The sequence below is a fragment of the Sturnus vulgaris genome, chromosome 3 (assembly GCF_052056855.1).
Source record: "Sturnus vulgaris isolate bStuVul1 chromosome 3, bStuVul1.hap1, whole genome shotgun sequence".
NCBI lineage: Eukaryota > Metazoa > Chordata > Aves > Passeriformes > Sturnidae > Sturnus > Sturnus vulgaris.
The window spans coordinates 1,858,577-1,980,472 of NC_142245.1; the positions used below are offsets into that span (position 1 = coordinate 1,858,577).

Below are 121,896 nucleotides of genomic sequence, written 5' to 3' on the forward strand. Positions count from 1 at the left end.
GCAAAAATAGCAAACTATTTAATACCACTTCTCTGGGCACTCAAATTATCATATTAAAATCCATTTTATCATTGGCAAAGTCAATCAGGTTATAAATGCAAACAGATGTTTTAATGTGTCTCTGGCATTTGGCTTCAGGCAGAGTAAATTGAACACTTTTAGTTTCATACAGTTTAGTTTCTGCGAGGTTAAAGTAAACCAAATTATTTCTCCCACAGCATTTTTACTCGCTGTCACCACACTGATGTTTACTTTGTCACACACGATAAAAGCCTGGCTGGCCCGATGACACCGAACCTGGGTCGATTGGAAAAATAAGGAAAAGGGGGAGGAGGGAGGAGATTCGCTCCAAACTCACTGCCTGTGCAAACTGAGCTTTTTAAGATTTGCCCACCCATAAACCAAGACACATGATTTTGTTATCCTTGGAGCCTGGCTGTCAAAAACACAGTCAGTGTGTCCTGTGGCATTGGGCTGCTTCCACTGGGTACGATAACAGTGTTGTGCTAAGTCATTCCCAAATGCACTTTGATATACTATACACATGAGCTAATGCACACATGTATTTATGCACTGCATGCTCTGGAATGAAAAGGACAGGAGGCAGTGTGGGAAAAACAGGCTGAAGTGGGGGGGGGAAAGAAAAAAAAAAAAGAGAAAGAAGAAAAAAGCAATAGGGACTCTACGATTCCCATAACTCAAGGGAGCATATTGTTCAGCTGAGGCACAGGCCAGTGCCTCGCAGGCCCTATCACTGGCTGACAGAATTAGACTCTGATTCATGCTCTGCAGCTCGTGCAATGCCAGCCAGGGACGAGAGCCTTCCATGGGAACGTTTCGGCCGGTCCCCTCCTTATCAGCTCCAGAACAGCTGCCAGACTCTAAGGTCGCTTGATAGAGAATTTAATTCTTAAGATTGCACATTAATTTCTAAATTCTTTCTTATCCATGTGCTGTGATTTGAGACTGCATTCAATGCAGCCCAGCACAGGGCAAGCCTTTCCCATCCACACCCCTCCTTCCTGTCTGCAAACTTCCTTCCTATAGATTTACCCAGACATCTTTGAGCTAAATTAACACCCTGTGCACTTCTTTGACCAAGCACTAGCAGATAGGAAACCTGATTTTGACCTCTCACTGGCTACTAGGCAGAGAGATTTTAAAACATCTTGTACATGTAATAAATTTCATTTATTCATCTACCTTTACTGAGAAATAAAGGGATATTTATTTTCACCCAGCAGCTAACCACTGCAGTAGATCTTTAAAATAATGATTTGCCACCCTATCAATTCATTGTCAGGCAGTGTCCACTAATGGCTGCAAAATGGTTTCAAATCCCTTGACATATTATGCAATTTTTGAACAAATATTACCCTGGTTTATAATCCTCTGCTCTTTCATATTCATATATTTTTAAATTACTCTTTACTACAGTCAAGAGCACTGCAGAATAAAAGCATGAAAACAAGAAACCAGTGATTGAAACTTTTGGCAAGTCAGAGTGGAATTGAGTTACAGTGGAAAAATTCAGTATTAGAGTTCAATATGACCAGGTCTCCTGGTTTGCTTAGGACAGTTCCAGGTTCCACAATTGTTTCCTGGAAGGGTGTAGGCTGTGCATGTAGTAAAATGAGCTCTGTGTGTGAGAGAGAACCAGAATCCTCTCCTTTCCTTGATAAATTGGCCTCCTTGGTGTGAAGTTACCCATGGAAAAGGGGCTCCCTCTCCAGAAGGGAAGGGAACAGCATGGATATTGCCATTTCTCTGCTTTCCAGACTGCCTAGTTATGGGCAATGCAACAGATTAAGTCAAGCAGACAGATCAAATTAATTTATTCAGAATCTTTAATTCTGAAACCAAAATAACAGCTCTGCTCCAAATCACTGCAACTGAAACCCAGACCTAAATAAATAGGCAATTACAGGAAGCCAGACTGGACCAGGGATGTGTCTGCCATGATCATACCACGAACAACACAAGCCCTTCAGAGGAAGGTGCAAGATATTCCAGAGGAGACAAACAGTGAAAAAATGCTGTGAGGGAGCCACGTTCTGCGCTGTGCTGCCCCAAAAACCATTTGGCTTCTACCCTGGCTTTATAAACATGATTTTCTTTCATTCCTGATCTTTAAATTGTGAACAATCTCATTAGCCTTAGAAATTGAATCCTACCAAATTTCAGGCCTCATAAGTATGAGGGGGACAAGAGCCACGAATTGATTATGCATTGTACAAAAATGTCTTTTTTGCTGCCTTCCACCACTATTGCCTCCCTCCCACCTCCTCATCCTCTGCAACCCGACCCTTGCCTCACATATTGATGTTAATAGCTGTTCCCTCTCCTTCTGTCATTTCAACAAGAATAATGGAAGACAACCAACAGGCAATCGAGGGTAACATAGAGAAAACTGATCAAGGTCAACGTTAAAAAAAAATTAATTTTGTGCAATTTTATCCTGCACTTACAGATAACAAATTCCAGACCCTGGTTATAAAGAGTGTCCTGGAAATGTAACGTAAGCTTGGGAGGAAAGACCTGTGTGCCCACATCTCAGTCAAAAGGTCTCAAATAATTGCTTGGATGGAAACACCCATTCTGAGGGAATAATGAGGTGGAAGTAGGCTGATGCTGATATGCACAGACTTCCCTTCTGTGTATCAGATATGTGCCAGTCCCCAGAGCTTATGGTCATCATTCCAAAGAACAGCAAGTGGTGATACTGCTGCCCAGTCTTCTCCCTGGGAGAGAAAAGGGTTTTGATGACTCAAAAAGAAACATGATCTACCTGTTGATGTCCTGGCTGGCCTTCAGCATTACCCCACGATGTAGACTATTCTTGTTACCTCCCAGCCCCAGATGGACTCACTTTTAGTGAGGAGTTTTTGCCTGGTTTTCATTTGGTTTCTGTCAGTGAAGCCTAAGGAATAGCTTAGGCTCTCAATACCAAAGCCCACTCTCATTTTATTACAGAAGATTGATGAATGTTAAGTCTAAAATCTGTTTTAAACACGGACTATTGCACTTAGGAAGAATGACTTACATCTGTATCTTGCAATGCTTTCCATTCCCCTAAGAAAGTTGTGCATTTTAATTACTTGCTTACTGCTATTTCTGTAGCAACAACAGTTTATGCTCTTAAATCCATTTTAACAGTTTGATGCTATTAGCAGCAGCAGAGCTAAATGTGCTGAGGAAAGGTTGTGTCACATCAGAAACTGGTTTTGAAGCTGGATCCCTCAGGCCCAGTCCTTGGGTTTTTTTCTTTACAGTTAGCAAGACATGGAAAGATTTTTTTATTATTGTTACTAATTTTCCTTCTTTCTTTTTATTTTTTTAAATTTGACTTCACTTAGTTATTTCAACCTTAGAGACGAGTAATTAAATAGAAGTTAACCAGCTCTCAAAGAGTTTCTTTTGCAGCAAGACAGACAAATAAGACCACAATAGAAAAATAACTTTTTTTCTAACTTTCAGGTGGTTACCACAGACCTGATTCCCATTTATATTTTACATCACTGCTAAATAAAGGGAAAATAAAAGAAACATATTTACAATTGCATTCACATCGAGGAGCCTGATTCCACTCTCCCATGGATGGAATCATGTAGATGATCCCTCCAGTGAGAGCAGAGGCATAAGGGCTGTGCAGGAATTTATGTCAGGAGGTTTCACCATACTATTACTACCAGCTGCTGTGACAATATTGCAAAAACTCTGAAAGCATCAAAGGACAGTCACAGAAGAGGATGTAGGAATGGATGCTGATGGACATGTAAACCTGAAGAGCTAAAGCAAGACTGAGGGAGAAGTTATCCCAAAACACATGCATGTTTTCTGGAAAATTTATCATTTTACACATTCTCTATTGTTCCAGTAATCTACTGGTCTAGGCCATCCATGAAGCTGAAGATTACTCTGAGTCATAGATGGACACTTGGAGCCAGGACCTGATCTTGGAAAACACTGTGTGTTCTCTTGGTTGCAGAATAACCAAGATTCATGTTTGCATTAGTCTGGATAAAACAGTGACCTATCAAACCTGATTCACTGGGAAAATTGGCTTTGTTGGACTAATTCTGTTTCCTTTTCCTCTACATCTGCAGTACCAGCATAACCTGCTATTCCTGCAGATTGCCAATGAGGGCTTTTTTTGCACAGAACGGGTCAGTTTGGAAGGAATCATAGGGTGGGTCATTTGGTCCCAGCTCCCTGCTTAAGCTGGGTCATGCCAGAGCACATGGCACAAGATTGTGTCCAGATGGTTCAGGAATATCTCCAAACGCCACACCCTCTCTGGGTGATCTGTTCCCGTGCTCAGTCTCTGCACAGTGAAGTTCTTCCTCATGTTCAGGTGGAATTTCCTGTGCCTCAGTTTCTGCCCATTGCCTCTTGTCCTATTGCTCAGCACCATGGAGCAGAGCCTGGATCCATGCTCTGACACCTCCCTTCAGACACTGACAGGAATTGATGAGATCCCCTCTCAGCTGTCTGTTTCTTTCAGGTTATCCTCTTGGCTCTTCCAATCGTACAGCCAGAGTCATCCCAACAAGGATCTTTTGGCAACTGTAGTACACAAAAGCCACAGATTCCACATTTCTGCCTAACACAAACTGCAGAAACATCCTGTGATGCACAGGGTCATGCTGGTATGGATCTCTGAAATCTGTGCTCGTTCCCAGGACTTGGTGCTGTAAGAATGTTGAGAGTTTTTCTTTCCACAAATAGATGTTTCAGGCATATTTGCTTAAACCCTTGAGGTTGACAATCAGCAATACTTCTTCCCAGCCCAGCAACTGCTTGGGAACTGCCAAGTGTTACAAGCAGAGAATCCATGAACCATCTCCTAAAGATCATACGTGCTGCTACAAGTGGGGATTGAATGTCCCATAGCAAGCTGTCTGCTGCTGATCTTTCCCAATTAACAGTTGCGTAATGTGGGGGGAATTAGGGTCTAAATATCTTGGCACAACTCTGTTTGGGAAAACCCTAGTGCTTGGCTCCTACAGAGCTGTAAAAGGTTTCCTGGCAATTAGAGGAAGAAGAGTATAAAAAAGTAATAGGATTAGTCCAACTATAAAAAAGGCTCGTATCACATATATTTGCAAGGATGGAGATATTAGGGGATTGTCACTTTTCCTTCCCAAGAAAAGACAGTGAGTTCCATTTAAAAGGGTAGATCTCTAAAAGAATTCCTCTATTTTGGATTATCCTGAGGGGTTTAGCCTCGAAAGAACTTCTTCCCAGAAGGAAGCGTGACAGAAAGGGGATTTCTATGATCTTGTCGTGTCCTTCAAACAGCTCTTCAGGCCAACAAACAAATATGGCAACTTGCCATTGTGGGTGAAGCCAAGGAATGAATGGCTGTTTTTTATATATATGTATATATATATTTTGTTGTTGTTGTTGTTGTCAGATGTCATGATACAAAAATTCATGAGAAAATATCTTGCAATTCCCAGGAAGCCTAAGAGGGGGAAGCCTCTTTATTATTAAAAAGACATCTAGACTCCAAAACCTGCCCTAGGATATAAGGGAGCTCTCCAGGCTAAGAGGGGGGGAAAAATACCCAACAACTTCCTAGGAAATCCGAAAAGGCATCACAACATTTCATGTTAAAACATTTAAAATGGGGAAGGGAGGAAACAAGTGTTATCCCTTTCTCTCTTTCTTAAGACAATGTGTAATTACACAACATATATTTAGGCAACTTATGTTTAGCCTCTGGGCTCCACCAGAAATGATTACAGCAATGAGCTTAATAAGACTCATAGCTGTCCCCAGAGAAAGGGCCAGAAGAGGGACAATTTCTTTAGCAGAAACAAAGATGGAAAGTTCCTGCAAGACTCATTCAGTGTGACCCTGCTCAGTGACCAGCCTTTGTGCAGCTGAGTTAGAACAATCCAAAAAAAAAGCCTCTCCCAATTATTGAACACCAATATAATCACTGGCACTTTGCTGTCTTCTGGTATCTCTTTTAGAAGTTCTGTTAGTCAGAAATATCCTAAAGAAAGGCCAATCCCTGCTCTTGTCCAAGATGGGTAAGGATGAGGGAAAAATGGAGCAGAATCCAAAGCCATAACCTGCAATTAGATCCCTGTCAAAGACCAGCAGGAAGTTATCCCATGTGGGCTCACAGAGGTATTCCCAGGAATGCCAAGCTGTCCTCTATGTTGACTCTGCAGAAAGATCGAAGTTGGGTACATTTGGCCATGAAACTCCAGATAAAATGCTTGAAGAGTAACTTTAGAGTCACATTAGTGGAGACAACATCTACCACACAGAAATCGAAAGAGAAGTTTGAGTGCTCCTCCATCCAAAAACCTTATTGCATCTTTTATGGATCAGGAGAGATTGTGCAGTCTAGCATTGCCCAAGTTTCTTCTGAAATGTGTACATCCTCCAAGGGAGAAAAGTTGGGTGTTTTTAGAGGGTGTTATTAGGAAGCAATTTGTATTTAGTCACCTCTTCAGCTGAATTTTGTAGGAAACGTGGAGTTCTAGCATCGATAGCATTTTGGATTAGAATATACCTTTAGTTCTGAGCTTCTACTGACACTAATTTCCAATTCACTCTTTATTCATTAAACACATAAATGATAGACCTATTATTCAAGAAGAACTCATACATGTGTGAAAAAAATCTGGACATCTAGGAGACACTGCAACTGCATTTCTGTCTATCAATGTTCAATATCTACCATCATGCCAGGGAATCACAGAAATCCCTCAAGGCAGTATAAAATTTAAGACTTAGTCTTTGAATACAGTGAAGTTTTTGTGATAAGAGCCTCACTTCAGGACAAAGCTGAGACTGAGAATTCATCTACACATCTAAGAGCCATAGAATGTGAATGTGTTGATAAATCATGGTTGATAATCACTTGATAAATCATGCTTGATAATCACTGATCCCACTTGAGAGTATTGCCACGGGACTGGAGATAACATTTCTGAAAATATACACACATCTGAATCCTGGTTATGTTACTTAAAAAGGGGTTGAATCTCTTTCAATTTTTAATCATATGTCAGCTCTCTCATTATCCCAGAACCATTTATACCTTGACAAAGGAGGTGCTGATTGCTCCCAATCACCCTTCATTCTTATTTCAAATTGGTTTGGATTATGGATCAATATTTTGAAGTTTGGAGCTTTCTCATTTTAAAGCTCTTTTTCTGTCCTGTTTTTTATCACCATCCTATAATGTAGCACAAAATACACCTAACAATGATTTATTAAATTTTATGTTAGATTCATATTAAAAGCTCCCAGTTTGAACTTTTTGATAAAAACAAACTCAAGAGATCCCTTTTAGAGGAACTGCATTGGTACATTTCAAGACTAGAGTGGGTTTTCCTTTAAATAAGTATTTCCTAGTTCTTCAGCTCCATATGGAAATCACTAGGTGAAATGCTATGGCCTGTAGGTTTGGCACCAGAACCATAATGGTCCTTTCTGACCTCAGAATCTATCCAAATGTTTGACTTACAGTGCATCAGCATGAAAAGAAGCTTATTTTTTTCCACATCATTTTTATAGCTTTACTCAGGCATTTGTGAGCAGAATGTAAAGCAGGTCCCACACATTATGGATTTTGAAACCACTGCATTCACATGTAAGAAACAGATGGAGAATTGCATTGCCAAGACTTCACCCCCTTTGTAGGGAGCTAATGGGAACAACAGTATAAAGAGTCTCCAGTTTTAATTGAAGAATTAAAGATTTTTGTGATGTATTTCGTAATTAAGTGATGGAAAGCTGATTTTTTTGGCCATTGCTGCAGTAATGAAGTCTTGCCACAGAAGCCATCCTGAAGTGCTTTCTAGCCACAGGGATGTGAAAACATAGAGAAAATATGTACCAGATAAGGGAGACTATACTTTTTGTTGATATTGCATCAAGCAAACACTATTGCAGGTATTCGGTTAATTCAGAACATATTTAATTTGCCTATTACAGAAACTTGTCCTGTCTCATTATGTCCTAAGGTCTCCCTGCACAGAGGTTGTTTCCACTGCCTCCATCTGCCTCTCCTTTATCAGACATCATCCTCTGCCCATGGAGCATCTCTGTGTGGTGTTGAGTGTCACTGAGCCAAGCCACATCCCAATGATGAGTAGGAAAAAAGTCATAAAAGCCAACAATTTTTGCTAACAGTTAATACTGCCTCATTGTGGCTATAGTTCTTCACCTAAGTCATGATGACATTCTGTTTTCATCAACAAATTTTCTTGCACACAGGTCTCCCTTGGCACAGAGCTGGCAGATTTGGGAGCATTTAAAGCTCTTGTATATTTGTACAAGACACTGTGCTGTTCTGAGAGCCATCCCACCAACACTACTTTAAAACACCCTAAAAAGGATCCTGTAGTTTGCCTTAGACCCTGAAATGGATCTTCCTTTTCCTTTCACGTTGGAAAGCCCTCACAGCTGGCATTTCCTTTGGATACCTCACCTTTTACTCTGCATGACCCATGCCAAGGCTTGTGCTCTGTCAATGGTGTTTTTTCCTTTAGGTTTGCAAAATGGAAAATGTGCCAGAGGTAAGTCCAACAGAACATCAGGGTTCACTTAAGTGCTGTTGCAAAATCCATCTGAATTCTACCAACTGAAACATTGAAAAGAGTTTGCCAAAGAGACCTTTCTCCAACAGCAGCAAAATCTTAGGACCTAAACCTGTGCCTACCGAGGATGTTTTGTTACCATCACACAGGGAATTTGGGCTGCACTAACAGGCCTGATTGTAGGCTCAGTCCAAAATATAGCTTCCAAATTAGTTCCAAGTTATTCATCATCCTGACATCACTCTACAAACACCACGCAAGCCATTAAGGAAGTTGGTGGAAATAAAATCTGGAAGTGGGTTGAACAACTTACAATATGGAGTCCAGAGAAATACAGTATGGCAAACAGGCTACAGGCAGCAAGCTAAATCTTTGCTATTTTTTTTTTTTTTTTTTTACATCAGATGTAATCACTATCAGCTTCTTCCTAGTAGCCATCAAATGTGCTCAAAACACCTCCTTCAGTACCCAGAGAGAACATGAATTAGCTTGGGTAGAAGGTCAGATCTATGAAAACAAAAAAAGGTATTAAGTACTCAGACTTGAAGAAAAGGATGCATCCTTTAGAATGTTCTAAGTAGAACAATCCAAATATTTCAGTATTAGTGCCAAAAGAATCTGAACCAAAATCACACCCATATAAGTGTTCAAGCTCACATGTTTAGATCTCTGTCCAAAAAACAGAATCAAATATTCTCTATTATTTTTCTGTCTGGCTTTAGAAAGACTTTCTGGAAATGTCAAAGCAATCTATTTTACACTTGAGATAAGAAAAAACAATTAGAAAACATGCAGAACAATGTTTCAGGCCCTATTTGGACTGCTTCACTATAATGGAAACACTATCAAAGGTTTGATCCAAATTTACCACGAGGTAAGGCATGGCTGAGGCAGCCACTCAAATAAAGAAACAAGTGAGCTTAATGTATAATCCTTGCAATAAAAGATGTGTCATGCAAGTGCCACGCTGCTTTATGTTGGTCTCCTTGTTACCTGCACAAGGATATCAAATACCAGGAAGACAATGGGCTTGGGGTTCATGGACTGATCCCTTCACAGCTGCAGGATGGGATTAAAAATGCATAAGCCAACTCATACACTGATTCTTAATTCCAAACATCCACCCTCTGCTCAAACCTGAAGTTTGAACCTTCCTTTTAAGGCAGGAATTGTGCTGGGCTGCCACAAGGATGACGATGGCCACAGATGGCAAATGATTACAGCAGTGATAATGAAAATATTTGCCATTAGCATGGAACAATTTGACACAGTCTCAGTATTTAGAAAGCCACATCCTGCTATTTGCATCCTTGGGCTCTTTGGCTGAGATGCAGGATTTGATGGGTGGGGCAGGATCAGTCAAATGCCATGTTTATCAGGATGGGGAACTCTACAGTGAGAAATAGAGACCCAGAGCACTACAGAGTAGACAGAATAACTTAGAATCTGAGAAGGGCTCAAAAAATGCAGACAAAAAATGGACACAGAAACCTTCTGCAAAGAGGTTAAGCAGAAAATAGATAAGAGGTAAAATTCCAAACAGAGTATTTGAGTATTTAAGTTGCTACTTCCGCCTAGAAGTCTCCTGTGAGAATAAAGGACAAATATTCTGAAAGAAGATACACAAAAGTGTTCGAAAATGTTTAGCTACACCCCAAACTTGCATAAAGTGAAGACAGGCAGCCTTAAGAGTCCAGCTTTCCTGATATGAAAGAGAAAAGCTGCTAAGTATTTCAAGTGTATCTTGGACCTCATTTAACTTGCAAAGAATAAAGGTTAATCCTCACAACTTCCTAGTAGTGAACATAATAAAGGAAATAAGTGGTGAATTTAGCAAGCTGGAGTTTCTGTATCCTTCGCTCTAGACATCAAACAACTCGACCACGTTGCGTCAAGTAAAAGAAACAGGAAGGGAGAGATCACACAGCTTGAGTTCCTTGGCTCCAGTAAGGCCAAGGCACTGCTGCTGAGGAGGATGGAAATCCTATATTCTTCCTCTGGGGCAGGAAGTACCTGTAAACATCTCAGAAATATTCTGCTTTAGCATACTGTAAACAAGAATACATCATATCCACTGCTCCAGACCATGTAGGGAAAAGAACTGGACAACCTTGGATTCAACCTAGAAGAGGAGAAGGCAGGGGAACTGAGTCATAGCTTAAAAAAAAAAGATTAAAAAGAACTTTTGGGACTGGACAGGAACTGAGGTTTTAAGTGGGGCAATTCCTAAGGAAGGAAGGACACCTACTACCTATTCCAATAATATTTTGCATTTATGTAACTGCAGTGGCTGCCGTCCAAGGACCTGAAAATACTAAGGGCTTCCAGTTAACCAGATTTCAAATTCCAGGGAGATTATAAAGCATTAGTCTTCATTTTTGCCACATGTCAAAACAGCTAGCCAAGAACCAGTTTTACACTTCCAGGCAACTAAAGACCCCCAGTCAATATAAAAGGCCTTTTTCAAACAAAAATCAGCTTCTGTGCAGCAGAGCACATCAAGGTGATATTCCCAGGCATGCCTTTCCAAATGGATATTACGTGTATGGACTGTCCATTTGGACTTTCTGTGACAACATTTCTCACGTGTTTCACATAAAACACATATGGCTACCCTGAACACCGTGTTCAGAAATTTATGTCTCAACTCCATTTATTGAGATCCATTTGTTGCCTCTTTTCTGAAGTGAGATCCTGGAAAGCAGACAGCAACTAAAATCACAATTCCCTGTTTCTCAGTTCAGCTACTGTTCTAAGAGTGGACATCATTTATTATAGCATTAAATCTGAATTTTATTTTAGATAGACTATTCAGTCTAAGGACCTGAGCTGTCTTGGTCACCATTTGTATGAGAGAGACTCAATGAATCTAAAGCTTGGCACTGACTTGACACAGTGGATAATAGCAGAAGTGGAATAATTCAGGGCAAACTTCCAAAAGTCCAGTTTTCTGGCAGAACTTTGTACCCTCAAAGCAGACTATTCAGTGCAATACCTGTGCCCAGAATGGCTTTGGGAAGCTCATTCAATCTTCTTCAATTTCCACCTGTGTGAGACAAGAATTATTCCTGCTCTGAGGAGCAGGATGTGATTTAATGATTGATTGAACATCCCTCTTGTGAATGTCCAGTGGCATTTTAGTTTCTGTACCTTTATTTGTTCTAAAGCAGACACACATATTGGCACATTACTTCTCTTTGTGCACTTGCTAGAAAAAACTGCCCACATCATAGCATGTTTCTAACTTGTAAAGGCTGTAATATAAACTGAGATTATTTCCAATTCTACAGAGCAGCATGCCAAGTACAAAGCTAAAAGATCTTAACAATATGGAGTAAGGAGAGCTGAGTTGTATGGATTACAGGAAAGTAGGAAGAGGAGTTTGGTGGCAGTGATATTTTGGGGGTGAACCAGCTAACTGTGAGACAAGATTGATTGATTCATTCCCATGAGGATCTAGAGGTAGAGCAGTACAAAGTAGTGGTTACACCAGCCTGGAGCATAAAGATTACAGGACAACCTCCAGATATCATGTGAATCAAGATAATTCTTCTTTCCTAAATCTATTAATGTATAATGGAACTGACAATTAATATAAATATTCAAATAAAAAAGTCCATCTCTGTGGAAACCCCTCTGTCCAAAAAGGAATCACTGCTTAGTAACAAATTTTAGGTCAGGCTTCAGCAGAATAAAAGTCTTTTGTAAAAACAGTGATATTTGGAATAAAAGAGAGAGGAAAGAACCAGTGTTGATGCTAGCAGACCGAGAGAGCCATTTCCTTTATTGAATGGTGTTCTGTGGAAGGAGGAAATACAGTGCTATTATTACTCGAATAATTAAATATCTCTGTGCTTCTGTGGAAAAGCAGGAATCTCTGTAATGCATCCCAAAAAACAAGTGCCTGAAAACCATTAATGGAAATCCTCAGGAAACCTGAAGCCAGAACAATGCACTTGAAATGTTACACCAAAAAGCCACACGAGGCCTCCAAACATGCCACCTGTAGGTTCAGTAGAGATGTGAGAAACTTTGCTCTTTCATTCCAAGAGTCATTTACAAGTGTTGGAAGAGGGCTCAGATAGGAAATCTGAATTAATTCAAGATATCTTTTCTACAAAACACTCCAAAGTCCCAGCACTTGAAGGCATGTAGAAATATCCACTCCAATTACTCATTACACCCTGGTGTGAGGTTTTTTTCCAGAGGGACAACAGGACACAGGTCACAGTCCCTCTCGCCTCCAACTATGCCAACAGCTGGCACCAGCACTGATTCTGGATGTCCATGAGAAGATGGGGAAAACTCAAGCAAAATCCTGACCTAATTGAGCTGAATTCAAGAGCAGATTTTGGCAATCTAGCCTATTTCAGCTCCTGCTCCCTTTCCATAACCCACATGACACCAAGTGTACCGATGGGACAATGAACTGCAGTCCTTAGGAAAAGAAAAAAAAAACAAGCCTACATTTAATCAGAGACACATGACATGTTAATGGATAACTGCAGATTAATTGAAACCATTGCTGCAACAAACTAGGAGCTTAGAAGGCAATATCATAGAAATGGTTTAGAGCTACTTGTGCTGATTAGGCTTCAAAGATCTTAAGCAATGGTTGCATATATTGAATATTCTGTTCTTTGGATAAATTGCTTGATGGGCACTTTAGAAAAGTTAGATGAGCTCAGCAGACAGAAAATTGGCATGGAGACCATGCCAATATAGATCTGCCACTGTTTGGAATATAAAGGAATAAAACCTCTGTTTGTAATCTGCTGCATGAGAACAAAGCAAAAAATATCACTAAATAAGAAAACAGATTAAAAACACCAAGTTTTTCCATGTTGTTATATGTCTCTGATGTAGCATGTCTGCATCAAATGACCTATAAAATTTAATGTGGGGGAGAATCTTTCCCAAAAAATTAGCTGCACAAGCAGATGAAGCCTAGTATGAGGAGGAAAGGAAAACAAACAACTTTCAAAGTTGGGTATTTTATTACATATTTAGTTGGTTATATATTAAAATAATCATATGAAAGAAGAATAATGTTCCTGTTTACAGTCATATGTTCTTTATAACTCAGCTATGTCAGACAAATCCTCTAGCATGTCTATTATGTCAGACAAATCATCACGGGTCTGTGCCTGCCCAATGGATGTGCATCAGTACGGTCCCACAAAGTTCCCTGCCAAATCCCTGGGTGCCTGTACCCAGACCTACAGGGAAACATTTAAAGAGTTCTCTTTTCACATCCCTGTGGCTGATGTGGATCAGCAGGGAAGCAGCAGTGTGGTCCATGTGTGCCCTTACAAAGAGCACCCTGCACTCCTCCCTTGGTGTTGTGTTTGCTGAGCACTCACACATGGCTTGAGGGGAAAGCTGCCACCTAACCCTAAAATATTCAACATGAGATCCACCTACAAAACAATTTCACCAAAAGTACTGAGAAACAACCTTGAGAATACCATTAGAAGTCCATGAACTCCACTATGCTCTGTAAAGAAGATGCAATCTTTCAGGAAACACTGGATTTGCCATCGAAATGCTAGATTTTCATCAGAATTTATGATCATTCTTATTCTGAATGTATTTTAGGCAAAGTTGTCAGAAAGAAGAACAGGACCTTCCTGGATATAATTTTATGGGTAAACCACTCCTCTCCTCTCATGGTAAATGTTAATAAAAGCCTGACTTATTTGAAAAGGCTTGAAACAGAAGATTGAGGAAGATGTTCAGGCTCTACCTTTCCACCACTGAAGAAAAAGGGATGAAATATCAGAAAAAGGGTGAGAGAGGGATTTGTCTCCCTGACCATGCATTTTGGCAGCTCCATCAATTTGGGATGCCCATATAGCTGCTCTGTAATTACTCCACTTGCCATCCAGCCCAAACTGCCTTTGGAGTGTCTGGGGTGGGGGTTAGCAGCATTTGCAATTGTTACTAAGCTGCTTAGAAAAACTAAACTTGCATGAGACAGAAAATTTGGTTTCAAACCGATGTTTTTATTCTTTCTTTTGCAGTGCATTGCAGAAAGAGATTGATTGTATCCCAAAGAAATCATTAATCTTTTATTTAAAAGCGTTTGCTCTTGTTATGTTTCTCTTTTTTGCTTCAAGTGTTTTTTCTCCCATCTTTTACAGGTTTTGGCACTTCTCACCTGAAAATGCATTTGCTTGCTACAAACTGAAGAAACAGCCATGGGTTTTGACTTTCCAATTAAAATTGTCCTTTAATTTGCTATTTTACCTTCTAATGCAGATATTAAAATATTTCCTGAGCAGCTCAGCAATAACGAAGTGGTCTTTTAATGCTGTACACTGCAACTGGAAACCACTCTTACAAAAATCAAATTACAGTTCAAAGCCAGGCTACACTGAAGAAACTTGTGCTGCAGGCTGGAATGAGCACCATACACTAACAAACTAGATTCATACATGAAATTGCACACTCTGGATATAAATATTGGTGTTAAAGTCCAAAGAATGGCTTTTCAGGGGCACATGTGCCTGTGCCAGCCACAGGTAGTTCAGCTGCATCACTCACCTGGTGTCTCTGAAAGAGCACTTAAAGATCCTTACCTATACAGGACATTTCCAGAGGGTGCAGAGCATTTCTTACTGTAAGTAAATTCATTGAAGCCATTGGGATTGCTCAAGTGAATAATGACTGTAGGGACTGCAATCCACAGGACTGCCAGGAGGCAATTGCAAAAACTGAACAGAAGGCTCCAGCCTTTTCTAGCAAAAAATTGAACCTCCCGACTTGATGGTAAATCCTGGAGGCTTTGTAAAATGAGTTAATAGCCACTAAGAAAACACATCAAGAGGGAAATTAATATTAGCTGACTCACCTGAGACTCATGGGAGGTTTTGGGTCAGAAGGAAACTTAAAGCTCATCTAATTCCATCCCACCTGCCACTAGACCATGTTGCTCAATGCCCCATCCGACCTGGCCTTGAGCACATCCAAGGATAAACTGCATACTAAAATCCCATATTAGTTAATACTAATTGAATTGGATTTGTTGTAGAAATGTTATGGACGGTGTCAGCTTTACACCATTATAGGCAAAACATGTCTCCTGCATGTTTTATATTCCAAAACCCTTTGCAGTGACCTAAGATGTTGGATCTACAGCTCAATTTTTTCCCTTGTGTTAAGTCCAAGAAGACATTGATATTCCTATGTATTCATTTGTTCCCATGGGATACTGATATCTGATCTCTTTGGATATTCCAATTTGCAGTCCAAAACCACAAAAATAGTTTGGCAGCTGAAATTAATGACTGTTTCTGATTTGGCAAGGTACTTTAAAACATGCTCACCTTCAAGTGCATGAGTCCCCCATTAATGTAATCTTTATTCATTTCATGAAATGCAGCAATTGCTAGCCTGGCACTTATGTGCTTTTGTGTAATATTTTGAAACACATATTCAGTAAATAATTGGATTTTTTTTTCATAAGTTGTGCAAAGCTGGCCTGAAGCTCTGTCTGTTCACTCTGTAAAAGGTTTGTGTAGTCATTTCCACTAATTCTTAAATTTATACCAGTGTGAAGTGACACACAGAGCTCTGGTAAATCTAAAAATATATTGCCTGTTTTCATACAACCTGCAAGACTGTAACAGTTAAAAACTCCTGGAGAAAACTTATCAGACATCATTCAGCCTAAATCTCAGAGTCCACTAGAGCAACTCTGGTCTTGATATGGCCTTGAAGTGAAGGAGGTCACACAAATCTTTCTGTAAGGCACTCCCTGGTTACCTCCATAAAATGGATATCACAGTTTACAGTGTTGTAACCAAAGCTGGTAAACACAAGTTTGATGCCATGGAGATGTAATGGACACAAATCAAAGTGCTGTCCCTCCATGCCATTTGTTTTCTCAATGAGGATAAAAGCTACTGGGGGAAGAAATGATTGTGAAAGTGTGCACAAAAATTCAACGAAGTGTGATGGAGTGTTTGTTTTAATTTAGAAGACTAATTTTGAGCAAAAGAGAATGGGTTATGTCAGTGAATGCTCTCTATGTGTGGTATTCAAATCATGCAGAAACCTGACTTGCAAGGAAGGCTAACATCTCTGAAATCCTTCACTACTGTATCCATATGCATCTCTAGGAAATTCTGTAGCCAGTCCAAATCCCAAGTGTTAAGAAGGAAAAGTTTCTAAGAAGTCAAAAGACCGGGGGGAAATCTCACATTTAATTTACACACTACGCACTGTTTGGTAAATAGCAGCTATTGTTTAGAATAGAATGCAGTCACCATTCATTATATTTTGACTCTACATTCTTCATCGGGAATTCAGGAAGTGGTTCAGACTAAAATATTCCCTTATGTTATTTGACCTGTAAAAACTTGGAGACAGGCCAGATTCTGCAGTCCTTAAACAGACAACACTCCCATTGACTGTGGGATTGGACCTTAGAGTTGACTGGGCTGTAGCCCTGTGCAGCTCGGCTCAGTGCAGTCACTTGGGGCACGGGGTGGTGGCCGTGACACAGTGAAAATGAGACCATTGGATTTGGTTGGAGCTGTTACCCATCTGTCTAGAGAAACAGTGGCAATTCCCTGCCACAGCCTGGGAAATGCCTCAGAAACAGAATTACATAAAGAACTAAACAGAATTAAACACCTCATGGAATTCTTATTTCAATTATCATTCATTCCTGCTGCTTCTTCTGATAGAAAGGCATTATTGAGCTGAAGGTAATCCATAGCTTTTCAATGGACTCCTTCACAGTGCTCACTCAAAACAAGATTCTCAGAGTTAGGTTCACTCTTCTTTTTTTAAAGCAGAAGTAGGTATCCAAACACCCTGAGAGTCTGGGTTTCAGCATCTTGTATTTTGAAGCACTAATGCATTTGAAAATCAAGGTAAAGTCCCAGAACGAAGGAGACAATTCTGCTTATAGTTTCACTTGGCCATCAAGATTCTATTTCAAATTCTTGTTAGATTTAGGACCATAGAATTGTTTGGCTGGAAGGGACCTTAAGGATCATCTGATTACAGTCCCTTTGCCATGGGGAGGGACACTTTCCACTAGACTAAGCAATGGTTGCTCCCTGCCTGACCCTGAGCACTTCCAGGCATGGGGCAGCCTCAGATTGTCTGGACAACCTGTGCTAGTGCTTCACTCCCCTCAAGCTTTTCTTCCTAACATCTACTCTAAACCTGCTCTCAGGTTGTCCCAGGGCTTCCCTCTTGTCCTGTCACTCCAGTTCCTGAATGAAGAGTCTTTCTCCAGCTTCCTTATAGGACCCCTCCAGATACTGGAAGGCACTATGAGCCCTCCACACAACCTACTCTTCTCCAAAAGAAGGGAATTAAGTTTTAATCTCACCACAAGTCTTGAGGGAGGTGGGCAGAAGCATTTCCCTGGGATCATGTTCCAGCTGTCATCACTCTATAGCTTATCCTGCTCTGAAAACACTTGGACACACAGAAAGGATTAAAATCAAGTAGGATCAGGCCATAACCTGTAAGGGAGCAATTCCTGTTGGTCACTCCTTCACACTCACCTCTGGTACTCTTACTAATGTTCTTGGTTAAGAGTGATGTTGAACTTCTCAGGAAACTACAAGACAGCCATCAAATGATTCTTTCACTAGGCATCCTGATCCTGCAGGCTTTTCCTCCTGAACATCCCAGCTCACATCAAAACACGGCTCATCCATGCTACACTGGAAAATACACCTTCAGCAACGACCTGCACAGCATGCAATGTGTGTGCTGTAAACAGAATTAAAGCTCATTTTGTGCGTGCAAGAGGGAAGATAATTTATCATTACAGATTTCATAGTTAGGGAAGGGACTGGTGTTCCCAGAACACTTTGGAAAACACCCTTTTGAAGGTATGAACAAACAATTGAGTGTTTTGTTCAAATCAGTGCCTGATATTTTTAGGCTGCTGCACTTGATGTTTAGCAATTATCTTTAGAATTTAATCTATCAGATAGGAAATGCTTAGTTTGGCAGAGGCAGGAGGATTACTCAGTGTTAGCTCACTGGTAACTCAGTGGTAGCTCACATTTCCACAGGCTTTAAGACGTTCTTCTTTTTTAGACTTCATATTTTTTTGATAGCAAGTTAATGCTTAAAGATTGCTTCAACATTCTTCTACACAATGGAACCAGGTGAGTCTTTGTGCAGCCTTTTTTCCTTGGCAACTGCTCTCACTTGTGTCAGGAACACTCTTTGTTCCATGAGGACATTTGCCCTATAGCACCCTGTGACTCACAGCACATTCCCGAACAAAATTAAAAGGAAAATGAAGTTCTCTTCCATGGTATCAGTAGCAAAGTTTTGCAAGAGGCAGCCTTTATTTCCCCTCCCACACCCCCCTCCTTTTTTTTTTCATATATATATTGAGATTTGAATGATCTTGTGGAATTCTGTAAATATTTTATTACATATTTTATAGGTGGAGTATTTTATATCTCGCAGTCTTTTTGGAAGTGCAGCCATTGAGTTCAGTTTCTCCTGCCCCATGGTTGAGCTGTAACTGCTTCCATCTGTCTAAACCTATGTGCAGTTCACTAATTGTTGACCCCTTAGGTAGGACTTGCTGTTTCTATAGCTTTATTGTTAATCATTAGATTCAGGAAAAATAAACCTCTTTTGACATTACCAATAAGGGGTTCCAAGAACGAAGAGAAAAATTCCTCCTGCTTTAATTGCTCTTAGCATTTTTAAAACACATTCCGCCAGTAATTTAGGAGAAAATGCTTATGGATAGGACTAGTTCAGAGAAATGTATATCTAAAGAATTCGCAGGAAAATTGGATTAAACTATCACTACTGCAAACAATTCTAAGAAAGATTAATTTTTCCTCAAAATACTGCTGAAAAATTTGTCTGCAAACACTCTGTGCCAGCAAGTTTTAGTCACGTTTATCTGCATAGATTTCTCCTGGTCATATGTTCAAAAAATAAGCCATATCCTTTCAGTAAAAAACTGTATTTTCTATCATCCTCCATGGACACCTTTCCAGGTTTTTTGAAAGATCATGTAAAACCCGTTTCTCTCTGCTAAAAGTCTCATAGGGAAAAGAGAAGAAATTTGGTGAAAGTGGCTTACAGACTGTGTCACAACTATGAAAAGCTTCACAGAATTTATAAAACAAGGAATATTTTCTTTAAAAAAATTGTAGAGTACATGTGACTTGTTATTTTTCAAGATGTTTTTATAATCCGTTTTTATCGCTGCATTGCTATACGTTGGATTTTTTTTTTTTCCTCCCAAGATAAACAGCACACAATTCTCTGTTTTTTTACATTCATCACACACTACATCAAAATACATCTGTGCTCCAGAAAAACCTATGGACAACTAGGGATAAATACTTCTTTTTTAAAAATTAATTTTTCAAAATGTTTGTTTTGAGAATTCCCACTTTTCATCTCATTATTTAAGCCAAGAATTATGATGAAAAGAATGGTTTTCAGTAATTTAAATTAAAAATACTTCTTCTTCTTTTATTTTTTAGCCTGAGCGATAATTCATGTTTTGAAAACAAATTTGCAAAGCAAACCATCCAAGAAAACAAAACTTACCATATGGAGAGATTTGGGGGGTTGTGAACGTGGAGTATGTTGTTTACTTTGTTTCTTTTTCAGATTTTAGTTTTTTGAAAAGTGAAAAGGAATGTTTCAGCGAGTAATAAGAAATTATACTCACTCATTATCAGAATGTGCAAGAGTCCTAACCAAGGACCAAGATAATCATTGCTCAATGCCTGATTATCTTCCAGGAAAAGTCATTAATTCCAATTATGAAATAAGGCTGTAAACCAAACAAACTTATTTATGTCTCTTTGCAGAAAGTCGAAACATCCATCACCCCTCTGTTACAGTCTGGCCCACCCCTGGAAGTGTTCCAGGCCAGGTTGGATGGAGCTCTGAACAACCTGGGATAGTGGAAAGTGTCCCTGCCCACAGCAGGGAAGGTGGAATTAGATGATTCATCCAATCCAAGCCATTTTGTGGTTTCATTGTTTTCATCATGAATAAAAAAGATAAAAGATGGAAAGAGCAAACATGGTGCAGACATGTCCCACTAGTGTGTCCCTTTTCCTTGGGAATGGTAGAGAGGCCAAATGGTACAAACCAAACACCAGACACAAGGTGTAGAACATCACACCTCAAAGGGGGGAAAAAACCCAAAAAAACCTTCCAAATAACGGCAAAGGATGAACTTGAAAATGAAAGATGTGACAATTTTCCTCATTGTTTCCCCAGGGTGACAGATATGCAGCGTTACAGCGAGACAGGGGCTGGACTCCAGGGCAGAACCCAGCTGAAGCAAGCACTGGGTTCTGCCATATGTGTTGTGGGTTAAACCAACCCAAAGAAGGAACTGAAGAGAATTCCTGACCTTGAGAAACTTGTCTAGGAAGAGTGAATTTGAAGAAAACCTCTGCAGACAAGAAAGAGTTGGTTTCACTTCAACTGGAATTTTGCTCTCTCCCATCAGGCTTATGCTTTACATAGCAGCTGCATAGAAACTTGAGCTATGCAAGAATATATTAATTTTATCTTTATTAATTAATGTGTAGGTGTGATCTGGCACTCATAGATGGAATTGATAGGAAAATTCACCTTGATCTGTGTTTTCAGTTCCCAACTAGCCCTCTGCACATGATCAAATCAGAAATATTCAACTACTGTATATGTGATTATGATGCAAATAAGAGAATCAAGCCTGGCTTTGACATGTAGGCAGAATATTAAATATGATGTGTGCACTCACAGACACACTCAGAGCTCAAAATAACAGAGAAAAACCTTGCTCCTTCTGAAAAAGTCCCTGCCACTCCTCTGTTCTGTAATTTCACCTAGGATTTTCATTACAATTGTAAATTGCTTATTTCTAAGAACCAGAGGAAGGTTCAGTGGAACTCCAGCTAGGTGTTTGATGTCCAACCCTAGGAGCTAATTTTAAATTTTCTATCATCTCTTCTGAGATTTTTTTTTTCACTTAAAATATATCACCAGACTCATTGGGCACCTGGGAACAGAATTAAAGGGTAGTGACAGGTACAGCTGAGTATGCAACTGCAAATTAATTTCTTCATGTGAATTTCAATCATTATGTTTGCAAATGAATTCATTTTCAATGGAAAAAAATCTTTCTCATGAGAGAAAAATTCTGCTTCTATGAGATAATTACAGTTTTGGCCTTTCTCTTTTATGGAATTCCCTTTAAAGGTTGCTGATTACACCATGAAGAGCAGCAGCTGGTGAGTATCTTATTTGATTAACAATTCAAGCAAAATTTACATAAAAACTCAGCACACAGGAATACGATTTCCAGAAGATGGATGGAGCCCTGCCTGCTGTGTCTGTAGTGTGACTGATTTCAGTCAAAGTCTTTCCTCTGATGTGTCTGTATAGGGCCAACACTCCCAAATTGATTAAATGGATATTACTACTCAATTCTAAGTGTCTGCAGACAAAGTAATTAGAAATTCATTTGCATATTTGAATTGCCTTAGTGTTTTTGTTTGGTGTTTTTCAGAGATATGTGGGGTTGTGCTCCCTGTGCTTGCTACAGAAATTTATAAATTATGTTTGCAAGAGGATAGGGAAGCAAAATGCAAAGCCAAGGTGACAATAAATATGGGGGGTTAACATTTTATGTGTGTCCTTCCAGCTCAAAGCAGCCAACTTGTAAATAAGACATTATTTGTTGCAAGGTGTATGAAAAGACTTCCATGTTTTCATTACAGCAGTCTGAAGATCTGATTTACACTATAGGGAAGAGACTTTTGAAACCACCTACATACAAATTCAAAGCAATGAAGGAAGAAACAAAAGCCAAAGCCTTTAGTTTTCACCTGCAAATGAAATTGCTTTTTGGTTCCTGCTTCAAATCCGACGAAGGTGAATAAACCCCCTCAGTTTTGCTCTCTTTCCCTGCTCAGCTCATCCTGCTGGAAAATTGTGTGATCCTGTTTCCCCTACAACAGTGTCTTGCTCAGAGGAAGGTGAAAAATGCCATCCTGGCTGCTCCCACAGCAGATCACAGGAATTCAATTCAAATCACTGGAGCTTTAGGATCAAACCTTCCAGGTGCCTTGTCAGGGACACAATGTGTCCCTTTCCTATCTGAAACATCATCTTCAACATATTTATATTAGTTTTTTTCCATTTTACTGCACTTCACAGACTTCTGTGAAGTTTGCTATGTTCTGTCCTTGGGTTTATCACAGACCCTGGCAACTTCACCATCTCTATCTTCCTTCTGTGCCTAAAACTGGGACTCAATTTGCCAGGGCCTGTCGAACACAAAGAGTCCCTTCAAAAGGTTTTGTGTGAGGGCTGTTGTCACTGCACCACCAGCCCAAGGCTTGATCTTATCCCTCTGAATTGCACTGACAGCAGGATTGGGCCCCAGATGAGATAGTGTCTCTGACTCGAGTCAGACTGTGCTGTTAAAATTCCCACTACTAAAATGCAGCCTTTCTATTTCTTTGTACACAGTCCTCAGGACTTCTCAATACCAGCAGGCAAGAAAATTCCAATGATGCCGGAGGGATCTTTACTTGTCTGAAGCAGAAAAGAATCCATGGGAATTCTCAGAAGCTTTTTATCTCTTGCTCCCTGCAATTATTTTCTAGGCTAGAAGCATAATTGAGGAGGAAAAAAGCAGATGACATCAGCTACAGAGTAGAAAAATATCAAGAAGAAATGACACATGCTGTGGAACAGAAAGATATTTCAGTGCAGCAGGCACTAGGCTGGGATCAGAGAACAGCACTTGCTTCCAAGGTTGGACATAGATTTCCCATGCAGTCTTAAAGAAATCATATCTCTCTTGTAATTTTTCATTGCCCCATAGGAAGTCTCCAGGATAAAACTCAAGGCTCACTCAGAGGTGCTCACAGAGGACAGCAGTGAGGGCTCTATAAATACTCACAGAGTCACAAAGCAAAAACCACGTGAGAGAACAGTGTAGGAAAACATAAGCAGTCAGGAATAATTACTTCTTTAGAAATAAAAGAAAGGACAGATTGCTTTGCTTGGAGATGTAGGGCCCACCTGCACTCTCCTTGGAAAGCCACTGCTGTATTAGAGTGCACTTCAACTATCAGGCTGTCACAAACCCCCCTCAGTCTTCCTTTATTCTGAAGGGATGCATTAAAAACAAACAGAACCCCCTTTTAAGTGCACTAGGAAAAATAGGTCAAGTGGGACCATGTGCACCTACAGTGGGGATTTCCCCACTCTCAGCTAAAGCCACCTGACAGCCTTAATTTAAGCAAAAAACCAAAAAGTAAATTATTTTCTTCCTTCCTTCCCCTCTGCCCTCCAAAATCCGAATAAAACAAATTACTTCCTTTCAGCAGCAGCTGATCTGGAAACCTGGAATGGCAAACTGCAGCCAAGATGTTCACGGCCAAGGTCCTACTGGCAGGGGTCTGAGGCCATACCAGACCCTTCTCCCAGGCCCTTTTCCGTCAGCACTGTGAATTCACCACCTCCAGTCTCCAGGTCTGATTTCATGGAAATTTTGGTTGTACTCCGGCTGGCTGGGGTTGACTGCCTTTGGATTAGACAGGCACCACACTGGGATGATCTGCTGGAGCTCAGTGTTGTAGGCAATGATGAAAAATTAGGAGTTTTGGTACATAAGCTACCCTAAAAAGAAGTGGAAGTCCTGGTTTGTGACCCAGAGTTTTCTACTCTTAGTTTATAGATGTTCTTTCTTTGTTTCTTACATGAGACTAAGAAAGCTGTGCCCCCAAGAGTGCATTTTACACTACTTCCTTCAGCTTACAGCAACTTCCCATAAAATATTTTTGATTTAATAAACCATCTTGCTCTATACATTAAAATTCCTCCACCTACAGTAAACGAGACTGTGACAATTAACCAAAACCACAGAGACCCTAATAAACCATAATAGAAAGGATTTAGAATTTCTTATTTCGACAATTTAGAAAAGCCAACGATACCTTTTCTAGTGGGCACCCTAGGAGAAACTTTAAAAGGGCCACAAAATGCCCTTTAATTGGATATTAAATTTGATTATTCAAAAATTCCCAACACAAAAAGAAAGAACAGAGCGCAGAATATGCACATAAACTCTTTAGATAAGCAAATGCCAAAAGGATGGAATTTCTGTCTGGATCCAAAACGAGGAGCAAACTGAGAGTGCAGCACCCAGTAGCTCTGATGGGGACCTCATTGGAAAGATTACCAAAATGTTTTATATTTGACTTAGTAGAAAAACGTGGGCAATTATTTCTACCAGTACCTTGGACACTGAGCCTGCAGTCCATGGAGACACAGAGCTCTGGCTGTCCCAGGCATGAGCTAAAAGAGAAGACTTCCAACAATGTTCCTAGTAAGACACTGAGAAAAATGAACACAGGGCTGTGCATTCACAAACCATTTACTTAACAGAGTCTTCAGATTTATTTTCGAGACCACTGCTCTGCAACGTCAAGATTTAGCTCTTTGAATTCTATGCTTTATTAGGAAGTCATAATTTTAAAATTCCAAAGATAAAAGGTAGGATTTTGCTGAGGAGGAGGGAAAGGTAGATATAAACACCATGGCTCCAAAATTCCCAGGCATAAATTGGGTGATTTAAATCTCCTGAATCCGTGAGTGAAGCCACGCTGTGTTTACAGCTGTTGCCCAGAGTGGAGAAACCATTTGGCCCGGGTTTGAACAGCATCTTGTATCTTTAGTCTTGCCTAAAATTTATTATTCATGGACCGTGGTTTTCTCCTTTAAGAGCACTTGGCTAGAAAGCTCTGCATTTCATGCATCAATCTCACCCAAATTAGCAAAGAAAACACTTAGCATTAAAACAATGCCAACCTGTTTGCATACAGAATGATGAAAAAGAAACTCTCCAAACGAATAAATGCATGTGTCAGTTAAGCTGCTCGGGTTAATGGGATATTCCTTCATCCTCCTTGCTTAAAAAATCAGAAGAAAATGTTATATGATTCATGAAGAAAACCTGGAGGGAAACTGCAACACATCCTATGACTTTGTGTTTTCTTCCCCACCCTTTTTTGGGCTGTAGAGAACAGCTGCTTATTGTCTAAAATAGCAACTCCCTTTTCATTCTTTTTCACGTCAAAAGGAAGGCATCTTATCCGTCCACTTTTCTGAGCCTAGGGAGGTGTAAACACTCATTTCCTAGTGGGAGCCTTCACACATTTCAGCTCTGTGAACCCTGGCATCCAAAGGCCAGAACAAAATACACACATGATTTTCTCTCTCACCTCCTTTATCAAATTTTTGTCCTGCCTGCAACTCACCTTTCCCTTTCAGCTCACCAACCTCCCCTTGCTGCCTTCTCCCAGGCCACGGAGCCAGAGGGTGGAGATGGCTTTGGTTTTGTGATACCTTATCAGTGGGCTGATACCCATGGCTCACAAAATCCTTTCTTAGTGGCGAGATAACTTGGCAGCTTTCTCATGGTACCAGCATTTCACATCAGCTCTCGGTCCAGTGGTGCACAAGTACTTCCCAATCCTGTTCATTTTAATGCCACTGCAGAGTTCTTCCAGGACATTTTGTGATTTCCAACCCTGAAGCTGCAGAATCTCCACAGCTCAGTACAATGCTTCATCTCCTCTACCTCAGCTGGAGGAAAAGTGCTATTCAAACTACAACTTAATCTTTTATTTATGGGTGTATGTATTTCAAAATAAGATTTTTTAGTTTTTTTTTTTAAACCTGTCAAAATTTAAATCCAAATGGCCCTCTTGGTTTGAAGCCAAGACCTTTTCCTGATAAAGTAGAGCAAGGAAACTTCTGTAGAAGTGGAAGTGTCTAAAAAGAATTTAGCAGTGGGTCTTGGTGATAACACAGGGTTGATGGGCAGTGACAGCACCAACCTCCCAAAGAAAAATAATTGAAGCTTGCATTTTCACCGCTACAAAAATCTTTTTTTTTTCTTTTTTGAGAAATAACTTCCTTGAAAAATAAAAAGTGGAAGAGTATAGGTCAGATTTTTTGTTCAGTTTTAATTTAAACCCCAAAACCCCTTTGTTGAAATGAGCAGGCATTTTGTATTAATAGCAGTGCTACTCAAAAGAGAAGAAAATACTCAAATATCCCTGGGATTTAAATACATGGACATGTGCTTTATACTCGAACTGTTGCAAAGCACATGCTAAAATATTCATTAATGTAATTATGGGCCAAATCCTGGAAAAAGCTTTACTTCTCCACATGACTCCTCCCAGTGAGTGTGTGGAGAGCATTCCCAGCAGCCCTGGTTATTACACGCCAGATTCCAGCCCTCCTCTCCCACACTGCTCCTGCTAACACAAGGGTAAGGTGTTGATTTAAAGAGGAATCCTTGGAGTCTCTGGTGCTACTTGACCTATGCCTCCACAATGGTTCACTGGCAAAGGTAAGAACTTCCCAAATTCCCATCCTGTGCCTGCTGGGCCAGACTCTGCCACGCTCAGCCCAGCTTTAATATCCTCATTATAATTCCAACATACTTACACTGAGGAGCAAGGTGGAATGCTCATCACAGGAATCTGCATAGCAACATCAGGTCAATCTAAACTTCTGCCATTCCAGAGCTTGGAAAAACCCTACAGGCACCACCAAAAATCCAACCTGTGCACTGGCAACTGATGACAACGTTTTATCTCTTGACCAAAATGTCAGTATAGACTAAATACACCTAAACACTTACATTTCTGGGTTTACACTGAATTACAGGCAGCTAAAGATATTTAATAATTAAAGTAGATTAAAACTGCAAGGCTTCAATTATTCAGTGTAGCCATCCCTGTGGCAATTTTCACAATAGATAATAGTGCACTTTTCATACAGTTCCCTTGAGTGAAATCCTGCTTTTTGCAGATGCAGATGAGGTTTTTCATTAGTTTTCTTTTGATTTGGATTCCTTGCTTTTGCCGTGGAATTCTGGGTTTCTTCTATGTGATAGACGTGTTCTTCACTAATGTTCTGATGGGTCTGTACTGGCTGCAGGTCACAGCAAAGAGTCACAAAGCAAATTTGCACCAAATCTTAGAAAGTGTGAGGCCAAAAATCCTTACAGATCACCCTTCAATGCAGTACACTCTGTAAGGGTTTGGGTTTTTTTTTTCTGCTAAGCTGCATCCTTTATGTTGCATGTAAAAGTGCATTTATGTAAATTTTCTAATCTAACAGGCATCCCATCATGAGCTTTACCATTGAAAGACCTTTCCTCTTTTATAAAAAATTAAGATTTTCCTTTCATTGCCTGAAATTCTTCCATGGCTTATTCTAATTCTAGATTTTGCTTCAGCCAAATTTCTTCAAGGCATATTTACAAGAGTTTTAAGTAAGATGAAATTAACTTAAAAACTACTGAGGGGATATTTCCCCCAGTGTTGCTTTCATTCAGTACATATGTAACAATTCCTTCTCTCCTCTGGATTTATTTTTTCCTATACATATTCAGCAGGATTTTGCAAGGGAGAACAAAGAGAAAAGCTATGAATTATAAATTCATGCCTATATTTTTAATTCTGAAAATCTTACATGAAGCTGGTCCTGGGACACATCCCACCCCAGGCATCTCTCATTTTCCCAGTTAACCCCTTCCTCAGCAAATCTCTGTAGGTTTCAGTGACCTTGGTGATATTAGAAGGGTCATATTTTCCCATATATGGATTGTCCTGGAACAATTTCTCCAGTGTGTCAGGCACACTGGCTGTTCTCTGGCATCAGGCATGCATATCCTCTTGGCTCCTTTTTTCTCTTAAACAAACTTCTTTATTGTGCCTACCGCTAGAGAAATCTCCCTTCCCTGAAATTCAGCATTTTACCATTTCTGCCTTTCCCCCTTCCCTCATTCCAACTAGAAATGTGTTAATGAACTACACCACTTCTCTATTCTTGTAGAAATCTCCTTCTCATAATTCTAGTTGTGACTGTAACAGAATGAGTGGAATGTCTTTCACTTTCCAAACAGCAAGTCCAGGAGTGTGATGGACATAGAAACAAGTCACTGATAATTTCAAGTCATTGTTAATCTCAATATTTATACTTTATTTAGAATGCAACAACCAAGCTCAAAGCTTTTCCTTTCTCACCTCAAAAGTATGTGGAGAAACCTTTAATAGTAAATCCAGAAGGAATCTCAAATTCTGATGGAAAATTCAAACCCTAAACAAATCTACAGATCATGTAGGACGTATAGAAACCCTGCTCCACGGAAAAGACTGAACCTCAAGAGGTTTCAAATGGGGTAGAATTTCTCACAGAATTAGGTTTTGTGTAGGTTATTGTCATGCAATCATAATCATCATCATCATCATTATTTGCACTGTGGAATGAGTCCAAGTGTGCAGGGAAAAAAGTCATTCTACTAACAAAACCTTACACTAACTAACTTGGGTAAAAGCAATAACTATGAGAACCCAGTGCTAAATAGATACAGAAAGAGGGGTAAATAATAATTCACATTAAAAAGCTGTTACATGGCTTAATAAAGCTGTCAATCACATAAAGAGCTGTTCCTATCAAATGTGTATTCAAACATCTCCTTGGGCAAAATAAGAATTTACCTCACTACATTGAAAAGAAATTTAAAAAGCAGCAAATTTCTAACCCAATGCATAGTCGTGTTTGCCAATTTGCTTTACAGTTGGTAGGAAATGAGGAGCATCAACCCACATTTACAAAGGAATTCTAGTGAGGATATCCAGAGCCTACACTTCTTTGCATGGTTTTTAGGAAAACACAGTATTTTCATTTTTAACACTGTTAGACATGTCAGCCATGATTTATCAAGTGTCAGAAAATTTAATTTGTGAAGGTAACTGCGACTATCACCACATTTCCTGCAGTCAATTCTTCTTTCAGAACATGCATGAAGAACCCCTGATGAAGGTCAAAGACTGCTCACTATTCACATGGATTGTTTCAAAGCACCAGTGACCTCAGCAAAGAGCATTATGGAGGATTATTAATTCACTTCAAGAAAATAAAATATAGGGAGGTATATAGGGAGCCTAGAAAGTGAGAATGGACATAACAGCAAAACTATTACTTCAGGGAAAAACTAAACACATACAAGGAAGTATTGACCCTTTTCATTGACTGACCTCTAAGTTCAAGGGATAATGAAGTAAAAATGAAGAAAGCAATGGACTCAACATGTGAGCACTTTCTTAGAGTTTGGACATTTTGATATATTCTTTAGGACCAGGTAATTTAGCTAGAAAAAGATGAATTTAATATGGAGTTTTTAGGACTGGTCAAGGTATTTAGAGAATCCTGCCCAACTCTGGGGTTGTTCACTAGGTGTGAGAAGGGAGAAAAGAGGAAATTCCCATTCACTAAAAAAAAGCATGTATGAAAACCAAATGAGTAAGAAACTTGCTGACTCACTACCAAAGGGTATTGTGGAATTAATCATCCCTACTCCTTCCCCAGAGGTCAGAAAGAATTAGTTTGCTGTAATGTTTTTGGAGTATTTGAAATACCTAGAAACTAAATCAGCTGAAAAACACAGACCTTGACTGGGAAAGTTTGGATATGGTTTCTAACAGGGATCAAAACAAGTTTTTATGAACAGCTCTGAATCTACTTGCATGTTTTTTCTATGAAACTCTTATTTGAAAATATCTTCACTGCATCTGTGGGGAAACAAAGGATTTGCACAATAGCAGCAAGAAGTCCATCTCCACCATCTGCATGGAATCCTGCTGACTTCACCTATTCAGGGCTATGAGGCAGGCACCCTCCCACACTGACCTTCCTTTGTGCCAAAAAATTTGCTAAAAGAAATTTCAGTAGAGCAGTAAGTACAAGAACACCTCAAGAAAGAAGGGAGAAATAAAAAAAAAAAAGGATGTTTTGCAACACTAGTCAGAAAAGAGTTGCTTCAAACTCCAAATCTGCCTTCTTGCCTCAAATTGTGTTTCTAATTTACCAGAACACGTGGGCTCTCAAGTACAAGTGTGTGTGCAGCTTAATTGACTTCACATACTTAGAGCTCAATTCAGATATTTTGCTAGATCAATTCGTACAATAAAAATTGCAGAACTAATACCACATGTTATTTAATGCCTATTAAAACATGTTCATGTATTTAAATGTTTGTCATTATCTAAATCTATAGAATTTCTCAAAGAACAAAGGTCACTGAGGTGGACAGTGAGCAGAGTGTGTTTGCACCATGCTGAAGCATGGAATATCTCATTTATTTCTCTTCTTTCCAATACCTGCCACTGGTCAGTTTTCTCTCATATGCCAATATCACAAGAACTGCTCCCATTTGATAGAGTATGGCAAAAGGGCAAGTGGACTTTAACATCAAGGGCTAAACCTTCTCCTGTCACAAAGGAGAAACTTATTCTGCCAGTGGGTGTGAATTTATTTATAACATGGAATTTGGAACTTATTTTCATCACCACTGGTTTTAGTACTCCTAAAAGAAAATTGTGATGACAATAAAATCTTCTATACAGTGTGTGGGAATGCTTCCTAGTATTTGTATGTCAAGTAATGTTAATGTTTAGTACATATGTTTTCCTATTTTTACAGTCTTTTTTACATATCAGGGTGACATTTATGAGGCCAAATTAACACAAGTTGTGGCCTTCTGAAGGGATTCAATTCCTAAAAGGCACAAACTTCAATGGTGATGCTTCAGCCACACATAGGGTCTCCAAAATACAAACAATATCCAGAGAAACAAAGGAAAAACATTGAGAGGTTTGAACAATAGACATTCAAGTTCATAGCACATTAAGGTTCGTGTGACACATGGATGTGGAATGATTTGTGTTTACATCATGGTTCTCCCTTTGAAATAATTTTTATATATGAGTCTGAGGTCTGGTCCAAATCCCAGAGAACTCCATGGGAAGATTCCCACTACCTCATTGAGTAGCACATTCATATTGTTTTCCACACACACATAGAGTTTGCACAAGCATGGAATGACAACACATTTGACAAGTCCCACCAGAAATTAAATAAAATTCTGGTTGTATTCTTTAAACCTGGGCCATCATTCCTTAACTTAAAAAACTTGCTGAGGAGTTGAGTTTGAGAGGAGGGGATGAAGTGGATCTAAGAAGTATTAAGAGTAAGAAGGAAATCCCTAATTTTGGCTGAGCCAGTGATTCACCACAGAACCCTGTGCAGGTCTTTATCTTCCTGTGCCTCCATTTTTCCATCTGTAAAATGGTCACACACACACACAACACCACTAAAGCCAAATGCTGCCTCTGACCAGCAGTTCTCAAGCAAATACTATGCCAAACAAAATAAAATAGAATATGCTATCATAAAAAGAAAAACAAATGCTGGAAAGTCAGCCCTTAATTTTCTAGAAGTTCTTTCTACCTCTTCTCCTTTCAATTCCTTTTATTTGACCATAAGTGTATGCATAGACAGACACAATACAAAGTAAGTTATTTAGGAAATAAAGAGATCAAATCTCCTTTTCCCAGACACTTGTAAAATTACGTTGCTGCAGGGTTTTCTGCATGTACTTCCCTAAACATGGCGTTTTCCTGAGACAATCCTAGGCAGGATCCAGATCCTTTTCCCAGAACCTACTGCAGCAGCTGGCAGAGACAGACACGTGACCAGAGTAAAAGTGAAGAACTTCAAAATAAAGGAAGGTGTGTTTTGAGAAAATGCAAAACGATTTAGTGACAGTTCATAGTATTTCCTTCAGGCTAAAACCTCTCTTTTTACTTCACAAAAGCTTCAAGTAGCCTTAAGTCTTACAAAAATAAATAAAACTAAACAATACATAAGATGCCTCTTTGCACCTCTCAGATTAAGTGACCTGAGCCTCCCTTCAGGCCAATTGCACATTACTGCTGGGGAATTGATTTATAAGGGACCCTCCACAGGTATCTGACAGCTGTATAAACTATGGAGATAAAGCAACAATGCATCAGCACAGACTGAAAATCATTTAAGCAGCAGAAGCTTTTAAAATAAATACCCGAAAGCTGAATTTACAATAGAATCATTCAGCTAGTTACAAAGCAGAAGTGTTCTTATTTGCTTTAGAATACCTTTGCTGCAAGAAACTAAGCCTTGGTATTCCCTTTATCCCTACTTCTCAGAGTTTCAGGTCCAAAAAATAATGTTATCAGACAGTCTGGAATTTTGCATAAATAAGTCACTAAATGACATAAAATGCAGCAACCGAATGTTGGAACAGAGTAATTTTTAACATGAATCTTGCTCTCACTGAATAAATTTGCATTATGTGAAGCTGCAGTGAATCCAAAGATCACTGGAGTAAGTAGAGGGACTCTCACTAAATCTCTCATTAGGCTCTGAGAGAGCACAAAACCACAAAAGGTTACACAAGTTTTGTCTGGCAGACCGAGGAGGGAATTATTTCTAAGCTGATGATGTTCTTTCTCCCTCTCCCAGGGGCCTTTACCTTCTGAGTTACTGGGGCACTTTTATCATCCTCACAAGCCAAACTGGAGAACTGAAAACACAGACATGTTATTTTTCTATGCTGACATATGTCCAGCTCATATTTCTGCTTTCACATACAGTGGTCTCTAGAAACTGCAACACAGTTATTTGATTTTAAAGTGTTTTCAATCAGTTTTGGAAAACACTGAGGTGCTCTTCAAAGCATTACGTGAATATTCAAAATGTGCATGGTCCTATGATATATCTCCATGTATCATGAAAGCAGATTATGTATGGCTGTATAATGTTTTTTTTGTTGGAACCCAGAAACCTGGGATTTTTGACCTTTCTGTGCTTTCTGACACTGACCCCCTTGAGAACACTGCTTTTAACTTGAGGCATTGAAGAAATTCTAAATTTGAGTGATGGAGTTAGAGTCACAGGTGTATAGTTAGAATAGAGGTGGGTGTGATTTCACATGGTGAAGGGTTTTAAATTTGAAGGGTTTAGAATATAGTAATAGGTATGGGACAAGATAGAAGATTTGGGGGTTTGTCTTTTTCTGTCTTCTTCCTTCTTCTTCATGATTTCAAGTAGTAGTTTTTGGTTGGATAGTGCTGCACTACAGGTCACAGGAGTTTGGTTATTGGGTCAAAAGTATAAATAATATAAATAATATATTAATTCTTTATTAGACTGTATAGCTTTAAAAGACTTTCTAACTAGCTGGATTCACCTCCATTTTGCTCGCTTTTAGCTGGTAGCTAGGAATGTTGCAGAACTTTCTGTACTTTAGATAAGATTTAATGAACAACCAAGCCCAAACATGAGAAATTCGTCTCCTTCATGTTTTTAATCCTGACTCTGGGTGAAGACAGAAGAAAATGAAGACAAGACACTAATTAAGTGGTGCAGATATCACCTTCACAAGTAATTCATGTGAAGAATTACCACCTTTACATTTTTTGACTTATCTACCCCATCCCTTCATGGAGTTCAGGGTCTAATCCCAGCTTGGCAGCAATAACTGCACCCTGCTCACGTGTTTCACTCAATTACACACACACACGTGTCTGCAGGGGAGTGACATCTTTGGGACAGACCCTCAGCAGGGACAACATCACTGTGCAGCCACTGAGGACGTGCCCTAAGCTTGTCCAAGCCAGTCCCACTGATCCTTGGCCTTTTACTCCCCCCTAGCAGTAAGATCCTGGTCAGGGATGCCTGGGAAAGCCAACAATCCCTTGTTACAGAGGAGTAATATTTTCCAGTTGCCACATTGGCAAGTTCCTGGCATTTAAATGTGAGCAAATAACATTTTACCTATATAAAACAAGGTTGATGAGGTAATGTGAAACATTCCAGTGGCGCCCAATAGAGTCCCCCAGGTCAGTAATATGCTGTTTAAAGTGTTCCAAAATAACAAACAGATTCTATGTAAAATAGATTCTAATGACTCTTAAAAATGCCTTCATCACTGAGTTAATTTTAAAGAATCAGGTATTAACAGCAACTTCTTAAGGTCCCAGAAACACTTTTTGTAAATTAGCAGATTCACAGCCAAATGCAGCAGTTGATGTATTCACTTCTTTAAGATGTTGTTTTCTCATTATGTTGTTGCAGAGAATATAAATCCAACAACTTCTCCACGGAGGAGCAGAGATTCCAGGTCCTGCCTGGAGCACAAGCATTGCCCAAAGAGCTCCAGCAATTCCACATTGCCACTGCTCAGGCGTGTCAGGACAGCAGGCAAGGAGCAGGGAACTCCTGCTCTGCATGTCCCAGCCACCTCCTGCACAGGGATCAACCTCATGGCACACAGCCAAACCTGCTGATCTGCAGCTTGCAGCATTTGATCCATCTGCCAAAGATTCTCCTTTTACTCCCCACATCCACAGCTTCACCACCCAGTCTAAGAGAGAGAAAATCGGGCTCTTCTGTACTCAGGAGAGAAAAACTGATGCCACCAAAAGGCTGCAAAGGTGGTCACCCCCTCCAGTGACTACAAAGAAAGGTGAAACATTTGATTTAGACTAGATGCCCAATTCTTAAATTCCTACATTTAGGTGGCACTTAACTCCTCAGAGTGTGGTCTTCCAAGTCTTTCATGCTACAATAGTATTTACATTTTCTAGCAAAAGGCAGAGTCTAATTGGAATTGTTGAAAGGAAGCCCTGGAGCAGCATTAATCAAGCCTATGCATATCTGACAACTGCAGAAGGCAAGTGTCCTGAATTATTTTTCACCTTTCAGGTTTTGGATCTTTTAGATTCATCTGCACATTGTTTTTCAATTTTCCTTCAAAAACAATGATTTTATTTCAAGTCATTACTGCAAATAGAGATTCTCAACACTCTAGTACCTGGAGCTGGAATAAATCCAGACTCCATAGTACCAGTAAATAAACCCCAAAGTCATGGGTATGGTCAGGAGTCAGAGCACAGAAGTCTGGACTATCACAGTGACAGAGCTGCTGCTTCACCTGAGGAAAAGCTGTAGGGAGCACAATGGATAATTTGGGGTCCAGGATAACATTGCACTTCCTAATCCTCTAATGGAAAACAATACACTGCAGAGAGCTGGCTTCTGTTGCTTGCTATTCCCAAAATTCCTACAGAGTTTAGGCCATAGTATTTATTACATTTTTCAAACCTGGCAGCAGAATAAGTGAAACATTCAGAATGAAGAATAATTTTCAATATGTTTTATCCTAAAATGGATATTATATTTACATCACCAGGTGTTTTTATATTATAACAATAAAATAATGTGGTGTGTTCAGAAACATGCAAGCAACAACTATTCAAAGTTTCCTGCTACTCCACATCACAAAAAAGCTGACATAACTGCATTCCAATGAAGTCTCATTGCACTGCAGTGATATTCCTTTGCTTTCTTCACAAAGTATATTATTTTTTCCAGTTTCTTAAATCTTGCTTATTTGAACTTGCCATTATTTATGCAGTAAAAATTCTAATTTCATTAAGTCCCACATGTTATCTTGCAATGCATACATACATGCACATATATTCTCTGTGATACTGCAGTCAAGAATTCTCCAAGGCAATCTTGGAGTGTAAAACAAAGTTGTAACTCAAAATAAGTGGAGCATCCCTGACTTAGTAAGGCAAGAATGGGGTGTTAGTCCTCAAACTGCTGTTGCCCTTTAACCACCAAAAACACGCCACAAAACATTACTTGCCATGGAATAAGAAAGAAGAATTCCTTCCGTAAAATTTAATGAGCGTAATGTTTCTATGTTTTATAGGGCATGGGGTGTGAAAAACAGCTCAGTTTTAGCCCTGATGACATTTTCATATAGGTGAAAGTAAAAATAGAGAGAGATTTGACATTTTGACATAAAAGGGGTGCAGTATTATGTTGCCAGGGTACTATGGACAAGTTTGGAGTGAAAGCACAACATCTGATTCTAGTTCTGGACACATCATGACACAAAGAGAAATTCGGGCATGTTTTCTCTTTACAGCTAATAGAAACTACAGTGATTGGAGAATGATGAGGATATAAGATTTTGGGGTTGGAAAAAAATTGAATTTCTCCCAAAAATATTAAGACAAAAACATCATTCTGCATCATTCTAGACAATGCCAGTCTAGAGTCAATGATTCCAATGTGTTCTATCAGTTGTTTGACATCAGAATATTTCAGTTAGAGTCCCTAGTTTTAAATAAGGGAAACAAGGGAATAAAATTGATCAGGAAAATGAAAGTATAGTACAGAGGACTATGATAGTATTTATATTTCTACAAGGAAATTTAAAAAATAAATTTAATACATAAAGCAGTAGAAAACATGTTTTTTACAAGCTGAAAAAAAATCTAGGTATGTCAAAATTAATTTCTTCTCAATTTATTTTTATAATTGGGAACGTTACACAATTAAACAAGAATGGTGTAAGTGTTTGCCTTGATTTTTATCAAATATCTCTCAAAACTATCATATTCTCAGTAAAAAAGTGATTTTAGTGAAGTCTCACTTTCTTCCAGAAACTCTGGTATGTATCTTTATGGTCAGGTCTACATTTATGTTTAAAAAAACTAGCATTCTGCTACATGAATGATCTCAAACCCTTCAGCACAGACTTAAAGGGAAACAGGTTTAGTTCTAATCAATCACCAGATTTTTCACTTGATGTTTTACAGGACCCAAACCTACAGAACTTAAAAAAAAAAAATAAAAATTAAAAATCACAACACACAAAACCCTGCACAGATCAAAAAGACTGTAAGGCAAAAGACTCCAAATTTTAAAAATTGGTTCAAAACTGAAGATTTGACCACAGAGCAGCAGAGACCTTGCACACACTATCACAGGTCAGCTTAGCTAATGCAATGTTACAGCCCCTCTGTCCTTCCCTGGCTTAGTGGCCCCCCTCAACATCCCAGGAAAAGGCAGTGTGACACTTGACTCCCACCAGCAGCTATTTTTATCTGCTTCCCTGATCCCAAGGAATTTTTTTACCATGGAGGATAACTGTATTTTCACAGCTATGGCATTATGGTAGATTAGTCTGAATCTTTTCTCTGGCCTCTAGATGACACAGCTCCATCCCAGCAGCTGACCTCCCACTGGGCAGAATTGCTCCTTTTGTTGTTTTGAAGTTATTCTGATTTTTTTAAACCATTCTGCCCTTGCCAGAGGGATTTACTTCTTCAATGACAGTGAAAGGTTTATTTGCCCTTTATAGAAAAATTATTGAATAAAATAAAGCACAGTCATCATGGAATGAGGAGACAATTTCTAATACAACCCAAATCCTCATTTCAAGCTTATTTTCTGGCACACATAGAACATCCAGACTTATACCTGGATGACTTCAAGGCTTGACCTGTTCCCCACCACTAAAAGAGCAGCAGGCACATCAACACTCTCAAAAGGAGTTTTTTTCCAACCTAGTTGATTCTGTGATTCCACGAACATCACTGGCATTTATTTGATCAGTTCATTTGAACATCTAATTACAGCCCTTCCATAAGGGTAGCAAAAGCTGGCCCATAAAATACAGATGAAGCCTCAGCCTGCTGGGTTAAGTCTCAAGAAGCAGATAGGATTTTTTTCCACTGATTTCCAAGTGTTTCAGACCTGTCCTGGGCAGTGTTGCTTGAGCAGATACTTATGACAGATATATTGAGTCTGTTAATAGAGAATCAGTACAGCACAAGAGCAGGGGCATTTTGCAATCATACATTTGCTGTCATGTCTCTGACTTGAATCATAAACCTTTATTACCCCAGCATTTTTTTTCACCAGCCTGGAAGAATGTAGTGCATGAGATGATAACCTTCCTTGGATTTTGCAATGTCTGCACTTTCTCAAACACAGTTAAAAATTTACATGGCATTAGCAGCAGCAGAGCAAATCCAAGAATCGGTTTTGCCCTTATACTGTACTTGGAATTTTTTTTTTTTTATTTTATTTTGATTCTTATTTTCCATTTTAAAGATGTTAATTCGTTGCTACATCAGCATTTTAAAAAGACTCCTCCATTCTATTTTGGCTTTTACCATGGCTATGGCCATTCCCAAAATGCATGAAATGACATTGCCTGAAAATAATATCTCAAATTCCATCATTCATCCTCCCCTTTTTTTTATTTATGGGGATGATTATGGGTCTGATGAGCTACTCCATCACACTGCTCTGTCCCAGTTTTATTTGAACTTTGAGTGCATACAGTATGATTTTTATAGACTAAAGAAAATTTATTATATAATTTATTTATAATTTATTATTATAAAATGGTAACATTTGTGAGTCTGATGAAATACTCCCATACACTACTGTCCCAGTTATTTAAATTTTAAGTGTGTGTAACTATGATTACGTAGATCAAAGAAATTTTAAAATAAAATTTAAAAAAATTTTAAAACAAACAAAAAGCTTCGCATTTGTACAGGAAGAAGTTCACCATGGTCTTTAGTTACTTAAGGATTTCATTCCATTCCTGAGGTACACTGCCAGTTCAAAGATAGTGATGCTCAGATTAAGCAAGAGCTATTGCAGAATAAGTATTATTTCTGCTTTGATGCATTTTCTCCATTTCAACCACTGGTACACATTATTCTTGTCTTGCTGGAAGTCTGTACACAAATTCCAGCTTTGGACTTGGGTCCAGGAAAGCTCATGATAGAATTTCACAGTATTTAAAGTTTGGCTTTGTCAGCTCACTACTTTGACAGCACAGATGAACTTGAACCCTAATTCTTCTTCGATTCCATTGGAAATATTCTGATTCAACATCCAAGATTAGAATTATCAAATGCATTAAAATAAAACTTAAAGGCGATCAGAAAACAACAAATCAAAACCCAGAAATGCATCTGAAAGCTCCAAGTCTTGGCTCTTCCCTCCATCCCTCTTGCTCCTTAGCACTTTTCCTCCCAAGGTGGTCCAATACAGGAATTTTCCCTAGCTAGGGGAAGAGGATCAACCTCACCAACAGCTGGCAAACAACATCAGGGCTGTGGAAAGAGCAAGCAGAGCTGCATAAAACACAACCTGGAGACATGGGCAACTTCAGTCAAAACTCCAACTACAATAATATGATCTCAGTGCTGACATGAAGCCCTGAAATATTTACAGTGATCAAACCTAACCTCAGAATATCAAATGAAAGAAAAGGGCTGGTGTGACAAAGAGGTGATTTGTAGGGGCTAAAGAGTATCACAAGGTACCCTAGCAAGGTATTAGGATGAACTCTTTTATTAAGATATTGTTGCAAACCTCACCACACTTTTGAGAAGAAGTGTTCTGAAGTTCTTCTTCAGAAGAAAAAGCAAAAATCAACAAGTGTCAAATTGAAGTACTTTTGCTTTCAGCAGTAAAAGACAGTTGGGAGGTTTTAATTGACAAAAATGAACTTTTGATGAAACAAGAGAAATTAAAGTATCCAACACTTTCATAGACAACTAAGAGAAAAAAAATCCCACTCTAGTTCTTGCTTTTATAAACCCTGTCACAACAGGAAACAAACACAAGAAAAGAAAGGATAAATAGACCCCATGCTTAGAAAACAGAGGCTTCAAACACAAAAAGAGCTGATACTGCACACTAATCCTAAGGTATAGGATACACCTTCTGTGACTTTGAGCAATGGAAATTAGTTACTTAATTTCAGGGAAAGTGTTGTTGAAAACCAAGCCTCCAACTATGGAATGTGAAAATGAACAGGAATTAATCTGAGATGCTTTGATTCTGGTCCTTTTTGATTTTCTGACAGGAAGACTCCAAGACTGTAATATTGCCCATCAGCATCAGAAATAAAGAAGAGACCTGGAGCAAATTCAGTTCCCATTGCCCCTTCACTGATAGAAGGTAATTCCTAAAGCAACAGTTATTTTCCATAGAACTGTCCTAACAACTTTTGGGCTTATTGTTTGTCTTAATTACATTTTATTATGCCTTTGTGGCTTTGTGTCATTTTTACAGCTGTATTTCAAAGAACCTTGAGACATGCAATGTGATCTATATATCAATTAGTAGAAGCAGTAGTAGTTGTGGTAATAGCATCATTATTTTGATGTGGCTTCTGATTAATCTGTAAATAAAGACCTTAATCTTTAAATGTTTGATGTTTGTCTCTGTAACTACATAGTTTCATGCTAGTTCCTGCTTAATGATAAATTCTTCTAGCAGGGGTTAAAGTTTTCTACACAAGGGGCTGAATATTTGTGAGCACATTCCTGACTCACAATTTCCTGGAATCACAATACACTGAATTTGTTTGAAAAGTATGAAACATGAGCATTATAGGAAAAGAAAACGGTTTAAGTGAGAGGGGAGACCCTTGAAGGTGTCCACAAAGAAGCAGCAAGAAATTATTCAAAACACTATTTGTATTTTGTTTGCACTGCCATCATTTTCTCCCATGTTTTGACTGCATTCCAGATTTCCTTAAGTGCTAAAATATTTCTCTTCTGCTATGCACTTGCTCTTCTCTGAGTGCTGGGCAGATTACAGGGTGATTGATGATGAATAGAAGTTGTTTTGCTTCTCTTGGAATACTCTGCCTTAAAGGATTCCATTCACTTTTACCTCCCTCATGAACAATTAATGTGGTCTCTTAACATCTATTTTACATACTTATAAAAAATTAATCATTAGGAGGTAGTAAATAACTCAGTACTACCATGCAGCACTATAATGGAATTCCAGTATAGATGAGAAGGACATTTGAGCCACAGAACTTCACTGTGCAGTTCTGTAAAGACCCCACTTAGACTCAATAAAATGCTACCTGCATCTTCCACAGACTAAGTGACAAACCCCAAATCCTGCAAGCTGAGCATTAACTGAGCCCAGATTAAATCCTCATTCCCCATTTCAGGCCACCAGCAAAACATTCTCTCATACAAAGCATTGTACTCAGGGCCATGCTGCTGCCATGCAGACAAAGATGGCAATTCACTCTGAACTGAGTGAAGAATCTGAAGATCTGCTGATGTCACAGGGGTTTGTGATGTCACCCAGCTCTTTCTTCTCAATGTGGCTTTGTATTCTCTCTGCTCTCAAGCTTTTGATAAATATATCATCTCTACATCTGAAGCTGCAAGTAGCCCTCATTTTTCTCAAGCAGGAAAAAGGCTGAGGAAGCTGGGGCTGTTCAGCCTGGAGAAGAGAAGGTTGTGTACAAATCTCAGCTCCTTCCAGTACCTCATGGGGTCCTAGCAGGAAGCTGGAGAGGGACCCCTCATCAGGATCTGTAGTGATGGGACAAAGGGAGTGGGTTCAAACTGACACAGAGTCGATGTAGATTGGATATTAGGAAGAAATTGTTCCCTGTGCGGGTGCTGAGGCACTGGCACAGGTTGCCCAGAGAAGCTATGGATGCCCCATCCCTGGAAATGTTTAAGGCCAGGCTGGATGGAGCTCTGAGCAAGCTGGTGAAGTGGGAGATGTCCCTGTCCATGACAGTGGGGGTTCAATTGAGATGGTCTACAGGGAAACTTTCAAACCATTCTATGATTCTTTAGCTTTTAAGATCGTGCAGAAAGTGATTTTTGACAGTTCCTTAGGTTTCAATCTATCTGGGCCCTATCAGTTAAACTGATGTTCTGTGTCTCTCCCACACCTGCACAGGGATGACTCCTGGAACCCAGGGATGCACCAAAATACACAGAATCAACTTTCCTTCCACCACGTATCCTTCACCCTGGGGGCTACAAACACTGCCCAAAATCAGGTCCAGCCTTCAACACGGAGGAGCTGAGCTTGTGCTGAGGTTCCTCCACACCAAGTGGACACACTGAAACCTCTCCAGCCCACGCAGGACCTGGCTGAACCTCCAGGCACGGATTTGGGGGGAGCAGCACTGGGCTGAGCGTTTTGTTTTGGCTGTTTAGGGCTTTTTAACAAGTCATACTAATGCTGCTTTCTTGGTAAATGTTTTCCAGTGATCCTGGCTGCTTCCCAGACTCCAGTGAGGATGTCTCTGAAGTCAGCTGCAGTCTCTGAAGTGTGCTACAAGTATCTTATTGCAGAATTTTAAATGCCTACTAAGTGAATGCAGTTGCCTTACTTGTGAAAGGTGGTGCCAGAAGTATTATTACATTTCAGATTCTTTTCCCTGGATAATGGTGGAAAATTCTGTTTTAAATCCATCCAACACAGCAGTTAGACAGAGGAATGTCCGGATTTTTGTTTTGTGCTCCTTTTTAATTCCGACTGTTACATTCCTCTGCTTTCACCTTCCCCTTTTTGAACCATGTATCAAAAATCACATGATTATGGGTCACATGCATAAAAACCCAGAGGTTTTAGACATACTGATAATAATGTTTATCAGAAGAACTAAATGCAGACACAGTTAGCATGTGTGTTATGAGTGCTTAAAATAAACCCTGTCTAGCAGGTATTTTGGTCTATTACTTCTACAATAGCACCAAAAAGTTATAGAAATTATTCTCTGGTTGCAGAGTTTCTGGTGATTAACTTCTATATCATAAAAATATGAAAAATTGAATGGGTAGAATAAAAAAAAAACATCTTGGGGAGGTTGAAATCAAGACAACATAGAGAAGTCCCTTTCTCCAAGGAAAAGGAGTAAGAATCCTGTGGACATTTGTGTGCTGCATTATTCCAACACCAATGTATGTTGGATGTCAGTTTGAAAGGGGCTTCAGCCTGATTGCCACAGTTGAGGAACAGCATGTGCTCTTTACTCCTGACAGAAATGCCTTGCTTTTCCAGATCCTCACCTACTTTCTGGCTCTGTGTGGAGCTGGTTCATCAAGTCATGTCTTCAATATTATCTGGTTTTTAAGTGCCTGGCATATGAAAGGCAGGAGGGGCAATCGGAGCGTTTTACATAGTAAGTTCACTCAGCATGCTATTAATAATACTGAGAACTCTTAGCACAGGTCCAAAATAATTTAGGCTCTCTTCCATTTGAAGCCACAAGACAATAAGAGGAGGCTCCAAGAGAGGTGTGGATCACCCACAAGAGGTCTGAAGAGCAACATGCATTTTTACTGGAAGTCTGCTAACTCGCCAAAACCTTTGGAACGCCATGACACCAATCTGGCAAAGTGATCTCTCTCTCTGCTTTATTGAAAACATCTTAGACAGCATAACAAAAAATTCCACTTAATTTCCATAATTTTAAACTTGTCTTTCTGCTGGCCTGAAGTCTGTCAGAACAGTGAAGATTAGGAAATGCAAGGGAGCTTGACAGATTTCATTTGACCAAAACACAAGAGAGTGAGAAGAAGAAAATTAGGGGAAAAAAATTATCAAGAAGTCTGGGATGGGATTTTCCCCTCCAGTGATGTATTTATAGCCCCTAAATAAGGATCTAATCCAAAGTCAACTGAAATCAATAGGGAGACTTATTGACTTCAGTGTGTATTGGATCAGACCCTAAAAGCAGAGCTTCCAAACTACAGAAAGTATTTTGGGACATGTTGTACTAGAAATTATCACCAAGAATGTGAAATAACAACCCAGTCATATTTAGGGTGGCTTGTTGGTGACCATAGCAGATAAAACAAAAAGTTTTTCAAGGAGATAGAGTTCAGGGATTGTGGGGCAAAGCTTGGCACCTGTTATAAGGTCCAGGCAGCCAAAGTTCTCATTTTGGTGGGGTTTTTTCTCTTGGGCTTTCAGCAGGGCCAAGGTGAGACATGTCTCCAGAAGTTTCAGAAGTTTAGTGTCACATGAAGTATAAAGCATCCTAAGGTTACTGCCTGGATTAAGCATGGATGCTCCTTTCCTGTTAATTACAATCTTTTATTCAACTCATCAGCAAGAGCTAATGAGACCTTCAGAAAATATGCCACAAACCTGTTAACCCTGCAAGCATTCACTTTTGAAATGTGTTATCTATTTGGCAATTGAAATATCCACTACCCCAAAGTTTAAGATGCTTCAGAAGATAACTGATAACAGCTGAGGTGAGAGCCTCCAGCAGTTCTGACACACTAAAATTTACTAGAATCACTTCAGAGATATGAAAACCATAGACTTTTAAAATGTTTTCATACTTGACTTATACCTTGCAAACACAGAATGTGGTTAGGTACTACTACTACTAGGAGAACTAGGTACTCCTACTTGGAGAACACTTTATTTTCATCTTAGATCTTCAGAGGGCTGAGGGCCTCTCCTACAAGAACAAGCTGAGAGAGTTGGAGATGTTCAGCCTGGAGAAGGAAAGGCTCTGGGGAGACATTAGAGCACCTTCCAGTTCCTAAAAAGGCATTAAGAGATATGGAAATGGACTTCTTACAAGCACATGGAGTGATAGGACAGAGAGGAATGGCTCCAGACTGACACAACAATGGGGTTTAGATTAGGTATTAAGGAGAAATTCTTTACTGTGAGGATGGTGAGACACTGGAACAGTTTTCCCACAGAAGCTGCAGATGTCCCATGCCTGGAAACAAGGACTGGGTGGAGCAAGGTTGGGTGGAGCTCTGAGCAACCTGATCTAGCTCAAGACATCCTTGTGATCAAAAACCAAGAGGAAATTGCATAATAAGCAATAGGACCCTGAAACCAAACTCCTTTAGGTATCTCTTCTTCTTCAGGTGTATCCTAATTAAATTCTCCTGGAATTCAAGAGACACTTCTTCTGACTACAGCAAACTCTGGCATCTTTCAGGTTCCTAAAGAGCTTTCTAAACCAGAAGTGTCTGCACTGCTCCTGCTCACCTGATATCATTGGTAGGTCTGTTGCTTGGCAGTCAGGAGGTTCTGACAGCCCAACCAGTGCTACAAATCCTGGCAAACACAATATTGTGCTAGTAATTACCAGAATATATTGCCAGAATATAGCTGGAAGCAAAGGAGACTGGAAAGCCAACAGTCTTTGTGGCCGGATCACGAGGCATGAAAGCTTTTTGTATGGATTCTCTCAGTGAGGCTCATGCCAAAGGGAGCCTTCGCATCTTCAAATATTTTTGGAGGGTGGGGGAGAAGATAAATGGAATGTCATCCAAGGTAATGCAGAAATATCAGTGAGGACCAAGGCTTTTTTTTTTAGCTGAATTTTGTAATATTATCAAGTTAGAAGTTGTCTTTGCTAACAATTGAGGGGAGGCTGAGAACAGAAACACTTTTTAAAAAGCAGGTGAGAATTACCAAAAGTTATCTTGACAGAACATTTATCAGTAACATCCCAAAGTGTAGGTGCAATATTTTACCCATTCTTTTATAAAATCCAGTTGGTGTAGACTAGATGTTCTTTCTTAGAGCAGCAGTTAATAACCAAAGCATTAAATGTTTACAGCCAATGTCAACATCAGAAAGCAAATCACTGGGATTACTGATACCAGCACTAGCAATCAGTGTATGGCAGGCAACTGCTGGGATCTAAAACTGTGTTTAACACACAAATTAGTCCAAATCTCATAGCAAGAAATTGAAGATCAGTCAGACATTCTGCATTTCAGATGCAAGGACTTCAAGGCTTCAGATTCAGATAATGAATGTACTTGTAGTGTAGGTAAGTAGTGAAATCTGCAATTATTTTCCAACCCCCGGGAAAACAAGTTAAGCAGAGCTTTCATTGAAAGGTAAACATCACCCTCAACATCACTGATGATAAAGAAGTGCCTAATATGGTGATCAGCATTTATATTACGCTTTCATCTTATATTTCCTCCTATCCCCAAATGTCAGAGTGCTCCATGAAAAAAGGGGTGAACATCCCTCTCTGGTCACATCTGCAGAGGCTGAACTGGCACCTGGAAGTTGGGTTCCTGCTTTGTGCCCTGCAGAACACAAATGTTCCCTTGCCCTCCTTCCAGACATCCCCTGGCCCCTGCCACAAAGGAGAGGCTGAAAAAATAAACCCAATCTGGTTGGCTGATAAAGAACACAAATGCATTGATGTCTAAATACAAAATGGCAGTCATGCCTGAAGACTTTAAGTAGCATGTGACACAAATATTGCTGAGTTCATGGGAAAGGAGAAGAACAAAAGGTGGCCAGATGCCTTGGACAACCTGAAGAACAACTGTCCCAAAACACCAAGACAGATGGCACAAAAATCTTACAGCAACAAGAAGCAAAGAGGTCACCTCTAGATTTCCAGAGGGTCAGCCTCCACTTCTTCCAAAATTCTGGATTAATAGTCTCAAAAGCTGATTAAGAATGATATGAGGTACAACTTCTGCACTTGGATAACATCTTAGAAAAATTTCATATTCCACGGAGAATTTTCCCATAGAATAATCAGCTAAAAACCATCACTTTTTCAGAAAAATGAAGTGGCTTTGAAGAAATTACAGGCAACATTAGAAATATAAACATATGAGACATTCCTCTAAGGACCATCAAACCATCAAATAAATAAGAAGCAAAATTAATTTAAAAGAGCTGATACTGTTGAAAAGTGGAAACTTTCCCTAAGAAAGGAGCTTGAGGAGGTAAAAAAAGACATTGTAAAAACTGAGCTGTTATAAGTTCAAGCTAACCAGATTTTTTTTCTAGGAATGGAGCTGTACAACATCTAAATTCCCAGCTAGCACAAATTCTGCAAACATTTCCTTTCAAATATATTAAAGCTCTCTTTTTAAAAAAATCAAAGTAAAAATATGGATGAACTTGGAATTATCCAAGTATTATTATTTGCTTAGGTTTTCTATAGGAGTTTCTCCTATGAGCCTTCTGAGGAAAACAACCAAGGAGACTGTCACCCGTTTCACACACACTCATAAAATAAAAAGAAAAGTTATAATGAAGAATTGCTCCTCAAAATGAAAAAATAATGTAACTGCAGCACAACTAAGGATCACTATAAAATAGTAAGTGGAAATCCTCTTTATTTCACCAATTTGGTACTAAATCTCATGCTCTAAGCACCATATAAATTAATTAAAAATAGAATTGAGTGGGAAGAGAGGGAGGAAAGAATAACTACAGGAGATGGACACAGAAAGAGATAAATTCAGTGGAAAACAAAATGTGTATGGTGGCCACATATGAGTGGGCACACTGTCAGCCTACCTTTGTAGAGACTTTTCTAACCCTAACTCAACACAAAAGTACACTTCTGTTTTGGAGTTGCATCACTTTTAGGCTCAAGGAAAAGAAAATTAAGCCAACCTTGGGTTGGAATGATAGGAAAAATAAAGTCTCTAATCTCAAACCGGTCTTTACTGTTCTGATAAACAATTCAAGTCATGCAGCAGAAAACCTCAAGATCCACAGGATTTGCTCATCCTTCGCATGGGACCAGTGGCCCAGGATAAATTTAGCAGCAGGCTGCCCTCAGCTGCCACATCATGTCTGTGGGGTGAGATGGTCTCAGGACCTTTGAATCCCCATATCACTGGAGCAGACCCCAGATCAGCTACATTCCCAGTGGATCAGATGCTTCCCTACAGCAACCTTGTAACAATCTCTTGTGGGTCAGCACTGTCTCCCTTTGTCCATCACACCACAGGAGAGATAAATGAACAGAAGCAGACGCTGCAAGTGTCCTTTTTTCTATATTTTGACAAAGCCTTCAAGATCTGACCTGGCAAGCACTGCTAAAATGAGCCAGCCATTATCTGGGGAGCACTCACAGATCAGGTGCAGAATTAAACAGCTTTGATAACATCCTAGGGAACAAATTATTACTACATTATCACAGCTTGATCAACTAAATCAACAAGTCAGATGCTCAGGAGCAGGAGGCATCAGCCTGCAGCTTTTCCACTCTTACACCTGCTGAAGACTTGCTACATTACAATGAATTTTTCACCTGGCACAGCAGGACTTTGCTGCTGTCCTCCACAGGTTTAATGGAATTCATCTACGTTCAACAAAACTTTCTCAAATTCTTCTTTCCTCACAATTCTTTCATGAGATTCTGCTCCCTCTGCCTGACAAGAAATACATATTTGTCTCATTTATTCCGAGTAATGATGGAAATTAGATAATGTCTGTACACAGACATACAGGTTCAGAGAATGTTTTTTGGTTTAAGGAGGGTGAAAGTAAAGAATTTCTTATTTGAAGAGTTTCTATTCCCAGAAAAAGCTCTGCCTGCCGTCAAGATGGATTCCTAGTGCTCAGCTATTTTCCCTTCCCTATGAATCTTTGGCTTTATCTGAATTATTGACTGAATTTTCAGACTGCTTACTCAGGTTCAAAGACTCTCTGTTTATGACTATTTGTGCATTCCCCTCTTGGGCAAAGGGGTTGGTGTGTTTATTACACACTTCAGGACAGAAGTATTTTGTGCAATTATTTTGCACATACCATAACAAAGATTTCTCACAATTGCAGAAGAGGCAGGTTTGTGTGTTTATGTTACAATACTTCGCTCAAAACAGCAGCTGGGGGATAATCTTATAATGAGTAAAAAAACTTTGCTTACACAGAATTTCCTAGAAGATCACTGTCACAAAAAAGGGACATTGCTGTGCAGTGCAATTTTAGTTATTGAATATTGTCAGACAAAAAGCTGTCTGAGATGTTATTGGCATTAAAAAAGAAATATTCTCTTAATACTTTATTTTCTGTTTATGTGGAACAATGTGGGGAATTTAAAATGAGTCCAAAGTTTTGATTGGCCTCAATTTGCATTTCTAAGTGCAAAAGAAAGTTGGTGGAAAACTATACATAACTCTAGTGAGGATATATTTTTCCTCCCTCCAGTATTTTTCCCCTATTAATATCTTCCCTGCAGCTTCATGGTGAAGAGGATGGATGTCTTAATTAGCAACCCCAGAGAATGACAAGGGGTTTTGCACAACTTCTCTGGGGCTATTTAATTTAAAGCATGCAGCAATAGAGTTGCAGTAATCAGGGCTGGAAAAGCCTTCTAGGTCAGGAATACCCCAAGCTAGGGCAGAGGTTTTCCCAGCAGTGCATTTCCTGGGATACTGCAGAGAATGTTTGAGCTATCCTAACTTGTAAGAACAGTGAAAACCACACTGAGGAAGCTCCAGTGCAGTCAGAGAGGTCCATGGAGCTGGGAAGCCTCAACACAAAGGGAAGTGATCAGTGATGTCACATCTCAGACACAGGGAGGGATCACCTGCAGACAGGGACATTCAATGGAATGACAGCACAGAGGTGAGGCACAGGAGCTGCTCTCCTGTGGTCTTTGAAAAAACAAATCAGAATCAAAGCAGGTTTCAGCTCTAGAGGGGAAGGTGCCCTCATGAGATCCATCTTCTACATGGGTTGTACAAACAGATGCTGAGCAAGATTTTCCAGACAGAAATTTGAATAAGCTCCCTGTTAAATTCTGTCCCAAGGTATACAATCAGTATTTCATGAGCACAGTGAATATCAAACTCTGTTGCATCACCCAACATTGATTTCTGTAATAGCAAAAGGTCACAAGCTTTCTGAGGAGAGAAAAATTCCTGCTGTTCCCAAGGTGGTATATTCTGAAGGTTAAATGGTGGAAGGAACATAATCAATAAAATAAAATAGAATCTGTGGGATACTTTTTACTCCACAAATGCTGCTGGCGAAGCAGTAGAAAGACAGAACAGGAAACCTGTCACCATATCTTCTCTCTACTGCCTCCTGCACAGGCCCAGGCCAGCAGCACAGAGCACCAATTCTTCCAAACACCAGACTCTCAGCTGCACAAAACTGCTTTAAAACCATTCAGCATCTCGAGTGGTGCAAAGGGGAAAGACTATTGGCCTGGCTTTTACACTCAGATTTTTTCCCAAGATTGCAATCTTTCCCTAATCCTCTTCTACTCTAGTGCATAAATGGATCTGTTGAAGATCGTGGGAGGTGATGAAGAGGGTTGTACATAAAATCCTTCTGACTGTATCATGAATGAAGATGCCTTCCAGAGGTTCATTGCCCTGGAGAAAACCAGTCCCAAAGGAAGTTTTGCCTCATTGCAAAATAAGTCGATGACTCTCTGCTCTGGAAACGTTGTAACCTTGTTCATATCAAAGAGTTCCCTGCTCAGATGTTGGGTGGTGCTGAGAGAAAAATGTTAAGCCCTAATTTTGACACCCTGTCTTCCCAATAGAGATAGGAAGAGCATTGTTTTAAAGTCAGCAAGTGAGGGAAGAAAAATTAAAAGAGAAATCTTTTCCTTGGAGGGGAAAACTCATCACTACATTGACCGACTCACAGGCAAAAACGAGAGTAACGCTAAATTTGAGTTTTGGATATAGACAGAGTTGTTACAAAAGCTCTATAAAAAATGGTCTTACAAAACATGATGACTAAGAATCACATTGCTGAGGTGCTATTTCTTCCAGTTCACAGTGAAATAAATAATTGCTGTTTCCCTGTAAAAACTATTCGTGACAGCTTTTGAGCCCAGGCAGCTCAGCCAGGCACTGCTTTCAGAAGGGAACCTCCAAATGCTTTCCCTTCTTGCTCAATCCCCATGCACTAATAAAAAGACACATGAAAAAAAAAATAAAATCCATAGCTAGAAAACTGCAATTTTGCAGTGACAAGCATTCAAAAATGACTTGAGAAAATAAAAAGATGGTGGCTCCACTTGCAGATTCTTATTTAGCATAAGGACAGATTTAACGTGGCTCTGGAATCTTCCCGTTAACACAGGGTCCTGAATGCATTTCCCATAAACACTGGGAAAGCGCTTTTAGTGAGCATGTTTAGCATAAGGCTTTGATCATGTCTACACTCATTTTGGCTTTTCTCTTTACTTCAAATCCTCCTCATCATGCTGACCACATACTCCTCTGGCTTGTTTGTTCATGGTAAGCACAAAACAAACTCTTTCAAGAGATCTTTCTATATGAATGTTCTACAGTTACAGCAGCAAAATCCTCAAATGACTCAGTTCATTACATAAAGCCTGGGATATCCTAGGCATTCCCAGAATACTGATTTGATATGAAAAGAAAACCAGCAGGACACATTTGCTCTACTCCAGTTTGTTTTGCCAGCAGACATGGCCCACTGCTACACCTCACATCTGGGCCCCATGTCTAGAAAACCAAGTTTTGAAGACTAAAACTTTTCTATCACCTTATTTTTTTCTGCAGACATATATATTCCAAAGTTACATTAAATCCCTAAATAAGCAAAGAAGCACATTTCCCACAGAAGTGAATCATTGCTGATTGCCTTGTCTCTTTCTTTTTTTAAAAAACAAACAGCTTTATCTCATGGATAGAGACAGTATCTGTGCATTTGCCTTGGCCCATGCAAAGAGCATAATGAAGCAGAAAACATTTTTCATTGTTCCTGACTGTGCAAATTCAGGGGAGGGAGTTGCAGAGGTTTTTTAGTTTGGGGGAAGGAGTTGCACTGTGAAGCAGGGTGGTTATTTTCTTGGTTAAGATATATGTGCTAGAAATCCCTCAAGAGCATTTAGAGCCAAGTGATAGCAATAGCCTTTTCTTCCTGGAAGAGTTTTCATTGAATCCCACTGCAATTAAAGGTTCAGTTCTAAACAAAGACTGAAGGCTTAGGTTATGTAAGGAAGTACTACAGAGGAATAGTTTGTTCCTCACCTCAGAAGTGCTTCTACACACCCCAGCCTCCCATGACTGTGGTTTGTTCCCACTGTTGACTTGGATTCCTGGAGCTCTGGGGACGCATTTAGCTGTGCAAAGCCCACAGAGAAAGCAAGAACCTTTCAGTGCCACAGGGTCACACACAATAGCAAGATGCTTGTGAACTGGTGAGGGAGGATGAAAGTGAACACTTACACTTAAGGAACAACCTCTGTTACACTGGCTTGTTGCCAGAGAAAATAACCCATTACAATCAAAACCCAGTTAAGCCAAACAGTCCATGCTTAATTAAACCCACTCTAAGAGTTTTCTGTTCAAAGCAGCTGATATTTTCAGCAGGTGAGACTGAAGCTTGCCAGCTCAGAGTATCAAATCTAAACCCTTAAATGTGGGTGTCCATGCTCTGTGTATTGCTGACACGGAAAAGGGGATGTAGTGCCCAGAACAGGAATATTCAGAATACAAAGATTCAATTGAAAACATCAATAGCTGTGCCTATGCCACCAAATACAGTGGGCTGGGCCTGTTCTCTGGCCCTCAGGCCAAATGAATGCACAGTACAATTCACATCCACGTAAGCTGAATCCTTCTTTCCTCCCCAGAAGGGTGTCTCATTCATATTTCCCACTGGGACCAGACCTTGGCAACTCTCTATTCCCAAAATATGGCCAGAAGTCACTGAATATTAAAAGTGTGCCAGGAGTTTTGCTCATTAATTAAACACCATTAGCAAACAACAGGAGCCTGGACTGAGACTCACATCCCAGCCTTTTTCAATTTATTGGGATGGTATGCACCCATCCATTCCGAGATCATTAACCAAAGCAAATAATTTCTTTTGAGCTTAAAAGAAGGGTTTTGTCTTAGAGGTCATTACAGCGAGCCCAAAGCCAGCAAGATTCCTTCCAATAATTCAAACAAGCCTCACACCCAGCTCCCAGCACCAAGCCCTGCACAATGGGTGATATGCTAACTCATAGCAGACTCTGTAGCCTAAATGTAATCCCAGACCACTAATATATCCCGATTTTCCTGGTGTAGAAGCTCAGAGAGCCTAGTTCTGAACCTTGCTTGAAGTGCATGGAAGAGAAAGGGGAAGGAGGCTGACTGAAAACGATGAATATCAGCTCATTTTAGCCATCAAAGCCACAAAAATGTCTACAGTGCTGATCAGTCATCCAGAACAGACAGGGCAGATAAGGAGGGCAGGAAACCACACACCTAAGCACACACAGAAGCACGAAGCTACACACATGCACCAGTTTGTCGGTGCTGCTTGTCTGTAAAAGCAAAATAAACAGCAATGCTATTGAAAAGGTTTCTCCTGTCCTTTTCAGACAGAGGTGTGCAAGCCAAGCCTTGACTCGTTTGGGGAGAGGGTGTTTCATTGTGGTTTGGAGATGCATCCAGAATTTTTTATTACTCAGAAACTTTGGTTCTGTGTGTATTTTTGTAAGGAGTCTGAGAATGAAATATGATTCATATTTACATCTGTTAACATGTTGGGAACAGAGAAAAAGAAAAAAAAAAAAAAGATGAGCAAACTGCTGCTGAAAGAACTAAAATAAAAAAGCTGGTTCCATTTCCCACAAGACTTTCTAGGTTTGGGCAGAAAATGTTTGTGTTACCAAAAACCCTGAGGTGAAGGCAAAAGTCAATGGCAAAGTCAGCAATGAATCGAGCAGTGCATCTGGTTTTCTGGTAATGTTGATTGGGAAAGCACATAAGAAGTGTTGCAAATTAGTTATGTCAATTCCGGATTTTGATACAAACTGTTTAGTCCCATGATGTAATTTGGGCTGGCTGGCCAGGGCTCTTCCCCTGTAGAAAGAATACATTGTAATAGTTTTGTCTGTGTGAATGATGAGTGTACATATTCTTATAAATAAGATGTTTTGTGCAAACTTTTCACATAAATCTGGGACAGCTGAAGTATAATGGAAGGAAAATGTCACATATTGCAAAGAATTTTTTCCCCAAATTAACCTCCATAAATGTCTTAAGAGCAGAACATCTAATGAAAGGACCTTTATGCAGATGCAGATCATGACATTCCATTCATAAAAATCAGAGAGAAGAAACATGATGTAGCTGCAAGACTGGGGTGGGGGGAAGGAGAGAAAAAAAAATTATTAATTTCAGAGTATGGCAAAAGCTCCAGGATATCTTGACTAAGACCACAAAATTTTGTATTACCCAGGCAACATATCAAGGCTTTCTAAGGTCTGATTCTGAAAGCCTAACCTTTTCTCAGGGCTGCAGTTTCTCACATGGAGAAGCATTCTCCATAAAGATAATTTTTATATCAGAGCAATTACCTAGATTACCTGCAATGACGGACAGGCTGTGATTGGCATTACACAAGTAAACAAGCAGCAAGTCAAGGCAAACATGAGCCACCACAGATGAGAGAGAAGAAAAACCATTATTCATCTCTTAAAGAGGAGCAGTGAGAGCAGAGATTCTCCAACAGGATCAGACAGACCATGGCAGAGCCAAGAACTAAAAGGAGAAGTTTTGCAAAGCAGTGCCTGTCCCTTGAAGTCTGCCATCCTCAGTCAAGGGCCAATCCAGGATTAAATCTGATTTAAGAACATTTATCTGACATCTTGCCACATAATGGGAGGATGAAAGATACCTCCTAATGAAATAATATTTAGTGAATATTTTTTTTATATTGGATTAAGCATGGGTTTATCTTATCCACACACAGATGGGAAGATGGCAGAGACAAAAACAAAGTAAGTGATATTCTCAAGCTATCTGTAGGGCAAAAACCTTGCCCAGTGAACCACTTCAGCTCAGAGAAAAAAAAAAAGACTCAGCAATATAGATGTTAAAGGGAAGTCAGAAGAGCCTGGCAGTGCAAGAGTACACTCAGGAGACTGCAGCCCAGATGCTACAGATTAAAACTGCTCACCAGTCACAGCTAAGAGCAGCATTCAAAAGGAGAATCAAAATGCCTTGCACTCCTATTGTGAACATCACTTGCAGGGGTGCAGCCAGGCAAGGGGAGGGCAACCAAAGCCCCAGCACCTGAAAGATGCTGCCCTCTTCCCAAGCTGCTCAAAAGGGCTCGTGTGGCACTGTGAGAAGGCTTTGAGAGCTCCGAGATGGAAACCACATGCGAGCACACCCCCCTGGGAAGAGCCCCATGTGCAAGGCAGCGGGCAGACCACCAACTAACTACATGTGTCAAGTGCTCAGGGGGTGTCTGACTCGTTTGGGAACCACACAGGAGGGGGGGCAGAAAGGTTCCCACCCTCTGGAAAGAGCCTGGCACACGATGTGTGTGTTTGCTGCGAGGGAAGAATCCCACTGCAGAGAATGTGTTGGAGAAGCTGCCTGACAAGACAAAGTGGCTTCTCTTTGCTTTCTGTCCCGCAGTTTATCTCATCTGATAGTGAGGAAAATGTGGCATGGGCTTCTGTGAAATGGAAAATTGCTAGGAGATCCCATTTTGTACCCTTCTTTGCCTAAACTGATCGAGGTAATTATTTCTCAGGTAGAGAAATATCCCACTGACATTCTCCTGTACCAGAACACAATCATTGCAAAGTAAAGGATGAATTAGAAGAGAGTAGCAACTCTGCCAGAAGTGCTGCCAGAGGCTCTCCCACCACATTCACACCAGAGAGAGGCTCAAGGTCCTTTCCTCCTGTTGTCCTTGTCCTCATTTTGCTTGGATGCTCTGTCCATGAAATACTTTTCACAGATGCCTTCCCTCCATTCAGTTCCTTTCTCCATTTCCACTCTCACAGTCACCCTCTAGCATCAATCAAATCCCACCACCCTGGGACAGAACGTCATCCTCCCTCCGTGTGTTACCCCTCCAGGAGAGGCACAGGTGTCACCAGGACTGCCCAACTCTCGTCCCCATAAGTCCTCTAAGGACGCTTATGAGCTTGTCAACTCTGTGGCACACAGCAAAAGTGCTCCAGGAAGGCAGGGACAGCTCTCAGTGAAGGCCCAATAAAGATACTCAGAAATTTGGCCTCTGGCTGTGGTTTCAAGTCTTGGGTTTGGGTTCTGCCACAGACTTCCACAAAACTTGGGCTAATCCTCAGATCTCACATACTGAGCTGCTTTTGGAAATCCAGCTTCTAACCCTCCCAGATGCAAGGAGGGTTCTTCCCACTGATAAATTCCCCAACTCTAGAGAGAATTTAGAAGGGAGAGGGTTAATGCACCTTTTGCACAGCCTTGCAGCCATTTTTGCCCTTTTATTGTCCCACTTGAAATCCTGGAGCCACGTCTCAGAAGAATAGTGTAATATAATTTTTACTCTATTGTGTTTTTAAACTGTTACTCTGGAGAGATTTCAGTAAGAAAAATACTGATTTTCTGCTTGTTCTATTTTGCTTTGCTGGACTAATATATATTTTTGTTGCTTGAAAGGGGGTATATAAATCTCAGATTTTGCTGCATTTACATTATGCCACCAAGTTGCAAAATACTACAGGCAATTACAAAGTAGGAATTAGAATTTTTACTATTGCAGAATACAGATAAACAGTATCCTAACAAACACAGCCTACGTAAATATAAATTCTGTATTAGTTTGTTTCTCTTTCTTTCGGTTGTTCTTCTATTGCAGAATTATTTCTGCAGTACTATGAGGCTTCAACAATATAAAATATTGGTTTAGAATACAATTTAACCAAGCCTAAAAACTCCACTGTAATTATAGAACACATTCGATCATTTTTATGCAAGGTGTCTCACTCATTAAAAAACTCATTTAAATTCATCTGCAGACATCCCTAGACTAAAATCCTGTTGTGTCTCCAATATAAGAAATTAAGTTCTCAAACTACATTCACTTTAAGAAGGGCATCCTGAAATACCATGTTAACTGTGGGGGAGAAAATAGCATAAAAATGAATAAGTAAAAATTGTTACTCTAAGGGTCAGAGAAGCAAAAAGAGGAGAATGCAGGTAATCTTTAAAAAAAGAAAAAATAAAAAAAACAACACAGCACCACATCAGCTACCACATTACTGGTGACATTCTGGCTTTCAACATGGCTACCTGGATTATCCCAGCTGCAAAGGTGCTTTAATGCTTTGTCACATCAAGACCTCAAATTAATGGCCAGGCAATCAAGAACAAGGCCAGCAGGTGTAAGGCAGATGGCAAATGGCCCCACCAAAATACTCCCCTACAACCTCCAGCCCTGTTTTTGGCTGGAATCATCCACTGGGTGAAGTGCAGGCAGGGAATGACATTTGGGACACAGGTTCACTGCTTTTAAAGACTCCAATAAAACAGATTCAGTTTTGACCTATTACTTAAAGCAGTGTCCAGGATTAAAAATGATTGAACTAAGCCAGTGGTACAGCACTGAAACTTTGTGGAACATGCTGTGGAATTACTGTAGGACTCTTATTGTAACTTAGAGTTACGTAAATGTGCAAAACCATGTAATGACCATGAACTCCTTGAAAAGTATAATTCTTAGGAACCAAACAAGTGTGAAATCTCCCCTGAGGGAAAGGCAGCAAGCACCTGGGCAGTGCAGATGAGTGGCCAAAGTACCAGCACTTAAGCCCTGTTGGTCTGGACCAGCTCAGAGCTGAGGTTAACTATCAGGTCTAATCGATCTCGTGGTCCCACTTGAGAGAACAGAGGTGTCTCAGAGCAGAAGCAGATGTGATGTGGTACCACGGTGCTGCCTGAATAATGAGAACTTTAATGAGAGTTGTTCCTTCCTTTGTCTGAAATGGATAAAATCAGAGCCAAGTTGTCAGCTATGACCTGGTCTTGTTGGGTGCAGTTTGTAGAACATTTCTGGCTTGAAAGTGTCTCCCCTTTTCTCATCAATCCCTTGAAAAAATTTATAAATATTGAAATTTTGTATGGTTTGAGTGTTTTGGGGGGGGGGGGGTGTTTTCATAAGACCATATTTAACTAAAGGTTAAGGAATTCAATATTTAGAGCAGAGTGTGATGAAGGACAGAAGAGGAAAAAGAAGTACAGGCTTAGCTTCTCTTATTTTAAAGAAATTTATTCATTGTGGTTTATCACACAGCTAGCAAAAAGCTGCAGAGCTTGAGGAACTGCAAAGTCTCATGGATTCCATTCTCCATTTCCTCCCAAACTAACAATCTGCTTACACCTCCATACAGAATTCTTGATTCCCACATTTAGAAGTGACATCCCATTCAACTCCAAGCTGTCCCATAAAATTAAAGGTAAATTAGCAAATCAGTTTCAAGAAAATTTCCCAGAAACATTAAAAAAGCTCATTTGACCTTTCCAAAAAAAAATCATTTCACTTTTCAAACAGCAAATTTTGCTTTTAATCTCTATGCTTTATGTTACCACAAAGAAGTTTCCATGACACACTTAGAACTAGAAATGAAAAGCACTGGATGAAGGCTCATATGACCTAGTTTAATATTAAAGCACTCACATCCTTCCAACTCTACCACTGTGTAATGAAGATGTAGACTGAAAAGCTAATGTACAGAGTGTTTCTTCTTCAAACTGCTAAGTCTGTGTTTTCCTCTCAAGACTCCAGCTGAGCTCTATTAACACCAATGTACAGCCACTGAATTTCACTCCAAACTTGACTAGCTTTCATCTGCCTCCAGAAGACCCACCAAAGCTGTGCCTATGTATTATTCTTTCAACGAGCAAAGGATTAGTATTGACTGATTATTGGCTGCTCAGCAATGCAAGAAACTTCTGAAGAGTGGTCTTTGGAATGTCTTGTGTTTTAGAAAGATTAAATATCAAACCCTAATTTATTAATGTATGTATACATTTTTACGGGAGCCCATGAGAAGAAGCCTGACTGCCAGGCACAGTTTAATTCACTCTGATAACACAAAGACTATAAATCTTAACTAACAGCTCAACATGCAAGGCATTTGATGTGTCTGGGAACCTGCTGCATGAAAGAAATTAGCTGGTAGAAAAAGAAGCAAAATGCCTATTCCCATGGGAAGAGTCTGCAGGACTGGTAATAGATCATTTGTTCATTTGGAAGACACTTGTTCCTCTAGTAAAACAGCAACTAATATTTTTGCTTTCCACTGCTCAGACAGGAAATATGGTGCTAAGGGCCAATAGACAGAGCAAGTCATCGTGCTAATTACACGGTCAGTAAACATTTGCTCTCCCATGTTTCCTAAAGGCCTGAATAATTCCTGGTTGGAATTCAGCAGTGGGACCGGCCACCTTCTTCCTCTCTGACGCAAATGCTGAGGAGATGTATCACATTTTAGAGGATATCCAGGTTAAACACCCCTGTTTTCACAGGATGATCCTGTCACCTGGAAAAGGTTGAGTGCTACCACATTTAGAGGGGAAATGAGATTTTTGAAGTATCCGAGGAACAAGGTTCTGAAACTACTCCTCAATAGATGGCAAACATCCAAATTTAAACAGCGTGATAAATGTACAAATGGGACTGTAGAGCAGGTCACTTACTGAGTTTTTTTTTTTGGTGGACAAGTCCTTCTAGTCCTGCCTTCAACCATATATAAGTCATATTTCTCCCATGCAAAATCACTCAAGATGAACCACCTGATACAAGAGGCTGTGATATGGAAAAACCTCTACTGACCTATAAAAACACAGCAAAAGAAGCAGATTTTATTTTAAGTCACAAAGGTCTACTTGCTTGCTGTAATTTTGGGGGGTTTTTTTACCTTGTCAGGCTCTGAAGTTCTGACTAGTGCAATATTTTTATTGGGCCACATCATCTTTGCTGACTTTCTGCCCAGCAAAGATCCAGTCCAGGAGCTGGCCCAAACTGAACAACATTCTGGGTGTCTGACCTTCTCCCAGAGTGGGCTTGTATGGTAAATGGAGAGATCCACTTACAGATTCCCAGTAAACTGTGCTCTTTACATCCTCTCCATGGAAGAAAGCTACTTCCCATCCTCACAGCATTCAAATTCCTAAATGGTACTCACTGGATTAGGATGAGCAAATCATAAGATGTACTTGTGTCAACATCAAAGGAAAAACAAACATTCAAGTGTTTTGAAAACGCTTCAGAGTGAAGTCCCGTTTCTCATGTGCCCTGAGTGTAGCTTCACCTCCACAAATTTTAAGTAAAACAGCTCCCTAATAGCATTCTAAACAGTGTGATTGCAGGCAAAATGCATGACTTCCACCCACTGCTTCCCATGCTCTCAACACGTGCCACCAATCATTTCCATTTTGATGTGCAGTTGCTTTTCATTCTAAAGGAGGGAGTTATTTTGTTGTTCTTTTGTAATTTAAAGAAAGAACAACTGAAGACTCAAAACACGGACAATATATGTTAGATCTTGCCCTGGTATGGAGTGTCAAACTACTCCCAGTCTGGATGATGTGAGGAATTAGCCAGCTCCATGTAATTTCCTCTTTCACATCTCTCCTCAGCTGTACCTCAGAACTAATGTTCCCAAAGAGGGTCCAAATGCCACCCCCTAATCCAACCGTATGCTGGTGGTGCCCAAAAATGAGCAGCAAACCCCTAAACCAGAAGCTGCTTCCCAAAGCAGCCATGAGCAAGTCCAAGGCACTGAATCCAATGGCATTTTCCACACCAGGCTTGAACAGAGGGTGCTGTGCCCATTGCACTCTTTGACAACTCTTGCCTCCTGCTATTTGAAACACTCTTTAGCCAGGGAGAAGTCTGAATGTTATGAGAGAAAATAGGACATATTTTCCTGGGGTTTTCCTTTGTAAGAATTCAGCTGGATATGACAGTAATTATTTAAGTGACATTTTTAGCCGTATTTGTGACCCTTGGGATTAGATAAGTTTTTTTTAAAAAAACTTTTCCCATTGCAGCAGGTTGGTTTACTGGTCTTGCAAGCAACACACTTGGATGATTTTACTTTCACCTCCATCACTGTTTAAATGCCTCAGTGAGGCATTGCAGTCAGCTCCTCTCCACAGCAATTGAAGAACACCACAAATGACTGTGCATTAATAAAGAGGCAGAAAGCACCGCAGTTTCTCCATTACTCTGTCATCAGAGATATCTGCTCTAGGTTGTGCTCGGAGCATTAGCCCATGTAGCCTGATATGAGTTCACGAGGCTGGAATTCAAAACACTAACCAGCTGTGGGAACCCGGGAAGAAGGCTGTCACACTAAATGGTATCCAGATTAGAGCTGTGAGAATTTGGGAAAGCCCGTCTAGCAAGCATGATCTCTCGGGGGGAAGGGAGGGAGAGAAACAGTTCCCAAGTTGTTAGACTCCTAAGCCTAAAGGAAACTAGGTCTGTCTCTTTAGATACTGACACTGCAAGGTTTGACTGGAACTAAATTTGTATCAGTGGATATTTTCCCAAGGGAAGAAATACAGCAAGTAATTCTATTGAATTAAAATACAGATAACTACCTCGAAGATGGCTTTTTCTCCACTGTGCAGTCTGGGGCTGGTTGCACATGACTCCCTAAAGGATCTCACTGTGGTAGGACTGATGGGAATCATAGTCCCAGAGATGGACCCTCTGTATCATCTTGCACATGAGGGAGTATGTGACATGTCTGACATACAGGTGCTTGATTCAAAATCCCCACCAGCTAAGCAGCCAAATTCAAGAGACAACTACACGGTCAGATATGAAAAGAAGACAGAGAATGCAAAGAATTAATTATTTGTCTACCCTACAACGGATATTCCATATAGTTGGTGGAAAAGGGGGGCAGGAAATATTTGCCTGTTCCCAGCCCTGATGCCACAGGTGATGTAACATGGAGAAAATTCTTTGAAACCAAGCATTTCAAAACCTTTTTAGAGGTATTTCTTCTCCAAGCCTTGCTAAGGTACGATAGACCTGAGGACCGAGTCCCAAACTGATATTCACTTCCCCCTTTATAAAAGTCTTTCAAAATTCTCTAAGAAAGTAGAAAAAGTGAGAAATCTCTAAATATGACCACTGGCATCCTGCTTGATTTCCTTGGATGCTGCCACACTAACTCAGCACTCCAAAGACAGTGGCCACACTGACAGGACAGGGTTTCAGGAGAGGAGGGGGTGCTCACTGAGCTGTGGGCACATCCATCAGCATCAGTGAAAAGTGATGCCCTTCAGGTGCTGGCTGTTGGAGGAATCCATCACGGGGTGGAAGAGGCCTGTTCAAAGGCAGGGATGCCTCAGGAAGTGATCTTGTTCTGCATACCCAGCCAGTGACCCTGAACACAGGAGCCACACAGATGGTGTCAGACCCCTGTGAGACTCCAGGAACATGGCACACCACCTGATTAATGTCACACCTGTAAGGCCTGTGGGAGTGACTAATGACACGCGTCTGCTGAAATCCCCCTCTGCAGCTTCCCCTATTGCATTACACACAAGTCTATTTATCTGCTCAACTTTGCTCCAGACTCAGAGGAGGGAAAAAAAAAAAATTCCACAAGTGGTTCTCTTCTGTCAACATGTTAATTGGTCTGATTATGAAAGAAAACAATCACAGGGACAACAGAAAAAATAAACAAACAAAAGGGACAGGACACAGATTCTCCACTATGTATAGCACTGAGGCAGCAAACCAAGTAAAGACAAGAAGAAAGTACAACTTTCTTCCTCTTTGTTAATTAGGGTGATTGGCAGCACTCAGAGAAATGTTGATGCTCTTTTGTCTTCCAATATATTTTGTTTCTTCAGCAGCAATATTAATGAAAACAGCCACAATATGACAAAATTTTGCTGTTGAAAGTTTGGTTTGTAATGAAAATGGGCACTACAGTCACATTTTCCTTCACATCAGACAAAACTCCAAATTCTCATTATTAGATGCTTTTTCCTCCCTTTTCTGTAACAAAATACTAGACCAGAATAAATCAGGGAAGAGAATGGGTGTTAAATCTTTTGTAAAATTCTAAGCATAGCTTTCCCAGCTCAGAAGAGCCTCTCCACAGAAGTGACAGAAACCAAAGCAACATAACCCACATATTCCCAACTCCATGTTTCTAAATAGGGAAGTCCACACTCACTTGCAGGGATCAGCAAGTCCTGGCTGCCGTGCCTGTTTTTACTTCCAGCCCTGTTGGAATCTTTGCTTGGGATACCCAGCCTCAAATGTGTTTCTAGCTCCTACCTAGGTGCTATAACAGCAGATCCCTAACACTTCCATGTCTTGCACGTTCAGAAAACAGAACCCCTCCCTCCATGGGAACCCCCAGACCAACCCAGGGCACCTCTCCAGTCACCCAAGAGGCAAAGAACTATAGATGCTGACTTTTTTTCCAAAAATTTCTTTCCCCTCTAGGTAAAAACAACACAAGTTCCTGCAGAAACCCATCTGGCAGTTCTCACTCATGCAAAACCTTCCCCATCTCCCAGCACAGACATGGACTACGGAAGGATGTGCAGGATTAGGCTGTAAGAGATTTAACCTGGGGCGAGCTAATGTGAGTCATGAAACGAGACATCAATTACTGAGCATGGGAGACAGATTAAGGGAGAAGTGGAAACTGTTTCTTTTCAGTAACTCGTTTAAGCTGTGTTTGATTTAAGAGGTCCTTGACAAGAAATGCACTTAAGGGTTTTAATACTCCAGCCATTCCAAGCTGCAAGTGAATAAACCCAAAGGGCAAAGCACCTTGACCCCTCAACAGCAATCAGCCAAAAAACAGTCAAGATATAATATGTCCAGCACAACATCCTTTCCCAGATTTCAGCTGGAATACTACAAAGATTCAGGCTGTCATGATAAAAAATGGCCAAGCAACTCTTCTGGCTTGCTCTGAGTCGGCTGCAATGATTAGCAGCAAAATAGGTCTTCCAGTGACATAGTCAAGACAAGTTCACCTTTCAATCTGAAATCCTGATTTTAGACAGTTTTCAGCTGCCCACTATTTATTACAGCAGCCTGCAGAAGCTTCAGGCATGCATGAGGACCCCATAAACTTAATATTGAGTACAAGAAGTTTGTGGGAGTCTGTACAGAGCATGCAGAGACTTTCTGCCAGATTTGAGAGACAAGAAGAGTCTTCCAAGCTGAACAGATAAGTGGATGGGAATCAATGACATTTGAAAGGCTCCATCCTGCCTCTGTCCTTCAGCTCCAATATATCTAGAAAGATTCACTGGTTTGATGCTTCCCCAGAATGCTTCAAGTGAGGTCTAAAAGAAAATGAAAATAGCAGTTAGGCTTTAACAACACGAGGATGCTTCTGCCTGAAAATATTCACATACATCAAAGAGGGGCCTGACCAGCGTTTAAATAAGTCACTTGAATTTGCAGTCACTGTTACACAAGGGGGGTTTAGTTGGAGAGCTGCTTTTGATATTTATTTACTTATTAGCAAATAATTTTCATCTGTTAAACATTTGCATCTTATATGAGACACATCAAAAGCTTCAGACCTTTGATGACATTTATCCCCATCAGTGCACAGCAAATTACAGCGAGGAGAAAGAAAAATCCGAACACGAGGCATTCAAAGCAAACCAGCATGGAAGGCAGAAATGCATCTAGCTCCAAGCAATTATATCTTAATGAATAAACATTGTTCTTCACTGCTACCTCATGCCAAGAGATACCCACATCTCAGCCAGCACAAGCTTAATTCTTTCCATTCCTTTTCCTTACAGCAGCGTTGTCACTTTTGTTACAGCCTGAGGTCTGCAACGCTGATATCAGCTGGATGTACCCAACACTGATGGGAACATGGGAGAGTTTCACCCCCGGAAGCAAAATTCTACAAGGTGAGCAGGAGAAAAATCTCATATACAAATGTGCAAGTGTAAGACAGTGTTCAGTTTGTAACATCCATCAAGCCATGCATTTCTGAAAGGTCCTGTGTGTAAAGAGGGACAAATTCTAACTATTAAGATGTTATGAGAGGGGTAAGGGGAGAGAAGGAGTGAGGGAGGCAATTAAAGTTTCCATTAAATAGAAAAGTACAAGATTTTTTACTTTAACTAGCTCCAAAAGTTACATTAGTGGAAATTCAAATATTGACATTTACCTCCAGTGTGATACCCGAACATGAGAAATGCTCAAATGGCAATGACCACAGCTTCTCTTTTCTAAATTGACCCAAAAATAAATCAATAAAATCATTAATCCTGTCTTGCACATACTTTTACTGTTTATCAATTCAATAGATGTGTTACTAGAAGCCTCTGGGAGCAGCTTGAAGCTTGTCTCTGGAGTTCCCCTGGTGACTCTGGCAGGTGGAATGCATTAGCTAAGTCTTCACCTGTGTTAGGGAGGGAAACAGGAATTATTTCAAGTAAACAAATGTGGCTTTCTCCTGTAAGCTCCAGAGTTCCCTCCACTTCCCATTGCAAACACAGCTTTTTATTGTACTAAACCAAGCCTTTATTTTGTCAGTTACACCAAGGAAATTGCTCTTTAAGATGAGTAGGAAATATTCTTTTCCAATTAAGGATTGGAAAGCATCACTTGGTTGCAACAGGTAGGCAGAGGTAATTAGGGATATATACACAGCATTCAGGCTCAGGACTGAACACTACAGGACCAGAGTGTGGAAAGGGGAAACCACTTTACTCTGAAGCCAAGGATGGAGAAAACATCAGTCCCTAACCCAGGATTTCCTTCATGCTCTGCCCAAGCAGCAGCAGCTCCACACACCACTCTTCAGTGAGGTCAAGAGCACAGCTACAAGCTTGCCCTCCAGTAAAACAAGTAAAAAAAAATAGTTTCAAAGTCTCCCAGGATGTTTAAATCCTTGGCAGAGCTCACATAACCATGCACAGTAGCACAGCAAAGAGTTTGCACTGGTATGAATGTGAGTTCTGTGCCTACAAAGTGACAGCAATGGTTGTGTACCCCAAACTGTCTTCTCTCAGATCCTGCCACTTCTTTACCCAAATGTTCCACCATTCACATGCTCAACAGCAGATTCAATAGGTGGAAGGTTGAAAAAAAACAAACCAAAACAAACCCACCAGACAAACTGCAGGATAGGGTTTTTTTCAGCTTGCTAATGTTCCTTAAAAATCAGAGTCAATAAAAATGATTAAGTTTTTAGCAAACATAAGAGCTTGCCTTCAGCATTGATCTAATAATTTGAGTGAAATATTTATAACTGCAGTTTCAGTAGAACCTCCTAAAGTTGTGTTTTGCACAGGTTTATGCTAAATTAGCAGTATGATGAACGTTTAAGAGCAGTATCCCTAAAACTACTCATGTTGAAGAAATTAACCTATGGATTGAATGTCTCTTTCAGTTGACAATGCAATCATGGAAAGAAAAGGAGGAAGCATGAGTGCCAAGGGATGGGAAATGGAAGGCCTGATTTCTTTTGCAAAATTAACTCTTGGGGCTGAAATAAAATTCAACCTGTTGGCTGAAATTTGGCTTTTTTCCTATTCAAATACCTTTCTAATCAGTTCAACATGTTAGATGTGTCTCAAACTGGACCTTGCACTTCAGGGGGAAACACCACTGTTGATGTCTTGTTCTGTAGGGTACTACCAAGAATATTCCATGCACCCCAGCCTTTTTCTGTTCTTAGTACAAACATATCATTAGTATAGAGAAACAACACTAATAGATAGTGTCAAGTCCTAATAAACAATATTCAAATATTTTTCTAACTAGCAAGTAGTGAGGTGTCCAAAACTGAAGTCAGCAAAAAGCCTTTTCACCACAGGACAGGGCAGGAATGCAGAGGAGGTGGAAGCAATGTGCACAACTCTATCCTGGAGCAGACACATTTGCAAGGGAATATAATCTCACAGCAACATTTTTCTCTGGTGAAGCATTAGAGCACTTATTTTTAAGCACATATTTAAATCCAATCAACATTTAAAAGCATCAAAGAGTATGTTGGAATTCTTTACTAAGCTGGGCTTGAGGAATAACTCACTTCCATAAGTTATTCTGATACTGGGGTAGGATACAAACTGGAGTTGTCCACACATCCCTGCTTCCAGAAGACAACAAAAGGCTGAGAGAATTGGAATTGTTCAGCCTAGAAAAAAAAAAAAGAAGGGGTGGGGTGAAGTAATTGTAACTTTCCAGTACCTTAAGGGAACCTACAACAAAGAGGGAGAGGGTCTATTTATAAGGACAAGGGATGATGGCTTTAAATTGAGAGAGGGTGAGTTTAGATTGGATATCAGGAAGAAATGTTTTACTCTGAGAGAGGTGAGACACAGGAAAGGATTCTTTAGAGAAGCTGTGGCTGCCCCATCCCTGGAAATGTTTAAAGCCCAGCTGGATGGAACTTGGAGCAATCTGGTCTAGTGGAAGATGTCCCTGCTCCAAGCATTCTTCCTGCAGTACCAACTACTAGTCAGGATAGCCATGCCACTGCAGTCACTTTATCTTTAGGGTAGACAAAAAAATAAAATAAAATAAAAAACCCAAACCAAAGAGCTGTTTTACAGCCTGAAGAGTGGAGGGAAAGCAGGGAGGGATTTGTGCCTCAGCAGCATGGCTGTGAGTCACGCTGCCTCCCGGGGCTGCTCCTTGGGTGGTACAGTTTGCACACCACCTCTTGCTCAGAGGATGAGCCTTAAGTCACCATCCAGCTCTTTGGGAAGGAAACAAACACAGATTTTACATACACTTGGTCATATGGCCTGTGTGATGTTATCTGACATGTAATTATCAGGGGGAAATTTGCTAGAGCTCAGACTGTTTGCTTCCAAAGAGATCCCAGTGGAAAGCATTTCTACTTCCACATTTCCCCACTTTGAATATCTCCCTAATTTTTTTTTTTTGCTTCACTTTTCCAGGTCCTCTTATAATTTATACCACCTACTCAGCAAGTTTCAACGCAGTCAATACTGACTGACCACAGCCACAGAGCAACTCTAAGCTCACGCCAATTATTTTCAACAATATATGGATTAGATTACACACACACTGCCAGAAAAAACGATCTACCTCAGATTTAAATCATTAAGAATGGCCCTCTGGAGACAATAATCTCTCCTCAATGTGAAGGCTACAGACAAATGTCAGAATTCTGTCTGGCCCAGGAATGTTTCCTCATAACAAGGCTGGTTTGTGCAATCAATGAGGCTGACAAAATCTCCGATACGCTCTCAGGGCCTGATCCAAGGCACAGGGAAGTTTATGGTAACACTCCCATTGACTAGAGCTCTGTGGGAAACCTTTTTTTATCCCTGACCCATGAGAATTTTTGAGATTTTGAAAGCTTTTTCCCATCCTGACCAAGAGAGAAAAATTGAAATCTCAAATTTTTGCAGCCTGAGTATCTACTTGCATCACTCCCACAAAAGAGACAAGATTTAAAATAAAAACCTGATTAAAATATTTTGTCCAAAAGTGAAGGGAAACAACTAAATTTTGAAATTAAAGATTATTTTCAAAATCAAAGTTTTTGCATTAAGAAATGGGCATTTTTTTCAACAAAAATGAGACATCAAAAACTTGTTGAACAATTCCAACATTCTCTCCTGAAATGTAGAGCGGGTCTTTCCTGCATGAGTGAGTTCACCTGGGATATTTTGCCCTTTAAAAATAGAAATCCCTTGTACACAGGGATGCTATTCATCTTCCTAACAACCATAATTTATGTTCCAGCCACTGAAGAGGGACGGTCTCCCCTTGCCCACCAAGAGGTGGAAGCCATTTGATTGCAAGGAGAATAAAAATTCCTCACAGGTAATTGCAAAATGTAAACACCACATCTCTCATTTTAAATCAATTACACTTCCTTCTGCAAGGTGATAACTGCCAAATCATCTGTCTTTAAGCAGCATTTTCCAGCCCCAAAGGTCTTGAACCCCTGTGAGGCAAACCCCATATTCGTGTTACAGCCAAAGCCACTGGATGGAGCTGTTAGAAACAGTCTCACGAGCTCCAGCAGTGAGTCATGTTTAGTCTTTAGGAAATCTGCATTGATATTATTTTTAAGACATTTCCAATGGGAAAGGCCTTGCGAGCAGCGAGGAAGGTTTCTCTGTGTTTACAATATTTGCACAGAGTTCCTGCTCAGCAGGGAACAGACACAGGGACACCCTACAAGGAAGGACAACCCTTCTTGGATGATGACTGAGAGATGACTGAGGTATTTTGTGGAATATGAGCAAGCAACACTGAGAACACACGAACACACGCCTGCATCCCCACACCAATTTCATTTCTTGTGAGGAGAAGCTGTCTTGGATCCTCAATATGGATTAGCATTAAAAAAGATAAACAGAACAGGACAAGGCCCACTGCAGGTGGAGAGGAGTGAGGAAATGGAGGAAAAGATATCTATTGACCTACTATAGGCCTAAAAAGAAACTTGCAGAAAAACTGGAATTTAAATTTAAAAATTCTGATAGCCAATGCTAAGGCATTCTCCTGTGCATTAAGCAGTTCCTGCCAAGATTTGAGTCATTACAATCCATAATTATTAAAGACAGTAGTTTCCCAGACAAAGCATCACTGGTAATAGCAATATAGAGCTGGAGTTCATTATTTTTCCTATATATGTGTATGTGTGTGTATGTATAGCTAGAGAAAAACACTGACAATCCAAGAGCTAATAATAAACCAGGTGACAGCATCTGCAAATAAATGGCTCCTCCATGGGAACTCCTGAATTTACATTTTCCAGTCTCTGACTCCAAGGGCCATGTGAACCTGGAGCACACTTTTCCACATGACAGAGAGAACAGAGCGCCCAAGGCTCCAGCTGAGTGTCAAAAGAGGAGCATGCCACATTCAGCAACACCCTGGAGCAGCACAGAGCGTGTTCTGTGACAGCAGCCATCTGCTGTGGAATGTGCCACTCCAGGAGCAGCACCTCGGCATTGACTGGGCAGTAAATCCCAGCGCTCCTCCCGTGCCGCTGACTTGGACAACCAGCGCACTAAGTTTAGCTTCCTATTTTTCATAATAACTTCAAAATAAGTGCCTGTGTCAGCTCGGTGAGCAATGTACCCAGATATCTCCCCCTTGTATCTCTGGCTTTCGATGAGCTGTCAGGAAATTCAGGATAGCAGTCAGTTCCCTCACTTCTAGTTAGAGCCTAAGGCCGGTTTCACAGACACTCCTTTAACCTCCCACTTTAAACCTCTTGCTGAGTGGGCCATGTTTTCTATCACCAGCCACCTTTCCTTAGCTATCATCTCAGCTCCCACAGCAGGCAAATCCAGCAGCTTTCCCAGCACAGGAGCCCTCTTGCAATGCTTCCTGGACAAAGTAGCACTTGAGGTCTGTGACTCCCCCAGCCCCTTATTCTCGCATCCTTGCACCCATTCACACTTTCATATGCATCAGGCCAATTCACCGCCCCCTTGCCCAGTCACCATCCAAATGCAAAGCCTCATCTGTTGCCTGAAAGGTTTTCAGATGGTGCAGCAGATGGAAAAAATGCTTAATTTCTCTCCAGTTTGTTGTATTGGTGCTATGCATCACACTTGCTGTTAAAACAAGAAACTGGGGAGTCAAAAGTCAAAACATGTGGTCATCTTGCTCCTTCATGGGTTGTGGGGTCCTACAGAGCAAAGGAAACACTGTGTCTCTCCTGAGAATAACTTAATAAAGTCAGCTTGAAGATTCCAGGGAGCAGGATAGCTCCAGCTAAAATTGTTAGACAGCATGCAAAAAGCACAAAGAGGAGCTGGCAGACTCCTGAGAGGATCAGGAACTTGCCTACAGGAAAAACATTTTAAAACAGCTTCATCTGAGAGGAAAGACGTTTTAAAATAAGAGCTTCATTTGTGGGATAATGTGGAACAGTCAGAGACTTCATAGGGACTGCATGGAATTAACTACAACCTCAACAGTCACCAATAACTCACAGACACAAAGACTGAAGGGTATAAAGCAAACTGTAATGTTGTAGTAGGGGAATAAGTTACACTGGATCCCTCCTGGAAGGTGTGAGCTTCCCACACTAGAGTGTTTTCTTGTCATTTTGCAACAGAAGCACACCCTAAAAATTGAGGTTTTTGGCAACTTCTGGTGCATGGGTAGCTAAAAGGTGTCATAGTTCTGCCTCAAGAGTAATGCACCATGACATTACAGATTGGCTGGATAGATTAGACAATAAACCAGAGTCAAAAAGTCACCAAGAGGTCTGTCCTGCCAAGGACACAGAGAAAGTTAATATATGTACCTTATTCAGCAAGTTATCTGGTCTTCAAAATATTCCTGAAAGAAGCACTTCTACTAATGGATATTCTCAACTTTGTTCTATACAACAGATATGAATTTATTCTCAACCTGCATATTTCCATGCATAGAAGATGACCGAATTAGAAAGACAATGGATAATAAATCTATTTATCCCCTTTTTAATTAAACTTAGAAATTAGATGCCTGGTTCATCATCGGTATTCCTGATATTTTTGGGTTTATTCTGGATTTGGCAGGACAGAGCTTGGGTTTTTTTTTTTTTTTAAGGAAAGCAAACTGAAATAACTACATTGTACTGCTGTGGAGAGAATTTCCACTCTGCCATCAGAACTTTATGAATATGTACATACATACAGCTGTTCATGCCACCAAGAGCATGGAAAAACTTTGCATCCAACTTTGGAAAGCTTTTTTTTTCCCCCCCATAGAAGTGGGAAGTTAAACTTTCAAACTTTGAAAGGCCCTTTTATTCTTTCTTTCTGTCTCCATGTTGGGACTAAGGAGAAAAGGATAAAGGGTGACAAGAATAAAAAATGAAAAGGAGAAAGAAAAAAAAATCAGGAAGGGAACAATGTTTGAAATCAGAACTCAAAAGTTCTGTCAGCTGTTTCTCCAGGTGTAAGAAATTCTTTTCTGAGCTTCTTTAAAAGGGAAAAGTACTGGTATCTCTTAATTTTGAAAACTTCTCTTGTCTGAACTTGCACTGTTAGTACTGTTATGCTTGTTACAATGCAATCCTTTATCAAAGACTCAACAGCTATTAAGTTATTGACATAAAAACACCCACATGTAAAAATATGTGCTATAATAAAAGGCATCTTTTTAGGATTAAAGTACAACTGATACGTGATCGCTGCATCATTTATACCTAAGTAATCTGTGTTCTTGGTTTCTACCAGTTGTGAAAGTGCAAGAGGACAAGAAGATTCTCCATAAAACATATCAGTTCTGTATGAAAAATAAAAAGTGTCCGAGAGAGCATTCTTCATCCCCGAGATAAAAGGGCAATTTGTTTTCTCTGCTCTTTCCTCAGACTTGCACTCCATAGAACTGAGCAACGCAGAGAGTTTTGAAATCAGTCACTAGAACCTCTAATGGTTTTTTAGTCGAAGTTCAATTTTTTTTTTGAAGGAATATAAGATAACCCCATTCCTGATGATTAATGATCTAAAGAAAGTCAGCTAAAGAAAAAAATATTAAAGTGCAAAGTCTAAACTTTATGGACTTACAGAATAACTTTTCCTGACACACTAGAGGAAAAAGGAAGTAAACCCAAGCCACTGAACTCTCTGGATTGCACGGGCCTGTGACAATGACCTGAATCTCAGCTCTGGCTTCAAATGTACACCAGAATCATGATGAAATAATGTATTCAACACTGACATTCTTGAGGGGGCACACTAGGTTAAGGCCAAACTTCACAGGTATTGAAGATAAACAGAATTAACTAAGATTAAAAATATCCTGTATTTTGTGTGTAAAACTGTTCCTCCAACATCCAAGGAACAGACAGGCATAGATGCATGCACTTGCTCCTTCTCTGCTGCTGGGAATTCTGCCAACATGTAGGATTAAACCACACTTCCATATTGTTCCCAGATGTGCAATCAGAAGAACATCCTAGAGCATCACCTCCACAGCTTGCCCTAGGAATCAAAGCTGTTCTTTATCCCACCCACCATTAACATCTTTTCATAATTCATCAACCAGCGATAAACTGAAACACTGCACAAACTTACCCCTGATTTATCTCATTTAGTGGGTTTTGTGACTACAAGACCTGCCTCTAATTTACCATCTTTTAAACGCTCTACTCCAAAGCAGCACGTGTTTTCCCAGGCTGTCTGGGGCGATCCATTCCCTGCAGTAATTTCCACTGGGAACAGGAAGGCGAAGGGATGCAGCTGTGAGGTGTCTGCCCATTCGTGACCCTGGGTCAGCAGCAATAGCCCAGGAGGTGCTGGAATCCCTCACAGCCTTCTGGAGGATTTTCACAGCTCTGCGTTTCTGCAGTGGGACTCTTGTCCCCGCCCCTGGCAGCCCCATCCCGGGTAGCATCCCTGGCATGGCCTGAGAACAATACACCAATGTGACTTCAATGAGGGCAATAACAAATTCATGAAGGTTCAGCCCTCACCATCTGTCCAAAGGGAGCAAGGCTCTGTTTAGTTTGGGACTTGGGGGTTTTTTCCCCTCTTCCCATCCTCCTTTCTTATGAACAATTTGACAAAGCCATCTACATAACAGAGAAATTTAATGGGGTTTATGGCAAAAAAACAAAAGAGAAAATTAAGGCAGTTCCATTATTAATTCCCACCACATTGGAACACTATGTAATTTATCACTTAACATGTACATAATTTAGCATAATTCAACATTCAAGCACATTAACAGAGATAGAAAAACAATAGTGAAAGCTTATTAATAAGACTGATTCTGCCTTTCCAGAAGAGTAATGTCTGTCTGAGATGACATTTCCACTGAAAGTTCAGTTTCAAGACTTTAGGTGCACTTTGCACTGGAAGAAAAAAAGTGGATCAATCTATCTGAAGCAGAATAATCGCACAGGAGGAAATTTATAGGTTGCCACATGACTGTCCCAAAATCATTGCTTCCTGTACACATACACATGGGCAGTAAATTAAAATTTCAAAGCCATTTAAATCTTGAGGGAGCCTGTCAGACACTTGCCTTGTGCTGCCACTTTCCAGAGCAAAAGGTCAGGCATGGGTCTGCCTGGACAGCCGGTGCCTTACCCTATGGACATTTCACATGTGGCAACTTCCACAACCCCACACAAAGGAATTAACTGGGGTGGTTTGAGGCCCTGGGCTCTCACCCAGAGAATTGCATGTTCAGACCTCATTTCTGTCCCAAGAAGGGAAGAAAATAAAGTGTCACAAACCAGGATGCAGTAGAGGGTCTCAGGGCACACTCACAGTGAGAGATGTAGGGAAGTGCTGAGATAGGAAGGTACATCCGAGGTAGTTCCAAACACTTGGTTCCAGGTATGTTTTGGGATGCTTTGCAGAGCCTGGCCAACTACAGAAATTGGTGTAAAAACATGTAGGAAAGGAGGGGGAGGGTGGGAGAGAAGAAAGGAGAAGAAAAACCTTTCTTCCAACATACTGAAACAATTAATTAGAGCAGATTTAATCATTTCACTCATGTTGAAGGGAGTAAATTCCTGCTAAACTTGCCACACTGAAGATAATGGAACAAGTCATGGGAAGGATGATGTTACTGAGTTAAAGAGCAACGAAGGAGAAAGCAGCAAAATTCTTTGCTGTGTTTTAAGATACTCTGTAAGATTATGTCATCACACTGAGATGTAGAGATGAGTAAAATATTCAGATCATGGATTTTCCACCCAGATCCTTCCTAGCTTTGTCTCATTCAATGCAAAAAAAATGCACTTCAACATCATTTTTCAAAAATATGGTGACTTTTTATATTAAGAAACGGCTTTAGTATTCTAAAAATTAATACTTTTCTACATGTCAGCCAAAACTCAGTTTATTTCCCTTTATTGCTCAATATCTGCAACCTGGAAGGAATCTTTGCACACTGACATGGCTGCCTAGAAAGTGGAAATATACCAGGCAGCAGAGCTCTTATAAATTATCTGCCATCTGCAGGAAAGGAAATGGACATCACCTTTGCCCTCTCATCCCCCAAAATGATGGTGGCACACGATCACAAATGGAGACAGATTAAGAGATGAGGAAGCAGAGAGGAGCAGAAATCAATACTTCCACCTACAAATAATTAAGACATAGGAGGAGTAACCTCAACTTGTAGTTATACTAATCAGTGCAAATATAAGGGAAAAAAAAACCAATTAGAAAATATTGAAAAACTATTGAAAAGTACTCGATTGAAATGAGTAGAAAGGAACTTTAGTGTGGTCTTCAAGTGAGTCATGACTGGGTTTAAACTGGTTTTGAAAACCTGTTTCTAGACTTGCATTTCAGCCATATAGTAAGTCAGGGAAATCCATTCAAACTCAACTCCAAAATCCATCTCCCTAACATCCCAGCACTGGGGACTCATCCTATCTGGATGACTATGAGACCAAGCACCACAAGAGCTACAAATCCATATTTTAAGAACATTCTCACCTTGATTGTTCCTGGGCATTGTGGAAGGAGAGGAGTGAAGGATGAAACCATATACTGTCCAACCATATTTGTCCACATAAATCACTGAAATCTTACCCAGACCTCTGCAGGAAAAGGAGTTTGGTACCTCAACTTAATCCTTCCTTTTTGGGAATAGGAAACTCCCACCTCAAGTGTCTTTCACCAATGCACTTACTCCTCTTTTATTCTCCTTGATGATTTCTGAAGGTAACTTTGAATTTTGGTAAAGCCTGAAGCCATAGCAATGAGAAAAGATGTACCTAGAAACCAAATTCAGAATTTTACCTTTAAGCTTTCTAATAGAATATTTCTCTCCCTCGCTCTAACCATATTGAATATTAACCAGGAGGGATTGATTTGAAAAGAAGAGAAAAAAATCTGATTTTTTAATGACTTTGTGTACTGAAGTCAATGCAAGTTTTATTGCCAATTTAGAGAAAGCAGAATTTAATGTTTGGCTTGTATTTAAAGATATAGATCAGAGTTCAGTGATATTTCACGTCCTGACTACCTACAACTTTTATCAGACATTTCTTACAATTCATTGCATCTGTTGTCTACAAATATCTTTTGCAATGAAAAATCCTGTTTGCATGAATTTGAGGATGCTTCAGTCTATGCCACCACAGGAGAAACAGTTATTTACAAAAGCTTGAGGAATGATTGGTTTCACTACATTTTTTGTCAAATAATGACATTCTGATGCACAACCCCCCCCTCTCCCTATCCCCCCCCAATTTAAATTTGTGTCATATTTTTCAGAAGGTGCAGAAGTTCAAGCACCTTCTGGACTGCTCTTAAATATAGAAGGCCATGATGAGAGGTCAGGTCTGACACATTGTGAGCAAAGACAATTTCATATCTTTCCAAAATATTATTTGAATTTCTTATGGGCAAAGTCAGCAGGGCTAAAACACACAGTCCATGGGATCAATGTCCAGTTTTACTAAAGGAGATTTGAAAGCTTCACAAATTCTTATACAAAAAAAAAAAAATTAAGCCTTCTGGGTTTAAATATAGTGGCATTTGGATTGGTTTAACAAGTTATATGATGTGTCTTCCTTCTGATAAGACCAGAAATTAAAGTTCTTCAGCAAAACGTTTTTGCACCAGTGTTAACCAAACAGAGCACACAGGTGTATGAAGGCATGAAACAGAACTGCCTTCTTCTCAGATCTTCAAAATATTCGAAGAGTTCAGATAAGTTCACTGCAAGACATGAATGAAGTTTTAGGACAATTCTGATTTTCTTTAAGGCTATTCACACCCCTGCCACCCTTCACTTAACAATACTGTTGTTAAAAAAAAAAAATCAGATTGCCTGAAAATATATAGAATTTGTTATGTGGGAACATGTTTCAAATGACACTCAGAGACTGGCTTTTAAGCATGCCTGGCACTCAGAAGTTTCTGGCATAAAATTGAACAGAAGTTTTTCAAAGGAAGATGAGCACTCAATACTCAGCAGTTTCTGAAAAACAAGCCAATTTGCGCCTTTCTGAAAGTCTGTCCTTGATTATGGGAACTCGGTAAGATCAATTCTGAGAAGGGAGACTCATCACCACTCACAAAACTCTGCTGCTGGACCATATCAGGACTTGGCAAGAACAGCCTACATTCTTCACTGTCAGCTTCAACCAGGACTAAATGAAGACAAGCCTTTCAGTCAAGGTAAATGTTAGATTTTTAATATTTAATAAAAACACCCCATTCCTATGAACCCATTAGCTAATAAAAAACAGCTCTGCTTTCAGAGTTAGAAGATAAAGAAGTTTAAACTTTAAAGGGGATAATGCGGTAAATTATTACATTCAGGAATTATATCCTTAACTGGTGCAAACTGGCACAACTTCAACAGGGCCCTGTTGATTTTCATCAGCACAGGATCTTGCCTAACCTGTTCAGCACCAACAAATGCGTGCACCCTTGTCGTGCTGGCCCCAGAATATCTAAGATTTGCTTTCAGCAGGGACCAGTCAAAGAGAGAGACAATTCATAAATTATAAAGAACAATAAAGAAGTTTTTCTTCATGTTGTATAGACTCCAAAAATCTATTTTCTTTTCTTGTGCTTTGGTTATTTTTGCTCAAGGAGGCTTTGGGACAGCGGCAGTGGAAACTGAAGCTGTCTGGTTAATCTGAGGTCAAATTTTGTGTAGGCAGCTGCAATCCAAGCTTCCCCACCCTGCCCTACCACTAGACTGAACTCTGACCTGCTGGGACCACCCCCTCACTCCTGCAACAACTCGAGCCACATTTCTACCGAGTGAGCACAGACAGTCAGCTAAAATTGCCAAAATATCTGTGTGTGAAAATACATGTGCACACTGTCAGGTCTCTGTGACTCTTTCGCTTGGAAAACACCCAAGACCACCAAATGCATTTGGCAGTCTGGAATCTACTGATGAACCAAGGCACTCAGTGCATGTACTCTGTCCTTGGGAACGAGTTAGGTTTTTGAACTGAAGCAGTGGTTTAAGGAGAAAAGAAAACCCATATGCACACAGAGCCACTACTACTCTACAACTTCACACACCTACAGCAAGGCTCCCAGTCCATCTAAATCTGAGACATCTGCCAAAATACTAAGCCCCTCAAATTCTCATCTGCCATATTCACAGCAGACTACTGGGTGGTGAGAGCTTCTGAAGTCAATCCACCGATTCAGGGGCCTGAATATGGTTTTAAAATTTGAATTTCCTAGGCTATTTGAATGATCAGTCTGTTGTTTCCCCGATATGTAGGCATGGCCTTCAGGAACCTGGAAAATCCCACCATAGAAACCTAAATTCTGGCTTCTGATCATTTACATTACATGCATATCTTTAACCCTTTAGACCAAGATCAATCTCACTGATTTCAATGCTGCAGCACCACACAGAGAACATCAGTGGAGATGGACAGCTGAGCCCCTGAACGGCTAAGGCAGAGGAAGGGCAGCAGGAAGTTTTACCATCCTGATTTTACAGGTGGGACACTGAAGCATAAGGAAGCAAAGGAGGGGCAGGAAAGATGTAAGTGATATGTTCAAGGCCACCCAGGAAGGCTGTTGCAGAGTGAGTGCATGAATCCACATTTCTCACTCCACCCTGTTCCCCTCCTCTCTGCCCACAAAGTCTCCACTCTCGGAGCTGCAGCAGAGTTTCTATGGGTCAGTGCTACTGTGGATGGTGGTCACCCAGAGGAGCCCACGTCTTCACAGGTGCAGAAGGGTCCAAATCAACTTGCAGCTCTTGAATCCATCCAGCAGAGAAAGGACCAGTGTCTAAGTGAGTGCTCACATCCTGCTCCTTAGGCTCAAGGAGACAGAGCTGGCAAGAGTCCTTCAGTAAGGACCACACCGAAAAGTCACAGGGAAGAACGGTCAGTGAGAATTTCCTGATCAACACCGGCTGCTGAAGACACAGGAGAAAAGGAAGCAGCCTAAATAAGCACTTTAAGAGGCCAGTTCTGATGATTTCAGAGAAAGGAGAACAGCATAGGTCACCATGAAGACAGTGCAGCTCAGAGACAGAGAATGAAGAATTTAAGTGCAACTGGGCAGGTGACTCCTGGCACTAGTTTTGTGCAAGTCACCCCAACCCCTTCTCCTTCACTGGTTTTAAACTCTAAATGCCTTGAGGCAAGGACTGTGACCACATCTGTCTTCATTTCACACTGAGCTCTGGACAGTCACCACACTTAAGTTTGAGCCCTATTACCATTCAGACAAAAGGTTTCTAATACAAGTCTGGAAGCTTTTTAGGCCTACAACAGCTTTTGTAGCTAGAGGGTCGATTTAATCCCAAAACATGCCTTAAAGAGTCAACCACAAGAACAGGCAGAATGGGGGGTAGAAGAGTCACTGAAATACTTGCCAATTTGTGTTTCCTAAATCCCCTCCAAACAATAAAGACATTTGTCCCTGAGTGACAGGAGAGAGCCATGAATCAGATGTCCCCAGCCGTACACAGGTGCAGAGAGCAGCTCCACAGGCTCTGCTGTGGAATCACTCACTGCTGGCAGACTCCAGTGTTGGCTGTGCAGGTTCACAGGGGAGACACCTGGAAATACAAGGAAAATCCCAGCAGCTGTGGCATTTAGGAATCACAATTACAAGGTTTAAAAAACCACAGGATAAGAGCTGGCTTGATTGTCTCCCATCTAACTGGAAACTTGGCCCAGGATCCCTATTCAAAGACATCCAACCAATCTTTAGGTAACATCTGTAATGCCATTGACAGCCCAGCTGTTTGATAGAGCTCAAACAGGGAGGGATATCCTTTTAGAACTCACAGACCAGTAAAGCCAAGATTAGCATAGTCTAGCTTGTAGAAAATACAGAACATGATATCCACCACCAGGCTTCGGTTTACACACCACAGGCTGCATTTGTGAGGACCAAACATTGCATCCATCCCAGATGTAACAATGCAATTTTGAAGCAAATCCACCAACTGTCCCCATGGACAATAAGGTGGTCTTAGGTCACAGGTTGGCCTTGATGATCTCCAAGGTCTTTTCCAAGCTTGTTGATTCTGTGATTCTGGATCACATCCAGGTTCCCTCAGCGTGGTTTAGTGTGGCACCTTCTCTCAGAGGTTTTGGACCACAGGCATTGGGATATATTCAATCCAGCAGCACATCTCTCCAGCAGCACACACAGCTACAGGGGCTCAGCACCCACTGCTTTGATCCAGTGATGCTGCACCAGATTAACCACCAACAAAGTCAACACAGCTTGGAAATTACTGAGAATTAATTGCCCTGTTGATGCAAGCATTTTAATAAGAAATAACCGCCACGAGCAAAGAGATAAAAGTGAAAAGCAAACTGCAGAACAATTCCTGTGGTCAGAGAAGAATGGCAATATGTGTAAACTGAAAATGTAAAATCCAAGTCACAGCACTTAAGTCTTGTCTGAACAACTATGAAAATAGTTTTCACCAAGAGGTGGTCTTTGGACAACAGCAGAGTTCTGTTCATAAAGCAGAACCCAGTTCTCTCTCTGAAAAACAGGTTCTAAATGGACGCTTCCTCCAGAAACACAAATTCAATTATTTTTGCAATTTTTTCTTCAAAAATAAAAGAACCGCTGAAGTCATGAAGAGTTTGAAGACAGAAGATGAACACTGAAACACAAATTTTCCATTTTATCTAGATCAAATGTCAGCCTGCTTGAATTTCTGCTTTACTAACATTACAAGTTTTTGTTCCAACTTACTGGCAATGCAGCCTAAGAAAATGAACCTCTTACAGGAGGAAAGGTTATCACCTACAGTCATAGGAGAAACAGAGAGTAACTATCACTCCTTATAAGAAGTGTCAGCTGGTTCAAAACTTGCAAATAAGCACAAGATCCCCCATCTTTCTCCTATGTAATTGACCCAAATTCTGGGGGGGGAAATAAAAAACAAAACTATTTTTAATTAATTAATAATGGCCTCAACATTTCTCTAGCAGCAGTTTGTCAATATCATCCTCTTAAATAACAGTTAGTCCCACAAAAAGCAAGATAAGGAGGAATTCTGACTTTCTAGTGATGCCACAGTAATGAAGAAGGCAGAGTACAATTCAAGAAAATAAAAATTAAAAAATCTTAGAATCAAACTCCATGCTCACGCTTCAGCCAAGGAAAGGGAGGGTATATTGCTGCCCAGTAATCCATGATTTCACATGAATTCTGTAAACACAGGCAGAAGAATCTCCATTTCAAAAATTCTTTGGTACAATACATATGTGTTGTAGGACACCATAGCACTCCTGAGGGTTTCAGTCCAAGCTTTTCACAGGCTGTAATGAATAGCAAAAGTTTCTTCCATTGCCCAAATCAATAGACATTCCTTTAACCCACTGGCAAGTAACAGACTGAGGAGACATTCACAATGATGAATCAATTCCTTTTCCTGGCAGTTTAATGGGATTATAGGAGTGCCATGTTAGCCCCCAGAACATCGGGGTCCTCTTTGTGCCTGTTTACCAGTGAGAAGTTTGTAAAAGTTTGGGGTAAAAACAGACACATGAGCAATTCTAACTCTGCATTTTCAGGCTGAATGGAAGTTCAAACCCAGGAAAGAAACACCAAATATTGGAACACCACCAACTTGATCTGAGTTAACACAAATGGCATGGCATTATATTGCTTTCTCAGGACAGGGAAAGAGTTTTCTCTCATGTGCCATTAATCTTTGTGGAAAGCCCAGTCTAGAGGTGACAAGGAGCAAAATGAGTAACAGTCAGTTGTATGAAGCAGAGCTTCCAGCCAAAATCTGCTTGCTTAGAGACAGATGGCAAATACAAGCAGTGCTCAGAAACTACAGCTGCATGCCTCAGCTCTCTCAGATCTATGTGTGTGATCATTAAAGATTTTCAAATTATCTAATAGACCAGAGTCTCCTGGAGATTTGGGTTCCCAGTCTCTTGTTTTCTTTACAGAGGACCACATTAAACTTACCCAGAACAAAGTCAAAAGAAAACAGTTCTCAAGCTTTTCCATTTAAAAGTGTTAGGCACACACAAACACTCTGAGTGGGCTTAATTTTGTCCTGTGAGTGCCATTTGGTCACACTCTGCATGAGCAGGAACAGTTGAGAACAAATTACAGCAGAATAATTGAAAAGTTCTCACTGCACCTCCCCAGCCTGCACACCACAGGTGGGCATCACCCCCTTCCTTCTCCTTTTGCTCTGGAGGACAGCTCCAGCCTTCCTGGGTGTCCTGGGGCTCAGCACATGAACATCTACCTGCCTGCACATTTGGAGAGCTCCACAGAGCCTCTGAACTCGTTCCCAGCCTGCTGCACACACACAATTATTACTGGTCGGGTTCTGCTTAGCCCAGTGCAGGCACCAACACCTTATGGCCAAGTGTAGGACACGTCCATGGGCAGGGCTCACAGGGCTCTCAGTAACTTCAGTGAGACTGGGAAAACATTTATCTTGTGCTTTTTCAGTGGTGCAGAGAATCTCTCTCATGGGCTCTCCCAAATATCATAGATATCCCTTATTTTGCTCTATTAGCATATTTTTTTCCTTATATAAATGCAAGCTCCTCAGTGCTAAAAGCCTGACCAGCATCCAGTTCCCAAGGCTGAGGAATCCCATCACAGCTCTTTATTGCAACCAAGCTGGCAAAAACCTGGCAGTACACCAGGATAAGACTGAACATTTCCTGTTAAATCTCACTGAGCATCTTAGGAAGAAATATCTCTCTGGAACAAAAAGCTTTCCTCTTTCAGGGTGGGAAGTACCCATTCTGACAGTGTTTAATAACAAAAACTTTAATTGTTTCATTTCAGTTGTATCCTCTTGACTTCCTATTTCAAGATTTTCTTTCAATAAATCCAAGCTAATCAAGGCTTTGGCTGTTAGTTGCACTAAACAAAGGAAAATTACTTTATTAGTTTATGCAATAAAGAGCTTCAGCACTCCTGAAACAATATTTTTCCTGAAATATATGCGGAAAGAGTTAAAAACATTCATTTGGAGAAAGAAGTTTCTATTTTTAAAGTTCATATTACTCATAGTATGAAAATTACACTTCCTATATGGATACCTGTGCTTCCATTTCTTATTACTCATTAAATTTAAAGAGGGTTTTTTGTTTGTTTGTTTGTTTATCTTTAAGTGTATCAAATCCTCATGAAAGTTGTTGAAGGTATGTTTCTAAAATGGCTTGTGACCCTAACTTCCCTAAAAGACCACCATCAAAAGCTTGCTTCAAAACACATTCCATATAAAATACTACAAATAAATGCAAATATGGAGAGAGTTTCTCATGTTACCTGATTTGTGACCATGACTGACTCTCTTAAATTACTGGTATCCAGACAATAAGCCAAATTTTCCAGGCAGAAACAAATCTGAAAGCAAACAGTACAAAAAGAAATAGTTCAGTTTCATACCTGGACAACCAGTTCAAACAAAACTGAATGTTCAAACACTGATATTTGGCTGTGTGAAGTCCCTGCCATCTTCTAGCCTGACAACCAAATAAACTCAGAGATATTTATATATACATGACCACAAACAGAGAAGGTCAGTGCGTCCCACACAATGAAAGTCTTGGGCGAGGAGTCCCCAGGAAAAGGTGTGTTCACTTCACAGAAACACAACAAGTAGGTGAGATTGCAAAGCAACTTCTCTTTCTGGCTATGACTGATAAAAACTCATATGCATGCAAATGGAGGGAGGACAACAACAACCAAACCCCAACATTTGCCAAGCTGCATTAACCTGTTTATTCAGAAAGCTCCTCCAGATCCAGAGCAGCACCCCATCCAATGGCTTTGTTCTGCACAATTTCTGAGCCATGTAAACTACAGACACCCTATCAGAGTGGCTTGCAAAGTAAATCACTTGTATGTAAAGTTTATGCAAACAAGAAAACCAAAACAATTCATCTTATTATTTTCTTCAACCAATTATGTCAAATACAAACAAACAAAGATATCACTTATGTGCAGAGAAAACAGCCCAATGCTGGTTTCACACAGGAGTGACCGACTCCAGTAAATTAAATGCCCAGGGCTTCAGAGGCTTCATCTGGTCCTAATTTTCAATCGGTAGTAAAATGATATGCTTTTTTCACTTTCATTGTAGCTTGTTTTCATCTAGTTTGAGTTCCAAGACGTCCTGTTCTGCAAGCTCTGATCTGCTACGTTAAAAAAAAAAGGACTTGAAAAATGTGCAATAGCCGACGCAGCGGCACCGCCAAGGCAGCTGAGCTGCTGCTCTCTCAGCTGACTGAAGAATCCAGGTTCCTGTGGCCAATAAAAGCTGGGAGCAGAGCTTTAGAGGTGGAGGAAAGGATCTGGCATGGTGGAAAAGTGTGGTGCTCAGGCTGAGCTCCGTGCTGGTCCTGGAATACTGTCACCAGTGGCAGAGGGAGATGGAGTGACACACTCGCAGCACCACTCTGACTGTGGCAGAGGAGCACTCTGAGGATTGATTTGTTACTCATGAAACCAGAAAAAACACAGTTTTGCTGCTCCCATCCAGGCTGAATGAGAACATTTCTAAAAGTCAGTTTGGCAGAGGTTTCCCAAGTACCCCATCTCTGTGCAACAGGCACAAGGATACTCATCCAGCTTTTCCCAGGAGACCTAAGCTACCTCTCCTGAACACCCCATTAATCGAATGGTCTTCACTGAAACCGATGGACACAAACCACGTGTACATATATGAAAGATTCCACCAGAGCAAATGAGCGCTATTATTCTTCAGCTTTCCCTCCTCCCCCTTGAAATGAGGCAGGCTCATTTCATATCCTCCGGTCTGAAAAAAATAAATAATGAAGAAAGCAGCTCGCAGCCCCGCAGTCAGACAAATTTCCCAGGGTGGGATTGCTCAGCCTCAGTGCTTCCATCACAGCTTTGCCTCCCACTGTTTCTAACTTTAAATCCTGCTGCCAAAACATCTCTCACTGCCCCTCCATATATCCCTAGTTTTCTTTCTTCACTTGCAGGATCACATATCTCCAGCTCTCTCAAGACCCTGCAGGACCTCTCTTGGCTGGCCTAAATCAGAAGGAACTTTTCTTATTCAAGTAACAGCAACTCCAGCCTACAACTGCAGAGAATTTGGCCTCTCCCTCAGCCCCTCTAGCCCTATGTGAGCCCATGCCTCTCTTTCCCTCTAGGAATTCAGTACCAGGACTCAGATTTTCTTTATTCACCATAGACCCCTAACACACCAAAAATAACTGTGAAATTTTACTCTAATCAGTTTCCATGAGTCGCATTTTAGGTTTTGTTTGGTTTTGTTTATTTTTTTTTATTCTGGCTACCTTTACTCTTCTCATCACCAGTCTATATGATGGAGAAGATAAGCCCCATAGGAAGAAGCTGGTACAACTGTCCTTTTTTGTAACTATTGCCAGGCACAGGGAGACTGGAAAGAAAACAAAGGCTGTAATATCTGTAACTAAGCATCCTCATATTGGCTCTAGAAGGGTCTACATGTTTTAGGGAAGTTCTGTCTCATCTAAGGACACATCCCTCCATTTATCTATTTTAATGGGGACAACTTAATTTTTGAGGGAGCTGGGAATTTACCTCTTAAAATCCCAGTGGCTGCTGCAGGTTCACTTCATCCTGTTTTGTCTCAGCTCCCACTGCTAAGACTTTGCTGCTTATTTTAATAGTAGCTTAAAAAGGCAAATAATAATAAAAAAAAAGCTTTAACATCACAGTATATGAATATTGGATGTAGAAGGGAGTAGAAAAAAAAAAAAGAATAACATTACTAAAATTTCCCAAAGAATTCACAACATAGAACTGTAAGAAAGTTGTCTCATTCCTAGCAATGCTATGCTTTAGTCATTTAAAAATATTTGCCTCAATTATTTTTTACAGGGACTCCTCTGTACACTGGCAGGCACACCTACTTAAAGGTGCTAAGTTTTGTATTTTAAAAAGGAATATAAGAACAGCTGCTCCATTGGTACCATGCTCTTTCTCTCTTTGCATACAATCAGATGGGTGAAAGAGACAGGGGGTGGGGAAGAATTCCACAACATAATCGTTTGGTAACTTATATTATTTTCTTTCAAAGGGCATTACAATACAATTCTCTCACTTGGGGAACTTCAAGAGAAGATAATTATTCTTGTCTGCCTTGTAATATATATTAAAAATGTTCAAATGTGGCTTTCCAGGGAATTCTGCCAAATATTTTTAGGCACCAGACCCAGCTTTACTTAATTTTATGTTGCCTTCTTAGTCTATTATAAAATACCCTTCCATGCAGTTTGAATTTGGTAAAAAGGCTGAAGCATACTCATTTATATTAGAAACATAAAAATCCCTCTTTCCTTGAAATAGAGATCTTTAACTCCTAATGTGACAGCCATTCAGATGTACAGTAACTAAAGTGTCTCTACAGAGCTTAACACACATCAGTGAGCTTTTAGTGCCATAAAAACCAAGCAGAAACAGACAGGGTTGTGGGGATTTTTTTAGGAGACAACATACCAAAAACAGAAAATAGCTTTAAATAATTTTGTTTTATAAGCACATTATTAGTAGTATGACAGTAGCACCTTGAGACTCCAGAAAAAGACCCAACCCTACTGCATGAAGCATTATAAAATCTTCAAGGATGCAAACTCTAAACCTTTAGTGTTGTCACCAGCTACAGGAAAATATGGGATTATACTGTAGTTGGAATTAAAAAAACGAAAAGCTATTTAAGGTAATCTGAGATTATTGTTACCTCAAATATTAGCAATAATGTTTATTACAAAGGATAAAACAATGGCTGTGGGCAAAGCAATCTGCTCCAAGGATTTTACAGCCTAGGCAAACAAGAAAGCCAAGCACAGACATACAGGCACAGCTCATGATGCAAGAATAGAATATGCAGAGTTGAAGAAAGATAAGTAACAGAGAGGGAGGGATAAAACAGATAAATAAATAAATAGTACTGAGCTGGCAGTCTCAGGCCAAAGAGAAAATGGGAACCAGAGGCACAGGGACTTGTTCTGAACCACACAGAGCAACTGGCAGTGAGAGAAGCCTGACAACCAGATCCTCCCTTTAGCATCCACCCAGTGAATTCTGGCATTTCACTTTATAAAAATTCAAGTCTAGCCTAATATAGCCTGGGGAGAAAGGACAGCAACCCTCATCCCGAACTTCTAAAGAGTCAGACATGATTTACACTGCTGATCAGGATAAAGTCCACAGTATTTCCAGCAGTCTTCTGAATATGTCAGTGTCTTCCCCCCACCCTTTTACAAATCAGCATCTGAAACTGTAAATAATTAGCACAAAAGTCCATGTGAAATGTTGTAGTTGTGTGAGTGTTTATTTTGGCTTTCTAAAGTGGGCTGGAATCCAGATCTTGTGCTCAGCCCCACCTCAGTTATATTTGTCCGGTTACACACAACCAACTTGGAGCCACATTTAAATATGAAACACTTTAAAACTGTATTAATGCTATCTCTTTATCATTATGAAACACTTGACCTCCCCTCACAGCTGTCCTTAAATTCATTGGTTGACATAACTTGTTTTAAAGAGTTTGTTTCACAGAGTAGCAACACTGTTTTACTTTTCTTAGCATCCATGATAACCAAAGGAAGCCAGCCCAGACTGAAAATTGAAACAGCTGAGCTGACTCCTCCTACCTCCCCTCTCTGGTGTTTTCATCTTTTATGGTGGCAGGCCAGTTTGTGCCAGACAAACTAGGATTTCTTCTACTCTTCAGTCACTTGGCTGTTCTTTCCCATAGATATTCCAACAGCAGATTAATGTCAGGCCATGCTGAGCCAAGCACATGAATTTCTGAAGATTTCAGCCGAGCAGGAATGCTGCTGGATAGGCTTTCTTTCCCCTGTTACACCAAGAGATTGCAACTGAACATGCTCTGGTGTTTGTGAGTAAAGAGGAGCTCTCCCAAAGTCAACTAACTCAGGTGTTTGGGAGGTCAAAACAGGGACTCTTAAATAATGCCAGTGACTCCATCCACAGCACACATACTTGGAGGCTGGAGACAGCACACAAATGAAGTATCCAAACTCACAAACAGGTGAGGATCCTTCAGGATGCTCATTTAGGCTTTGCCTCTCACCTGGAGAATTGATTGGGTCAGTTTGCTACAAGCCTTGCTTCCCTCAGGGCAGGATCAGCAGCCTGGGACACAAGAGCCCAAACAGACATCACTGTTTGCAGGCCCAGGGATACCAGAGAGGAATTAGAGGTTCAGGACAACATGCTCCCCTTCCCACCAGCTCCAAACTCAGTGGAATCTGCTGTGTCTTGCAGAAATACCATGTTGGCATGTTCTTACCTCTGGAAGGGGTGGCAGCTCTCACTGGGTTTCTTTACTCATGCTTAGTCTCTAATATGGGAAGGAAAACTTTGAGACTTCCCTGACCCCCTAAAAATGATGATAATCCCTTGTTCTAACACCTCTAAGTTCATCACAGACACAGATGGGGAATTTCCCCTCTTCACAACAGTTACAGAGGAATAATAGAAAGGGAGAATAATGGAAAAGAAGCAAAGATGGGCAAGGTAGATAAACACACTAGAGCAGCATGCTCCTCTTAATGCAGTTTCTACCCTAGAGAGCCTGGAAATTAAGCACTCAGGAGGTACCCATTGCATCTGTTTGTAACAAGACCCCAACATTCCCTTTAAAGCAAGCAAAAGCCTTGTTAATTGTTGAGCATTTCTACCAAGGCTGTTTACCTGGAGTCACTTTGCACTCTGCAGTAGCACAGCCGGGCAGCAACACTGTGACCTCCCCAGCCTGCGTATGGAGTCTTTGCAGATCTGCTCCTGATGTCCACAAGACCACTCTGAAGAGCATACAGATCCCACTGAGGAGTCAGGGACACTCCTCAGAGGGTCATTCCAAACCCAGCACCTTTCCTATCAGCATCCCAAGCTTTGGAGGAGGCACTGAAGACCAGCTCCTTGCAGTTCCAGACCAAGCTGATCATAGAGATCCCACTGAGGATCCCACTAAGAGCACACAGATCCCACTGAGGAGTCAGGGACACTCCTCAGAGGGTCACTCCAAACCCAGCACCCCCAGCACCTTTCCTACCAGTATCCTAAGCTTTGGAGAAGGCACTGAAGACCAACTCCTTGCATTTCCAGACCAAGCTGATCCCAGCCTGCCCACAGCCCCAGGTCTACCCTAGGCTGCCTCTTTGCAGCTCAGCCTGTCAGCCAGCACAGAACCCACAGCTTCAGTGTAAACCACACCAGGAAAAACAAGCAAGCAAACAAACAAACAACACATAAAACCACAAAATAACTGATCCTCAGCAATTCCAGACACACCACATACAGGCTTTCAGCTTCTCTCCCCCAAAGGTCAGTGAAATTACAAGGCATGTCCCATTCGTTCCAGCCATGGAAACTGTACCCTCATATAGACTCATCTTAAAAAACTTATGTTTTTCACAAAACTTGAGGTTTTTTTCACAAAAAAACTTGTGCAAGAAACTACCAGGCTGAAGACTACTAAATGAGACCAAATTCTGATTTTCTTCAGGAAAAAAGGTCAGTCTATCATTAAAGTAAAGCAACAGTGGTAGGCACCTGATGGAAGAGATCACATAGGGGGTTTTTTGACTAGAGACATTAGAACCCACCAGCAACTAAACATGATTGTCTGCATGATTGACAGAAAGACACGAATTGTTTGTGCCATCAGGAAGGGGGGAAAGAACTTCCAAGATCATATAGCTCAATCTATGAAACGTGAGTGCTTGAGTAGGTCCATAAACAGCCCACAAAAACACATGAAAGAACAAAATCTATAAATTCATTTCTCCTGCAGTTGTGCAGGGGGTCTGCAAGATGGATCAAAGGTTGACAGTGGTTTGCTCTCCAAAACGTTTGGAATCCAGGGCTCCTCCAAGCAGTACAGCTTGTGCTCTTCATCTATCAGCAGCTTGTGTTTCTAAAAAAAAAAAAAAATCCAAAAATTTAAATGCCAAATTGAAAACTTCTCAAAAGACATTCTTAAAGAGCTAAAGGAGAATTGGATACCAATGTTTTGCAGTTAAAAGTGCTGGCACTTTATAAAGAGAAGCCTTTTGTTAGAGACAGGAAGTTTAGTTTATTGCCTGGTGTATACAGTTCACCCACTACATTATTTTGGGCTATTTTCATTCCTCACTCAGTAAAGAGGAAATTCTAAGAACGTTTCATTACTTTTCTTTGTTTGATGAACAGCAAAGGTTTGCAGTTTGCTGATCACTGTATTGCTTTGCTACTCTTGACACACAATTTCACTTCACATAGATCCTTGGGAGGAGAAAACATTTGTTCTCTATAAAAATCAATTGTTTCTTCCTCATTCACTTTAAGTCCATCTCTCACTCTCATCTTTCATTACTTCATAGAGAGAATTCCTGAATACAAAACTAGGGAGAAAAAGTTGCCTTTCTTTTTTTTTTTGATGTGAGCAAAACTTCAGGCTCAGAAACTACTGAGAGGCAAATTACGAAAACCTTTCTCCTCTTTGCAGTTTCCACAGATCTTTTCCAGTACACAGTCTGTAGCAGAGGAATAAAACCACAGTTCTAGTACAGCACTATCATTTAATAGTAAAGTAGCTCTTCTGAAGAGCATTAATTTTTCACCCAGATAGTGCATGTTATATACTGTTATGATTCTCTTTGCACAACATGGTTCTGTACAGCTGAAATTATAAAGCAAAGAGCTGGAATACGTGCTTGTCCATTTGCTCTCTCCCTTTTCATCAATTCACAAGGTTATCCCTAAATGTTTTTATACCATTCTGCCCTAAAAGAAAAAAAAAAATCCCTCATAAAAGGCTTGGTTTCTAAAAAATGCTAAGCATTTACATTTATTGGAAACAGTTCTAGTTCCTCATTAATCTGAAGTATTATTGATTTACAATGAGCAATTCATCCAATATCCATCAGCAGCATATAAAAAGAGAGCCTGAGAATTAAAAAATGGGTGATGCCTGTTTGGCAGCAGTTTCCTGTGTCCTGCCAATGGCACAACCTGTTCAACTGGATGGAAAACAGCCCTGCTCTTTCTGTGTGTGTTCTGCATGCTTGAATGTATATGTCCCACAGATCACAGGCTAACCTACATTTATTTTTATATTACAGGATCAGCAAGTATATATTAGATCAAGGCTTTGGGGACTTTACATATTGCTTAACCTCAGTCACCCAGGCTCTTAGTCACTGCAGCGAGGAGCACGGTAAAAATAGATAAATTGCACAGATAGATTGACACAGAGACATACACACATCTGTGCACATAGACATGCATATCCCTAGGGCCTGATGGAACAGCTCCAGTGCAGCACAGTGAGCTTTGGACCAGGCCCAGCACGAGGATATGATACAGACTTACTGCCTCTGATCTTTGAAACCAGTTTTAAAAAGTTATGCAGGGGATGAGCCTCCATTCCAGGACCCTGGTTTTCCACCAGTGGAACTCTATTGGCTCTAGTGGCATTTAAAACTGATGTAATGAAGTGGAGAATCATGCTCACATTATGTTTTTTAAGTAGCTTATTAGCCTGCATATTACACCCTGTTTAGTGAGTTGGCAGCTGTGCAAAGGACTCTAAGGACCTAATTCAATGAAGCTGATATGACTCTTCCCACTGGCTTTGGGTGAGAACCCTAAATCATTCTGAAAATTCTGGGGAGAGATAATATAAAGCAATGCAGTAAAGGTAAAAGGGTGTTAATGAAAGTCTCTTGAGGAGGTCATGGCCTTTATTAGTTCGGAGGAGATTTTCACAAGCAAAAGGAATTTAAAAAAAACAAACTCAGAGTGGGCCAAATGTCTCTGTATGTGACTTTTCTTCCTTGTTACCATTAAAAAAGAAAAACTAACAAAACCCATCCCCATCTCAGGATGGAAAAAAAAGCCTATTTCAGCCTAAATAGATTTGTTTATACCTTGTAACATGTAGTGAGTGTATGGGGTGGGAGTGGAAGGGAGAGATAAACATGTCTGTGCCACCTCCAGCTCCACTGCTGCGTGTTTGGCCCTCGGGGTGAATTTCCTGCCAATGTTGCTTGATCTTAACTCTTCCCTCTTGCACCTTTCAAGGCTGCCTACCTCTCAGGAGTGCCAGAGTCACATCTCTCAGCCTTTAGGGCTGCACCTGCTTTTCCCCTCTCTGCTGCCATTGGTGATGCATGTCTCCCCTGTCACACCCAGCCCTCTGCCTGCCCTGGCTTCCCCCACACACACACACACTTAATGAGCCGGTACAGCAATTGCTTTCATAACTTTTTTTTTCCCACAATGACATTTCTCAGTTTGCTCAGGCAAGATGTAGTGCTATTGTGCCAGTTCCTCGAGCCCTGTCTCAGCCCAGGTTCCCTCAACACTGTTAGTAATTCCTATGGAGACAGGCAGACAGAGCTGGGGTGGTTCAGCCTGCAGGAGGGAAGGCTCTGGGGACACTCTGGAGCATCTTCCAGTACTAAAGGAGGATTTAAGAAAAAGAGGGAGAGAATTTATATTTGCAGATACTGATAGGAAAAGGAGGGACAATATTAAACTGAAAGTGCAGAGATTTAGATTAGATGTTAGGAAGAAATATTTCACTGTAATGCTGAGGCATTGGCACAGGTTGCCCAGAGAAGATGTGGATGCCACATCTCTGGAAGTTTCAAGACCAGACTGGATGTGGCTCTGAGCAACCTGGTCTAGTAAAAGATGTCCCTGTACATGGCAGAGGAGTTGGAACACGATGATCTTTAAGGTCCCCTCCATCCCAAACCATTCCACGATTCTGTGACTATTAACAAATCCCGGGGCTGTGTCCAAGGAACAACTCCCAGAGCCTCAGCTACAAAGGCTTGGGAACTGACAAAGTTCGGGTGCAAACCCCTGCTCCTGCACCATCTCCCACCACCTCTTTGTCCCCTAGCTTTTGCAGAATGGGAATTAACAACAGAACTTTACCCTGCAGAACAAATATGGGAGCAAATGCTTCAAAGATATGTGATGACCAATGCTCAGGTCTACACAAGCCCCAAAACACAGCTGAAATACAAAAGAGTGTAACCAACAACTCCCTGACATTATGTCAGTCCTCGGCCAGGACTTTGAAATAAGTCCTTCAAAAGAAGATGATCCAGGTTCCATCCATCTGATGTGTCAGGATCAATGTGGAGGCCAGGGGGAAACGATGGATTTCAGTCAGCATCTACCCAGAGCCTCTAAGCCATAAAATACTAATGTCACTTAGCAAGTAACAGATCCAGTGCTGCTGAAGTTACTCTTCCCTTCTGTCAGGGACTGGGGCCCTCAGTTACTGGGAGGTGAGAGGCCACCACCAGAGGCACACCTTGCCTGGCTATTTCCTGAGCTAAGAGCAGCTGGTGAGCAGCACAAACAGCTTTTGGTAAAATGTAACCTAAAGCAGGGGGCAGGAAACGTCCAGCTTGCATCTCTGCCCATCCCTGCTCTCCATACAGGAAAGTAAAGCTACCTCAAGTGATTGCACTTGGTAAAAATTTCCTCCAGAGAGCTGGATAAGTTTTCACTGAAAATCTCCTTTTTTTTTCCTCAGATACATTTAATTTTCCATTTTGCCTCTTACATATTTTTTCATGATCTTACATATTATTTTCTTTTCAAACGATTGAGTACTAAGCTACTACTCCATTGTCATACCTCAATGACTCAGAATAATTTGCAAATGTTTAAAATTTTGACTGCATGACGTCGAATAGAGATTAATAGAAGGAATATAACTATCCAAAATGTTTTTTTCTGGAATATTTATTGGATTCACCCAGACGAAAATATTTTCAAAATTATAAGAGCTAGTCCAGAAATGCCAAAATACTTCATTTAGCCATACTTATGAAAAAATGAAGTAATGAAATTTCAATGTAGTTTCATTTCAAAACACTACCTTTTGTTTCAAAATATTCTTAGAACAAGAAGAATGTGCAGGGTGAAGCCATACTTTAATCCAAAATATATATTCCACTTCATGCCAAAATATGGATGTAATTTGGGAGGTTCACATTTTCTTGAAAGACATGGAAAATGTCTGCTTCAGTTCCTGCTCAATCAGATTATTTTCTAATAGATTGGTTCAGTTAGCAAAATACGAAGCAGAGAGGTGTCCATTCCTTCACCTCTATAAAAAGAGATTTATGTCCTCAGAAAGTGATGATCCAAAAGCAGCTGGAGCAATGATGGAATTGCACATGACAGACATGTTCTGACAGCACACACTGCAAGTGTGTTCTTTTTTATCTGGAGCTGAAATAAGTAAATCAGTTCTTGTTTCTATATTCAAGAGTCAATGCTTGTTTTGTGTCACCAATGCCACCCCAATCATTGACCATATGCCCATTTCTTAAATGAAGATAAAATGAGGGGTGGAGAATTTTCTCTTTGTTGGATTTAAAAAAAAAAGTGACTAAGCTCACTAATAATATACCCATGTATTAATACCAAAATGCTCAACAAAACCCTCCACACTTCTCAAATTGATATTCTTGCTAAAATTCAGGGAAAAAATTTCCCTCAGAATGCCAAAGCTTCAATTGTATTTTCTTGATGAATCTCCAGGATTGCCAAACTCATGAGGATTTTCAATAAGAAAAGAAAAACAAAATGTCCAAGAAATATTTTTTTTTATATTTCTTGCATGTTTGCAACTTCAAGACTCTGTGCAACAATTTTAGGTGAAATTTACCTTGATGAAATTGATCTTCATGAAGATGTTCTTGCAGAAGCTTTTATGCCTCAGCATTTGAGTCCTTCTCCTTCTAGGCACATGTCACTCTTCACATGATGAAAAGCAAGGGATAACCGTGCTTAGCTGTACCAGTAACAATGAAGCAATTGGTGAAGGAAAACCTTGTGCTCCTGATTTGGTATTATTTTGAATCAAGTGCTGCCATTACTCACTCACCCAATAATAGCTTTGCAGCAGAGGCTTAGTGAAGACAAGAGGAAAGAATTCAGCATTGAAAAGGTGAGTCTGAAATGCTGCCAGCCCTCAGTGAATTTTCTTGAGTTAATGATATAGAACACACCATGACATGTCCTGACCACGCCGTGGATGATTTTCCGTGGAGCACAAACATCCAATGGGCATCACCAGACCCTGGGCCTTGCATCACCCATGAGAATGCAGATTGCTCACATCCATGGGGGATTTAGGCTTCACTCAGCAGGGCCTGGACAGCCTGCCAGTGCAAGGCATGGTATGGAAGCCAAGCCATTAAAAGCCAGAACTGGTGTTTGGGGTGTTATTGGGATGGAGGGGCAGAATTTTCCAGCTGGGGTGGGAAGGAAACACATTGTCCTGATACAGCTGTGTTTTAACTATGAAAATGCTTTGAAAACGACCCCTGGACAGTGCTGCTGCAGCAGGGGGAAGTTAATTGCAATGCAAAATTTCAACAGGCAGGATAATTATGAAGCAAGCCCAGAGGTCAGTGTAGGTTGTTTTCACAAAAAAAAAGGATTACGCATTTTTGTAGATCTAAGGTTTGGCATCCATTTATTACTACTGAAATTTTGAAGCATGAACCAACAGGCCAAACACAAGACCCACTGTGGGTATCCCTACCCTTTCTATCAGACTTTTCAAAGCAAACCAAAATGAAAAACTGGCTGAAAATAATCTGTGGCACAGTTATAGACTGCATCCATCAAATCAGGTCTGATGTTTGATTTCCATCTATTGAATCAGCCCAGATTTTTGTGTTAAGGTGCATTTCCCAGTGGTACTGCATTGCTTCAAAGGTGGCTTAGGGAGTCTAAGGATCTCTGCTTCTGAATGATGCAGTGTCCTGTCCTTAGCCCTGCTAAGAACTGCTTTCCCCTTAGGCAGTGAATGCTGGAGGGAAAAGCCTCCTTCTTTTTCTGCACACTGCTGCTGTCCTACTGACTCCATCTTCCATCACAGTGAGTGAAAAGAGATTCCATGACCAACTTGTCCTAAAGCAAACATGAAACAGGCTTGAGTTAACATAAAATTGAATTCCTAAAGTCCCCTTAATCCTTGAGCTCAGAAATACAATCAGAGGCAGAAACTGAAATTATTTTCATATTGACCAGTACTGAAGCAAATTTTTCCTATCTTTTTAATTTTGAATGCAGTAACCTGGAGATGTGCTAGTTCTTTTGCAGTGTGCCATCAGTGTTTTGGGCACTGTGTAACACAGACCATGCATTCTCCACTGTTGGTTTTATCTAGCATCCACTTTGTTTGTGCTAACTCATTCCTTTCTCACAGAAAAAGAAGTGGGACTTCAGCAGGATTCAGCAGCTGTGGAGACTGAGCTTGGGCACACATTCCCATTCACAAATTAATTCCACTTTAAACTGAGAGCCTGAGTGACCCAGTTTGCTTTCAGTGCTCTCAGTGGGTCTGCCAGAATATTTCCACTCTCCCAGATTCACCTGAAACCCCAAAATGGCTCTCAAAGTTGGAGGCACTGGCAGCAGTGGATGTCTGGCTGTCCACCCTGAGGGACAGGGCAGAAAGGGGCACTGCAAGACCTTTTGCCCATGCCATGGTGTCCCTCTGCTCTTTGAGAGGCTCCAACTCTCCCTGACAATGTTAAGTTCATCCCACTGGGCAGTGAAGTGCTCTAGGTTGTCTTCCATGAAAACCTCCAACAGTCTGATTGTCCCAGAACATTTCAAATTTTATTGTTGTTATTAAATTAAATCAAATTAAACGTTATTCTAGGTCTGTAAACCAAGCAGTTTACTCACTATTCTATGTAATTCTCTTCTTTCCAGACTAATATAATCTATGATTCCCCAATATGATAATTTTGCACTCAGTCAGCCTTTTTTCCTTGTTTAAACTAATATTGAAGACATCATAAATTTGACATAATAAATAGTGCTTTACTTCAAATATTCTGGATAAGTTTGTCTCAGCAAGGCAGTTTTCTGTTAATAGAAAGAATTTGAGAAACTTTTTTTTTCTTTCTGTGACATTAATCGTTAAATTTCAAAAACAGAACGGACTAAGCAGATTCCAGTTTGGTGGTGACAGTCTTTTTCATGATCTGTGGTATTTTACACAATCTATTCTTCCTCCCTGCAGAAAACATCCTTTACTTGGAAGATGTAACTACTTGGTGCTGTTTCCATCCTACATGAGCTGCTTGCCTTTTGGACTATCAGGGCAAACAGTAAATATTTGCAGCTTTGTACAAGCATCCGGGGAGTAGTCACTACAACTGTCTGAATTACTTCAAATTGATCTGCAATCAATTTACCTGAGGGAAAATTATCTAGCACAGAGTAGCTGAAGAGGAAGATCAGAACTCCCTAATGGCCCCAAGTGGTTTAGTAGTCAAACAATTGTGACCACTCAGGAAAATGATGGGAATTAGACCGGCTCAGTCCGTTAAAGTGGATTTGGCACCTCTTAAACTGGGCCCTAAATATCTTTAATATGCCTGTGACAATTTCAGGTATTGTGATAGAGACATTTTTGAAAAGATGAGTCAGTTGTTCTGTTGGGAGGGTTGCTAATGGCACTGAGATCACAGGTTTCTGAGTCAGGCACATGCCCTCGCAATAACGCTCTTCACCGGAAGCGCGGCACTGATGGGTGCAGACAGAGCCAGATTCAGATGCAGACAAATGATGGCATGGAGTGGCACAAAGGCTTCCTTGGCAAGGGTTTGGGAAAGCCAAATGGCTCACAATTAGGGATGAGAGGTTTTGTGGACCTCTGGGTGCTCTGAGGCAGTCACACTGTCGGGTTATGTTCTTTTTTAAAATAGATGTTACAAAGGTATTTATTGTAGAAGCACATCAGACTCAAAGGTAAAAACAAAGCAAAACAATGGCATAAACACATGGCATAAAAGCAAGTGGCAAAAGCAATGGCAAAATGCACATGGCATAAAGCCATGGCATAGAGCACTAGCTCTCCTTAATGCATATTTTTTAAATAGAAATTTTTAAGCAAGCTAAGACACAAACTTGGACTACTGCTTTTTAACCTATTAGAATTCTAGTTTCTTAGCACTCCAGGCTACATATAGATTACATTCATGGCTTATTTTGTTTTAATTGAAAAATGTAAGCAATATTCTTAACTTTATTATGTTTGAAGCTAGGTTCTTGGATCTTTTAAGGAAACACTAGTACGTTTTTCACCTTTTACTAGAACGTGTATTACTTCTTAGGTATCTAAGACTTTTTACTTACTAAAAGCACTTAAAACTTATTCCATTTACTTACTTACTTACTTGCTTCATTTACTCACTTACTTATTCCTTCCAAAGGCTTTAATTCAATCCCTGCACTCTGATCTCTCTCTGAAGGACTCAGAGAGACCCTTGACTTACTGACTCCAACAAGTGAGTTGTGCAAAATATCCTCCAGCAGTGATGATGTTTTGTATTTCAGGAAAAACTGTTTATATGCTTACTTCAGACCTCTACTCTTCCCCTCACCTCTGACTTTTAAGTCAAACACAGACTTGCAATTCCAGAAAACTACTCTAACATCAGCAAATTGCTTATATTTATGAGGTTTTTTTAATTAAAAATAAATTTTGGAATTAAAGGTACAATTTGGTGGGCAAAGTAGGAAGAGATCATTCCAGGAATAGGAAGTGCTCTTTGGAAGAAAAGGAATAGAAGAATGCAGAATCCTAAGTCAGTTGCTGGAAAATCTAACATGCTCAGTACCACTGAAATTATCACAAACTAATTTCCAAAGCTGAAAAAATCAATCACTTGCCAAAATTTTTAGATAGTATTGCAGGGGATTAAGAATAATTACAGCTGTATTGTTAAGGGGGCTCCACTTAAGTGCAATCAATTTGATTACTTTATGTTTTAACCTCACCATCATTTTACCATCAGTTTTTATGTCCTACAGATTCTAGATGCTGATAGATCATCTCAGCTCCCCATTTTTTCCATTACCAAGGTTTCATTATGCACGTTAAGCATGTTTCCATTTGCCTGAGGTACACCAGGGGCAGGGAAGCATTTTTCAAAGATAACTCATTTAATATTAAATGTCAAAATATTACTCACTTCTTTAGCAAGATCATGCAGCTGCAACCTGGAGAATTAATTTGGGATGATGTCTCTGTGGAGTTCAGGGCGTTGGTCTAAGCATACCTTTAGCTAAACAAAAAATCATTGACTTACCCAGAATTTAAAACATTGTATGGAACTGACTAAAGGGCAATCACGAACAGCTAAACATATGAAGGAAGTGGTTTATAAGCCAGAAATGCTGTGATTAATTATGGATAAAACAGCCGGGGAAACTTCTCATTACACAAAGTAATGAAATAAGTCCATTAGCATGATAACAAAAAAGTGGAAATGGCTGGAGGCTTTGTTTTGAAGATTATCACCATAGCATTTCCCTTCTGCACAAGCAATCAAGAACCCATTGAAGAAAAGAAACATGAATACTCCCCACTTTACAGACAGAAAATCGATGTAGGAGGAAAAGACAGGCTGCTTGTACAACACTTGCTTCCTGTGTTTCATTGGAAGCAATTCCTGATTTACATTCATGTAAAGCAGCTTCCAGGCAGCCCTTAAACGACATGTCCAAGGATCTGTGTTAACAGAGGGAGCTGTCACCTGATCCTCCCCATCCCAGCTCCTGAGAATATGCAGCAAAGGTTTCCTCTTCATGGGAAGACTGAAATGATAATCTGACTTCCAAGAAGAAGAGTTTCCCATGCCTGCACAGGTAATTGTTCCTGGAGCAACAGACAACCATCCCTGAACGGTGCATTTGTCAAAAGAATAAAATAGAGATGATAACTGAACAGTCCTTATTGTGGACTTCACTGTTTTTGCTGCTATTTGGGGTATAAAGCTTGAGTGTTGTGGGGTTTATTTCTAAATTTTTCATTATGTCTTTAGCTAATTCCTTCCTTCTGTACGGTATTAAATGAGGAAACAAATCTTTCAGGGTGTCTGTTTGGGGTTTTGACTCACAACCTTTTAGGGAGTTTCTACACATAAAAACTATTTCATAGAAAAAGCAGAGTGAATTTTAATTACATATTGGTGAAAAAAAACATATATAGATAATTTGATTTTGTATTAGAAATGTCCAAACTAGATGTTAGTCAAAAGCAGCAACACTTCTTCCAAATTACATCCTTTCTTACCTTGAAAAGTTCCAAGAGTCTTTAAATCCAACTAAGCAAGCTCTCCACACTGCAGTGTGTCAGTGCAGTATGTAGTAGTCAAAACACAGTCAATCTTTACTGACTCACTCCATCTCATTCACTACAGAAGCCATATGAAACTGGTTTGGCTAAAAAAGCAATGAAAAGGAGATAAATTGAGTTATTCTGTGTTTCTTAAAAATGGCATTTGAATGTGACAACAGCCACTCTTTTGCTTGTACAACAAGACAGAGCCAAATTACTCTTTAAAATTATGTGCCAATCTGAAAGCCAAAGAATTTTAGTCTCTCTGTTGAACTCTCTTATTTAGCAAAACAGTTAAAATCAGCCAGGCTTATTCACAGGACCTAAAGTTTCTTCCTGAAAGCCAAGACTTTCAGTATGGCTCTTTGAAATGTTCTGTTCAGTCTTCCCTTTAAGTGTCATTTACCAGGTCACCTTGCAGCATGGGACTAAAACCCCAAGATTTCCTCTCAGGATCTATATTTTGAAAATTGCTGCCTTTGAGCCATCAGGTAATTTTTGGTGCCCCAAACACATTGTTTTGGGTTCTCATGTATTTATTTCCAAGACCCTCTGCCTGCAAAGTTAAAAAAAAGCACCTCGAGAAGGCTCCTGCTCTCTCTTGTTCTACAGCTCCCCTCCAGCACTGGCTATAGGCCAGATCTCTTAGGTGGGGCCTTATAACCCCAGGATGAACCAAGATAAATCTGTGTCACCAGCAAGAAGCTGGGAATGCAATACTTGCTTCCATTTCAGAAAACGGCAAACAAAAATAAAAAATTGCTTTCTTGTAGCTATGTGTAAATCGAAGATCTGAAGCTGTACCTAAGAACTGCCTGGTCTCAGCTGCTGTTACTGCACAGTCCTACATGATAAGGTCTTTAGACAGCACAATAATGGCTACAATAGAAAAACTTTGCTTTTCCTGCAGAAATCATAACCTTTGGGTTGGATTTCATGGGCATCATACCTGTCAGCACAATCACTTGCATACAAGAGATGAGTTTCCTGCTTTTGACAGGTCTCTGTTTTGCCTTTCACCATGATTTGGGTCTCATGAAAAGAGCCATTAGATGCTCCAAGCCATAAAAGTTTTTTAACAAAAATGTTCAATTTCCAGAGAATCCTTTCCCCCAGTACACACTAGTGATGAAATACAGACTCCTCTAGTTCCTCTGTAAAGACTAGGAAAGGAAAATGAGCAGAGGAGAACTGCTCTTAACACAGCAGAAATATTTCCCCACTCTCCTTTCCTCTGTCCAACTGGCAATGTTCTCATTTATGTCCAGTCACAGATGCTTCTATAGGAACTGATTGCAAAATCCCTTAAGTTGAGACATATCTGTTTAACTTTAGTAATAAAATTAACTTACTTTGGGGACAGGCACATAGAGAAAATGTTTGGTCTGAAGGGCTGGCTACAGAGATGTGGGTGTATAATCAGTCCAGCTTTCCAGGAAAAAAAGCTACATTTCCCAAAAGCCAACACAACCAAAACAGATTTTCCCTTTGAACTGGTTCAGTATTTCTTTATGCTGATCTTTCACACAGTTTTGCAGGTCATATAAGGAGTGGAGAAAACACAACTCTTTACTAGTTCCAACAGTGTTAGGTGTCTGCTCATGCTGGCACTGCTCTTCTGGCTGACAAGGAATATCACCACACCCTAGAAAATGCATTACACAGTACAATGATTATGCATGTTAAAGAAAGAATCATTGCTGCAGGAAAAAGTAAGTCTTAATTAGAGACGAGCAAATAAATTCATAATAGTCTCTCTCCCTTTAAACTTTCACATGGTGTTTGTTTCCAATCTTTAAAGCATCTTTCTCATTAGAATGTGGAAATTTCTAAGTTTTTCTGAGAAACACTTCTTTGCAGTACCTCACCTTACTTCACCAGCAGCTGGCAATGACCAGGATTATCTGGGACAGTGTTTGTTTCCGGAGGGAATTACTTAGGAACAGTTCAGCTGCCCCATAGCATTTGACCCAATCTCCTTGGCATCAGATGCTGTCTCTAGGAGGGGTCAGCATCAGATCTTCCTGAGGAACTGATAAGGTCTCAGTTGCTGCAACATGAAGTAGTTTAATTCCCACAGAGGACTCATCCTTGTCTTTACAGTCAGATATTTCCTATTAAGCCTGGAAGTTCAGTATTCCTTCTCTAATGTTGTCATGATCCATTCTAATTCTAGAGATCCGTTTTGTCCATATGGATGAGCAATATGCGTTTAAGTTAAAAACTCCACATGTGGAATATTGAAATCAAATAGATGTGCTGGTTCATATTTTTTAGTTTAAATTTTTTAATTTAAAAAATAAAATTTTTAGTTTCATTTCCTTCTGATAAATATTTTCCCTGGCAAACTGGGTGCTAAATATTGCAGAACCCAAATACAAATTAATTGTGGCTACTACTCAAACTCAGTTTTGCACATGTAAAGTAGTTTTTAATAAATTTCTTTCCCTTTTCTACTGATTGTTTAATAACACCATGTTTTTATTGTATTTATTGTATTATTGTATTTATTGGGCTTTTTGATTGATACTTTTCACCATTTGACTTCATGGCAAATCCAATTACCATCTTTTGATTCCAGGGTGGTTCCACTGAGAATTTGGAGCTTAAACAATAGGATTTTATTCCAGCCACCATTTTGTTTAATCAAGAATTAACATGACTTTCCAGCTTTCACCAATTCAATGCTGCACACACCTTCCTAAAGACTTTTGCTAGATTAATGAATATGTGGTTTGACCTGAAGTGCTGTGATACGCTGATTGTGTTTTTTGACGTGCCTTTAGTTTTCTGTCATGTGTTGCACAAGCTTCTTCTAACATAAAGGATCTTGCAGTCCCAAAGATTGATAACTTAAGATGATAAAACAAAAACTGGGATAAGAATACCAGGTTTATATTTTCTGTATCTTAATAAAACCCACAGAAGTGTAGCAGAGGGATTTTTTTTTTTTTGTAAAAGATTTGAGAAATTTCTGACACTTCCAATCCTTTTAATTAAAACTGTTCTCATGACTCACTGAAGTCACTTTCAAATGTAGACGTATATCAAAGAAGGTTGTGGGTGTGCACTGATACTGTGATTTACTCTCAATTGCTGGCCAGACTTATCAGTTAAAACAATTTAAAACACATGGGAGTTTTGTTTTTCTCAACCACCGACTAACAGGCAAAAGCAAAAGGGATTTAACCCTTCCAGTTTGAGAGTTGCGTGGGATTCATCCACACAGCTCTCATTAAAGTCAAGAGAAGTTCAGTTTCCCCTAACTCCTGTGGAGCTGCAGGCTCTGTGTGTCTGTGGGGGCAGGATGGTGGGCAAAAATGCCTGATCTCGTGGGGACACTGCCCTTATGCTGACTTCAGTGGAGCATCTGACCAAATACCTTGGCCAGCTACAGCCCAGAGGCTGGACAAGCTGATGGGCCAATATCCAAACAGTGATTTCTGACTGAAAATATGGAGCAAGCAGAGTTTATGCTACTTCAGAGTATTCCACTGCTTGTGCCTATCCTCAATACAGGCCACCTGTGACATGTGAAACCTGTGAGGGATCAATGTCACCCCATTGTAGAAGCAGCAATCAAAGATTCAGATGAACTTCTTGAGGTCATTAGCAGAGTGCCAGCAAAACACAGGAATTGCTGAGACCATTTAGTTGGCCAGCTTGGCCATAACAGCTGCTATATTTATGCTCTGTAACAGATCTGCTCCTTCTTTACATTTGAATGCAACTCAAGGTGTTGGTTGTTGCTCCAAAAAAGCCACAGATGGAATCCTGGGCCCATGGAATAACATGGGAATGCTGCCATGGAAGGCTTCACCCCACATGTGGTGATGAAGATTGCTAAAACAAACTTTCCTAGAGGGCGAAGACATTTTGAACTGTTTAAAAGGCTTGCAGCAATGTTTCAACTTGTCCCAAGCTCTACTGCCTTTTGCATATTTTGTCAGTTTTGAAGGGAGCTTGGGAAAGACTTCCAGGAACTGATATGTAGAAACAGGCTCTGACTCCTGCATTTCAGCATCTCCAGCAGCTCTTGCTGAGTTATCAGAGCACAGTTCTGGGCTCTGCCTCAAATCCTCTCTGTGACCTGAGGTAAAGTTGCTTATTCTCCCTCTTCCTGAGTTATCCAATCTTGAAGCCCAGCTGATAATGCTTCCTTTCTTCTGTGTCGTGTCCTGTCCACAGAGACCATCATCTCCAAGAGAGGGTCTCTGCTACAAGGCAGTGTTTGTTCTGTGCCTACAGCCCAGGGCTGGGATCCCACTGAAGGCTCTGGGGGTACCGGGCTCCAGGCCAAGACTTGGATAAGCTTGGCTTTTGCTTCAAACAAAGGTTCTCTCTCCTCGCAGGCCATCACATTCATTTATTTTGCCCTGTGGTGAAGTTAATGCTCCATCTGTGATGTCACAGTTGTTCCCATGACAACAGGTTTATGACTTCAACGTAAAGTCAAATGGAAGGAGAAGCTCAGGGACATGAAGGAAAGCTCTTATTCAAATCAGAAACATCTGACACAATAACAGAGAAGAGAAAGGGCCAAGAAGGTACATTTCTTTTATTGTTATATATGTCTGTGGTTTCTTCTTAAGTTTTCAACAACATGTACTTCTTCCATCATGTTTTAATAGCTACTCTTCCACTTATGTTTCTTCAGTTAAAGATGTCTTCTTTCTTCTCTTAAATAAAAAAGTAAATTTAATACCGTTTGTTTAACTAGTTAATGAATGTCTTTGCCTTTTTTCAATTAGGTTTAATTTAATAGGAGTAAATGTGGGCTTCAGTGTAGTCTTCCTTCTGATGCCAAATATGAATGATACTATTTCTGAACAAACAGGAGAACTGTTAAAACTGTGGCTTTCCATACTTAGCAAAATAGGCTTTCAAAGAAGAAAATTTAAAAAAAAAACCCACATCAAAGATTTTTGAAACATGGATTAAAAAAAAATGCAAGAAGACAAAGTTATTATGGAATAGAAGTAAGTATTGGTCAGGGTAATGTGCAGACTCAGAAGGTTTTTATTCCAAGTTTTTTCTTAGTTTGCTGTTTGCTTTTTCCTTGAACACCTATCTACTTAAAAACAGAAGTCTCCTCGTGGATTAAGGTGCCACCAAGGCACAGATCACAAAGTGCCACAGATGTGGCTCAGTGTTTGTCCAACGTGGGAACTTTCACAGGAGCTATCATTCCTGTAGTCTCAATAAGAATTCCCAGGAGCATCTAAAGGTGGAGATTCTGCCTGAAGAAACCTTGTGAAGTTACTGTCCACCCTTCTTAGCAAGTCTAAACACAAAGCAGCCAACGTAAAGACCCTGAGACCCACACTAAAAAAAGAGGGTGCATAGCAAAGCTGAAGTTCCACATCGAAGTTTGTTTCACTGAAATGACTGGATAATGTTTGCCAACAATGAAACCTTTAAAGTTTCAGTTGAAAAGTGTTCAGGTAGCTCCCGTGCAACCCAAACTGACTGGATTTAGCATGTTGTGTCTCCACTTGGTTCACAGATAGTTGATTGAATTAGTTAATTAAGGCTGGAATTTTCAAAGAAGCCACAGGAATTAGGTAACCAAATTCAATGAGATTTGGGTACTTAACTCCCTTAGACTCCTTTGAAAAGGCCAGCTATAAATGCTCACCTCTTTAGTTGCAATTATTTGTACTTGCAGGATTATGAGTGCAGCTGTTTATAAATGCAGAACCGAGGTTGCAAAAGCAGACATGGAATGAGAACAGAGATCTGTCCATGCATAGCACAGAACATAAATGTATACAAGCAGTGGCCATACATTTAAACCATCCTTGAAGTGAAAATACCAGTAGAGCTAGTAATAACTCTGAAGCCAGTGAGAGCTTCTTAAGCTTACCTAATTAAAATCACCTAGATATACACACTCAAATATACATGTGCACAAACTTATAATATATATATATATGTACATGTACATATGCACACATAAATGTATATGCATGTCCATAAAGAGCCAGATGTGAACATGGGTGCAGGCAGTTGTTTGTTTCTGGGTGCAATTTTTTCTTTGCAAAACAGTAAATTGTAATAGTGTTTGCTCCTGGGAAAAGGGGTGGCTCACCAGCTGTGGCCATGTCCATGATTTTATCCAAGTATATGAGGAAACGCCTTAACAGGTATAATACAGGCACCATGGAGGCAAATATTCTTTAAGCAACACAGGAAGAAACACAAGTATCAACTGGAACAGTAACCATCTGATTAAGAAGTAAAAATAACAACCTACAAATAGCATAACAAAACAACCCTTTAATCAGCAGAAGTGGTCGCCCTGTCGTTGTACCTGACTGCCAGGCCAAAGGACAAAACCAAGGGCTGTTCGATAAAGGCTCTGGGTGTTAATAGCCAAAATATGGCACAGCCAACCCATATTCCCTTGGTGCTGGCTCCCACTAAAGCCATTGGGGCTACCCAGTGGCATTTTGAGGTGAGCAGGCAGACCTTGACCTTGATGAAGAGAATGACATAGTGTGGGATTGCTTTTCCTGAACACAGCCCAGGACTTTCATTCCATGGCTGCAGCCTCCCTCCAAGACTGCTGCCAAAAGGAAAGTCAATTTGGCCTAAATGAGACAGATGAGCTTCTTATCCAGAAAAGCCCCCTCAGACAGGAATAACCTTAGGCCTATAAATGATGCTACTCACAAGCTCAGAGATACACATTGGTGTTGTAATGGAGTCTCAAAAAGGAGGATGTATCCTGAGACCAAACAAGAGGGAATGAAGAGCATCCAGCCAGATCTTATTCATTAATGGACATCAATTGTTTTTCTACTAAAAGTTGCCAGGACTGTATGTCTTCACAGCAATAGTGTTGGCCCATAAACAAATTCAAAACATAAAGATCAATTTCTTTGTAAAAGAAGGGTCGGTGACTTTCCATCAGAGTGAGTCGCTGAGCTCTCCAAACCCTTAAGGTGCAGTAGAGAAAATAAAAATGTGGTTAGCTGAGGAATGCAAACAGATATACAGCACATATAGAACTTTAACTTCACTCCAGCATCCATATGTGGCCATAAAATATGGCCTCTTAAATGTAAAATGTATAGATTTCCCTCTGCAACAAAGGCATAAAATATTTCACTCCCAAACAAGTATTTGAGCGTACGAACATGATCTTTCACTTCATCTAGGACTACCCACCCAGTAAACCAAGCTGTATTCTTTCTGGGTGGCTCAGAGAATAGCATATTACAGTGGAAACACCCATTTATTTCATTTACTGCCATTTATAATATTTTCCACTACTTGCAGATAATGAATTCATCCACTTTTTGCCAAGATTATGCAGCCTGTTTTATAGCCAAAATTATCCAGAATCCTTCTAAAAATGTGTTACCCTTCATTTTCCATGATTGCTTAGTGGTTCTCTTGGAGCAGGACCAAGATCAACCATATTAACAATGCACAGCAATAACTGAACTGTCATGCTCCCACTCTCCTAGCAGCAGGAAGAGTGCCATCAAGCTGGTCCCTGAAGTCCACACAACTCCAGAGCATAACTGTTCAGGTTAATTAAAGCCATTAGATGAGAAATGAGGAATTACTTTTGGAGTTCTTTCCTCTGCATATCCTACACTGGTCTTCTCATAAAGGTAGATCCATTTCAGATTATCTGATGTCTTCTTGGCGCCATTGCCTCTTCGGTTCTCCAGGATAAATTGTGCTTGCAGAGCAGAGCACAGCAGAGACCTGTGGTGTGAAACAGCCCTGCACAGACCCAGCTGCTGGCCCTGTGAAGATGGACACACATCTGGAATATCACACACACCACGAGGAGCATTTTCCAATCCAACAGAGGATGGAACAGGCACTCCACGACCAAGCCCACGCGCAGGGCGCTGCACCAAGACGCAAGCAAGGCAAGCAGGAAAAGGTGGAAAGGGACAAGTCCTCTGTGAAATGATGTGTGTTGGGTCAGTGCTGATTTCTTAGCAGAGAACTTCCCTCTCCCTTCACTGGCTAGCAGTGCTGGCACGCTATGGAGGGTGGAGCTGCAGCACCATTCCCTCCCCGCTCCGCGAGGGAAGAGGAGAAACAGGCCGGCCACATCTGCTCTTCCCTTGTGCAGTGTCTGGCAGCCTGCAAATCCCATGCAGGGGAGAAAGAGGGCTCCTTGCCATCACCAGGCTCAACAGCTGGGCCCAGCATGTAAGATGAAGCACATGCAAATCTTTGCAGGAATTCCTTACTGCTCAGCCTGAGGGTTTGATGTTGGAGTCAAGGAAATCTAGCTCAGGACCTTGCATGGAGGAAGCAGTGCCTGCCCAGAGGTTCCAGTGGTCAGTGTTAGCAGTGATAACAGAAGGAATCTCACTAAAATTAGAAGAAAAAGAAAAAAGGCTAAACAAAATGAACTCGTGTTCGTTTTTCATAATTTTACACAAAAAAGAAAACGAGTGCAATAAATCTCCTAACAGCCAAAATGTCCTTGTTTCTTAACATTATCACTATTTTCTTTGGCACCTCTGGGAATCTCCTAGCGGGAGCTATGAGGAAGGAGAAACTCTGTCTCAGCAAGAGGCTCTGTAGCAGCCAAAATCTGTTCTTCACCCAGATCAGCTGCAAGACTGAAGCTGAGCAGCCAGGGCTGAACAAGTTAACCAGCCACCATGTGTGACTTGGGAACCAGGGAGGCAGGGGAAGCTCACAGCAGGTTGAATTACGGCCACTGGAACAAAAACAGGTTGTCATGGCATAAGTGAAGATTTCTCAGCACTGACAACTGACAGCAGTGCAATAAATATTAATGCTCCAAACTCCTACTTGGATTCTCATAAATACTCCAGACTTTGCCAGGAACTCCTTTCCCTTTGGCCACTCCATTATTCAGTTTTACCACACGTAGTTGGTTGGAGCCTTTATAATTTCTCCCTTCCTCCACAGGCAGCACCACTTTACCTCTTCATCCAGAGCAGGTTCTGCCACATCACCCAATCTGGACGAGACTTGTCCAGCCAACCCAAAACACACAGATTTTTTGGGCTCCCTCTCAGTAACATCTTGAGGGCCTAATACTCATCCAGTTGATGCCAATGGAGCAGGATCTCAGCTGATTAGCTTTATCCAGGCAGGTTTGTTTAATCTTAATATCTCTCTCTCTCGCCTTATTTCTTTTTTTCTTTTTTTTTTTTCCAGGCTCTTTGATTCACTCTCTGGTTCTTCTCAGGGTCTCCAAGTTTCAGGCACTTCTCTAAACACCCTCTAATGTTTTGATTTTTGATGGTTAAATTTAAACAAAACTTAAAAGCTTTTTCCAGCTATTTTTACTCATTCCCGGAGTAATTTATCAATCCCATAGAGAGCCTAGATTCCCCTTTATAAATGGATCACCCTCTTTATGGGTAGCTAATGCATAACCTCCTTTATTCCACGAAGATAAGACTCTGGCCTCTTCCTTCTGGGTAAAGGAACTAGAGGCCACTGAATCCTTCCTGCTCAAAACATGACCACTGCTAGGGTATGTCCTGCCAGACCCACCACTGAGGTTACAACCAGCCCAGCTCTGGGCTTTTGAGGTAGTTTGGGTGCCCTCGGGGATGCTGCAGTGTATTCTGGCTGCAAAGGTAACCATCTGATTTGTCCTGGCCCAAAAGGCCCCCCGTGTGGCTGACACTCCAGCCAGGACAGCTGCATTGCATCTCTTCCCATGTCCCAGGTGTGCTTCCTTTCAAAGCCCAGCCCCAGGCTATGCGTGTTGCTCCTCTTGTCAGTCCAGTTCCCCTGGCAGAGGATCTGACTTGCACTTCTTGCTCTTACGGGAATCGCAGAGGAGCATGAGAAGGAAATGTGTGGCCTCTCAAATCCTCTAAACATTGTCCAGCTGCCACTAAAAAGGTACCCTGACTTGAAATAATTTTTATTTTCATATTTTATTTTTTAATAGGCAACTACTCTGTGCTTTTGTACAAAGCCATAGGAATTTTATTCTTGGACCAGTAGATAACCACAGCACATCTCTCCCAAGTTTCCAACCCCACAACCATTTTTCTTAATTTTGAAACTTTAAAGGAAGAATGCTGCTTTGGCTTCACAATTTTGCACAACTTGTTAGAACCACGGGAGAATGTTACAATACCAAGCCACATGAAATGGAAACATTTGAACAGACCTTTGGGCTGGATCCCTTGCTTCCACCAAGCTGCAGTCAACCCATGACTGAAGAGTATCTGGCTTGGGTAAAAGTTTTTTTCAGCCTCAAGTCCTGGTGGCCAGTAGGAATGGTTTGACCTCCCAGTGCAATTAAGAACTGCCTCAAATCTACTCAGAATTGTGTCCGTGACTCAGGAGCTCCTGGGGACTTCCTGACAGCTGAAGATAGCCGAAGCCCTGCATGCTGTGCTGTAGTCAGGGACCTCACTGCCATGAGCAGCTCTTTCCTGACACCTTTGGCAGGAGGCTCCTGAATCTAACTCCATGGGATTCACTGCCAGCATAGCAATGCAAGGAGACCACAACAGTTCCAAGGAACCGTTTCCCCTAAGAGGAAATGAAAAGAGAGCTGAAGGCACTGGCAAGCCATACATTAGACATTTTGGTTGAAGCAGCTAGACTGCACTTTGGAAAAGCTACTTTATGCAGAGAGCTTTGTTCTCCTCCTGCACCCATTGTATCCCCATTATTCATTGCTCCAGCTATAGACGGTGCTTTTAGTTTAATCCTCCAAATTGTACTTTTCTATCACAAATCTCCACACCACAACAGGGTTTAAAATACAAAAGAGGTACTTTAGTGATGTTCTGCTCCTGTAGACTAGCTGGTTCAGACACTGCATTTCAGAAGGACACAGCCCAGTTATGAGTACAATATAGGAATATGTATGGAGAAAATCATGGTTAGCAGGAATCAAAACCAGAGATTCAAGAGAGATGGACTTCCACATGACAGAGCTGTACTGGGCTCTACACAGCTCAGATACTCTTAGAGTGGAGTTGCTTTTGTGGGCAGAGCTCTTGACCACCTGAGGTACCTCATCTCAGGCTGTTCCTTCTTTAGGCTGGGCTGTTCTGCTTCTCCAGACCTAGCCATTCCCTGGTCCCTCATTCCTTGAGAGGAGTAGGCAGAAACAATCCAGGATTAGTTAGATCAGGAGCTCATGCCATGTGCTCATCCTCCAGCATCACTTCAAATTAAATCCCCCGGGCCTGGATTTGGAAATACTTTACAACACAAATGGTATAAGTACAGAGGGAAGCCAAGAGCAGGAGCAGAACGAACCAATGAAATGGAGGCAAGGAAGAGAGATATGATTTCAACTGAGATGAAGAATTGATGTGTAGATAAAGAAAGACTTCATAGGTGGCTAGAGCTGTAAGAAGACTCTTGCTCTGAAGCTGGTCATACTGGATAAAGAGAAAAAATATTTGGGATGATAATTGGGATTCACAAGGACTCAGAAAAAGTTCTTTGCAGCATATCAGAGATTCCTCTCGTGGACAGGCAGACTGCAGGTGAGCCCTTATGTGGTGTTGAAAGTGAGAAAAACCCTGCCTTGAAACCCTCTTGGAAGTTTTTTGATACAGTACTGACAGACACAAAAAGGCAGGAACAGCACAAACCCTCCTTCAGGATCAGTGGCTGAGCACTTATGGGTTTTGCAGCCTTGGCTGAGTCCGTGTGGCCTCTGCTTTGTTGTGATCAATATCCCAGTCAGACCAGTCTAAGCAACCTCAGAAGTGTCCCCATGGTTGCAGTAACATCTGTAAGTCACAGCATACATGTACCAGTGACTTTGCAAATCCTCCCCAACAGCCACTTTGTCTTCCTTAGCTTTGCACTCTTGGAAATGGCTGAGGAAAACCTACAGAATAATGCCTTCTGAATTGGCTCTTAAGGGCTCCTTTTTGTCAGGCTCCTCACCTGTTCTATCAGGATGTTCTTTCAGGGCCTTTGACATTTTCCATGAAAGACCAGAAGTTCCCAAAGCCCCAGCATATCTGCCATCTCGCTGCTATCAGGAAAGAGCTGATGAGAAGATGATTGTCAGGGATGATTACAAGGACTTTACAAACACAGGAAAGCATGCTCTGCATTAATTGCTAATCTATTTCAGCCAATTTGGCACCATGACAAATGCAACTGGTTGTATCTAACAAGCTGGGGGATTGGGAATAATTCTGTTTCAGTACAGTATGTCCAGGGAGAAGAATCAACCACTAACCCCAGGTGACTAGTTCCTTTATAAATATATTAGCAACATAATGGAAGCCTTTTTAATGGGATTATAACCACACAAGCAGACCCCAAGCAGCTGCTCTGCTACTCAAAAGGAACATGGCTGACAATAAGATTTAAGGAACTGAATGAGGGGGAAAAGGAAAAACCTCTGGCATAGCACTCTTAAATGACCTTGCTGCTTAAAAGGAATCAGAACGTGTTGCATACATGAAAAGAAAATCAAATATGCTTAAAGCAATCTCTTTGGGCATGCTCATCACTACTTTCTCCCACTGATCCTCTATCAAAAGCAGAGAAAATGGCCAAATCAAGAACTCATCTTTTCATATACTAGGGACAGATTTTAAAGCCAAAGAGATTTTGCTCACCCACTGAGTAACCAAAGGGTCATTGTCAAGGATAGCAGGGCCCACATATTGTGAGACACCCTTTGTGTTACACCCTCTGCAGAGCTGAAATAACTCTTCATTCTGAGTACCATTTCTCAGCTCAGTGCTATGGATATATGAATGTGCAAGAAAATCTTTGGGTGTGAGTGTGTGTACGTGGGTTGGACTCCATGATCTCCATGACTGGACTGGACAATCTTTAGATGTACCTTCCATACCCACTTATTCTATATATAAATATATATAAATGTGCATACAAAAAAAAAAAAAAGGACAGCCATGAGGCAGCCACCGGGAATGACCCTGTTTTGGCAAGAGCAAGAAAAGACACAAATGTCTTCATTCAGAAATCCCTCTTGACATATTTTACAGGACTGTCAAAATCATGGCTCGAGATTCAATTCATGATAATACCTGGATTACCTTCCTTACCATCAATTTAACAGAGAGGTATAAAGATGGCATTGAAACTTACTAAAGAAATCTTTATTTCTTTTAAAGTCAATGAAATAATGAAAGACAACTGTGTCTGTATAAATGGCACATGCACCACAAAATATAATACTTGCCTATTTTTTTTTTTGAGTCCTCACTTGTTTGCAGTTCAATGGCTTGAAGCTGAGGCTGGGATTTGGCTCTGTGGCTTTGAAAGTAACACAGTGTGGTAGAAAACATAACTGTTATGGAATACAAGCATTTGCACCATGTAGCTGCTCCAGCAAGGCCTATTTAGGCAGCTTAACCTTAGCAAATCACTTCTGAAATCCAGATATAATTTGTGCAGCTCTGAAATTCTGTTACCAGAGGCCCATAGTCAGGGTGCCAGAATGACCTGCAAGAGTATTTAAACACTCATTTACCACCAAAGTACACCTTACATCCCTCTGAAAGGCTTTTGTTAAAAGCAGCTAAAACAAAGGCCACTGGTACTAACAATTTATCCCCAGTGATTCCAGTGGCTTGGGATCAGATCCACACGTTATTCTTGAACACCTCCTTAACTTTCAGGGCTTGACCTCAGGATGCCCTGGCACTAGTCCAGGTGACACCACACTTCCTTTTGAAGAGTTGCATGGAGCACTGACCTCAATCTCCTGTTCCCAACACTGCTGAGCCCATCATGGTGGCACAGGAAGTGTTTAAGATACGTATTTCTGTCCATGTGCATCGTTAGCAGGGTACCAAGGCATGTAAGGGTCCAGCTGGCCTCAGTTTTCACGGCTCTGATGGCAAGTTAATGAGGTTCAATGAACCCTTTCTGTGCTCTGTGGATTCTTCATGCGACACCAAATGTTGGCAAGTACCTAAATGTGTCTTCCAAAACCATTTCCAACTGTGTAAGTGCATCACTTCCAGCCAAGTAACCTGAGTGTCTTCCTGCCTTTTTCTGTAGGACATTAATCACAGTTATGAAAGCTCCTCATCTTGAGTCTAGCGGGTGACAATGCTTCTGTAGTGCCCATCCACGATCCCCTGACACATTTACATTTTGCTAATGATAAGCTCTGGATGCCATGTGCTAAAAATACCGTGACTGTGGAGAGAATTAAGTGTATCTCTAGTGCCTGATTCAGGAGAGCAGTTAATGCTGTGATTAAGTCCATGGCTGGTCAGGACAAGACAGCTTATGTTAAAGAGAGCTAAGTATGTCCGGTAGTACCATCCTATAACACCAACTTCCAGAACTGGGTCTGTACCAAGACTGGGGAAGGATATCCCTAAGGAGCCAAAAGCCACCAAAAACCCAGCTGTCTGGTACTCAAAGGATAAGATGTGCTGTATCACAAAATGTACCAATCTGTGTAACTTTAAATTTGTATAATTTTTAAAAAAATTTAAACACAAAGACTACACTGCACACATTCCCTCCTCCTAAAGAAAGAATGAAAAAGTCTGCATGAGCTATTAGGCACACTGAATAACACACTGCTGGCAGGACACTCAGAGAGGAGTTATAGGTGCCTATTAGAATCCCTACAAAATCGACTAACAAATGCTGGAATTAAAAACCAATGCTTACAGGGAGACAGGGGCTTTAAGCAGCACAGTATTGCAGATCGTCTTACTGAAAGCTTCAAAATGTCATCAGCTTTCAGTCTGAAATGCGTCAGCAATCGTTTCATTTTTATCAAAACACAATTAGGCTGTGGTGAATGACAACATAAATCTTTAATAGGAAAGATACAGGATGAAAGACCACCAGGGTGGAACATAACTGTAAACCTCTCCATAAAACTGCATTTGAGTTCTGATCATATACACAGAAACTCCTTTAAATGATCCAGCAACAATCCTAACTCCCTGACTTCCAAAGAAAGTGTTACCAATTAAGCGGGACAAACTTTAACAGTCAATTTTAATTACGCTATGAGATTCACCAATCAATTCCCAGCTCAAGCTGAAGCTTTTACTAGCAACGACTGGAACCAATTTACGTGCTTTTATGTTGCGTCTAGACTTTAATAAATGGTCTAAGCACAGAGCAATTCTCTGCCAGTATTGAACAGTTTTCATGTACACTGAGAAATGCACCAGGTTCTCTAAAATTCTCCAGCCTTTGTGCCTTGAAATGTTCCCCTGAGGAATGGGGGCAGATCTTACCAGCACAGTACATAAACACCACTGTGGGCATTGCTGACGATGCAGAGCAAGGTGGTGATGCCACAGAGTGCCCTGCAGCTCACTGCTTCCATGTAACAGGCACAAAGTGTGCAGAGCCAGCTCTTCTCTTCAGACTGAAATAGAACAACTTTGCTGGTTACAAGACAGTGCTCCTGTTAATATTAACCCAAATTCATTAGATTGAAAAAAAAAAAATAAACAATATGGAGGCACCCAGGACAGCTACAAATATTTAACTGATGTCCCAGAAAGATACATCTAGGCAATCCTTCAAACACCTACAAACCTTATCTCTCCCTTCTGCCACCCCTTCTCTGGACCTCTCACGGTCCTGATTAAGCTGTGGGCTGCTGTGCTGAGGGACCTGAGCATCCAGTCAGCCCAGCAGCTCTGGTACAGGAGGATGAAGTACCTGGTTGAGAGATGAAACGTTTAAGCATGGCAGAGCCTGCTGCAGCACACTCAGTAGTGCTCTGGCTGGAGGAGACTCACCACTGCGGCACCACTTTGATCATTGCTGTAGGTCATGGAATCACTCTGAAGCCAAAACAGTCTTGTTAAAAAATTAAGTTGAATTACCATTTAGGGAGCTCTGTTGAACTTTTTTTTCCCCTTCCCTTCCCTCCCTTCCTTCTTTTTAAACATGCCTGTCAGGAGTGTGAAATTGTGTGCATTTATCAGTACCCTGCTGAGCAAAGCTTGTTAAATTAAGAAAGACTTATTTAATTAAATGGATTGATAAATATTCCTATACTTGTATTCAGAAACCACTGTATACAATTTTAATTTTTAGAAACTGAGAGGTTGCTGTAGTTAAGCAGAGCCTCTTAGGTTGTTTCCTGCTGGATGATGTCAGACTAATAAACCTCCAGGCCATCCTGCATGCCAGAGGTCTGACAAAGTTGGGCATCCTGTCTTCAGGAAGAAACACAAAGATTTACCTGCCACTGTATTTTAGGAAGAAGCACCAAACAGCTCTGGAAGTTGGCTGCCACCAGAGCTAACAGCCATGACACCCAGGAAGGGCTGTTTCCATTTTGCAGTACCACAGAGCTCGTTGGTGCAGCAAGGGGCAGTGGGGACCTCCATCTCTGGTGGTTCTCCCACCAGCGGGACAAAGAGATCCAGACTCTGGGGCCACATCCACCAACACAGCAGGCACCTGCATTCAGGGCTGGGCATGCTCTGGAGGCCACTGCTTTGGCCAGCATGTCTTGAGCATTGTTTCTGAAGCTATTCTAAATCTGTGACATGAAGTAGGATTCTTAAGTACGGTAAAAATATATAGAAAAAACTCTGCTTCAGGGATGGAACAGTGTGGGAAGGAAGGGAGAAACATAAATGAGGTTACCATTTGGCTGGTACCAGAGCTCAGACCAGCACCTGCCAGCCTGGGTCCCTGCTCTGTTCACAGGAATGGTTTATCCAAGGTGCTGTTCACGACTGCTGCCAGAATGAGCAAAGCAGACTCGTACTCAGGCAGCTGAAGCCTTCACTTGAAAAAACACCCCTTGCTCTCAAGGATTTGTTTTGCTGAATGGCAATAATAGCTTGTAAAAAGCAAATAAACTCCAATGCACCGTGTGTCGCAGGGATTGGATGGAGAGCTGCAAGCAGTCTTTTTGCAGAGACAGGGAGTGTTATTCATACTAGCTGTCTGTGGTGGGCAATTTGGTCGCCTTTCAGGGAACTCACTCTAACACAGGATCCCTGCCAACATAAAGAGCTGGCCAAAGCATCGTGCTTTTCAAAGTGGAAGGATTTTCTTTCCTTCTGTCTCCCTCAGAAAACATACCAAACTCTGGGCATTCACAGCGATCTCTGCTGCTGAAAATAAATTACTAGCAATTAAAAATCTTCTGCTTCTTGCACACTTCCATAACACAAAATAATGTACAATGTGAAGATTCACAGCCCTGTGAGGAAGCACCGTGGTCTCCAGCCCTGACCTTCCGAATACCATAGGCACTTCACTCCGTGGTCGCTGCCTCCAGCCCAGATCCTGCAGCTGAACTGCAGCAAGTCATTCAGAAAGACATTCATCTTGATTTATGGCCACCAGTCCTGATGGGAGAATGCCACACAAAGCAGTTCCTGTCTTGAGTTTCATGGAATGAATTGGAGAGTTAAACCGGTTCATGGGTTTGAAATGCCTGTAATCCAGAAAGATTCTCTCTCTCATTCCAGACGGAAACAGTGCGTAGGTGGCTTATAAAACTTCCTTTCCACACTGACCCCAAATCTAAGAAAATGGTCAGAATCCTTTGTGTTGCTTCAAAGGCTCAATTGTTACTCAAGCCAGCTAGTTAGCCATGGAAAAAACTGTATTCAGTTCTTCAATCTCTGACATAGCTAAGATAAACACGGTGTAAGATAGTGATTGTTTACTCAAATTCTTCCTCTGCTGAGAGAAATTGTAACACCACTTTTCAGTGCATTGATTACTTATGGTTCTCATGCCACAGTTTTTAAATCCCAAGTGCTAATCTCACTGCCAGATACATACATGGGTAATAGATTTGATTCGTAGGAGTTACAAAACAGGTGGAGGATATCCCGGTCCCAGTGAAGTTACCAGGAGTTTTTCCAGTCTGTATCCAGCAGGGCAGTCAATCCCCTGTGGGAAAAATACCCATTTTAGTACCAGCACAGGTACCAATTCCAGCACTGACTGAGAAGAGAAAATTAATCCTTTTATTAGCATAAGGAAGTTTTCTGTTTCATGACTTTAAATCCCTGCCAGATACAATCTCTGAAGTTTTATTTAGGAGAGGCTGCATAAATCTTCACCCTCATACAGCCCCAGCATGTGGGGCTGTAACTGTGGTGTCTGTGCACCTGCCTGTGTCTAGTAACACATCTCCTCACACTGCTATTTTATACAAGACATAAAGTATTAATAATTCAAATGCCAGAAGGTCATTAATTAAGTTACAAGGCCCTTCAGATTCAGTCAATAGCCATCCCATTTCAGCATGGGGTGTACCTACCAAGCACACATGTGCCCCGTGGAAGTGTTCTTTACAATGTAAAGCACTGGCTGCAGCTTAGTGTTTACCCTTTCAAGTGATGTAAACCTGAGAATAAATCCACCTGTCGCCCTATCTTCAATGAGGTCACCAAAAAACCTCCCTTCTATTTGCAAACAGCTTAGTGGCTACCAAAGAGCAGTCACCAATTAACTTATTGCAAACAAAGATTAAATCCTGATTAATCACTGAGAAAGGTTAAATCTAAGGAGAGTACCAGACACTGAAAAGTCAGATTATCCTGTAGTAATTTATTGCAAACTTCCGTTCTGTGGCTAACTAGAATTGAACAAAAGATTTTTAAAAATCTGAAAAATAAAGTGAGAGGCTATAAAATTCGAGAAAGAAAACAATAAAGAACAACAAGATAGACAGAGAACCAGGAAAGATAACAATAATGACTTAATCAAGTAAAGTGTATATTTAGGTGATAAACTGGGGATAGGAAAAAAGGTCAGGACTGAAGAAGTCTGTTGAATAGAGATGAACGCTACTATCCTGTGGGGTTTTTTTAAAATCAATAATGTATCAAACTACCAACTGTCCATTTGAAGATTTGAGAGCACACAGCTTTCTCTGGGCTAAAATCTTCTCATTTGAGGGAGTGGATCCTAGGAAGCAGACACTGAAAGAAAAAAGATGTTCTTCCCAAATTCTCATGGGAAAGCCCAACTTTTCAATAGGCAACGGCCTACAGGATGTTTTTGACCTGAGTTAGGCTTAACCAGAGCTGGATATGAAGTTCTCTTCTCTGCCCACCCAAACTTCAGAAATGCCATGTTAAATGAACTATAAGGAATATAAACTAGCACAGACATTAAGGAAAAATCAAAGCAACTGTCGCCCCAGTCCAACAGCCTTGAGCTAAACATTCTACGTAAGTAACTCAATAGAATTATGCTTCTTGATCTTATTATTTTATCAGAATCAAACTTTTTTAAAGTTAAAAAACAAACAAATAAACACAAACTAAAGAGGGAAAAATAGCCCAACACAAGAGATCCCTATGTTGATTAAGCACCATGAGCTGAGCTCTGGGTCTTTTTGGTAAAAGCAGTTCCATGAGCAACCCTGGGATCTTTCTCATTGTGCTGCACCACTGTAAATTAAATTGCTGGCAAACTACATAATACAATGTGGTGTTTGCAAAGCCACTGAGACTTGGCTTTCCTCCACTCCCATTACATTAGTAAGAGTTTGACAATTAAATTCAATAGTAGAAAAGGTAAACTACAGAGTCTCTTGATTTTTTCCATAGGATTTCCTAAATAAGACTGGCTATCACTGTGGGGACATGTATGGGATGTTGTTTGCTGGAGCAGCTACAGTGATGATGGTTTTTATGATTTGACTATAATGATAAACACATCTGTCTTAGGCATGGACTGTTATTTAAGGATTAGAGAATGATGGGGTTTTTTTGAAGCATTTGCTGAACTGATAGGTTTTTCTTTGACTTTTTCTTTCTATTTTTGATAAGAAAAGATGAGGAAGAGGAGAGAGCAAGGGAGAGAGAGAAAGAGAGAAGAGGAGGGAGGGGAAGAAAAAAAGGGAGGATGAAAGAGAAAGCAAGCAAGTGCTAAAGAGAAAAAGAAAGCCAAAAAAAGGAAGAAAGGAAAAGGAAAGAAGACAAGCAAAGCAAGCAGCTGGTGCTGAAAGTGAGCAAGACTCTTTCTCTCTCATTTTCTTCTGTCTTTTAATAAATCATTGTAGCAGCTTTGTGACAGGTCTCTGTTATCCATAATGCCCAAGCAAACAGCTTTTCTTTCAGCCTCTATTCAGTTGGCTGCCAGGGAAGCAGGACTGCAGGCTGGAAACTTCAGTGGCTCAGCCTGCTCCCCTGTAATTCAATTAGAAAAGCAAGCATGAAGTCAATATTCATTGCGCCCGGCCAGAACCGCGCAGCACAATGAAATGATAATGAGCGAGTTCACAAAGGAGACAGGCTTAATGATAAGTTTTTAAAGAGGTGCTGCAGCGGGTGACCCTCTGTACAACTGGCAAACACACACGGGCATATGGGTCTTTACCTCAGGGTTTTACCCTCATCCCTCACCATCTGTATCCAGGGCAGACGGCCGATTGTGAATCCAAGGGAATCTCATGATATACTGTCTTAGGTCGCCCCATTCAGCTGCTTTGCATCTCTGAAGGGAAAGGAGACGTGTTTCTTAAACACCCAGGCCCCAGAGGAACACATACAACTTGCTGGATCACAGGCAATGCAGTTTCAAGTGGCATAGAGCTGTGACTCCCAAGCCCAGCAGGGATGTGGGACCGATGGAGCACAGACCAAGGAAATGATGAGAGAGAACTTCCAACACTTCGTGGAAGTGCAGAAGGTGAAGAACTGCACCCTTGTGCTTTCAGAGAAAGGCAGCACTGGGTCCTACAACCATGAGAACTTGGAGCATTTGTGCTTTAAACTGATCAGGACTGGGTAAATAAATGCTGGAGCCAATTCTGCAGTTCCCTCTCGAAGGGCTCTCCCACTGGAGAAGGTCTCCACAGGATTTCTTCTCCTTTTATCTGGTGACAATAAAATGCATATTTATTTCATAAACATCAGTGTATTTAGTTTTAAAGATAGTGAATGATTGAAGTAGTAATTAAAAAACAGCATTGTGTGTACAAGCCCAGAGCTGCCTTGTTCTAATTTTGCCGTGGAATTCGGCATTCCAGATATTACTGAATTTGTTCCTTTTTCAATTGCTCCTGTGGTAAAGCCCAGGGCCCCTCACAAAGAGACTTGGGTCTCATTCTTTTCAGTGCTCTACAGAAAGAACCAGTGGCCCCAACTCTAAGCAGGCAAACATGAGAAACAGAAAGTTTTTCTTTTCTTCTCCTTTAACAAAAGGCAAATAGGGCACAGAGAGCTTATATAAGTTCCCTGAGGTCACACGGGGTGTCACTGACAGAGTCACAAATTGAATTCAGATTCTCAGGCTCTCAGTCCCAGTTCGTGTCATATTGTAGTTCAGGGCATTCCAAACTTTTAATGTAATTTTCAGAAACATGTTGTAATTTCCCTAAATTAATCTATCATCCTAATGTACATTAACATTCCACATACCCCCAACATCTGTAACAGCTGCTTAATATGCTGGTAAATAATTAATACAATTCAAGAACAGGATATTTTCTCAAAATCAGGAGGTATTTTTCAACATTGCTGATGACAACACCCCATTTTTTACTTTGGAGCCCAACAAAAAGGAAGTCAATTTTGCCATTCTTCCTGATTCAAAAAGCCTCCAACTGCTAATAATAGAAGTGAATTTCTTCATCTGCAGTCGGAAGCTCTTCGTGTCCTATTGAGCCGGTTCTTCAGCTGCTACAAACCCACAGAGCTTCACTGGAGGCAGTTTGGCTTTGTCAAGTGACAAGAGCTGAGGGCAGATGTGTTTGTGTTTCACTGCCCACTGAACCCTCCTCTGAGACTGATCCAATCTCTGCATCTCAAAGGGAGGATGGAGCACTCCCCACAGCTGGAGCTATACCCAGGGATGGAACAGGTAGAACAGGTTGGCTGGATGCCTCTTACAGCCATCCCTCTTCTCCAGAAATCCCCATGGGGAAAGGCAGAGGTAAATAGCAGAAGTGGAGAGCCTGTCCCAACAAGCCGTGCCAATGTCCTGGCCTATACACCCACCCCTCTGAAATATTACATGGAACAACAGCAGAGCATCTTGGAACGAGCTGCTTTCTTCTGACACTGATCAAGAGATGTGAAAAGGGAAGAGTTTTATCTCTGAAGTTGCACACACTTAGAGCTGCCTCTGTTGTTCACAGTTTACAACTATTTTCTTGCCCCAACAGCAATTTGTTGAGTTTTGCCAGTATTTTAAGGGTTAGAGACCCTTGGTGGACATGAACCCCTTCTCCTGGCAGAAGAGATCTGATGCACAGATCAGATCAGATCAGATCAGAAGAGAACAGAGAAGGAAATCTGTA

General features: G+C 40.7%; 1 long non-coding RNA gene across 2 annotated transcripts; it reads right to left on the minus strand.

The window, feature by feature from the left end:
* Nucleotides 1–63,769: 63,769 nt before the first annotated feature.
* Nucleotides 63,770–100,070, minus strand: LOC148224131 (uncharacterized). 2 transcript variants are annotated; one of them, XR_015802047.1, is made up of 6 exons: nt 99,651–100,070; nt 88,226–89,450; nt 85,085–85,176; nt 82,814–82,891; nt 64,919–65,037; nt 63,770–63,955 (listed from the first exon to the last, which is right to left on the minus strand). It is a non-coding gene; the product is annotated as an uncharacterized LOC148224131 (long non-coding RNA). The 2 variants fall into 2 exon arrangements; XR_015802048.1 differs by lacking the exon at nt 99,651–100,070 and adding an exon at nt 94,215–94,353.
* Between the last annotated feature and the right edge of the window lie 21,826 nt (nt 100,071–121,896).